The sequence below is a fragment of the Parasteatoda tepidariorum genome, chromosome 7, assembly GCF_982258835.1.
Source record: "Parasteatoda tepidariorum strain Cologne lab strain chromosome 7, Ptep-v5.0, whole genome shotgun sequence".
NCBI lineage: Eukaryota > Metazoa > Arthropoda > Arachnida > Araneae > Theridiidae > Parasteatoda > Parasteatoda tepidariorum.
Window position 1 is genome coordinate 34,516,300 of NC_141761.1, and position 144,179 is coordinate 34,660,478.

The following is a 144,179-nucleotide window of genomic DNA, read 5'->3' on the forward strand; positions in this document are numbered from 1 at the left end:
CTTAAAAAATAATATTCGTTTGACTATTAACAATATTTTTTATTGATAATAATAAAACAATTTACAATAATTTTCAGATATATGATATATCGACAACATTCTTCAAAGTATCATCCAATTAAGCTATAGATAAACTAATGAAGGAGCACCATATTGTATTGATATTTATTTTCTATATGTGCTGCGTTCACAAATCAGTTTCCTTTTCGAAAAACATGGGATCCTGATTATTGTTTTCTTCTTCATTTTCGATTCTTTCGTCTGGGGGAATTTCTGCAGTTCTTAACCTGATTTCTGCATCTGAAAATAAAAAAATAAGATACGCCTTCCTTTGTAAAGGTGTTTCTTATTGTAAAGATAATTATTAAAAATAAAAATATTAATTAGAATTTCCCAATAGTCAAAATCGCAGTTAAGGATATTTTTATAATCATAGTAATAACTCAAAAGGACATATTTTGGTTTTGGTTAGTTTGCTATTGAAGTGAAATTGGAATAATTTAATATACATAGTTAAAACTGTCAGAACTTACATATAGGTTACTTATAGAAATCTTTCTATTGCCTAACTATGCTTAAGTATTTTTACCATTTTTGTAATCGCTACTTTGATTGGTTGTAGCCCCAACTGTTTTTAATTATTTAGCATATTTATGATCAAAATCTTTAATTGAAATCCAAACTTCCCTACCAGCTACATTTTAAACATTTTTGTTAAGTTTTGTAGTTTTGTTACTTTTTAACATATATTTTTAATATTTATTCGTTTTGCATGGTAATAACATAATTTGTTTAGAAGTGGTTACGTATGAGCTATGTTTTGAAACAGAATTCCGTTAAAGTGTTTCATTAAAAATCTATCATCGAATCAACAACAAAAAAGAGTTTTTGAGTAAAAATTACGATGCTCAATTCGTTTTAAATGAAAAACATTAACAGATCAATACCTACTTAAAAATGTAGTCTAAAATTGAAAATCACATGTACAGGAAAGGGTTTAGATCTGTTGACACCAAATAAATATCTCTCTCTGTTACTGACTACTTTACCTTTAAAATCACCTCAGATTAAACTACAAATTGATTCGAATCAATGTATAAAAATTTATAGTATTAATGTACAATGGTATATATAATTTATCTTATTTGTGCTAAATAAACAACAAAAATAAAATACTCGTTTTTTCCCTTTATTTTTAAAAGTTTTTTCCTTTTTTTCCTACAACTATCCTAACCATGAAATACAAAATATAATTCTTCAATTCATACCTCCATTCATACCTCCTTCATTTCCACCAGGAGAATATCTTCTAGTAGTAGTGTTTCGGCAGATTTTGAAAATCAGGTATATCACGAGACTCGTCCAGCACATGACGAGCAAACTTAGTGCAGTGAAGTAGAAAATATTTAAGGGATACATGTTTAAAACTTCTAAAAAAGAAACAAAAAATATTTATATTAACCCACTAAAAGTTGCACTTTAAACCGTACCAAAAAATAAAATTGTTTTATGTTTCAATGCACCTGTTTATGCATATGCAGTCTAATACGAATTGAGGTTCTGTAATCATCACTAGAAATGATATTATAACTGAAATTGAAAGAGAATTACTATTGCAAACAGATATTTCAATGGAATTTGAAAGTATCTAAAATTGATTGTAATCAAAAGATAAAAGAAAGCTTTTATTGTATAAGACAAGGGTGGTCAACCTGCGGGTCGCAATGCACATGCGGCTCACGATCCACATGCGGCTCTTTGAAGGATTATTTGCGGCTCTCGATAAATGTACCCAAGTTCCCTTTTTATTTTTGTGCTATTATATTTAAAAAAATTATTATCGTCCCGTATGTGCTTCAAAATGTCTTTTAAATTACTGAGAACATATATGAAAGACTAAGTGCAACGTTGTTCAATTCAAAGTGAGTTTTCCATTTCCAATATAATTATGACACAAAAAGCATCTAGAGAATTAGAATTAAGAGAGATGCAAGAAGATCAAGCTCTACAATTAAAATATAAGTCGACGTCGAGTACTGAATTTTAGAAATTTGTACCAGAATCGAAGTATCCAGAATAAAAAAAGGCTGCTTGTCGAATTATTTCAATATTCGGAACAACGTATACTTATGTGAATCATTTTATTCCACTTTAAAATTCGGTAAATCCAAACACCGATCAGTATTAGCTAATTTTAAAGAACTATCAAGAGAAGTAAAATAAATGTGTTTAATTTTTAATATTAAAATTTAATGCACATATTTTGTACTTTTACTTATATGTTCTCAATAAATATAATTTACGTAAAAAATTTTTTTTAATACCTTTTTTGCATACCTTTTAAATACCTGTTTAATTGCGGCTCTCGAAAAATTTCAAATTTTGAAAAATGGCTCGACTATGAAGGAGCTTGGCCACCCCTGGTATAAGAGTCTTATAAGATCGATTTTTACCTATGCTTATGAAACTTGGTCTATGTCTCAGTTTGATGAGTTCACTTTGAGTTTGATCAATTCTCAGTCTGAACAATTTGAAAGGATGGGATGATAAAAGGATAAATTTCTAAATTGTTAGAATTTTCCTAGGAAATGGAATAATTTTCAGAAATCAAGGTCGGTAGATAAGCAGCAGTATTCAATTGCTTTAGCAGAAGAAAACTTAAACCCATCATTAGAATTTTAACTACGTAGAGCAAAAGAAAATAGTTTAATATCCTCATTTTGAACATACCTTTCACGTACTTTAAGTCTATTTTTTACCGTATTTTTTACCAAGTTGCTAAGATTTTGTATAATTCAAAGAGACTTTTTCTTCAGTTAACAAACTAAATTTCGCTAACATTAAAGACCATATTGCTGATATTAATAGTTGCGGTTTTATTAAACTTCTTGCTAATGTGGTCTTGAGCATCTTTTATTTAATTTCATAACCGGCGCTGAACAGCCGACCCAATTCTGAGTTTATAACTTAAATGTTCAACGCCGTAGTCTTGAAATTTTGAACCTAATTCAGAAAAGGCTGGAAGCTCCTAGAAAAAGCAGTAGAACAATCAAGCCCCCGGGAAGGAATTTTTGATGGAACTAATCCGCATTTGCGTTACATGGAGAAGAAAACCAGAATACCTTTGCACAGTTTGCCCACTGGCAAGGAAATTCTAACCCATCATCAGTCTATCACTGAGGATGTTTTACGTCAGAAATGTAGTCGGTGAGTGTTAATTGTAGAATTTGTATCAACCAGCCTTAGCTGCGATTCGAACCTGGGTCACCTCATTGGAACACGAACGCTCTATTCCCTGAGCCACCACATCTCGGTCTTGCCAGAACCCAATTCAGAAGACAAGGGTACTCCTGGATCCAGTATTGGTAGAAATTCGCCTTCGTGGAGGACTGGTCTTGCTATATTTTATTTTATTTTATAACCGTCGTTGAACAGCCGACCCAATTTCATGGGCTTACGACTACTTACGTTCAACTCCGTAGCCTTGTAATTTTGAACCAATCCAGAAGACAAGGAAACTCCTGGATCAGTACCCCCAGAGGTATTGATTTGTTGTGGGAACATGGAGGACTTTGAGACTCGACAGATTTAACGTGCATCAGTCACCATTTACTACACGGGGAGTCTTCGGCCGGCGAGGATCGAACCCACGACCTCTTGGATATGGGCCCAGCGCCCTACCGACCAGGCTATCCCGGCCCGGTCTTGCTATATTGGAATAAGCTAAGCATACTTTTAAATTTCGATTCAAAAACCATGCAAGATATGCAAAAATCAGGACATTGAAAGATCTTCAATCGCCCTAACTGAGTTGAAATTCTAATCATAGATTTGAGTGCTCTTCTGATAAAACCAACTTTATCTATCAACTTTGATTTCTGAGAATCATTCCATATTTTCAAAAATTCTAATGATTTCGTCAATTATCTTTCTAGTATTCCATTCTTACATCACAATGTTTGGAAATAGATTATAATTTAACTTTTACATCGAAATCCCTGGGATTCTCTCGAAATCTCTTCGCACATGCTTCGTATGTCCATTCTTTTAATATCTTATTCAAACTTGTTTCCCTTTCCTTACTAGTTAAACTACATTGCACGTGTTTATCCCATAAGTTTTATACTGCCATTTTGTGCTTAGACACTGAAAAAAGGCTTTTGTTTATAGAACCTAAACTATAGAATGTTCATTTCTAAACTTTTGATTGAATAATTCACGTTGTTTTTTTCTTATTCATTTAGTGTTTGCTAAACATTTGCACACAATTGCTTAAAACTCAGCTGATTCTAATTAAATCGCATAATGTTTGCCGAAAATCTTCACTTTTTTAACAACTGCTGACTCTAAAGGCTTTATCCGGCGTTTGCTGAGCATTTACACTTTGCTTTTGAAAATTTACCTGATTCGTATGTTTCCGAATCATGCAGTGCTTTCTGAAGGCTAAAATTCACTTAGAACATAAAGAATTTGAGTACATATAGGCCTTAGTTAAATGAGGAAAACAAAAAAAGAACAAAAACTAAAAAAAAAAAAAATAAAGGTGAAAACAGAAAAATATATTTAAAGAAACATTAAACAGAAACGGAACAAAAAAAACTAAAAAATTTTTGTGCTTAGTGAATAAAAATAAAAATTTTGTTTTTGATTTTGTTTAGCAAATTTTACTTGACATAAATTCAATATTTACGCGTTAAACTGTAATTGATTTTAAAAAAATATTTTTTTTTCTAAAACTTTTACATTTTATTTCCCTTATATGTGTAAGTATAAATTTTTGAAAGCATCTCAAGTAACATAATTCTTAAACTTATTCAACCAAATTTAAAATTTTAAGATTTGAAATGCAAGGGATTTTTTAACTAAATTTAATTAAAAGCATACTCTATCTAATATCTATATTTTTTTTCAAAATTTTATTGTGAAATTTGGAAAAATAAGGTATGCTGTAGATCCACAAATAAAGTCTAAAAACCAGGTCTCGAGCATCAAAATTAAGAAACGTCGTTTTATAAGTCCTCAGTTTCCTTAAGACCCCTTTTTGGACAGAATTATTAAAATTTCTTCGTATTAACCTTCATAAAAGTGATTGATTGATGGTCTTTAAAATGTTTTGTTCATTTTTATTCATTGAAATGAGTCCTGCTGAACCTACTTTTATGAAGTTTAAAATGTAAAAATTCCGTCTAAATTGACAGTATTATTAAAGTCTTAAAGTAATTAAAATCTGTTTAATTCCTTTCAGAAATTATTTAAACAGATTTAAATTTTACAAGTCTATAATTATCTAAAATCATAGCTTAAGTACGTCAGAAATTAGCGTTTTTCGTCTTATGGGACCCCTTGAAACACTTTAAACCAAATATTTCTCTTAAATGATATTATGGAATATAAAGTACAAAAAATACTTACACGTATAAGAAATGTTCTTTCGAATGTTTCTTACAAACTTTCTAATGTTCTAATGAAAAACTTCTAATGTTATTTACAAACATGTTATTTAAACTCCCCTGGAATTTATTTAAATAAATCCCACAGGGGTAAAAAATTGTTAATATTACCGTATTGCTTGGTATTGACCTTTTTGGTAGAAAAAACAATAAATCTGATTTATAAGAGTAAAGTATAGGATATTTAAACTATTAATTTAGTAATTTTTTCGTTCATATTACATTTGCCGGAAATATTTTTTAACAAAATTATCGTTTTTATTACATAAATTTTGTAAAAATGCAAGCTGAAAGGTATATTTAACCGAAAAAATGTTTTTCATTCCATGCTCAAAGGTATCATAATAAAATTACCAAATCTTATCACATATTATCAAACAATATTTTTCTGTTAATTTTATCGAAATTATTATCAAAGCTCTTTGCTAAAAATTACCAATCGTTTTGAAGTGCCCATACAGATAGAAATTTGGTAAACGGTCTGGTAGTTTCGACCATTTTCTGGTAGTTTTGACCATACTCTTTTTCTCAGTGCAGGTGTTTGTTAAATTAGAATAACAAATGTTAGAACGCTACTATCGCTTTTCATTCAATACTAATGGTAAAATTGAGAGACAGTTTGGCATGGAAAGGCTTTTTAAATATGAGAGCACTCACTCATGATTTCACAGAATAGATGTAAATTGAAAATGAAAATCGCATTATCGCGCACATCAACCGAAACCTAAGTCTACGCAACAGGTAGAAAAGAAACAGCGACATTATCAATATCGATTTATTAAATGTTACGTCCCAAAATTGTTTTCGCTCTTTAGTTCAGAAATCACCTACTTTCTTCTGAAGGACAATTGAGGAGAAAAAATTATCTTAATTTTTTTATTAGGTTGAAATTTTCCTAAATCATTTGCTTTAAATATCGTAATATGATCAATTACTTAAGAAAATAAACTAATTAATGACTTTTTCGGCTCTAACTCTTGTAAAAAGTGACAGCAACTTAGAATGGATTTTTGAGCACCTTCTAGGAAGTTTTTAGCCAATTTATTTTAGAAAAATTTTTAATTATGGTTTTTAGACTAAATATTTAATGTGAAAGTAGCTAAAATGAAGGGTGACAAAATGTACATAAATGTGTGTAAATAAATTTTGGGTTTTTTGTGGTGTAGTTTCGTTAAACTGGAGTTTGAATTTCGTTAATCACTTACTTCTGGCATCTTGTACAATCCCATAATAAAACTCGTTCGAATCAAAAGTTCAAATTAATATTCAACAAATTTGTTTAAATGAACAACGGGCTACTAAATGCTATCTGTAGTTACTCATATACGTTGCATGAGTAGAGTGATTGTATGTGTAGTTACTTTTATATGTAACATGTGAAACGTGATTGTATGCATAATTCAACTGAAATCTGAACAACATATTATAATTTGTTCTGTCACCTTTTTCTCTATACACCTCAAAAAAGTGATTGTTGTATATTTTTTTATTAACTAAGTGCCTTTATTAACATTCTTTGTAAACATCATACAAGTAATATAATATAATATAATATAATATAATATAATATAATATAATATAATATAATATAATATAATATAATATAATATAATATAATATAATATAATATAATATAATATAATATAATATAATATAATATAATATAATATAATATAATATAATATAATATAATATAATATAATATAATATAATATAATATAATCTCAAATATGTTGTCTTGTTTCTCCAGCTTAAAAATTTTTCTTGCATCTTTCCGCCAACCTGTGCTAAGCCAAATCTTTCTTTGAGTTGGCATGATGTTTCAACAAATTATTATTATTATTATTTATTATAATAATAATATGCCTTAGCAAAACTGAAATTTTTATTATTTTTTTTAAAAGGCGCTTTGGTTTTAAACTATGAAACATAGCATTAATTCGAAGTATAATCATGCTGATGCTAGCACACAGTAAAGTAGTATGATTAACACATTTTCAATGTGGTACAATAACATAAAATGTCTTAAAAAAACTGAAAAGTTAATTTAACCGAAAGAAAGTTTGGTGTCCCAGTACTATTAAAAAGCCAGATAGTTTTGGCTTAAGTACGAGCATACTAATTAAACAAGAATGTTAGATTAATGTTTAATATGTTAACTTATGTTTATTACGTTAGCCTATGTTTACTGCGATGTTAACTTATGCTCAGTAAGCGAGAAGAGTTATTGAGCATTTCGAAGCGATCCACAGAGAACTGCAAAAGTTTTTCTACGGGTTGGTGGGTGATAACAAGCATGAGATGGTAGTCCCTTAATGTACAGGTAGCCGTTCATTAAAAAGAAATAAGTTCTCTTGATCTTCAAATAAAAAAAAGTATTTGAAGTACATTCAAAATTTGAATTCAATAATGGGATTTTGGATAAATATAACATTACTACATATTCTTTTAATTCTATTCATTTAATTAAAAATGGTATTTAAATAGATGTTTCTAGCGACATTAGAATTCTAAGTAATTAGCTTATTTGTATTAAAATTAAAATAATTTCTTTTATAGTATAAATCAACAAAGCAGATATTTCCTTTTTTTATAATACCCAAATCCAAAAATTAAAATTAATATTATCATCATGATTACGAATCAAGATTAATTCCTCGGGGTAAATATTATTTAATAAAACTGTAAAATCTTGAAAATTGAGGACAATCAAATCATCAATAAATCTAAGAACAAATTTAATATTAAGAGTATAATTCTTTTCATAATAGTGCAAAAATAAGTCAGCTAAGAGAGATGAAAAATAGGATGCTTGTGGCATTCTATCAGTTTGAATAAAAATATCTTTTCCATTGTAAAGATAATTATTAAAAATGCTAAAATTTATAAGAATTTCCCAATAATCAAAATCGCAATTATGGATATTTTTAAAATTATAGTAATAATTCGAAAGGACATCTTTTAGTTTAGAAAAAAGAATGCTATTGGAAAGATCCTGGAAATCAAAAGTCGCAATGGAATTAATTTCATTACGTTTAATAATTGCAAAAATCAGTTGATTATTAGTGATAATCCAAGAAAAACCTTCTTTAATAATACTATTAATAATTTTACCTAAGTAGTTTGAGAAAATGGTGCCAGGTTTAGTTAGGTAAGTTTTAGACCCACATGTGATTGATCTAAATTTTATAGGAATTTTGTGAAATTTAGGAATGATAATTAAGTAAGGAAATTGCATATTACTAATTTCAATTTTTAACCTCTTATTTAAAGTCGCAATTTTTTTAATGACGATGTTATTTAAATTACTAAGCTTATAGTTCTTACTATTTTGTAACTTCGTATTCAAAAGTTCAACATAGAGTTCAAAAAAGTTCAACTTCGTATTTAAAAGTTTACAGAAGATTGAATAATTATTATTAGTCTTGCCTATGCGGGTAATTAAAATTTTTTGTAGTTGTTTTGATTGAACAATTTTAGAAAAATTTGTTGAATGGTTATTGTTATTTAAATTTTCTTTATTACTGGAAACAATGCTTTTAGAGTAATAATAAGCAGCCCATTTCCATTCTGCTGACATACCTAAAAGTAAAGGTTTGATATCATTACACAAAAACTATTGAGATAATGAAGAAAGTATTTTAGAATTTTATTAATTGATGTATGGTAAATGGGTCTAAGTTTTATACCTTTTAACATCAGTTTCCTAAATTTTCTATAATATTTAAATTAACAGTAATGATATGTTTAAGATGTTTATTAACAAAATCAAAATATTTCTCTTCTTCACAGTGACATTCAAAATCGTAAATATTAATCCAACTCCAAATTTTTGTTAATATCGTTATGATTAAATATAGTTCTATCAAAAGATTTGTTACATTTAAAGCTTTTAATTATGTTAAAATCTTTCAATGGAAGCAAATTTTTAAAATTTTAAAAAATATTATTAGATTCGATCTTATCGAAAATAAGGTTTGGAAATTTAATAACGAAATATAAATTATCTAAATTTTTCTGATTATTTGGGAAATTTTACACTTTTTAGCTTTTGCAAGATCGAAACAAAGATTTTTGAAGTGTAAATTCATAAAAGAAAAAGTAAATAGCATGACCTTGAAGCTTATATACATCATTATTCTTAAGGGAGGAAAAATCTTTCATTGGTTTAATATTACTATGTTTACTAAAATCTTTTTCCATATTAGAAATAAAATTTTCGTTGTCACTATTAAGAGAGTTTCTAATACTTCCTGATACCCTTTACTGTGATATGAAAAGTTGTGGAGTTATTGTGTGTATATATATATATATATATATATATACATATATATATATATATATATATATATATATATATATATATATATATATATATATATATATATATATATATATATATATATATATATATATATATATATATATATATATATATATATATATATATATATATATATATATATATATATATATATATATATTATTTGTTGTAATTTTTATAAAAAAATTTTTTGAGAGCTCCTCACACTATTGTATTAATATATTTTGCTTTGGCTTTATTGATACAATATCAGAAAGCACTCTGTTTTACGGATATAATCGTGTGGACTGATGAAAAGGTTATATCTTTTTTTCCGGTTTTTTAAATAAAATTTTATCACCCCCCCTTTTTTTTTAGCTGTTGTTTGTTATTTTTTTACTTATTACTTATTATTTCCCCCTTTTTTTCATATGTCTTTAATTTCTCTTTGTTTTATTCTTCATTTTGAACTTATATATATATATATATATATATATATATATATATATATATATATATATATATATATATATATATATATATATATATATATATATATATATATATATATATATATATATATATATGGATATAGAATAATAAATAAATACAAAAAGGAGAAAAAGAAAAAACAAAAACGAAGAAAATTAAGAAGAAGAATATAGATATCTAAAATGATTCAATGATCATTGTATCATTAAATTCACATTTGATAACTAGAATCAGAAAATAATATAGTTTTAGCATCAATAGACATGCTGTTGCCTTAAATTATAGGTTTGCATACGAAACCCATGGATGAAAAATTTAATTTAATCATAGAATAGTTTTTAAGAAACCTTACCAACAAGGATGAAAAATATAAGTCAGAAAATAATACAATTTAAATTTTCTTAAAACTAACAATATATTTCAATCTCAATTTTTCGTAAAATACCTTTTGATTAAATGCAAGTAGAATTATTAGATCAAAAGATATTTCATCTATTGGATATTATGTGAATGACAGAAACGACATTACGAACGCTCAACAAAAGCAACAATTTCAATTTCTCATAAATTAACGCTTTATCCATTAAATACGGGAAAAATTGAAATACTGAAATAGGTTTCTTATTCGAAATTATGTGATTGATAGAAATGACATGAGAAACATTTAACAAAAGCAACAATTTCAATTTTTCATAAATGCAAGTAAATTAACGCATTATCCATAAAATACGGGAAAAATTGAAATACTGAAATATGTTTCTTATTCAAAATTATGTGTTTGATAGAAATGACATGAAAAACATTTTAAAAAAAAACAACATTTCCAGTTCCTCATAAATAAAAGTAAGAAGTTACCTTGTAGCGGAAAATGATTATTCTACAGAGATTATTCTTGAATTGAGCTGTCTTAGAGTGCCACAAACAATTGTGGGAAGTTCACTAGCTTGGTGATCGTAGCTAGTTCCCTCTAGTGGATGTCGATATCTACCCTATGACGAAAGACTTTTCCCATTCATTTCGTTAATATAGAATTTAAATATCTATGAAAATATCTATGAAATATATCTATGAAAAAGCATCTGATATTTTTAGATAAAGAGTTAACGTTTTCAGAATAAAGTTGATTTGCATTGAGGAGGTAAATTCTTCCTAGTGCCTGAGCAAAAATTTCGATAGATTTACATTCAAATGTAAAGAAAAACTTTTTTTTCCTTATCTGAAAAAATCAACTTATTTGTTTTAATTACGACAAAACATAGCAGTTGAGCCGCGATGGCTGAGGGGATAGAGCGTTTGCTTTCTAATGCGGCGAACAGGATTCGAATCCCAGTCGATACGAATTCCGCATTGGGCTTGCGCCGACCACAGCGCTGACGTGAAATATCCTCAGTGGTAGACGAATCATGGGTGAGAGTCCCTTTTCCGTCAGGCTAACCGTGGGAGGTTCTCGTGGCCTCTCCATGTGACGCAATTGCCAGTTAGCTCCATCAAAAAGTCCTCCACGAAGGCAAATTTCTCCCAATACTCGATCCAGGAGTTCCCTTATCTTCTGGATTTTTTTTTATTTTTTATTTAAACGACTTAAAACTCCTCATGAACCACAAAGTATAGCATGAGGCTTACAGTTGTAAGTAAGCCTCATGCTATACTTTGTGGTGCATGAGGAGTTTTAAGTCGTTTAAATAAAAAAAAAAAAAAAAATCCAGAAGATATCTTCTGGATTGGGCTCAAAATTACTAGGCTTAAGTATACCTTTAGTTTATTCTTTAATTTTAGTTCAGTTGCACAATTTAAACTAAGGAAATTGGGAACAATGGCCAAATCTGTATAGATAGCAATGTCAGACGCTTGAAAAAATAAGAGACAGAAATGTTTATGCATATTTTAGTTATGCATTTAGTTGCACACAATAGCCTCTAAAATATTAGTCATATCAACTTTGTTTCTATTTGTTTTAATTGAGCATAAAAACTGAATAAATTTTAGAAAATGAATGCGTTGCAATATAAAATGATTTTAATTAAAAAGGATTTTTGTATGATTCTTGATAGGATTTTGTAATTAAAACAAGATCAGAAATTTTAAGAAAATTTTAACGAATTTCTAGTCTTTCAACCTAATATTGTTATATAGTATCAGGGTTTATCAAATTATCAAATTAAAGTAAATTTTTAACTTGTTTTTAAGGGCGAGTATAATTTTTATGTGCTAATAAACTGAAATTTTCCTATAGTTCGTTTATCACCATGTATTTTGTCATTACCCTCCATATTCTTACAAGTGCGAGGAATTCTAATACTTCTGTTAACATTTATATAAAAGCCAGTTTTAGTCAAAATAAAAAAAAACTGCAATACTCAGTTATCTAAGAAACAAATGATTTACTTTTACATAATTGATTCAAAGCAACTATTGCCCCAAAAAATGTAATTAACATTTATACAAATTCATTTAAATAAAGGAAAATTAAATATAATAAAAAATATCCAAGATATCTAGGTTGTATTTAAGTTATCTATCTTTTAAGTTATTTAGTTACGAATTAGTGAAATTAAATCCTAACTAACTATATTATATTCTGAAAATACTTTGACATTTTATAATAAACTAACAACATTTACCAGCATTCAATCACATTCGTTCACTCCCACTAAGTTCTATAAAGATCATTGAATTAAAATGTCGTATTTAAAATGAAACTTCTTATTAATTATAATTTTTACCTTGTTACCTTGGGCACATCAATTTTTCTTGTTAATATCAATTGTCCTCAATTTACCACTTAATTACCATTTAATTCACCATCTTAATTTTCCAACATTCAATCACATTCGTTCACTCCCAATAAGTTCTATAAAGATCGTTGAATTAAAATGTCGCATTTAAAATGAGACTTTTTATTAATTATAATTTTTACCTTGTTACCTTGCGCAAATCAATTTTTCTTGTTAATATCAATTGCCCTTAATTTACCACTTAATTATCATTTAATTTACCATCTTAATTTTCCAACATTCAATCACATTCGTTCACTCCCAATAAGTTCTATAAAGATCTTTGAATTAAAATGCCGTATTTAAAATGAGGCTTCTTATTAATTATAATTTTTACCTTGTTACCTTGCGCACATCAATTTTTCTTGTTAATATCAATTGTCCTCAATTTACCACTAAATTATCATTTAATTTACCATCTTAATTTTCCAACATTCAATCACATACGTTCACTCCCAATAAGGTCTATAAAGATCGTTGAATTAAAATGTCGTCTTTAAAATGAAACTTTTTATTAATTATAATTTTTACCTTGTTACCTTGCGCACATCAATTTTTCTTGTTAATATCAATTGTCCTTAATTTACCACTTAATTATCATTTAATTTACCATCTTAATTGTCCAACATTCAATCACATTCGTTCACTCCCAATAAGTTCTATAAAGATCGTTGAATTAAAATGTCGTATTTAAAATGAAACTTTTTATTAATTATAATTTTTACCTTGTCACCTTGCGCACATCAATTTTTCTTGTTAATATCAATTGTCCTTAATTTACCACTTAATTATCATTTAATTTACCATCTTAATTTTCCAACATTCAATCACATTCGTTCACTCCCAATAAGTTCTATAAAGATCGTTGAATTAAAATGTCGTATTTAAAATGAAACTTTTTATTAATTATAATTTTTGCCCTGTTACCTTGCGCACATCACTTTTTCTTGTTCATATCAATTGTCCTTAATTTACCACTTAATTATCATTTAATTTACCATCTTAATTTTCCGACATTCAATCAAATTCGTTCACTCCCAATAAGTTCTATAAAGATCGTTGAATTAAAATGTCGTATTTAAAATGAAACTTTTTATTAATTATAATTTTTACCTTGTCACCTTGCGTACATCAATTTTTCTTGTTAATATCAATTGTCCTTAATATACCACTATTTTAATTAAGTAATTATTTTATTTTCATTTTTAGTGAAATTTCGTTTAAATATTTTTACAGTTTTCTCCTTTGCATATATTTATTTATTTTTTGTTTTTATTTATTTCTTTTGTATAAAACCCCAAAAAGCATAAAGATAAAACAGCAAAAACTTTTTGCTTCTATTTCCTGTCTTTAAGAGTATTCCATACGGCATGCTTGACTTTTTTGAAAAAAATGTTTGTGCGAAACATGTTGGGAATCGAAAACTACATGTGTAATAATGTCCTGCATGCAAAATACATGAAAAAAATGGGAATATATTATGCAAAATATTTAGAGAAATAAATGTTAGGAGAGAAATTTATCTTTTGTAGCTACATGTTTTATTTCAAAAATGAAAAAAAAAATTTCTAGTTGAAAATATACATTTCCTTCTACTATAAGTTCTAATTTATCTGTTTAAAAAAGCAAAATTTAAATTATTTACTGAGATCATAGAAAGTTCTGGTAGGATTGATTAAATGGTTTATGATAGTTTCAATTGATATATATATATATATATATATATATATATATATATATATATATATATATATATATATATATATATATATATATATATATATATATATATATATATATATATATATATATATATATATATATATATATATATATATATATATATATATATATATATATATATATATATATATATATATATATATATATATATATATATATATATATATATATATATATATATATATATATATATATATATATATATATATATATATATATATATATATATAATGAAAAAATATTACTTTCAACTGAATACTCATCGCTGATTTTTTCCTCTGATAATGCAATTTCCCAGTATGAGTTTCATGTATTTAATATTTTTATTGTTATTAGAACATGAACATGAACTAGACGTTGTTTTACTTGTTGGCGAACTTGGCTTCCTGGTAAAAATAACCAATAAGTACTGCATTCTTAAAAAAATTATGATTTTCTCATTTAAAGAGAAATAGGAAAATTTAATATTCGTGATCGAAAAAGATGCGAACAATTAATTATTATTATTATTAATAGTTGCTATTAAAATGTTTTACAATTCGAATATAATAAATTTAAAAACATTAAAATTGAAATGCCTTCTGGGCGAATAAGAATAAGCATATTTATGTTTAACATTACCACTGACGATATATATATATATATATATATATATATATATATATATATAATGAAAAAATATTACTTTCAACTGAATACTCATCGCTGATTTTTTCCTCTGATAATGCAATTTCCCAGTATGAGTTTCATGTATTTAATATTTTTATTGTTATTAGAACATGAACATGAACTAGACGTTGTTTTACTTGTTGGCGAACTTGGCTTCCTGGTAAAAATAACCAATAAGTACTGCATTCTTAAAAAAATTATGATTTTCTCATTTAAAGAGAAATAGGAAAATTTAATATTCGTGATCGAAAAAGATGCGAACAATTAATTATTATTATTATTAATAGTTGCTATTAAAATGTTTTACAATTCGAATATAATAAATTTAAAAACATTAAAATTGAAATGCCTTCTGGGCGAATAAGAATAAGCATATTTATGTTTAACATTACCACTGACGATAAAATAAAACATTTCTTCAATTTACGATAAAAAATATGTCACTCTGCATATTTGGCACTTTAGTAAGCCTTATTTCCGCACTTAAACCATAAGTTTAACGATCTTCAAGGGTATTTAATTTTTTCCGCTTTGATTTTGTTTGCTTCTATTCCTTAAATAGTTTGTAAAAATCCTGTTTCTATAACAACGTATGTTTTAATCTACAATAGTTTTCATCAATGAAATTTAGTTTTTTGCAATACGGTGTCCGAACCATATAACGCCGGAAAGAGTTGATTTCTAACAAATCACCCCTTGCAACTTTTCAAACTACTGAAAAAAAAACACGATTCGAATCGGTTCTCCCGTTCTTGAGTTGTTAGTGAACTTTCATCCAGCCTGACTTTCGCTTTTATTTAAAGAGAGTTCGTTGTTTGCTAAAATACATTATAATCTCTCTCTCTTTCTCTCTCTCTCTCTCTCTCTCTCTATATATATATATATATATATATATATATATATATATATATACTACAGGGCTCCTCCCCCTGCTCTCTACCGTTCGCCAACCCCCGATAATTGCTACGCAATTACATTTTTCATCGTTTCGCGAACAAAATTAAAGTCGCTTTCCTGGAGATTAGCTGGCAATTTTTCTGCACCAACATCACATAGAGAAAATATGATAGGATTGTAAAATGTCAGAGGTCCTTATTATCAGCATTATAAACTTATATAAAGCAATATTAATACAAACAATATTATAAACTTATATAAAGCGAGGAAGCAATATTATTTAACACATAAGGCATTTAACTATAAGGCACTAGCCGGAGATTAATCTCCGTATCCGAAGCACGTTTGGCTGCAGCCTAACTCGGGTAGACTATATTTGAGGGTGCCCCTTGAAGGTTATGATCGCCAAGCTGGGCTATGCTGAAATCCAATCTTGATTGGTTTAGATTTTAGCGTTATTTTTAAATGTTCAACGGTATACGTAATTTCAGAGGTCCATTACTTCTACGTTAGATACCGGCTTTTAAGGTTACTTTTGCTTCTGGTCAATAAGATCGAAGCTATGTGGGCAGTCACTGCTTTCAAATTAGGTAGATCATTATGCGTTGTGCTTTTATCCATAAAGAGTATAACTTTTCATTTTTTAGCGAAGAATTTCCCATCCAATTTTCTTAAGTCTTCAAATAAAACTGATGTCATCCAAAACTTTTTGTTAGACTTGTAATCCAAAGGATACCTTTTTACATTCTTGAAACATCGGGGATTTCGGTATTTTCCGATAACAAGTAAGGGCAATTTCTTTGTCCCCGACGCATTTCCTTCAACTAGGACAGTCAAATGTTCCTTGCTCATTCAAGACATTTAAAAAATAAACCCATTTCATCAATGTTGAAAACATAATTTTAACTGTATCCTTGAAGTAAATTTGGTAATGTTTCATTTAACCACTTTTCACATACTTCAAGAGGGACAGCTTTAGCTTCTCCATGAAGAGTGCGAAAGACATTGTGTGTGTTTTGCAAAGGAAGGGGGAAGATATCAGCTCCTAGGTTTTTTTTCTTGCTTTAAAAGATTAAAAAAAATCGAGTTAAAGGGAGTAAAATTCGAGTAATCGAGAATAATTAACATGAAATTGAAGATAAAAGGGTCGGGACCTCATGAAAATATAGAGTTATAGTAGTAATATTCGAGTTATCATACTTCGAGTTATAGCGAATTGACTATATATATATATATATATATATACTATATATAACTTAAAACAACCGAGCAAAATGACTAAAATATATATATATATATATATATATATATATATATATATATATATATATATAATATATATATATATATATATATATATATATATATATATATATATATATATATATATATATATATATATATATATATATATATATATATATATATATATATATATATATATATATATATATATATATATATATTAGTCATTTTGCTCGGTTGTTTTAAGTAATAATTTAAGTAATGTTGAATAATTAGTTGTACAGTGGGTCAAAAAAATAAATAAAACAGACCACCCTGAATAACTTTTGATCTAATGATCTGATCTTCGCGTTCTTGAACTCTATCTTAATGGCTCAAGGGAGTGACTTCAAACATGCTAATTATCTAGTATAGACTATATTTTAAGTTGCAAAATCAGACACAAAAATGTACTTTCTCTGGATGAGCATACCATTTTTTTCGACTGATTCAGATTTTTGATCCCCGAAATGTAGGGGGTAATGTGGGATTTGGTTCTCTTAATTTGAGGAGAAGGATCCAAAATTTAGACCCTTTAATGACAGTTTTATTTTTTTACGTATTTTGTCATATCTCAAAAACTTTTTAAGCGAATTAAAAAGTTTTTGCTCATAATTATAATATTCGTTTAGCGAAAAATAATTTGAGGCAAAATATAACTTTTAGTAAGAGTATCTATTGCACATTCGTGAGAACGGGACTTCGAATCCAGTCGGTCGAAGACTCCCCGTGTAGTAGATGGTGACCGGTGCACATTAAATCTGTGGGGTCACAAAGATCTCCATGTTCTTATGACAAATTATGCCACAGTGGGCACTGAATTGGAGATTGATCGTTCTCTAATTCAGGTCAAAATTACGATCTGTAGATGAATGAATGGATGCATGAATGGGTCCGCCCTATAAATGAGTGTGACGTATGGGTGTAGCAGAAGTCGAATTCTTGGCCATAGATGGCTCCACTGGAATCAATCTCACCCGTTGCCTTAATGGCCAACCACAACAACAGCAACAGTAAATGTCTACTATTATTATTTTATTTAATAATCGTCGAAATGTTTTTTGAATTGCAAGGTATAAAGCTTTTTACATTAATTTTAAGTATCTAATTTTACATGACAATATTCAAAATTTGAGCGAAATCGGTAGCTTAGTTCCTGAGAAATCTAATTTGAAAACTACCACTTTTTTTAAAAATGCGATTTCAAAAATTCAAAATATTTTCAATTCGCTTAAGAAGTTCTTGAGATATTGCAAAATAGGCAAAAAGTAAAATTAACATTAATAGGTCCAAACTTTTGATCACTCTCCTGACGAAACTATAGGGACCATATTTCCCAGATTGCGGCTAACCCCTATATTTTGAGGCTCAAAAATCTGAATCCGTTGAAAAAAAAAGGCATGTTTATTCAGAGAAAGTACGTTTTTGTGTCTGATTACGTAATTTAAAATATCATCTGCACTAATTAATGAGCATATTTAAGGTCCCCTTCCTCAAAATATTAAGATTAAGTTCTAAAACATGAAGATCAGATGGTTAGATCAAAAGTTATTTAGGATGGTCTATTTACTTTGGTATGTTGTATATTAAGTGTTTCTCTTGAATAATTTTGCATTTTCATAAAAATAAAAAAACTCAGTTACGAAGTAATTGTATAGGTTAATTTTTGATCCATTTTGAAATGGTTGTAGAATTTTCAAACATAGCCGAGGTTTTTGCATAATGTCATGTCAATTATTGGTGACGGAGCTTTCTTTTCTTTTAGCTATAACATGAATATACGATAGTTATGGCTTCGAAAAATGCGTGAGGAAGCAGTACAGCACGTAATGGAGCATTTGGAATGAGTTTTCCATTTTTATCTTACAACAGAGATGGAATGGGACAAGTGGTAAAATAGTTCGTCTACCAACTTTTGGAACTAAGTTATTTTTGCTGCAGTAGTAATAAAAGAACTGCTATTTTCAAAAATACAAAAATCCTGAATTTATGAAAATAATTTCATAATTTTAAATAATTGTAATAAGATACTATCCTTCTCGATGTGTATATAAATAGTAAATATTAAGTGCAAACATTGTGGAAAGTATTTCATTATCAGCATTTATTATTTTTGTAAATTTCATCTCTAGATTCATAAGTGAGAAACATATTATTTTGACAGAACATTAAAAGTGTCTTCAAGCTGTGAATTTTGGAGCACTGCTTTAATCTCGTACAAAATGCTAATGTGCAAATACTTTTTGACGAACTTGGTACTTTTTTGTTTTATCACGCAGGTGTATGAAAAATTTCATAGTTTCTAGAGTTGGCAAATCGAAAGTGTTTTTTCACCATAGCCTAGAAATAATTTTATGACTTCTGTTTCCTACCATGCTCAAATGTACGGAAATCATACTTATAATGGTTTGTGTAATTTAATGGCTACTTGACAGGCTTTAAATTATTATTAATATTCAGTGCATAGAGAGCTTTGACAGTGTCGTGGACATCTCTTGAAAATAGTTAAAATTGAAATCAAAGTACTTCCGTGCGTGCAAAACCGCGGGCAACAGGTAGAGGGTGAAAAAATTTGGTTAATATAATTGTTTATAACTAATTACGGAGTTAGGATTGGATGAAGGGTTGAAGAATTAGAATATTTAAATACAGTTGTGCTGTGGATTCGGCTTGGTTACAATTAAAATTTATATATTGTACTAGATAACTTTGTAAGTTAACCAAGATGGTTTCCAAAGGTGCCTAGTGAACTTAAGTTTCTTCAAGACACTTACTAAATTTAGAAATTGATTTATTATAATTTTTTTACCTTAACCTTGCGTAAGAAGAGCTGTTTCGATAGCAATTTGAATTTACTATAGAAGTATACTATTGACTATATGAACTTATCATAGAAATAATAAGAATAATTAAATTTATATAATATTAAGACTCATGTTAAATGTAAAAAATATTACATAGTGTTGAATATAAGGAAAATATTCCTATTATGTACTGACTAAACCGAATCACACAGATTTTGTATTAATTATTTAAATATAGTTTATCTCTTCAGTCCTATAATAGCTTCATTTATTTTATTTATTATTTCGGCGAAGATTTACGTATTGTGATCTGCGGCAGAATATTCTCCAAGTCTTGGGAACTTCCAGGTAAGGAACCAAAAAATAAAATAAAAAACATCACAGTACTAACTTGAAGTTATTACCTGTTATTGACAAATACCATTTATTGATCTTTTTTATGTCATTCATCATGTCAAAATGTCATATATGATGCTAAAATGATGTCAAAAATAGGCTTGTGAAAAAAAAATCTTTAATGTTTAAACAGTTTTACAAATATCTTAATTTAAGTTCCAAAAAAAGACCCCGTACTCAATTTATTTCTTTTATAAATATTTCGTCGCAGAGGACTTTAACCAGTTTGCTAACAGAGTCTTTATTTGTGTAGTCTTTCTCAGATATCACCCTGTGAACTGTCACCTTTCCAATAACCATCTGAAAAGAATAAAAGAGGACATTTCAATAAAATAAAACGAAGAAAAAAATAAAATTATATTAAAAAAGGGGGTCTTAAAGACTAAATATATTTTTACAATTATTTTAATTATTATCACCATTATTTAATAATAATAATAATAATAATTATTATTATTAACATCTGAAACACGTAAAAAAGAAGTAAATAAGGATAGAAACAACTTCTATTTTTGCTGGTATATTGCAAGAAAACAATTTAGATGAAGGAGAACAGCAATAAAAGTATTAAATTTGTTCTATTTTTTGATATATAGTGCGCAATATAAAAGAATAGACCTCCTTTAAAACTCTGGATCTGATCGAATTTTCACGTAGATGGATGCCATCTTAATTACATCTGACTACCTTACATCTAGTTCAAACCTTAAATACGCTGATTGATTTGCGCCGAAGATATTTTGAAATTACAGAATCAGACATGTACATTCTCTAAAATAAACATGGTTGTTTTTAGAAAAAATCAGCCTTTTGACCAGCAAAATATGGGAGAGGTAACCATAATCTAGAGAATATGATATGGTCCTAATTGTTTAACCAAGAGTGTGATCAAAAATTTGAGCTCTTTAAGTTTTACGTATTTAGATATACATCTTATTGCTAATTGTTTGAGAAAATTAAAAAAAAAATTTCTTACAAATGTCCACTCACTAATCAAAACCTTAATTATAATTACATATAATTATTAATATTTATAATTGGGTATAATATGAAAAAAACACAACTACTTCCACTGCAAAAATTTTACTAGGAATAACATTTACCTTTTACTTTAATTAATAAGCTGAGTTCTTAATATGTTTACTAATTTCATAAACTTAGATAAAGAAACAAAATAAATTATTTCCAAAGGAACTAGACTAATACAATTCCAACCTGCCGAGTAGCGACTTATAACAACACACTTCATTTAATGTTTACTTGTTGCAAAAAATCAGGTTCGCAGAAAATGCTGTTTACTAGTTAAATTTAGTAGGAATAACACAACCTGTGACGTAGGCTATAGTATACCCAATTATTAATTATTTTAAATTGTTGCACGCCGGTACGAGATTAAATAAAATAACTTAGTTGTCTCTGCATGACAACATTTTTGCTTGTAAATAAAGGTAGATGGTGTTCTTTCAAAAATATACCGAGAATGTGATTTAATTACCTTTACGCGAAATAACATCTGGTGCCGAAATACTCATACGAATCAGCGACTTGGAACTACGCCAGAAATACTGGCTAGTTATTTACGACACTTTTACTATCACGAACTTTGTTTCCACGGAAGAAAAATGGCGACGAAAGAAGAACAAATGTCGCAATCGAAGTGGAAACGAAAAACTATTCGAAGTAACATAACTTGTTTCCCAGCTGAGATTAACAACATGACAGGCGTTACGTCGAATGAAGATGTAGAATATGCGGTAAGTCGTTTAACAACCATCTTAAATGAAATGAAAACGGTTGATAATGAAATCCATGTTCCTTTTACGGATGACGAATACGAACATGACATTACCCAATGTGAAACTTATACAGAAAGCGCTGAGCTCGCAATTTTTAAAGCCAGAAAAAGCATCCAAAATAAATTATCGCCAACTATTAACGACAGCTATAATCCTAATTTGGGCACTGAAAATGTCAATTTGGCGACTAATTCGGTTACTTATCCATCACTTGCTGGTCAGATGACACCTGTTAGCTCAACACAGTGAAACTACCGACGACTAAGTTAGAATCATTTGGAGGTGAAGTTGAAAATAGGCAAAGTTTTTGGGAACAATTCCAGTCTTCTGTAGATTCCAATCCAAACCTTTCAACTATTGACAAGCATGTGTTCTTAAGAGGTTATTTGCAAGACGAACCAAGACGTTTAGTTGATGGTATCAGTATTGTTGCTGCCACATATGAAACCACTAAAAATCTCCTAATGGATAGATATGGGGACAGAAATAGAATTATCCAAGCACATTTGGACTTTCTGGAAAATCTAACACCAGTACGCAACTCATCGGCAACAGCCCTAAATGAAACCTACATTGAATGTAATAGATGATTGCAGGCCCTACGTGCACTTGGTGAGAACATTGACAGTTACTGTCGTGTATTAGCTCCAAAATTACTACGAGCGTTTCCAGACGACACTTTTAAACAGTGGAACATTCATGCCCACAGAGAAAAATTGGCTGAAGGAAATGTAACGAAAATGATGATGTTCTATAACAAGAAGTGCAAGGAGCATTAACTACGTCAAAAATAAAAGGTGATGTTAGTGGACCGTTTACTCCAACTACTGCCTTTAACGTAATTACTAAGTCCACTTCTGAACACAAGAGAAATAATTATATCCCTTTTTGCCCCTTTTGTGAATCTTCTGGTCATTGGGCTCAGTAATGCGAAACCATAACTGACTATGACACTCGCATACAAAAGCTAAAAGGCTCTAACAGTTATTTCTTGTGTACTAATAGAGGACACAGAATGACAAATTGTCCTCGCAAAGACACTGATCGCTGCACAAAATGCAAGAAGAAGCACCACGTATCCATTTGTTCGTCTGCACTAAACACTGCGATCCAAAATAGTGAGGTTCATCACATTAACATACCTAAAACTAGCTTTACCCATTTACAAACTGCACGCGTATACGTTACTGGCCCTGCCCCCACAGGTCTAACGAAGTTAATCCGATGCATTTTGGATGGAGGCAGCCAAAAAAGCTTTGTCGATGCAAACATCATTGACAAACTGAAACTCCCAATTGTAAGCAATGAGCAACTAAACGTACACGTTTTTGAATCTCCCAGTACTTCACGAAACATGCGAAGATGTGTGCAACTTTCCCTTTCAAGTTTGTGGAACAAAAACTCGATTTCTATAACATCTTTCGAAAGTTCCAACAGATATACCTCACACCTTGCTGATGTTGTTCGATTTACTCGGAGCCGAAAACTTTAACACCTGCAGACCCTCCAGGAGACGACAGCTTACCCATCGAATTACTCATTGGTGGCAACTATTATTGGCATGTGGTCACTACGGAACCCCCGATTAAAGTTACAGAATCTCTTGCCATAGTACCCTCTATTTCTGGATGGTACCTTAATGGGTCACGAACACACACTACCATCAAACATGATTCATCAGTTCACCATCTTTCTGTTCAAATTTCTGGTGATTGTTTGGACGACGATGTGCACTGCTTGTGGGAGTTGGGATAGTATTGGTATTAAAGACACTCAAATTAGGAACAAGACTGTTCGAGAGAATGAAATTATGAGAGAATTTCAGGAAACCTACCAAACTGTGGGAAACCGTAGAATTGTGTCTCTTCCTAGGAAGCCTACAACATCAATTTTGTCTACTAACATAGCTACTACCGAAAAACGCTTGGAGTCTCTTCAGAAGCGACTTGCATCTAATGATGCTGTGAAGAAAGAATACGATAGTTGTATGCTAAACTACATTGTACAAGGACACGTTGAAGTTTGCGAGCTAGAGCCTTCGAACTTAAACACTGTATTTTACCTACCCCATCGTGCTGTCAAAAAAGTGAAACTTAACGAGACCAAATGAAGGATTGTGTTCGATGCCTCATCACATGATCCAGGAATGCCCTCACTGAATGACACTTTAGAAATCGGTCCAATTCTTTTACCTGAGACGATTGGTTATCTACTCAGACTGCGAATGCACAAATTTACAGTCACTGGTGACGGAAAAAAAGTCTTTTCACAACTAAGCCTACACGAAAGAGATTCCAAAAGATTTTTCTGGTACAGACTAACACAGGACAAAAATAACACAACTTTCACGGACGAAATAATTACTTACAGATTTACTCGTCTACCTTTCGGACTAGCACGCAGCCTCTTTCTGTTATGTGCTGCAATACGCGAAGTGGCTTCAAAGCACGTACATGAATATTAATTTAGGTGTACAAAGTCAGCGTTTACAAATGGTTATCTTTAACATAGTGACAGCATATACCCAAGTCATGACATATTTTAAAATGATATCGTTAAAAAGAGTACCAGATCGTCGGAAATTAAAAACTATATAAATTCAGATAGATATTCGCATGGGCGAATACAATGAGGTGTTTTGAGCCAAAAATGAAAACGAACAAATATTAATATTAGAAGCCAAATTTAGCGATAGAATCCGCTTGCATTAGTTTACATGTTAAAATGGTGGTCTGACACTCTAAGCCTGAATCAGTGGAACATCGGATTTCAAACACTCAAATATGAAATAATAGGCCTCCCGGAGGCCGGAAGAGACTAACCAGAGATGCCTCAAAGCTGCACACGCTGGAATTAATTGACTTCGGGGTGGAAAAATAGATCTTTAATTCTTTTAGAAGATATTTTTTGGGATTCCAATGGAGATGATGCTACAGAGGTGGGGATCTAGATCAGGTTCCTCATTACTATCAACATATGCCCACGATCTTGATTATGTTAGTGTGTTGCGTGCATGATCCAGTATTGTGTTTGGAACAACATCATTGACCGTCGCCAATAGCTCATTGATGTAACGTAAACAAACTAACCAAACTGAAATTCGTGCGTATTAATCTTGCAAATCGTGAAAAATCTATATAGGAATACTCATTTCGTGTTGATTCTTAAATTACGCAATTCATTTCGATGCAAAATAATGTATATACCTGAGAAAACTGCCTCTTGATTTTAGTGACATCATTCGCAAGCGTTTTCATTGGATCTTCAATAAGTAAGATATCTCTTTGTAGTCTTCCCGAGGGAATATAAGACTGAATAATTTTGTCTTTCTGAACAAATTGAGAAATGGCATCACTCAATTCATCTTTGTTCATGCTATCTATAGAGGTTAAAAAGTTTGTCACACATTTCACTCTTTGTTCATAAGTTTCAGCTTTGATTAATTCGTCTTTCAGCTGAAAAACAAGCAAGGCAAAAATATTAAGTTATGAAGTAAGTAAATATTTGTTAAGAAGGAATATTTGAGAATCATTCCTTTGAAAAAAATAATTATTTTATATTATTTTTTAGTCACTTACATATTAATGATGAAGGCAAAAGCTAAAAATGTCAAAAGCAAAATTAAAATATTTGTACTAGAATTACTATAAAATCATTATGAACTGTGCAGATAAAATAAAATCATCATGAACTGTGCAGATAAAATGAAAGAAAAGAAAACACATCTGTTTGTGGTTTTTTAGACAAGCTTAAGTCCTTAGAGAAGGGTTCAAAAGGAACCATAATATTAAATTGTGTGTCAGGAAACGTTGTCTGTTGTTGAAACAGAGAGATCTAGTCTCCCAGTTAGCTTCTTAATTAGATCAATACAAAAACTTGTTCGGATTAGAAAAAGTGAAAATAGAAAGATTTTGTTTCTCCCTCCGTTTGGCTTCCACTTTCCATTTAAATAGATCACAATTCTAGAGAGTAATAACTTAAAAACTGCTTTACTATTTTTTTTATGAACTTAGCAGATTTGGATGCTACTTAGAAAATGCAATTATACTTTTTTAAGGACTTGACAGCATTTGATGCTACTTGAAAAATGCATTATTACTTTTTTATAGACTTGACGTATTTTGATGTTACTTAAAAAATGTCTTACTAATTATAATTATTATTATTTTTTGAACTTACAGATTTTGGTGTCAAAAGCATCATACACATAACCTTTTAGTATAGTCACCGTGTTGTTATCAATGGAAGAAAATTGAGCTAATATTAAAAGTAAATAAAAAACACCATAATATTAAATTGTGTGTCAGGAAAAGTTGTCTGTTGTTGAAACAGAAAGATCTAGTCTCCCAGTTAGCTTCTGCTTAATTAGATCAACACAAAAACTTGTTTGGATTAAAAAAAGTGCAAATAGAAAGATTTTGTTCCCCCCTCCGTTTGGCTTCCACTTTCCACTTAAATAGATCACAATTCTAGCGAGTAATAACTTAAAAATTGCTTTACTATTTTTTTTTAAGAACTTAGCAGATTTTGATGTTACTTAAAAAATGTCTTACTAATTATTATTATTATTATTTTTTGAACTTGACAGATTTTGGTGTTTAAAGCATCATACGCATAACCTTTTAGTATACTCACCGTGTTGTTATCAATGGAAGAAAACTGAGCTACAAATTTGAGAAGGGAGTTTACTTCAGGATCACAATTGATTTCATTGTTGTTAACTTTAAGGAGGTTCGCTGTTCCGTCAAGAAGGGTTAGTGTGTTTACGCTTCGGGGATCCTGCTTGGCCATTTCGATTGCTAAACCACTTCCCATCGAATACCCGATCAAGTGAAAGATTCCTCTTGTTTTGGGCTTGATTAACTACAAAAATAAACAGTTTCCTTTAAGACAATTCATGAAAAATTTAAAGATATGCAACATTCAGCCTCTACAAATAATTGTTTCATATATTATAGAGTGTTTTTAATAATAATAATGTAAGTGATGCGCTATTGTAAATATACCATTTGCGTAAAGATAACATTTACTATTCACCTGAATGATGTCAGATGGAACTACTAACCTCTTAAATTCTTAATGCATAGCAACAGCCATAAGATAATATGGATTTGATAAGTTAAATGCGCCACAAAGTATGAACCCGAAAACTTTCAGTATCGATCGAAGAACCAAATTATGAGCAAAATAAAATACAATTGTTATTACACTAATTTGTTTTTGGAAATTACCCTATTTTTGAAGTTTACCCTATTGTGAGAACGCAGTTATAGAAATCATAAAGGCATCTAATTCTCAACATAAATGCATGCCCAAGTAATATTTTTTTCTCACCCAGTCATCCGACATTTTAATCTTGCGCTAATACAAAAACACTAAGGACGATTTAAGATACTGGGCAAAGATACAAAAGACTACATTATACATTGAGCATGGGCGCATAGATATACAATGTGTTTCAATGAAATAAAACCACCTTCATTTTGTGCTGTAAATAAACGCAAAAGAAATGCATATTAAGAAAAGTGTTGGTCAATTTGCACTACCAGCTCCACTTGGACAGAAAAAATTCAAACAAGTAGAAAAGAAAGAAAAAAAATTGTTCCGTCGTAATAAAGTTTAATGGCTTTTATGTCCCCCATGTATAGCTTGCAAATTTTTGATGTTGTTTGCCAAACCTGGAGGATTTTAGCATCAATACTATGCAAGGTCTTGAAGATTTTAATTCTGCCAGAGATTGAAAATTCTCCCTTATGGTGCATGCAACCCTACTGAAAAAAGAATATATACGTTTTCTTGGGGATTAAAGTCAGGGGAAAGTGCAGGCCATTAATAACTTCCAGCTTCAATTCCTCAGCATGACTGTATATACAAAAAAGAAGCACTTTCAGTGTGTGGCAGATTTGAGGTCAGCCATCTTTGGCAAAGGATTGGTCTTTCAGAAATAGTTAAATGAAATGCAACATCGCATATTTCAAGTCATATATAGCAGATATTTGAAGGCAATCAGATGTGGCTTTATTTCGCATTTTCCTTCTCCCTTTTTATTCGAATTTTTTTACGGTCTGGGGGGTGGAGCAGGAAGGGATTTACTCCTGGTAAATATGTTTTTGCATGTAGAATTCTTTAGCCATTTTGTATTCTTTGTGTCCAGTCACAGTACAAAATAATTGTTTCATTTCAGTGGAACACACTGTGAATAGACTTCATTTTAATCATCATAACTTTTAGAATGATTTGTCCCACCTTTTCATACCGTTTTTTTCTTTAAATGTTTTAAAAATAGAAAAAATTTTTGTTCAACTTTTCTGTTTTGTTTGGATAAAATAAAAAGAAAGTTGTTAAAATTTAATATTTTTATTTCCATTATATATTTTTTGCGTTCCATTTTTACAGAAATAAACGAAATTCAAAATTTTCGTTCAAATATAGTTTTTTTTTCAAAAATGAAAAAAAAAACAATAAAAACAAAAATGATGTACTTTCCATATATGTCACTTATCTTATATATTCTAAATTTTTTTCTTAGCCTTTAAACTACACTGGTAAAGGTAGTTAATAGAAAAGCAACTTTTTCGTGCTGTTAAAAACTTCTTCCCTATAAATGCCGTTTCAGAAATGCATAAATACTGAGTTACTTTGTCTGAATGTATTCAAAAACATCAATTAAGAATAATGAAAAGAGAAATTTTACGGTTGGCAGTGAGCTGCTTAGAAAAACCGATGTTTATTCTCCCAAAGTCTTAAAATTAATTATAAAATTCGCCAACAGATGATGCTACTGACAAGGAAAAACCTAAATCAACCTTTTTAAAGTAACCATTATCGGCCAAAATATGCATACATTCTAGTCTCCCATAGTAACGAGCGGTTTTTTGTGATTGTTAAAAGGGGTGTTGAATTTCAGCCTTTAAAATTTTTTTTTGGACTTAAGTTCAATATATAATGATTTCGATCACCGATTAGATCTAAATTTAAACAAATGTAGATGTAAGCGAAAAAAACAAAAACAAATTGCCAAATATATATACATGAAAAATATAAATAATAACAGTAAATATGTAGTGGAAAAAATAAACAAATTAAAGCAAATGATTTAAGTGTGACAAAAATGTTACCTTTAAGAAATAAGCTGCGAGTTCTTCCATGTTATTGGCTTCAATGTTGTTCGTCCACTGCAATGTGTAAAAGGGCTTTTCAAATGACTTCGTTAACAAAGAGAAAATTCCAACGTCCGTATTTCCTATGTTAACTATGACAACTGGAATTCCGGCTGTAAACTTCGTGAGTTGAAACACAGGTTCGTTGATGGTCATCGATGGTAGTTTTACGTCTGTGGTGGACACAAGATTTGAAGATGGTTTCACGGACGATGTTGCAGTTTCTTGAGCTTCTCGGACTAATTGCTCCAAATCGCTAAATTTCATTTTAAAAACTTCTTGCATGGATAAAGATGAGCCGAAGTGCGTCTCCAGCAAGTTTCCAAATTCGACTGCAAGGAGAGAGTCCAGGCCCATTTCCCCCAGACTCCTTTGTTGCATGACCTCAGTAATTTCTCCGCTTATACCTACAATGCATATCAACAGTTGCATAATCAGTTTTTAAGAAGATCTTTTTATTTTTTGCTTTCTGAGGTATCCCGATATTATTGTCTTTTTTTATTCAAATTAATTATGTTAAAATGCTCACATTTAATAGCTTCAAATAATATTTTATAGAAGCTAATTAACTTTTCATAAAAATTTAATTTAACGTTTTATTTAAATATTTATTATTTTTTATTATTTTATTTAATAATAGTCGAAAAATTTTTGAATTGTAAGGTATACAATTTTTTACATCATTTTAAAGTGTGTAATTTTACATGGCAAAGTATAAAATTTGAGCGAAAGTGGTCGAAACGTTCGAATTTTAAATAAACGAATAAAACGTCTTTTTTTGCACGAATTATCTTTGGATAAACAATTTGACTGTGTTATTATTTTGATTCTGTATTATTGACATTTATGATTGCTCGCAAAAAATTTCGAGATATGGCAAAATATGCAACAAAATAACAATAATAATAATAATAATAATAAAATTAGCATCACGGGTCGAGACTTTAAATTGTTCTGCTGATCAAACTATGGGGACCATATTTCGCAGATTGCGACTACCCCCTATGTTTTTGGTGTCAGAAATCAAAATCCGTTGAAAAATAGGTATGTTTATTCAGAGAATGTACGTTTTTTGTCTGAATTCGTAACTTAAAATATCGTCTGCACTAATTAGTTAGCATATTTGAGACCACCTCCTGGAATCATTAAATTTTTGCCTGCGAAAGTGAAGATCCGTTCATTAAATCGAAAATTATTCAGGATAATAATTTTTTTTTGCGCACTTAAAGGTTAAGAATAATGAGTCCGTGGTTTTTCAAGCAATTTGTACCATAAAAACCAAAAGTATTGTCCATACCATCAATTTATAAAGGTATTTGTCCCATTGTCAATATCATGCTCATTAAAACCGTTGGCTGCTGTTCGGAAAAATTGCGCATGCACACATTCACCTTTTTGTTTGATGTCCGATGTTCTCGTTGTGTTACTTTGAGCTCATTGAAGACGTAAATTCGAGAGGAGATAGATCTGAACTGTAGAACATGTGGCTAAAGATCTATAATTCGATTTTCAACTAAAGTTCCATCATTACTTTGTGTAGGATATAGCATTATCGTGCAACAGGAGGACTGCACTCATCCGTTTTTATATTTACCATTTAAAGTTTTTTTTTAAAATTACGTATTTGATTTTCTGCTTCATACAAACTATTCGCGATCGCAACTAACTATAGGGGGCGTTGTTGTATGAGACGCATACCTGCGATTTCTATATGAACCGTCATTCAGTTACTCTGCAGACGTCTTTAATGTAGCTTGTAGCATTGTATCCTTCCTTCTTTAATGTGGCTTATTAAATTTAAAAAAGAAAAATGTTTGATATCCTTTCTTATACAACCGAAAACAAGATGGTATCTTTTTTTTTTAAAGAAGGAACATCCAAAACACATCTGAAAAATATTTGTAACTAAACAGAAAAAAATATGTATCTTCTTATTAGAGTTAAAACCTAATGCCTGACTAAATTTAATGATATAACCTGAAAGGCTTATTTAAACTTTACATTCCATAGTTTTAAGAATTATATTACTTCAAACATTAAAATAAGCAAAAAGTATACATAAGCTTCATAATTTTATGTAATTTAATTTTGTAAATAAAGTTTTTTGACAAGTAATTTTATCAAAACATTTTAAGTTTTAATAAAAATCATTATTTAGAAACTGAAAAACGTAAAGTAAAGAATGCTTACGATACAAAACAAAACAAAAAATTCTAAAAATTCATTATATTAAAATAAACGACTTTCATGTTTTTTCTTTTTTAATTCATAATCGTAAGTAGAAAACCATTCCATAGAAAACTATCATCAAGAAAAAAACTACTTAAAAGTAAATTTTTTTATTTTATAAAAATTAACACTTGCCTGCTTTATAAATCAGAAGAATTCCAAAATGATTTCTTCTTCAATTTTTGTTACCATTTTTTAGTGCTACGAAAATGCGTCTTTGGAATTTGCCAAAAATAGAACAAGATGCAATTTTATTTTTTCTGGAGCGAAATATTTTGCCCATTGTCCACCGAAATCCGATAAACTACTTTGATTTTAAATAAAGTGTTTCGTTTTATGATTTGTCACAAAAATTTTAGGTGTAGATTGGCGGCACTTAAAAACAGCCAAATCTGTAGCTGTTGTGGCGTTAATATATAAGTACCGAATTTTTATTCATGCTTTTCTGAATCATATTACTTGAAACATTAGAATATGCAAGAAGTATACATAAACACATAATGTTATACCATTTATGTTTTCAAAAAAAGTATTTTGACAACAATTTTTATCAAAAAATTATAAACTATAAAACGGAAAATAAAGAATTCTTAGGATAAAAAACGATTTTAAGAATTCTTTACATTGAAATAAAAACTTTCATATAGTTTCTTTTCTTATACTTCTTAATCAGACGTAAGAAACCATTCTGTAGAGAACTATCATCAAATGAGAAAAAAAAAGTTTTACAAGCTAATTTTTTTATTATAAAAATCATAACACTTACCTTCTTTATAAATCCGTAGAGTTCCAAATGAAATGTTCTTCGTTTGAAAGTTTTATTTTCAAACAATATGTGCATAGATTATTCATTTATTACTTTTAGATAACATACCACACATCAAAATTTTATAATTGTAAGATCTCGATATGAATTTGAATATGTAGCTTAAAAACAGAACAGCTGAATTCTAGTTGAAATTATCTCTTCTTTCAAAACTAAGAAATACTTACCAAGAAAACGATAAAAAAATTTATTAATCATCAGCACAAATGACACTATTTCAAGTAATTTGGTTGATCCTTTATTGTTGTTTTCCGAATTATATAGATACAGAAATATATACTGTTCTATAACAAAGAAGAATTCTATAACTATTGCAATTCTTGACGTTCTGAATTCACATTTCTTTATTGGAATGACGAAAGCAATGTTGACTTCATTTTAATTTGTAATGAATTGAAGACAGAAAAAATTATTTTACCGTAATATATACATCTGTAACAGCAAGTGATCACGAAATTGTAAGTTATGTTGTTGATAATAGAAAGGTTAAAATTATTGAGAAATTGTTCTTCAAATGCTTGGCGTGTTCTGCTTCAATGTTTGGCATGTTCTGGTTAGTTTTTTCAAGTTTTTCAACTGTTCCTTAGGGAAATTTTTATTTTTATTTGCTGCTAAGAAAATGGCGTCCGTCATGGCCGATGATTTGGATGAAACTAAATGAAAACGTGATAAATTAATGTCTGATATTTACAGGCTCACGATAGATGGCGTACTCGAGCGTTGCGATCGCGAATGATGAATTAAATTAAATTTCTTTATGAATTAATTTAAACTATTACTTTTGCCAACCTCAGTTTTTCACATTTTTAGATGCATAAATTTTCCCATGTATAATTGTTTGTTGACATTCCATAGGGCTGTGAAGAAATGTTGCCACAAATGGAAAAATTTAATCCTTGACTATAACAAATCCCAGTTTTATGAAGAAAATAATTTCTTTATAAAAAATACCATAGAATATCCCTAAGAGATTTTGGCTATAGTAAAATTTTACCATATACGTCTGACAAAAATTTACCGTACGTATATGGCAAAAGTGTATGTTAAAATTTTACTATAACCAAAACCCCATAAGGATATCCTATGGTATCTCTTAAGGACAAATCTAAGGCGAATTTTCCTATGGGTAAAATGGAAATATAATTCTGTTGCCAAAAATTACTATAATCTCGCCATCAAAACTCGTGTTTCACCATAGATATAAATAATTTTATTTAATCACAAAGAAGGTGCTTGGTATATATTTCTCCCTACGTGGTACCCCAAACGCATCAATGCCACTTCTATCTCACTTTGCCCCTTATTTAATCTTAACTGAGATGGACTTGTCAAAACATAGCTGTAGTTGAGTTCTTGAATTCATCGATATACTTATTTTAGAGATATAATGAGTTATTCATAGATGTCGACTTTTGATGTCAATTGTATTATATTTTATGTTCAGTTGTTTTGTTACGTGCCATTAAAAAATAATATATAGCTGAAGTAAGCATTAGAGTGAAAGTCTTAGTAGTTAAATATTTTTGCTTCTTTTGCCGTTACTATCTTCATCACTATTTTCGAAATTGATTGAAATATCAGTTGAGAAAAACAAAGAAAAATAAACAAATTATTTTTTAAATATTATCTTAACTTAAAAAAGAAATATACAGGTATGTATCGATTGGGAGAAAGGAAAAGCATAAATTATTGCTACTTATTGAGCTATAGTAAGCTCAAATTTATTGAAAAATAATTAACTTGGAAAAAATCCCAGTTAAACCAAATGAATATATCATCCATTTGCATATAAATGAACAATTTAAATGTGATACAGCTTTAATAGACGTATAGCCAAAACGTAACACCATATTTGTAAGGTCGTTGAAATAAATTTGCTTCATATTGCAGTTGAATCTTATACAGATATTTCTAAGAGTGTGAGCACAGTGGTCAAATGACTGGCCACCAAACAATTTTTTTATTCTTAATTTTCTTTAAATTGCAATTATTGATAATATTTGCTCATACTTTAAAAATAGCTAAGGTATTATCCCAACATGAGATATACCTGTGTAATTACTTTATGGAACAATAGGTAGCAATATAGAATAATATGGCTGAATGGCGCTTAACGTCTTCAAAAACATCAATGCAGTAGCTCCGGGCAGTGACCCTTGACCTTAAAAACATCAGGGTAGGGTATACCGAACAAATGTAAACCGTGCAGAGACATTAAAATAGCAAACTTACAGAAAAAACTCAACTGTTTAAAAATAAAATAGCTGCCTGTTAGATAGGTAGATCGCATATTGGGATAATAACAAAGTCGATATAAAAGTAAACGAATGTATTAGTCAAATTTATAGTTGTTTGAATTTTTGTAAAATGGGTTGTTTTTGTTTTATGATTTCATTAACGAAAGCTATTATTGATTTTAAAAAAGGGCAGATAATACAACATAATGGCGTGATAGTATCCGATATTTAAAAACAAATGAAAATACTAAATAGAAACGTGATAAGGATGAATATATAAAGCATATTTAACTGAAGATTGCACTAACTTTACAACATCAAAATTACTTAAATCCGAGAGATTGACAAAACGTGATGAGAAAAAACTGAAGCAGATTCTGCAGAAAAATAGGAACATCAGACGACTGATAACTCTAAAATTTACGAAACAGTTCAGTTTAAACTCGGAAACAAAGAGCCCAAAGAGAACGTTTCGAAGAGAGTTTTATATTTTTTTAGTCTTTAAAGTTGATGAAGCATCGAATATAAAATGAAGCGACAAGAAATTCGACCAGTATGTTTAGCTTAAAAAACTTTATCTATATTCAATGAAAATAAAGTTTATAATTTCACAATTTTTATGAAAGTATTCAATAAAAACAAATTTTTCTTAACTGTTCATAATATAGATTCATTTAGTGACTTACCCAATACTTTTGTAATTTGGCCCATTAAATCAACTGAATCTCCCTTTTTCACAGCTGTTGTTGCTGCCATATAACTGCATACAACAGGGTGGTCTTCCTGGCAAAATAAGTCCATTGTGTCTAAGCAAGACTTGACGCTTTGTGCAACAACGCCAGCAATCATAGCATTATCTCCCATGTGACGATGTACACCGCCAACTTCCCCAATGATTCCCCATTGTATGGCAAGACCTAAAGCAGCAGAGAATCATTTTCGTTAATTCAAAAAGTATGTGTTTGAGAAAAAAAAACACTCAAATCTTTTGCATTATAATAATAATAATAATAATATCGTAATCAAGAGTTGTAGGTGCTTTTCACCTGCACAAAAATTTGCTGAAAATAATTCGTCAGTTCTGCAAAAAAAATTTCGTTCACATATTCGCCATGTATCTAAATTTAAGGCTGTTCTTCTAATGCTTTTTGATGTTAATAGCGTTTTTAAGCTAATAATAAGATTTTATTAAGGAATTTTGAGTTTGTAACAATTATTCACGACTATTAGGTTAAGTTTTACCCATCATTAACCAGCGCCTTTTACGTCCTTAAAAAGAAAATAAGTTTTGATGAGAATAAAAAGCATCTACGATAAAATAAATTTAATATTTGAAAAAAAAATCGTTAACTTTATATTTATTAAAAGCATAAAATTATGCTACAAATTGAGGTTTTTTCATTGAGTTTAATGATTTTTATCAAAGGGAGAAAATCTCCCCAAGTTGGGAATATTTTAAAAGATTTAATGATTTTTTTAAAAATATTTAAGCTCTTTTTCCGTTTTAAAGTTAAAACATTTCATATCATCAGTGTTATAGTATCTGTACACGTGTAAGATTCTACAAAATGATTCCATTCAATGAAATGAAGCAACATTCAATGGATCCCTTTAATGGATTGTTCAGAATTTTCTTAAAATTGGGAGTAATGTAACAGGTTTCGCTTTTATGATTAAGTTTTACTTGACGAACTCAAACTGTGACGATTTCATTTTACTCTGCAAAAACGATCATTCTTAAATCAGTTATACACTCTATAACAAAAAAATCGAAGCACCAAGAACGCACTATGACACGCAAAATCGACGCTCGATCAGGCTGGAATGATGCCGACTGGGGACGTATAGTCTTTAGCGACGAATCCCGCTTCCAACTGTGTTCTGACGATCATCGAAGACGTGTTTGGGGACGTACAGGGCAGAGGGGGATCCTGCCTTCACTATTCCACGCCACACCGGCCCTCAACAAGGCATTATGGTCTGGGGTGACATTTCCTTTGACAGCCGGACCCCTTTGGTCGTCATTAGAGGTACACTTACTGCACAGCGGTACGTCGATGACATCCTAAGACCTGTTCTGCTACCGTTCCTTTTGCAGCACCCTGGGCTGGTTTTTCAGCAGGACAATGCCAGACCACATACGGCACGTGTTGCTATGAACTGTCTGCAAGCTTATCAAACTCTTCCTTAGCCTGCCAGATCACCAGATCTCTCTCCCATCGAGCATGTCTGGTATATGATGGGAAGGCGATTGCATCTGGCACGGAATGTTGATGATCTCGTTCGACAATTGGATTGAATTTGGCAGGAAATACCGCAAGAGACCATCCGGGAGCTTTATCGGTCTTTGCCACTCCGTGTGGCAGCTTGTATCCAGGCTAGAGGCTGGTCAACACCTTATTGAACTTTTTACTGTAACTCTGCAATAAACTATTCAATTGTTCTGAAATTTTAATCATTTACTATTCTGTACATTGTCTACCTATTCACAAATTTTCGTTTCAATCGGACAACTCCTTCTTGGTGCGTCGATTTTTTTTGTTATAGAGTGTATAATCGAAAAATAAGTTGTTCATTTAAAAAGTACTATTCGTTAAGAAAAAGCCTAAAATCATTATATTTAAATTGTAAACCATTTATTAATTAAAAAAAAAGATTAAAGATTTTTTAAATATTTTTTTCTTCAAAAAAAAAACTATAAAATTACGATATACTTAAATTGAAAAGAGAGTTAAAATTAATTGCGTTAAATTTTTCATTTAGCGGCTCAAAGAAGTTAAAAGTTTCAGCACGTAATTTTATTTATTTACCTGAGAGGCCATCTTGCCTTCTTCGCTCACACACTCTCTCCATAACGGAATTAGCATAGCCGTAGTTTGTTTGACCCGCAATACCACGACCACAACTGATGGAAGAAAAGCACACAAAGTAGCCTATTGAAGGGCAATATTTTCTAGAGAATTCGTCTAAATATCTTGTTGCTATTGCTTTAGGTGCACAGACTTCTTCAAACTGCATCGGCGTTTGTGTTTCCATGAAAGCATCTTTCAAAACCTATAATTAATACATGCATTTTTTTAAATTGTCATATTTTTAAAAAGAGCATTAAAGAAGCTCTTTACTTATATGCCACCGTTTTAAATTCAAGAAAAAAACACGCTGCACACTTAAAATCTGAAAAAGCTTTCGTTAACATTGTTCTCGAATCTAAGCTGAAATTAATTTTGATAAAAAAGAAACAGTAAATTTTAATTAAAAATTATGAATGTTTTACTGATTTATAAAACATATAGTACGAATTATGGATGGTGCAGCATCATTATTATTAAAGGACACTTTTTACGCACTTTTTGTTAAAATTTCCGATGATTGTTTTTGAGTAAATTGAATTGTATTTCGTTGATATAGCTCTCAATTTCTTACTTTAATTATTGAGCAATCGTGAACTTATTTGCATAGACGTTATACTTCAGCAAACAACGTTCTCAGTTTTCTATTTCAGAAATTAAGTGATGGTGGTCTTTTTGCATAGACCTTATATTTCAAGAAATATCGTTAGCACAACGCTCAATTTGTATTTTTAAAGGTTAAGTGATCGTGGACTTTTTTTGCATAAACCTTATACTTCAAACATCGTTTTCACAATGCTCAACTTGATCTTTCAGAGATAGAGCGATTTTGGGCTAGTTTGAATAAACCTTTGATTTCTAAAAACATCATTTTGCTGCACTCAATTTATTTCAGAAATTGAGTGATCGTAGGCTTTTTGCATAAAACCTTATGCTTCAAGAAACATCGTTGATATAGTTCTCAATTAACCTTTTTAAAGATTAGGTGATCGTGAACTTCTTTGCATAAAACTTTAGATTTCTTGCAAAAAGACCAATGGATAAAGTCCAACAGCCAATGATCTGAGCAGACAATTTTGATCACTGAATACGACCACGGAATTTCACAATAAAGCTCGAAATATCGCCCAACAATGGAATTGTGTTGTTCGTTTCGTGCACCGCTCCTTTTTTTTTTAATAATCCTGAACTATCAGCTGGCAGGCTGCTTTTTTTTGTTGCTAAAATTTAATAGCACCAATGGCAAAAAATTCAAACCTGACCTAAATTTTAGGACGCTCTTTATTTAAAACTGAAATGTGTAAACTGAACTATGAGCTGGCAGGTTGCTTATTTTTTTTTCTAAAAATTAATAGCACCAATGGCAAAAAATTCAAACCTGACCTAAATTTTAGGACGCTCTTTATTTAAAACTGAAATGTGTAAACTGAACTATGAGCTGGCTGGCTGTTTTTTTTGTTGGTGAAATTTAATAGCACAAATGGCAAAAAACTCAAATCTGACCTAAATTTTGGGACGCTCTTTATTTGAAACTAGAATGTTCGTAAATTATTTTACCACAGCTGAATTGAATATTCCGCCAACTGCGCCAACTTTGGATGCTTCCTTAACTAATTGTTCAGCTTCATCTCGTATCGCTGCATTCAGTGTGAGTACTTGAACATTGGCACCCATTCCTTTCCATCGTCTCAAGCATAGACGCTGATATGAAGTTCTAGCCCCGTACCTCGATGTGAGTATGACATTTCTGCCACCTCGATTGAGGATCCATTTTGTTACTTCAACGCCAAATCCCCCAAGACCACCGATGATGATATATACTTTGGCTGGATAGAAATATGTATTTGGAATGGCTGGCAAAGTCAATAGTTTTGGAACTGCTCGTTTATCAGGTTCTTCATCACGTATCTAAGGAGAAAAAGGAGAATTAAATCCTTATACCAATACTTATGATTATACATAATTAAAATTGATTACAATAATAAGATGAAATAAGTGTTGTAAAGACTAAGTTTATTAAGTAGACTCAAAAGAATGTTTTTTTATCTATTCATTTCTTTACTTTAAACATAAAATAAAAACGTAAGGTTCATCATTTTCATTATAAGTGTGCAGAGTTTTGGATGGTAAATAACGACGTTTTTCGTTTTACATCTGACGATAATAAAATAAATGTCTCCTTTTTAGTCACTTAGAAAACGTAGTTTTTAAAAATTTGCATTTCTCTCTAGCCTTTTTTACTTTTTAATTTTGTTTCTGTCAGTTTGTTTACGACGGTAATGAAACTTTATAGCAACATTTAGAAAATAAGTGTAACTTTTTTTGACAACAGGAAAAGAGCCCCTGTCAAAATTTAAGCATTTTAGCTAGTCGGATAATGGTCGAAATTTTCATACTGATAAATTTCTTTTGTCCACTAAATTGAAGTTTTGCTTATAGCGGTCATAAAATGACTGAAACTTTTATTGTCCTTCAGCGCAGATCTCCAGAGGAAATTTGCTCCCTCTAGTTAGTCAGGAAGAGGACGAAATTTTCATGTATGATAAATTTTGTTTGTAGTGGTTGAGAAACAGTTCAAAACTGTATTATCAGCAGAAACACAGCTTCAGATGAAAATTGAGCAATCTAGCTAGTTGGAGAGTAGTACGATTTTACTGTAAGAATACAATCTCTGAAACACGTAAGAGATATATTAAAATGTAGTAAAATATGTTTTACAATTTTTGATTTACTTGAACAAAATTTTACTTTCCACTCAGTAAAGTTGAATTATTTCGATTTATATTCGAGGCATTATCTGCTTTATTTTTTATTTTATCCCCATCGTTGAACAGCCGACTCAATTTTGAGTTTATGACTTACAATGTTCAACTCCGTAGCCTTGCAATTTTGAGCCCGATCCAGACGGCAAGGGAACTCCTGTATCAAGTATTAGGAGAAATTTGAGTTCTTGAAGGACTTTTTTCCCCTCGAATTCGCGCTACAGGGAGAGGAAAATCTCCCTCGGTTAACCTGACGACAAGGATACTCTGAACCATGATCCATCTATCTACCACTGAGGATATTTTTCGCCAGCGCTGGTGGGACTTTTGGTGCGAACCGGTCCGGAATAGTCATTATGTATTGAAATGAACTAGATTTAGTTTCAGACATTATTTTGAGTAAAAACTCTTTCGTATCTAAATGTTTGATTTATGTTAATGTAATTTTGACGATTCAAAAGAGAAATTAATAAAAAGGAAAAAAAATAATAACTTTTACACTAGTTCTAAAAGAATTTTTCGATTAAAAGAGAGCAAAATTTCGTTACTTCTTGTTGGAGGAAAAAAATGGGACCTAAATCAGCTGAAGTGATTAAACGAACAAAATAAGAAATGATACAAAAAAAAAGTCAATTATTGAAAGAAAGGAATAAAACTTGCCTTCAACACCACTTTGCCTACGTGGATTCCTTTAGCCATGTATTTAAATGCTTTTTCCACTTCATTTCTCTGGAAGACTTTCCTGTCCAAGGGTTTTACAATTCCACTTTTGATGCCTTCTCTCATTAACTGTATGATCTGATTAAAAACTTCAATATTGTGAGCATTCCTATCAAAGAGTTGATCAAGGAATACACCGTGAAAGGATATGTTCTCCAGAAAATGTTTTAACCCTATTTGCAAAGATGAATTCACATAAAACATGTTACATTAAAACAGAGACAGTAATGCAAATGTGGAAATGTAACGATTGAGCACATTTCCCTTCTTTCAGTTAAAGTTAAATATAGAGGACAATGAAGTTATTAAGTTTTCATGGAGCAGAAAGTATTATGCGTTAAAATTATGGATATTATTTTTAATGGGCGAGTGGTCAAACAAAATTTAGTTTCACGTAAAACATCTTGAAATTCTTAAAATTAATTTATCACTTGGATTCGATAACGCTTTTGTTCTGTGGAAGAGAGTGAGAGAAATGATCGTTTGCCTCCGTCAAGGATTAAACTTTGATCGTAGTTGGTTGCTCTAACCACCATGGAGAATGGTGTTCATCCCCAACCCAGGTGAGTTAGGAAGCTTTGTATAGTGGCTGCTGCTGTTTCTTCTTCGTTGAAGTATTAGTTTGCGACTTAATGTTTATATTTTTTGCTGATGATTCTAAAACTACACATTGGTAGAGGAAATTAAGGAACACTTGCATATATCAGATGCAAAAACATCTGTTTTAAAAATCAAATCAAGTTTTCATTGTCTATTTTGTTTCTTTTTAAAGTATAAGTCAATTATAAATTTCTTTGATTTTTTGGACGACATGGAGCTTTTTGTATAATCTAATATTTACATTCTACGTATCCAAACACTACAGAGAGCATGTAAATATGAATTTGTTGCATGTTAATAAAATAGAACAACATCAAATAACTATAACATCGATTATTATTTAGCTTAGATCAACAATTTGATTAACTTTCTTGAAATAAGTTATACAATTTATCAATATTTAAAATAAAAAAGCATAGCATCTTGGTATTTCACTCTTTCTTCCCATGTTATGGATATTTTTAGCAAAAATGTTGATATATAGGAAAGTATTGACAATCATTAAATGAGACCTGATTTTGTTAATGAGTCGAAATACTTGTAGCTGCCATGAGTTTTGAAAATAATTGATATTTATTTGATCAAGTTTTTTTAATGGAAAAAATGGCTTCTTTATAAAATTTCGAAATGGAAGAAAGATATGTGACTTTTCGGATATAGATATGTTATACGGCCACTTACCTAGCTGTCTGTCCAAAGACAAGTCATATTTTCCTATTTCTATAAACCTGCCATGCTTGGCCACACAGCGAACACTAGCTAAAAATTTATCACCAGCAAGAGAGTTCAAAACGACATCGACACCTATTGAGAATACATGTACCTAATTATAAGTAAATTACATTGAAATAATTGGTAACATATGAAACCATTAGAACAGGCATATTCAACCTTTTGCAGTTTAAGAATATTTTGGAGATTACGGTTTTCGTGAAGGGACCTCTTGATCAAAGAGTTTCATTCTACTCAAGTTTTCAAAATTATTATTATATCGTTATTTTAGCACAATACAAATATTTTAACAGGATAATAAATAGTAAGGTAGCGAATGTTTTTTTTAATAATTTTCTGAAATATGCTCTATGAATACTAAAAAAAAACTATAATATTTAAAATTAAGACAAATTAAAAAAAAGAGTTTTTTTAATCACATAAATACTAATATTTGTACCAAGGTACCTCTGTGGAAACAGGTTTTTACAGCAAATTGAAAGGAATATGTTGAGCTAAAGAAATGGACTACCCTGAATAACTTTTGATATAATGATCGGATCTTCACACTCTAGGACTCACTGTTAATGGTTTGAGGGGACTTTCTCAAATATGCTAATTAATTAGTGCAGATGAATCAGACGCAAAAATGTACTTTTTTAAAATTTGATTTCCCAGGAACTAAATTTTGAATGCCGCTTAAATTTTGTATTTTGCCATGTAAAATTACATTTTGTAAAATGGTAAAAAAAGTTGTGTTCCTTAGATTTCAAAATTTTTTTGACGCTTATTAAATAAAATAATAAAAAATAACAAATATTCTAAAAGTTATTTTTTGCATGGCGTTATCTTTGCATAAACAAATTATAAGTGTGTGCCAAATTGTTCACCTTGCCTTAAAAGTTTTTCAACTTGCCTAAAAACAACAAAAAAAAAGGTGTTAAAAATTATTATTTTGATGCAATTATCTGACCGAATGGATAGAAAGATACGACTTTTTTTAAAAATTTTATTTCTCAAGAACTATTAGACCGATTTCGCTTAAATCTCGTATTTTGGCCATGAAAAATTACTCAAAAGAGTTAAAATGATTACATTTCAAAGTTTATTGACTCTCATTAAATAAAATAATAAAAAAAATATTCACTAAAAGTTATTTTTGTATGGAATTATCTTTGCGCAAACAAATTATAAGTGTGTGCCAAAATTTTTCAACTGGCCTTAAGAGTTCTCGAGATAAGGCGAAATACACAAGGGGTTCGTTCAAACTTTGGACCACTCTTTTGACCAAGCTATCGGGACCATATTTTCCGGGTTGCGGCTACCCCTGATATTTTAGGGGTCAGAAATCCGTTGAAAGAAAAGTATGTTTAATCAGAAAAAGTACGTTTTTGTGTCTGATTTCATAACTTAACATATCGTCTGTAGTAATTAATCAGCATATTTGAGGTCACCCTCTCGAACCAGTTTGATTGAGTTCTAGAACGTGAAAATTCGATAATTTGATCAAAAGTTATTCAGGTTGGTTCCTAATTGTTGCACACTGTATTTATTTCACAGCCTTTTTTAATAAACAAATAACTGTTATGAGCAATAATCTGATTTTTTTAACTACGTTGGAGGAACCTCTCTTTTTCTAAAGGTGAATTCTTTACATCAAACATCTCTTTAGTATTGCTTCCATTACCGAATTTCAACTAGAGAAAAGTAAAAATAGATCATACAAATTATATAATACTTGCCTTTTCCCTTAGTTCTTTTCATCACCATATTTTCGAAGGTAATATTCCTTGAACAACCGATGTTTTCTTCTTTCACTTGTGGGAAAAGTTTTCTTAAATATTTTCTTTTATCATCATTTCCTGTAAAACAAATAAGTAAATAAAACGAAATAATAAATAAATAAGCAAAATGATATAAAAATTTTATTTACAAATAAAGTGAAATAAAAAAGAAGTAGATAAAAAAATTATAAATGAAAGTAAATAAAAAATATACATTTTTATTAAGTATCCTGAATTGTATTCTTAAAAATCAGATAAAGAACAGCATATGTGAAATTCAAACACTGGGCATTTTGTCTGATTAAAAATTTTGAAATGCGAAATTCAGGTTTGTCAAAATCTCTTCATAAGTAATGCATATTAATTTTTTTATTAATTCATAGTACTGAGACCAGAGGCTCCCAATTTTTTTCTAAATAATTAAAATTCTTTCGGTGGAATCCCGATTTTATATAAAAAATTTATTGAGCTAATTGTAAACGTTATATTATATTGTTATATAAGACTATTATTAAAATATTTACTTAGCGGATTGAAGATTTTTCATCGTTTTATAAATTTTAATCATAAATTAGTTTTTATATCCGACAGTTAAATTTGCAGCCCTTTTACTAGATCTAGTTATGAAATGTTTTTGGTGTATAAGCTGAAAATAAATAAAATAAGCCAAATTATGGTTCACTTCGAAATCGAAACTTAAAAGAACTGCTATACACGTTGAAAATGGTTATTAGGGAACATTCCTTTTTAAAGTGTTTTGCTATATTAGTTTGATTTGAAAAGCGCGATAGAAAAAATGCTAATGCAATATTTTATAAATGCTTGTTCTTTTCATAATTTGTTGAATATATTGCTATTGGCATTTACAAATTTTTTTAATGTCATTTCCATTTCATTAGTATTTCACTTGAAATAATTTCATAAAGGCAATCGAAAGATTTAATAAATTATGAATTATGGGTTGGATCTTAATATAATTAGATGTTTCAAAACTTATCAATTGTTATAAGAAGTATTAGCTCACGGAAACCGTTCAATTTCACGGAACCCTAGAGTTACACGGAAAATTATTTGGGAACCACTGACTTAGACCAGTGTTTCCCAAACTTATGACTTTTGTGTACCCTTTCTAAATTTTCCATAAAGCTGTGTACCACTAATAAAAGAATGGATGTATTTTTTACTATAAAAATATTGCACAAAAGTCCCTACTGGCTGTTGACACCACTAATTATTAACTGTTAACACTGCAAAAAATAGGCAATAGAAAAATACATAATCATACATTTTCATGGCTATCATGTTTTTAAATAAAATATTTCAAAATTTTCGTTTGTTGCAAGATATTTCGCATAAGAACGCGTACCCCCGCTAAACTGTTCCCGTACCACTGGAGGTACGCGTACCACACTTTGGGAAACACTGACGTAGACTATTGGAAACTAAATCATTATCAGAGTAGAGGTTTTATTTAATCTAGTATTGACTACCGACTGTTAAATCCACGTAAACATAATCTTGAAAAACTAGCTTCAATATTTCTTTTAAAAACCTCTAGTTGTTTTAAAACTAAATTCAGGTTTTATTACCTAAAAGTACTTGGAAGTATCTAAATTAAATTATTAAAGGGAATAAATGAAACATACCAACAGTAGTGAACACCTCACAACCTAATCCAAGGGCGATGTTAATGGCTGCTATTCCAACTCCACCTGTGCCAGAATGAATGAGAACTTTTTCACCTCGTTTTAGTTGAGCTCTTATGATGAGTGCATAATAGCCTGTAGCATAAACGACGGGAACAGTGGAAGCTTCTTCCAAGCTCCAATTGTGTGGAACCTCAATTAAGCATGATGGATGCACGGATGTTGATGTAGCCATACCTCTGTTAGCTATGACACCGGCCACTCTGCGACCAGATTCATCTTTCCCAGAAAACTCCAAGCCAAGAACGGAATCATCACCGTTTCCGCTAACTGAAAACTCAACAGTTTTTAATTCCGTTGGAAAGAAAAAATGACGTATCAATAATTTGGTAAACAGAGAATTCCTTTTTAAAATACCATATATAATGGAAAAATACTTTCAACTAATACCGTCCCAATATACAATTTATATTTGCGTTAGTTATGCAAGAAAATGTGGAAAAAGGACAACTGAAATTTAAGTTTATTTAGAAAGGCAGCGTTACGAAAAACAACAACGCGTTTTTGTTCTTAAACAATATTTTGTGCGAGGTTGAATCAGGTGTGTAATTTCTCGTTTTGGTGATCAAAACTAGCCATCCTGGTCATGTGGTTATCAGCAGTTGGAACTTTTGTCCTTTTTCTCCGACAGCGATTTTTTTATTTCTGCTAAAGGTTAACGCCGAAGGAAATTAAGCTCTGTATCAACGAAATCGAGACACTTAACGGTGTTAGAAAAATTCGATAGCAGAATGCATGTGTATGTACCAGCAAAACAGTAGAAGTCATTGAGAAGTACTATTTTCATACTTCTGCATCCGAAATTATATGAATAAATTCAAAATTACAACTTTTATTTGAAAATCTGCATTTTCTATCAAAATTATTTCTTGCGTGAATTTCGGGACACCTGTAAAATCACTGTAATCTTCAAAAAAAAAAAAAAAAAAAAAAACGTCTTTTAATGGCTTATGAGCGGTCAATAGACTGTGATAAATAAGCCAAGTAACCAATTAATGTGTAGAAATATCATTATTATGGACCACGCGTGATGAATTGGAAACATTGAAATGGCATTATAATGTACCAGGATTTGTTGATTTAAATGAACTTGATTTAAATCAACTAATATTTCTGATATGTATTGATTATAAAAGTTCAAAAACCGTGTTTTAAATTATTGATACTTTTATATATATATATATATATATATATATATATATATATATATATATATATATATATATATATATGGGCATATCTCTAAAACCTTCAACTTTTGATAATAAAAAAATAATAAAAAATTATAGGCACACTATTTTTACACCTCCAGAATTGTTTCAAAATGTATAAAATATCAGAAAATAATCGTGAACATCAAAAATTTTGATGCCCTTATAAGTATAAACAAAAAATTAAAATTTTTGTACTAATTATTCTAGGTTTATATACATTTCATTAAAAATCATGAAAACGATAAAAGTATCATTTATTTAATAAACATATCAATTTATTGAACCTATTTTTCCTTTATTGAGCAATTTTTTCTTTTTGATAATTTCATCCATATTTACCCTTTATTTTTCATCAAAAAATATTAGTATCATAAATGAATTGAAAAATTTTATTATCAAGTTAAATTGTTATAAAATGTATAAAAAGGCTTACTTTAATTATTTTCAGTCATAAAATATCTTCAATTAGTAAAATATAGGAATAAAACTAAGTTCTGATATGTTAAATTCAATTAATTAAATCCTGAGGTTACAATTTGACAGGGTTACGGTCTGGGCAACCTAGAGAATAGATCGAAAACTTTACTCAGATGCAACGCAATGCGATGCACACAACGCAGGAAATAAATTAGGCACTGACAAATGTGTGATCAAAATTTTGATTGATTTTAACATTTACTTTTTAGATCTACGTGTGATTACGGTCTTGACATCGTAACTGTAACCTCACCGAATGACAGTTTGTGATAAATTTGATTAATTTATAATTACTGCAAATAAAAATATTTATCTATAATAATGATTCAAGTTTGTTCTAACTTAAATAAGCTTTTGGAATATCACTAACATAAAACTCGCAGAATTGGATTGTATACTTTTTTTTCAATTTTCGATGGTTACGGTTTGACGTGTCAAAATTTGGCGATAAAGTTTAAGTGTTTGCAAACGTTAATATTCACGAAAAATATCATTCAAGAAAATATGATAGCACAGCTGAGCTACTAAATTATGTTTTTAGTGATTTTCAGTTTTTTTTAAACAGAATACATATTGAAAAAAAATAAATAAAAAGCATGTTAAACGCTCTAAGCGATACTTATGAAAAGTTGTCAAATGTAGGATTGAAGTAAGAAATGAAAGCCAAAAGCAAGTTACTCGTGATCAAAACTGTACGTATCTTAAAGTTAGTAATGCATAGTTAATCCTGTAGTTTTATTAAAATAAATTTTCGCTTATTATGTTATATATTTATAAGAGACGTTTGAAGACATATAGGTTAATGATTCCTGAGATTCGCCCATATATATATATATATATATATATATATATATATATATATATATATATATATATATATATATATATATATATATATATATATATATATATATATATATATATATATATATATATATATATATATATATATATATATATATATATATATATATATATATATATATATATATATATATATATATATATATATATATATATATATATATATATATATATATATATATATATATATATATATATATATATATATATATATATATATATACTCAACTTAATTATTGTGAATTACTGTTTTTTTTAAAAGCTTTGATCTAGACAATGCAATTGGACAAAGCATTTTTATCTTTTAAAAATTCCTATATTTAGAACAGCAATGTTTTTACGAGCCAGTTTAAATTAGTCAAACCTACATCATGCATTTCGAACGATTTGTTCTAAGTTCTAAATAAAATGTATGAATACTTGAATATTTATGTTAACAATCAAGTGAAATATCGGTTTATTTTAAAAACTTAAAATAGTTTAAAAAAGTGACAATCGAATAATGATTTACTTGATTTGGAAGTTCCGATGGAGAGTCTTCCCGTAGCCAACATAACGTCTTTGAAATTCAAAGCTGAATAGTAAATGTGCACAAGTTTACTATCTTTCATCTCAGCGTATTTCACGTGAGATTCAATCCATTCGAACGAGGATAAATCTCCATACTTCTTACAATTCACATAACTATGATCCACTGTTTTACGTTGCTTCTCTGTAAGTAATAACACTTATGAACATAACATTTAAATACGTTTTTATGTCACTAAACACTGTGGTACATTTTTTGCAATATTTCGCTGTCTAGTGTTGCTTACGTATAGACACAATTTGATACATTTAAAAGCATTTCCATGTCTGAATATAATTTAAATGTGATATTTTATGTATTTAAAAAAACTGTGTTTTCCTTTCTTATGCACGTATAAAATAGAATTTAAAAAATATTGATATACATTTCTTTTGTTATAACTGTTTTTGATGGTCTAATTCTGTTTACGTTACTGACACAATTAGGCATGTGCAAACATTTCTTCATATAATAAAAATGCAATATTTTAAGTAATTTTCAAAATTGCTTTTTCTTTTTTTTACGCTGTTATATTTAAAAAAGATGAACACAATATGATACATTTGGAAAAAAAAAGATCAAATAATGAAAAGTTGATACTTTTCATTTGTTATAACTGTGTTTCACTAATTCTGCTTACGTATACAGTGTAAAAAATACAGATAAAATTACTGTGAAAAGTACCGGTACTCAGGGTGCCGGTACTTTTTACCTTGATATCTATTTTTACCGAAATTTTTAATTTTTACAGCAACTTTTAAAATTCAGATACGTAAATTTCACAGCAATTTTTAAATTTCAATTTTTACAGCAACAATTCACAGTAACAATCATTCTAATTAAACAAATATTAAAATAAAAATTATGGTATAATATTTTAAGGTAAAAATGAATTTTAGCGAAAAATGATATTTTACGAAGGTTGCCCTCCAAGTTCCGATACCTTATACTGTAATTTGATTCGGAATTTTTAGAGTAGAAATGAAAAATACAGTTTATTACTTGAAAAATAAATTTGTTTAATTATAATGTGGTATTATATCCCATTGATAAAAATCTGTTTACATTTTTTACGCTGCTTAAATTTAGGAAAGATGAACACTATATGATATACATTTAAAGTATTTTCATGATAATTGCGATGCATTTTTTAATTGATGTTCTGAATGGCACAGTTTTACACTGTTTGTAACACGATTTTAAAAAAAAGCACAATTCCATACATAAAATTATTCTAACGCAATTAAATTGCTATTTGATAAAATTATTCTTAGTTTTAAATATTTTTCGGTGAGCAAATTGCAGTCTTAATTTCAGCTTTTTAGGTCTTGAAAAAAATAAATACAAAAGATTTCATTTCAAATCTATTAGATTATAAATCATTTAAAAGTAGTAGCTAACTGGAGAATGATCACCGCTGTTGAGCAATTATTTTTTTTTACCTTGAACCTAAATGTTCTTTAAATCAAAAATATGAGAGAAAAAATATATTTAACAGTTTAACTCTAAAATGTTTCTCGACTATTTAATTAATTTTTAAAATATATTGCGGTTTATTATAACGATTTTATTATTAGCTATCTATGATTATTATAAATATAATGTAAAAATTCTGATAAATGCTAAGAAAAAAAAATCGGATTAATTATAAAAAAAAATTATTCTGATAAATGTTCATAAAATTACAAAAGTGCTTGGATGTGTTTCTGTTAAGAGATTGTTTTAGCATTTGGTGTGTGGGTTTTGTAGAAATCTACCTGTAGATTTCTACAAAAGAAGTGTAGTAATTGAAAAATTGAGAATTACAAAGTTTTGCCTGCAAAGACTTATTTCTCTTTAGTTACATACTGTAAAAAATTTTGCATGAAGTTACGATATAAAGTATGGACACTTTGGCGTCAACGCGTCAATTCGACTTTGGTGGCATTTTTTTTGAAATATCGCTAGGCATTTAGAGTATACTAGAACTTTACCACAGAGGCTCAAGGAGCTAAACGTAGAAAAATACTTAACATCCTTAAATATAGTTCTGGTCGAGACTGGGTTGCAGAAGCCGATTCCCAGAGAACAACCTATTCTCACAGATAAGACTAGTTTTGGATTATGGCTTCCAAATTCCTTTTTGTGCATCTGAAGCCAACTTAAAAAAACTTTGAGTGCAGCTAAGTGCAGCAAGAATTATTACTGGATTCCGCAACAGCAGTCCTAACAATATTATACTGTATGAGGGTGATTTGCCGCCTCTTTCTTTGAAAAGAAACTACTTTCTTACTAAATATTACAACAAGATATATACGATGAGTAGCATCGAATTTCTGTCTTTCTTCACTCTTGGCATAACAATAAGCGTTTAAAGAAATATAGTCCTCTTTCCTTGGCAAGAGAGATGGGACTTTTTTTTTCTGATGATGTGGAACCCCATTCCTTGAAGCCTTTTTCTTGTTTTAAGTCTGACTTAAAGCGAATACATTTCCAAACTGAACTCCTGATTAAGGTGCGTAAAGGGACTGATTTACCTGAATTTACTAGACTCATTAAATAATGCAAGACTTTCGCATTCGTCACTAAAAGGGTACACTGATGGTAGCAGGGGAGACGGTGGTGTTTCTGGAAGTGGGGTGCATATTGAGACTCCTTATGGTACAATTTCTCTTAGGATCAAGAATTCTGACACCTGAATTTGCTGCAATCAATAAGAGACTTCACTATACTAACATGTCCACGGAACTTGTCTTAATGGACATGTAGATTTTATCAGACAGCTGTACTTCCGCACCGTACTTCTCTCAATGGATGACTGGTAGGGGACATGACAAGCCTGAATATTCTAGTTCGGCTTGTTGTTCTGCTTTATGATATGCACTTGTTTCATAGATAATGAAATTGCGGATAGTTTGATCAAGACTGCCTCTGCTGACATTCTGCATGGCTTCACAGAAATCTCCTCAATCAAAAGGATGGAATTAAATGCTCTTTGGAGAGTTTCACTTAATCATCGTTGGTACTTTGGAAAAAGATCTCGATGGTGTCATCAGCTCAAAATTTCGAGAAAAAAGGCAGACGGTTCTCTCACGTTTTTGTTTAGTGGCACACATCATATCTCTTACCTTTCAACATGGAGAGACGCTTTCTGGAGTTTCATTGGTGCAACCGGCCTCTCTCAACCTTATAACCTTATTCTCAAATGCTTGGGTTTGACTGTTCCCGAGATTTTAAGGGATCCGTATTGGTTCTTAGACTTTTTGGAGGTTTTTGGTTTTAGGGAGATGCTGTAGCTAAGCTACAACATCTGGGATTACAAACAGCAACAACAGAATTTTGCCATTGTTGTCATTATACAACTAAAAGCATACATGTCTTTAATATTAACTCATTTCTGTTTCTGCAGAATGTTTAGCATCGTGCGAGACGAAAGCAAACTCCCGTCTTTTCCTGCTCAAAATGTAAACAATAACCTTTGCTTTCTGAAGTAATTTACAGCATCTAATCTTGGTGTAAGTATTCTCATTTATTTAAGTTAAGATTTTACTACACGCTTCAAAGTCTGCATGAACGGTCGATTTGGTATTAACTTGAAATTGTAGAGTTTGATTTTTAAACGAATTTGGATTATTAATACACAACAGTGTGCGATTTTTTTTCAAATATATAATAGTTTGGTTGTAAAAGAGACGTGAATTTTTCAAATATGCTACAGAAGAAAGAACAAAAGATTACTCACGATTTCCCAAAAGGACATGTTTAAATGAACCCCAAGATCCATCACGCCAGATATTCATAGTTAAATTTCCAGCCAAAAGACCTTTATATAGTGCATGATCAAAACTGAAGGCAGGAGGTTTTTTTTCTCCACTCTTCGGAGAGATGAATATACATCTAATAATGATGATAAAAGTAAATGAAAAAAATAAACAGCACTTAAAACAGCACTTAAACATTTCATTGATTGATATTAGTAAGGCTGAAGAGTTGTACGCGTGAAAAACTTTATGTTTTAAATACTGTCTGTCTAGCTAAAGAACTCTTATCGATACCGGATCTGGGACTATCTGCTGCTATGGAAACAAGAAAAAGCGCATTTCAGAAAGGGGAGCTTTTAATTAAACTCTCAACAGCCCCATAAAGCTATCAATACAGACATAGTCATCACTACAGACAACATGCAAGTGGAATTCTTTAGTTTAAAGTCGAAAGCTAGGGGACTGATTTACTCTTTATTCGTTGTTGTTTTAGTGACAAAGAATCTACTCTAATATGAAGTCCTGAGCCGTAGTGACTCAGAGGATGGAAAGTTTGCCTTTCAATGAGGTGAGCCGGGTTCGAATCCTAGGGATGGCTGGTGGATATGAATTCCGCATACGATCTGCACTGTGCCGCGTATTGTGTATCTTTTACATTTTTACTATAATCAATTCAATATTTTGCACAGTTTTCTTTAAACGATAAACTATTAAAAAAGACAGTAATTGTTTTTTTCATTGTTTGAAAGTTTTACCGTGTTACTGTGATTACTTTACCCTTAAACAGTTGAAGTCTTAAAATAGTGTTGCACTTTAAAAAAAATTGATTCCTCTTTAAATGAGTTTACATAATTTTTAAGATGTCGAGGCTATAAAAAAGAGTTTTAACTTTAAGCATGTATTAAATAATTTTGAATAGACTAAATATAGTACAGATTAAAAAGAAAGTTTTTACGCACTTTACTTTTTCTCCTCCAGGTTCCTGTTTTAAGCAATTTACCATTCCGACAATGCCATTAACAGGAGTATCTTCAGCTACTAGCCACAGTAATTCCGTTTCACTAGCAGCCAATAACTTCTTTACATCATCTACCCATCTGTATTTGTTATCCTCAGTCACTTTTATTACTTTATAGGAAGGGTGAAGTCCCGGTGCTCGAAGTAAGTACACAGCAGTACTGAAAGTGTCGAATATTTTGCTTACCACCAACAGGTTGTTGTCTTGAAAAACTTTTTCAGTTGTCAAGCGTGTATGAATTGGAATATCTTCTCCGTATAATTTCAACAACAGATTTTCAGCGGGCAAGTGCTTTTCTTTCACATAAAATAGAACAAATCCTTCAGGCTTCACGATTGAGGCCAACGATTGAACACAACTTTGCAACTCTTTCAGAGAACCACCCAGAAATGAGCCTATTACGACGTCTTGGTCTTTTTCTTTGGCATAATTAGATAGGGCATCCAAAGGTTGGGAGTGTATGTTGCTAGCGCTCAGTTCATTTACATCCACTTCAACGCTTGCTGAATGGATTAGGATACTGTTTTTAAACTTCATGTGAGAATATTTCTGCATGAGATCGATAATTTTTGGTAGCACCACTGCGAACCCTGAGCTATTTACCTCCAAGGCATTTAACTTTCCAAATGTATTTTCAGTTAAAATTTCCATCATTATTCTCAAGGGATATTCCGTTGCCATTATGGTATTCAAAAAATCTCGACTAGCTTCTTTGCGGAATTGAATTAGAAGTTCTTTTTTCTTGTTTTTCAAGTCAAAAGAGCTACCGGCAATGTCTTCGAGACACCTCAACAAACCATTTTGTTCTGGTGCAGACAATCTACAATTATCGTAACGGAAATCATGGTTAGATCCGATGTTAAATTTGTAGGATCGAACATCAGTCTTTTGTTTTATTCCAATGTCATCGATTAAACTGTTGCAGGCCCACATGTATTTCAACAGTTTTGATTCCAAATCTTTACCTGGGGTGAAATCACTGATGTACGGAATAAATTTGTATTCTTCGAGAGTTGGTTGATCGTCCTTTGGACGATGTGGTGCTGGATCAGTTTGCAAATTTATGATTTCAATGCCTGCTGAACGGCATATTTTAGTATCTTGATTATAATTCACTGGTATTTCTGAAATGGAATAATGAATATTTTTATTTATATGTTTTAATTAAATGCAACAGTTAATCATGAAAAGTATTCACCATATTGATGATTTTCATTATTTTGATAACTATGATGAACAACTATGATCCCAAGAAATACAGTGTTAGTGTTAATGAATTTTTATACTTTCAGTAAATTCATAACTTTGGAACAAAATAAGATTAACTTTTTCTTTCAGCAAAAAGAAAGACAATAGCAGCATAAAAATATTCAGTAAGACATTTAATAAAAATAAATTGCATAGAAATTCAACCTTACAGAAAAAAATGTATTATAAACACTGTTAATGAAATCAAACTATTAAACGGATAACATTTTATTAAAGAACAGAAATGTAACTCGCTTTAAATATGAATGAAGGAAATATATAGACTCAAACTGTTCGCTGAATGTGTAATGCTGGTTGAAGGTACCAATAAATTGTTAAGGATCAAAATCTATATTCTTTTAACGGCAAGGAAATAAAAATGTCCTTACCTTGACTAGAAATTTCGCTAAACTAAATTTATAGTTGATACTAAACCTAGTTATAATTTACCATTTCAATGTAATATTATTTATAAATCAAAATGATAATATGGGTAAAAAAATTATACGCCTAATTTTCTTTCTACTCCATATCTTTCGCATGTTTTCCTTTAGGTTGAAAGTGTAAAAAGATAGAAATTATTTTACAATACAATATTAATGGGAGAGAAATGATTCAAAGAAAAATATGCAATTCTTACTGATTTCGAAGTTTTCACTGTTTTCATCAACCTTTTCATACAAAAGTCTGGGGTCAATTTTGAAGGACAAAGCCCCTGTGGGTAATTGGAAATCTCCCTTGTTATTTATTAAGCCAAAGAAAAGCAGCAAGGCATCCAAAAATGGTATCCAACGATCTTCCCATTTGAGAAGACCCTGTGTACCTGAAAAAAATTGAATGAACTCTGTAAAGTAACATATTTAATTACATTTACACTTTTTCTTATTTAAATCTCATTCACTTTTGACTTTTTACTCAGTTTATGAAGTCAACTTTTTCAGATCCGAAATTCAGAAAAATGTGCCTCACTCAGAAAAGTAAGCTCATTAAGACGAGGTTTTAGTTTAATTTATTTTTAAATAAATAATTTTTAACGATTGAAGAATATTTTTGAAAAAGTGTACTAGGCTCTTTTATTAAGTTTTACTCAATGAACGATAGAAACTTTAACATTTCAAATTGAAGAGATTTAAAATAAACGGTTTAATTTTGTTTTTTTTCTATCCATTTTTTAATGGATATTAGTTTCGTTTTTTTATCTATTTCAATACAATCCCGATAATTTCTTTCTAGATAAGTTCAAATTTTGGTTTGCGATTGAAATATTATTTCTGTTACTTTTACCCTCAATTTATGACTTTTCCTACCGTCCTGCTATTATCCAATTACATTCCGAGCTTCAAAGGTAATTATTTTATTTGTTTGCCTCTATAGCATTAAAACGGCTATATGGATTCAGTTTATCCATTTTGTGTTTATTGAGTGCAAGCATTTAAAGCCCACTTTGTTTGGACCAGGACATCTAGTACAAATACATTTCGGTGAAAGAATATAAGGTGAATACGTTAAAAAGTGTTATTGCTTTTTCAAATTGATCCATTTAGGAAACAGATGCTGAATCTCATATCTATGTTAAATATCGAATTAAAATCATAATGCAAATTCAGATTTAACGGCGAATTTTGTTGAGATAAACAGCAAACCAACTTAACATCTATCTGGTTGTTTTAACTCCCGTGAGTGATACAAAAATCACTCTAGAATACTAACTGGCAATCGAGAGATTAGCTGGCAGTGAGGTTGAAGTTAGTGAGAACGAGCCATCATCTCGTGCTTGCCAGATAACACGAAATGGATATATATAATACACGATATATATATGTTACGGTGAAACACCGAAATCTGGAGAATGTCGTCATTCACCGGTGAATGTCAACGTTCACGTAGTCGCTTGGTGTAAGTAAGAAATATTTGCTAAATACCCTTATTTCTGACTCTCACCGGTGAATGTCAACAATCACATAGTCGCTTTGGTGAATGTCCGAAATACTTGTTATATCTAACTTTATATTAATTTATTCGTTAATATTATTGTATTTATTTGATATATTTATATCTATTCTATATTTTAATACTTACTGAGGATAGATTAGAAGAAACATCAGTGTTTGGTGTATCGGGCAAATATATATACCGGGCAATGGCATTGACCTTAAAAAAACATCAGGGTAGGGTATACCGGGAAATGTATACCGGGCAGTGGCACTTAACCTTAAAAAACATCAGTGTAGGGTATACCGGGTAAATGTATACCGGGCAGTGGCACTTAACCTTAAAAAACATCTGTGTAATGTATACCGGGCAGTGGCACTTAACCTTAAAAAAACATCAGTGTAGGGTATACCAGGCAGTGGCACTTAACCTTAAAAAAACATCTGTGTAGTGTATACCGGGCAGTGGCACTTAACCTTAAAAAAACATCACTGTAGGGTATACCCTATACTGTAGGGTATACCAAACTTACGTCAGAATTTATTTTGTTTAGAATGTTTCACATATTAGCTCGCATTTACTTCAGAGAAGTAAAGTATTGCCAAACAATTATTTGTCGAGACCAATGCACGATAATGGCAATAAGATCAGGCTAGTCGACGCATTTTAAAAGGGAAGTTAAGTCTTCAAAACGAATTTAAGAAGTGTTCTCGAAAAACCTGCTGACTTTTGATAGAAAGAGGAAAAAAAAAGAGAATTCAGAAGAGAAAAAATATGACGATAAATTTTAGTGGAGATGTTTTATAAATTATCTAAAATACTCCAAAAAGTAGAGTTTAGATATTTACCATCCAAGTTAATCTCGGAGAGTGCTTGAAAAGCTTGTTTGTACTCGTAGCCAACTATTTTCAGCTCATTGTATATATCTGATGCATCCACGGCATCAGTACTGCTCTCATAAGTTGGCTCTGGCTCCAAGAAAGTAGCTTTTTTCCACTCATAAACTCTACCACTGGCCACTAATTGATTGCTTTCAATTATTTCAAAGTTACCACTATCACTGAAGACGGTGAAAGAGAATTTTACCATACCTGTGAAATTTAAATCGTTATTTTTGATTGAACAAATGCATATTATAAAATTAACCCAATAAGATTAAAAGATTATTTTAAGATTAAGAAAAATTTAAAATTTACTACCGTTTATGTTAAATTAGCACAATAAATATCATAAAATTTATTCAAAACTGAGACTAGCATTTAACATTTGCAATCGTATATGTTTGATTACCCCAATGAATATCATAAAATTTATTCAAAAATTGAACTGCAAGACTAAATACTTGAAATCTTCAACATTATTTATTGTGAATATTATACAAAACATTGTTTAAGAGGTTTTGAGAAGTAGACGATTTGCATGCATATTTTTTGCTTTGAGCAGATAAGAAAAATTATTAAGTTAAAATTTAGACTATTCATTAAGATATCAATTTAGAAATGAATAAATGTGTCAAATTGTAATAGCTATTCTGAATGTTATAAAAATCATATTAAACTTGGGCGGGTTATAATACATTTATCATGCATTCTTGATATATTTAGTTCTGAATTAATTTTGATTTATGTATGTATTATATAAACTGAAACATCATAGTAGTACGTTGAAAATTGATCATTTTTTGAAAAAATCATCGGAGGAGGTAGGAACAGATCAAATTCGTTAAAAAAAGACCTTTGAAAAATACCCAACTTTATCCAAAGTCATTGTTTTTAAATTGTATTGACTTTATTTTGTATATAAAAAAAGCTATAAGAAGGCTACTTAGAAAATAGGCTATTTATAAGACATAATTAGAATTATTAAATAATTTATGGCTAATACCTTAAGTAAAAACAGCAATTGATTCAGTTAGTTTTTTTTATCTAATTCGCTGTAAAATATGAAATAACAATTTGATTAATTAAGCAATTATCAAAAATGCATATAAGTATTCCGTCGCAGACATATATGTAGGAAACATTTATGAAAATTTACAAGGACTAACAGATAGAAAGGAAGAAATGCAGAAGGGAAAACTCGTAAATAGATGATTTAGTTAAAATTTCAGGATACTTACTTTTCTGAGTAATAACTGTTGCTCGGTGTATTTTGAAGTTTTCTATAATTACTGGCATTTCATTAAAATTCTTTTGGAGCTTTGAGGCTAACATGTCCCAAGCAAGGTATATATATCCAGCAGCCGGAAAGAGTGCTCTTCCATCAATGAAATGGTCCATCAGGTAGCTGTCTTCTTTGTCTAGAGCGAATATGTGATTGGATGTTCCTGCTGATCGAGACCATTTGGGAACATCAAACGACATAGAGTAGTTCCATCGAATCAAATCTGATATTAATGGAACTCCTCGAGGAACTGGGAATTGAACTGGAGGATATAAGTTCTCAACCTTTGGATCCATTCCTTCTTGATACATTCTAAGCAAATAGGGGGAGGGTGGAATTAAAAAAAATATCAAATACACTCTATAACAAAAAAATCGACGCACCAAGAATTAGTTGTCCGATTGAACGAAAATTGGTGAGTAGGAAGACAATGTACAGAATAGTAAATGATTAAAATTTCAGAACAATTGAATAATTTATTGCAGAGTTACAGTAACAAGTTCAATAAGGTGCTGACCCACATCTAGCCTGGATACAAGCTGCCACACGGCGTGGCATAGACCGATAAAGCTCCCGGATGGTCTCTTGCGGTATTTCCTGACAAATTCGATCCAATTGTCGAACGAGGTCATCAACATTCCGTGCCAGATGCAATCGCCTTCCTATCATATCCCAGACATGCTCGATGGGAGAGAGATCTGGTGATCTGGCAGGCCAAGGAAGAGTTTGACAAGCTTGCAGACAGTTCATAGCAACACGTGCCGTATGTGGTCTGGCATTGCCTTGCTGAAAAACCAGCCAAGGGCGCTGCAAAAGGAACGGTAGCAAAACAGGTCTTAGGATGTCGTCGACGTACATCTGTGTAGTAAGTGTACCTCTAATGACGACCAAAGGGGTCCAACTGTCAAAGGAAATGGCACCCCAGACCATAATGCCTTGTTGAGGGCCGGTGTGGCGTGCAATAGTGATGGTAAGTGAAGCGTAATTCAAAAGCTTATTCAGTAAAATTTCTTAAACAATGATAATAAAATGAAATTCAAGTTCTAGTAGCTCCAATTATAATGAATGCAGTTAAATAAAAGTTTGAAATCTATTTATTATGTGTAGACCACGCTGTCAAGACTCTGTAGCAAGTTAGGAAAGAACCATTATCTCTATGGAGAGAGTTTGTTTGTAGATAAATGTACGCCAAATGGATGCCAAGCTCTCAGCGCGAACGCATATCAACGTCGCCAACTCTTAAAATGATGTTGCAAAACCTGCTTTTTGCTTGCTTTCTTAAATTATGTGAAATGAGGAAAATGAAACTTATTGAATAATCAATTAACAAGGAATAAGAATTAATAAAAATGATAAAAATATCGTAACAACTATACGTCTTTATATTTGCATTTAAAGAAACTGATAAAAGAATAATAAAGATTGCTCCTTGCTGACGATTTTCTTCTACATAAAAACAAAAGTTTGAAATTCCTTATCTCGCATTTGATTTGTTGAAGGCATGATAGCATAAGACGAGCCATTTCAATGAACCAATCAAACCCAAAGTTTTTGAAACGTCATATAATTGTTTCTTTTTTGAAAATCATTCTCCTTATCTATCGAAATATGTCACTATGTCGAGGATTTCAGTAAGACTACGAAACTATTACCTTCTTTTAATAATTCTAAGATATGTATCGTAAAATATAGCACGAATTAGCTTTCTTTCCAACGTGTTTAACTTTTAAAAGCTTTCAAATTGTTTTAAAATCTATTTGTATGATCTGATAACAAAATAAATCCGAACTACATACAGTCACGGAGGATTGCTTTAATCCTATACTGTAATAGTCTTTCTTAACCTGCAACGGAGTATAGTTCAAAAATTGAAAAATAGTAGAAAGTTTTTATAGTTTACACATCTGTGTGCTCTATGTGCATGCTATGTGGAGCAACAATAACCTTAAGACATACTACCAGAACGTTACCGACGTATAAATGTATATTTATTTAACAATTCAGCCTCATCTGTTCATTTTTCTGTTTTCGACCACATGATTCTCAAGATGAAGCTTCATTCAAATCCAGTACGTACACTAATAGAAATTTCGGAGCATGATTTGAACTTTAATGGTCCAATTTTATGCAACCTTAATACGGTGGTAATTTAAACCCTTTTTATACTTGATACAATGGTCACAGTACAATGGTTTTACTTAAATTGTTTTTATTCTTGATACAATGGTCACAGTACAATGGCTCTACTTAAATTGAAGCATGGTAAAATTTCAAAGCAACAATATTATGGTTCAACGCTTAACCGATTTTTCCAAAAGTGCAGAATCAACGCTAAGAGTATCTAAGTACAGTCAGCTTAATTTTAACTACCCCGTTTGAGTATAAGTTCTAATTACAAAGTAATAAGAAAATACAAAGTAATCAAGTGAAGATTTTAAACTTCACGCTAAATCTGACAACGCAACTAAAACTAAACTGCTGACATCAATAACACTAACGAAGCAAGAAAACGTCAAAGTTTTGAATTACTATTGAAATATTGAACTATTTGGAATATTGAATGCAACATTGGTCAAAAGATGGAAAATACCATGTGAACTTACTTTCCGATTGCTTCAAAGAAGAATTTCGCATTATCTGGATCATTGCGTCTCATCAGACCGATGTAACTGCTTCCTGATCCGAGATCTCGTCTCATGATAGGTTGCAACAGATGATGAGGTCCTATTTCAATTGTGATCGCATCTGATGGTATTTTACGCATAGCATCTCTGAATAGAACCGGTGCTATCATGTTATGAGTGAAATAGTCTGCTCCAGCATACTTGCATTCTTCTGTTCCCCATTCATTCTCTGGGTAGGAACTACTAATCCATTTGGATGACCTTTCTTTAGGATTCGTGAAGACCTAATTTGATTGAAAAATTTTTTATAGAGGTTTATCACATTCACCTCATTCACATACGTAATAAATAATTAAGTAAACGGCGGAGACAGTTTCAATAGTCTTTGTTGGATACGGAAATGAAAGGTCGACCTATTTGTTTCAGAAAAAGGTTGAACGAAGGTTTCAAAGGTTGAAAGTTGAACATTAAAAAGGAACGTCTATCATTTTAAATAACCACCAATTTGGTTATCGCCATCATGTTCCAAATTCACCTTTTATCTCATGAATTTTTTCTCGACGAAATATTTTTAATGGGGAATAGGTGGTAGTTACTGGTTACCAACTCCTATAGAATGTCTACATGATGACTGTTTGATAGAATTCTAACACCCTTGTTCAACAATATTATTTTCCATTGTTGAAACACCTGTCTGCGCTTTATCGTTTCCCTATTGTTTTGCACTGCTAGTAGTATATGTTTTACTGCTGTTGGAACAACAGTATTTCTTGTTCTAGCAGTTGTAAAACAGATACTAGCTTACTCTGACTCTCAAGGATTCTACTTCAACGACGGGAAAAAAATATATTCAACGCTTTAGTAAGTACGTAAAAAGGAGCTAGTTGCACAGAGGCATACAAAAATTGCCCCAGTACATACAAAAATGTCCAGTCAGTTTGGCAATCATGCAAATATATATATTGCTCTTTACTTTGATTTGAAGCAAGGGGCTTCTATCTCACTCCATTTGTGGCCAGATATTTTGCCTCTCCCCTTCTCTTTCAAATTGTTTTAAATTCAATTCACTTACAATCATCCTGTGACAAGTATTTTTAAGTCTCGGTCCTCTTCTATTGTCCTGAGGGCTCCAGTCAAAAACTTTTTTTACTATAAATTGTTCAGGTTTGCGTGAAGTAAAGGCAAGTTCAGGAACTAAAGGCAAACCTTTAACCTTTAAAATTACTTAAAATTTATAGAATATAAACAATTTTCAGTGGGTTTTGTTTTAAAAAAAGGATGACATTACTTTTGGGTTGTTATCGTAGAATATCGATCCATTAACAATTAAATGTTTAAGAAAATATTAAATAGTTTAACTGAACTGATTTATTGATTGAAACTGATATTTATTGAAACTGATTTATGATCCTACATTTTGGCAAATCTGGGATAAGAAAATGTTTTTTTTTTCCTTCTTTCTTTTTTACTTTAGTATTTAGGTTTTAAACTGATATATCTTAAATGAATTTTGAATAGATCCATAGAATTAAAAATCGGAACCTTACTCCACAAGATGTTTTAATGTTATACACCCAATATAAGGAATATTTTTTATATTACTAAATATTCTGTCTTAAAAGTTCAGAAAAAAGATAAAATGAAATTGAATTTGAACGGAATGGTCTAAAAACGAAAGCAACAAAGTGCTGCACTTGACAGGGTGCCATGCGTTTTCTAGGGAATTCTGACAAAATTGTCAATCTCATTCGATGAAAGTTCAACATTGACTCATACTGAACTTTGGACCAACTCATAAAATAATTATAAATTGAAGCATGTTTACCTCCAAGTTAAACCCAGAATCATGAGTCTCAGGAAATATTATTTCATGCGATACAGGGGTTTAAATTTAAACTGTACTGAAGTTGTCACAAACTTAAATGCTGCAATGGTTCAATACGCTTCCAAAATTTCCAACTTCTTTCATTTTTTAAGCTGTATTTTTAATCTAAACAGACTCGTGATATCCAGTTTAGTAATGCAGATGAATATTTTCGTTTAAAGAATTTTTCTGAAGCATTTTTTAAGATGATTTTTCCACTTACTTGAAGAAGTTTCTCTCTCAGAAGTTTCAAAGCTGGTTTAATAAGTGGGCAATGTAAAGCACAGCCATACGAGTCAAAAACTCTAACGAAAATTCTTTCTTCTTTCAACTTTTTTGCAAAATTCTTCACGGCATCCTCTGCTCCGGATATCGTTGTAGAGTCATTGGCATTATGACATGCAGCAAAGACATCTTTTGGGCACCGCTTCACTGTCTCTTCCCAACTTAAACCTGAAGTAAAAACAGATCACTTTGAAATGGTTAAAATTAATGGACACAATAAACTGCACACACGGAGAAAACTGTCTATAGCACTCCGCTTACTCAGTGCAAACACTTTCTTTCACTGTAACAACCATTTTTCTGTCACCTTAAAGAATATTATGAAAGATTTAAAAAAAATTGCCATTTTTTCCCCATACCAATCCTAAAGAAAATCAGTTTAGGTCTTCCTTCCTTTTCTTGAATTCTGAAATTCTATCAATATATATTGATATTTTTCACAACAATTTAAATAAAATTTTTCTATGAATAGAAAAATAAATTTTCGCTGATAGCAGAACTGGGCATTTTGACAACCAAGTGATTAATAAGAATCATAATGTACAGTCCGCAAAAAAAAAGGATATCACCCTGAATAACTTTTGTTCTAATGATCGGATTTTCACGATCTAAGTGTCAATCTTAATGGTTCCCGGGGGTGACCTCAAATATGCTAATTAATTAGTGCTAACTTTTAATTAAATTACGAAATCAGACACAAAAACGTACTTTCTCTGAATAAACATGTATTTTTTTTTACATATTTGGAATCCTGACCCTTAAAATAGGGGGGGTAGACAAAATTTCGAAAAAAATGGGTTGTAAATTAGGTCGCAATAGGGATTTATATATCTGGCGATGGTTTAAAAATATGCCAAATTACCTCGCTATAGAAGGGGAAATAATTTATAACAACCATAAAGAAACTGAATGAATGACAAGATGGGAAAAGATAGTGCTTCTCGTTGCTAAGCAACCAAAAGAATTTTTCACGTTGCTTTCTGGGCTTTTTTTTATTTTTTTTAAATCTCCTTTAAAAAGGAAATTTAAATAAATTAATAAATTATTTTTGATTCTCCAAGATTATAGAATCTTTGAATTTTTATCTGACATTATTTATTTTTGTAAAGCTGTTTTAATGTAATTTGTATGACAGTTTTGAATTAAAACCAAATTTTCATAAGTTATCATAAATTTATGAAGAGTTGTAGGGTTAAATGCTTTTGCCCCGCACTTCGAGTTTCTTAGGAAAGGAAAAAAAAAGTGATCAAGCAAAGGTGGACCTGAAAAAAGATAGCTATTCTGATGCATAATCGCAAAATTTTATAGAAATCACGGTATTTATTTTCGATAAAATTGTAAAACTTAATAAATGTTATAAGGCATTTTAAAAGCATTTTGATATATATATATATATATATATATATATATATATATATATATATATATATATATATATATATATATATATATATATATATATCATAATAAATAAAAACAAAAAAAAACACGAAGAAAATTACGAAAAATAATAAGTTTTATTTATTGCGCATAAGCTGCAAGTAAATAGAACTCATAAAATAAGTAAATAAGTTCAAAATGTAGAAAAAACTTGGGAAAAATTACGGAACAATAAAAAAGGGGGGAAGAAAAATAATAATAAAAAATAAAACAGCAAGAAACCGGAAAAAAAATTCTAAAAATATCCGGAAAATAAAAGATCCAAAAGATCTTTCATCAGCTTACACGATTATATCAGCAAAAAAATAGTACTTTCTATTATTGTATCAATATAGCCAAAGTAAAATATATCAATGCAATAGTTTGAGAAGCACTCAAAAAAATTTTACAAAAAAATTACAAACATAAAGGAACACAATAAGTAAAAATATCAAGCGAAAGCAGAAAATTAAGTATAAAGAAGAAACAGAATAAAACATGAAACGAAATCTATAAAGCGAGCTGCGAATTCAAATGAACTTATTACATGAACGTGAAATTTTTAAAGAATTATTTAAAATATTTTCGAAAAAGATTGCCACATTACAAAATATGAAACCAAAAGCGGAAATTGAGCTAAAAGCTTAAATAAAGGGGTTTTGTATTAAAGTGCGTTCTTACTGCAGTGTTTTGGTTATACCTATTTTATATAATGTGATTATAACGCTTTTTGAATTTATTATTCTGTTTTTATCGGAGAAAATAGTAACTTCGTTAAATCATGAAAATTCTTGGAATTAGACATGAAAAGTTATGAATTTGAAAATCTAAAATGTAACAGATACCCTGTATTAAGGAAAATAAAATATTTCATTTGAAATCTATTTTTTTATTCAACATTATTTCATTTTATGCTTTACAGAATATTAAAACGGTGCGGAGATCAAGGAGGTATGTAAATAGGAAAATATATTAAAATCCATATCTTAAGTTCAGAACCTTTTTTCATGGCACTTGTTAACCAAAATGCTGTAATGATATTGTCAGCATTTCAATTAAAAGAACTAATTCGTTCTGTTTAAAACTATCTCTATCACACGACTTTTTTTTTTCCGAATGTCGCATACCTCCCTTAACTATATCCGTACTTCTTCAACTACGATTAAAATAAAACTTTATTTTAAGGAGCAAGTCAAGAATTTGTACTTCTTAATATTTGCAAATGATATTAAGTAAACTTAGTTTGCAGTAAAAAGAGTTGATGTTATTTACACACTCCTTTCGTTAGTTCTTTAAAAAACATGATTAAACGAAAATTAGGTTTATAATACCCTTAATTAAACAAGAGTAACAATTATTACAGTTTTTACAATAATTTTTCAACTCTGACACTCTTTTCATGAGATAACTTCTTTTGCCAACGATTTTGTCCCTTTTTTTTGTTAGTTGAAACCAGCTTACGCATTCTTGTAATTTTTACATTTTATCTTTGAAATTTTAATCTCGAAAGACATGCATGAAGTGACGCCTAGTCCAAAGAATCTAAGTTAAATAGTTGCAAGGCCGATTATTACGAAAACAATTAACTACTCTGGTTCAATGAAACAATTACAGTAAAACTTGGGTAAGTTGACCACTTCATGTGCATTGTTTTAGTGGCCAACGTAGACAAGTGGTCAACTTATAGAAGGGGTGGGACATTGTTTACTTTTTCGTTTCCTACATGTTGCTATACATTAAATTTTTTTTTTTTTACTTGACTTAAAAATTTGATTTAGCAAATGGCCAAATGAATATCTCAAGAAATGTGTTTAAACCTAAACGAACTTCAATTTGTTACACAGAAATAATTTTAATATTTAACTAACTTTATAAAAAAAATTATTTTGTTAGTTATGCATGTGAAGTGTTTAATAAAAATAATTTCTTAAAATATCAGAACACGAAAACATTGAAAACTTTAACAAAACAAAATTATTTTAACACTTTAAAATTTATTCTGTTATTACTACGCATACAAGCCTATTTGCTCACTATTGCAACTGGAAGAGCAACTTTACAACTAACACACCTGTTTTCAATGAATGAATGAAAGAAATGGTCAAAAGCTGACTCCCTACAGTTTCCCCAGATGGTCAACTCACAAAAAGGTTTAGATTAGCTTTTTACACTATTTCACCAAACAAGTGAAATATTAACATACATTGCGAAATGACAGAAAATTTTCTGAATTTTTTTTTTCTGGTCAATTTATGAGAGTTTTAGAATAGAATTTCATAATACTCCTAGACAAAATTAACTTATTTCAGTGGTCAACATACAAGATAGACAGGTGGTCAAGTTACAAAGGTTTTGCTTCTTTATTATGTAGGAAAATTTCCGTTCTTGATAATTGAGGTCAACTTATTCAGGTGTAAAACTTACAAGTATGGTCAACTTGGCAGGTTTCACTGTATAAATAAATCATTAATATTCTTGTTTTTTTATTACGAAATATTAGGAGAAATTTGTATACATAATTTCTTCAAAACGTGTGTTAAAACTATGATTATAAGTTATTTAAGAAGAAAAAAGTCAAATGGAGTAAAAGAACAATTTTTGAGATGATGATTCTAAAAATAGCACATTTTTCAAATCTTTTTGCAATTTTTTATTTTAGTAGTTGTTTAACAAAACAAGGCATATCGAACATTTTCCTGATATAGCAATATTTTTTTGAACTGTGCAAAAGTTGAGAAATTATACAAACAACTTTTAAAGAAAATATTTTCAACTTTTTAAGACAAAAGGGTAACTTAAAAGGGTTAGCGCACAAGATTAACTTTGAATGTTGAATTAAAATTGCATGCCCATAGTTTTTTGTTCATTTAAAAAACAAAACAATCTGTTAAATTTTTCCCCTGTGCGCACATACGCATTTACTTTTCATTACTCGAATAAATAAGAAGTAATAAAAAAAATAAAATTAATAATTTATCTTCATTTTTCGTAAACAATAGTATTTTTAGTAAATAGTCAGCTGTTCTGCTTCGAATGATATTGAGTGTGATCAGTAGAATATTTTTAATTTCTTAACAAGATTTAATTCTCAGATAGCTGGCAATAATTTTAAGTTTTCTTTCAATAAGAACTTAGCAATAATTTAAAAAGTAATTTTACTTTAAAGAAAAACATAAATTAAAGTACTTAAACAATTGATTAGTATATTATTGGAAAAAAATATACATAATAGAATTTTAAAAAAAATTGCATTAAAATTCAATAAAAAAGTTAGAAAAATAATTCTGCGAAACACGCATAGACAGGTAAATTACAAATTTATTTTAAGATTAAGGCGATATATAAGATGTAAAGAAGTTTTAAAAAACTCTACTCTAAACTCAGCTGCACGACAGCCCATGGAGGGCCAAGGCCTACTATGCCCATCTCAGTTTTCTGGACCTAGGGCTCTGGGGTGCAGGAGCAGATGTTCCGGTCAGGTGGTCAGCCGAACGCGGAACCCCCAGTGTTTAGTTCCAAATCATGCTTGGTACTTATTTATCGACCCACTGAAGGGATGAAAGGCTGAGTCAGCCTTGCCCGACCCGAGGAACGACAGGGCGAAGCGCTACCGCTCAGCCACCGGGGGAAGTTTTAAGATGATTAAAAATGTTGACTACGCATTCGTATTAATAATTATAAAATATATATTCAAGAAATTGATAAATATATTATTCCAAATCTATGCATACGTGTGTATATTATTGAAATTGTATCAGTTATTGAAAAAGAAAATCAAAAATTAAAAAATAATCACATTAAGTAAGCACAATCTGGTGCATAATCATATTCTATCAGAAGCACGCCTTTATAAAACTAGACATTCGTTGAATAAAGTGTTTTTTATTCAAAATGTTTTATTCATAATTTCTTTACTAAATTACAAATACATTATTAAATGACTAAAAAGAAACATCGTATTTTATAGTTTGAAAGAAATAAAAATAAAAAGATTAGCAAACGATTATTAGCGAAAAAAATATGAATGAAATTTTACACTACGCGCGCGAAGTCAAGTTCCTCGCAAGTTTATCACATTTTAATATTAATCGCCCCATTTAATCATTTTTTTATTGTCGCCAAATTATTTTTTTAAAAATAATTAATTTTAATTTTTTTCAGCTTCTAATAAATAAAAACAGTTGAAACTTTAGATTTTTCTATTGAAAAATATGTAGATTATTATGGTATAAAAAAATTCATACCTTATATTTCAAAATTTTTTCATCCTCAATTTAATTAAATAATAAAAAATAATTAATAATTATTAAAAATTATTTTTTTCATGAAATTATCTTTGGGTAAATGAGTTTTATGAGTGGGTGCAATTTTTTTTGAATTGCTTCATTAGTTTTGAAAATATGACTGAAAACGCAAAAAGCGAAATTAACATTAAGGGGTACGAACTTTGGATCGCTCTCCTGACCAAACTATGGGGACCACATTTCCCAGATTGCGGCTACCCCCTATATTTTGAAAGTTAGGAATCCAAATATGTAAAAAAAAATACATGTTTATTCAGAGAAAGTACGTTTTTGTGTCAGATTTCGTAACTTAATTAATAGTTAGCACTAATTAATTAGCATATTTGAGGTCACCCCCGGGAACCATTAAGATTGACACTTAGATCGTGAAAATCCGATCATTATAACAAAAGTTATTCAGGGTGATATCTTTTTTTTTTTGCTGACTGTATATCTTAAAATTAAAATATTAAAAAACTTAAGATTTTTCAAATCCAAACTTTTCCATCGATTGATTTTCGTACGAAATTTGTGTAAGTATTTCTAAAAATTTAATTCATGTTTTTTTTTAAATCATCATACTAATATACTATCGGGGTAAGGATTCCAGCTCATTAGCCAAGTCTGATCTTTAATAGTTTATGGGTAAAAATATACTTGAGGGTGCCCCTTGGTGAAATTGGCGACTTATGTTTAGCGCCATTCCTGTTTGTGCGGAACACTGTGGTAACAGGAATGGCGGCAAAACGTTAGAAATTTGTAATGCACCCAATATAAGCAAAATTAATTAACACAATAAAATGAATTTTGAATTGAAACAAAAATTAATGGAGTAAGCACAGAAAGAAAAAAAAACACTTTTTCATTAAGCTTGAATATTCTTAGATTTAGGTGCACAGAATTCTATAATAGCAGTTAGATACTGTCTAAATTTATCATGAATAGAATCTGTGTACCTCCATCGCCACATAAATTCGGCGAAATACGAATCGAAATGGCGTCCGTGGTACCAAACTGGATGTGACATTTTTTTTATAGTCCCTTTTTATGATCGCCCACATACCTTCGATCTTATTGACCAGAAGCAAAAGTAACCTTACCAGCCGGTATCCACCGTAGAACTAACGGACCTCTGAAATGTCATATACTGTTGAACATTTAAAAATAAAGCTGAAATCTAAACCTATCAGAATCACGATTCGTTTTTAACATCGCCCAGCTTGGCGATCAACCGCGATCACAACTTGGCGAGAATCAAGGGGCACCCTCAAATATAGTCTACCCAGCTTATGCAATAATACTTCTTATTTTAACCAAAAGATGAAATTAATATCTGTGAGCTGATATCTCTGTCATATCTGTAACCCCAGGTAATTTTAAACCACAGCAGGTTTAACTAGCACCTTGTTGCACATAAACTGCGTAGTATCTGTGGTCGGATCGAACTCACGACTCACAGCTTTAAATTAGAGATATGAGAGAAGAGTGAAAGACTACGGAAAAATAGTAGATAGAAATAAAGGTATACAGAGAGTATCTGTAGAAATATGGCTTATTACTTACTAAGGGTCGCCATTGCTATTTGAACTTTATTCAAAGATTCGATTCATCTACTTTATTTAACTTTCTTTGTAATTATTAAATTATTATGGTAACGCCGTAGGTAAATTGGAAAATACGACTCATTATAAACTGCAGACGCCATATTTGTTAGGCTTATTGCATTGAGAATAACAAATAACGTCATCAATTAGCAAAGATGTGGATTTTCCAATCAGCCTACGAGAGTAATGCAGTCAACTCAATATTAAGACTTACTATAATGAGTTAGAAATTATATATAAGTCACGGCGAAAGACTGAAATTGGTGGTTGTTGACTTTCACCGGTGAATTTCGACAAACACCAAATACGTCTGTGAAAGATCGAATATTTCATTACATTCTTGTACATTCGGACCCTCACCGGTGTATGTCGGCAATCACAGATATGCTTTGGTGAATGTCCGAAATATTTATTACATTCGATTTTATATGAATTTATTCGTGGATATAATTACATTTATTCGATATTTTAACCCTACACTGATGTTTTTTTAAGGTTAAGTGCCACTGCCCGGTGTACATTTGCCCGGTATACCCTACAGTGATGTTTTTTTAAGGTTAAGTGCCACTGCCTGGTATACCCTACACTGATGTTTTTTTAAGGTTAAGTGCCACTGCCCGGTATACCCTACACTGATGTTTTTTTAAGGTCAAGTGCCATTGCCCGGTATATATTTGCCCGATACTCCAAACACTGATGTTTCTTCTAATCTATCGTCAGTAAGTATTAAAATATGGAATAAATATAAATATATCAAATAAATATAAATATTTCAAATAAATATAATAATATTAACGAATAAATTAATATAGAATTGGATATAACAAATATTTCGGACATTCACCGAAGCGACTATGTGATTGTTGACATTCACCGGTGAATGTTGACATTCTCCAGATTTCGGTGTTTCACCGTAACATATATACTATTACTTACCGATAAACATCATTCCTCATTGAATTTAAATCTAATATACTATTTATTCATTTTCTTTGTGATCATTAAATTCTTATAGTTACGCAATCAACTCAATTTTTAGATACACTAAATAGAAACTGAGATTTTATGTTATTACATACCAACGGCCGCCATTGCTCCATGCTCTAGATTTGATTGCTCAGCTGAAAAGCACCTGAAATACGCTACAAGCAAAGTTTCCTCTAAAGTAGCACTTCCGTCCCCATAGGCAGAAGCACATTCTCCAGTGCTATGGCCAATTATTCCATCTGGTTTAATGCCCAAGGAAGTCAATAAATCTGTCATAGCTATCTGTTTACAATTTCAAATTTTTCATTAATTACTTTAAAGTGTTTATGAATTAAATACTTTTAAGGAAGGATACTATTTTAAATTTTTTTTCTTACGTAGTTTACAAGCAAGCGTATTTGCGAATATTAAAGTATTAAGTGAAATTCAAAGAAATGGAAGCATTTTTTGTGTTGGTGCGCATACTATTGGCTTTACGAAAATTTTAAATGGCATTTTCTCTCACAATACTCAAAAACCTGATTACTTAATTTTTCACGCTATGTGGGCCAAGAATTCGATGTTATTCAGAGTGTTAAATAATTACCATCCTTCATATAGAGCAGGTCTGTCCAACTGGCGGCCCGCCAACATGTTATTCAGGCTGATAGGCCTCAGTTTTCCCATTAAAATATAAGCAAATTGTTTTATAATCCTTCTGTTCCATTGTTTTATAATTAATAATTCAACTATTAATTGTTATTGTATAAGAGGTAAGAGGTTATTGTTCAACTTTTTCAAACTGCGTCCAGAGAGGTGATCAGTGACCGGAATTTCGGCCCATGGGCTCTTTGCAGTTGGACAGCCCTGATATAGAGGATGAAAATGGAAGAAAAAATACACATTAGGAATAGGAAATTATTATATTTAAGTGGGGAAAAGCTAAAAGTGTTATCAAAATTTAACGAATCAGCATTGAGATTATTTAATTTCCATTGAGAAAAACAGAGAGAATTTGGAAGACGATTCTTAGGAATACTTGAAATATTTATATGGCGATAAAATAGATGAGATTAAATCCAGATATTTTTAAACCTATTTTTCTCACGTTTAATTCGTCAGTTATAGGGTGATTTGTTTTCCTTTTTTAAATTTGAATTTAGGATCCCACTATGTAGGATCCCACTATTTTACTTCAGTTTCTACAGGGATTCTAGAAAGTATATATTTAGGGCGATGATTAAGAATAGGACTGGTCTATAAATCGATATATCGTGTATATCGATTTAACGCCTATATCGGCAGGCCAATACTGCGACTTTTGTTCCCGGTGATGCATCAGAAATCTGATTTAAGCCGTCGAGGAAAGAAGACGAACGATATAGCGATATACGATATAGTGATATACGATATAGCGATGCAAGGATCTTCTCTTACGTTCCGATGCCAATTCGCGCTGCGGAAGACGATGTTCGTTTCATTATGTTGAAACGAACATTGAGCTGTAGAATCAGAATCAGTTTTGAGAACATATATGGTGATCTAGCATGTTCGTTTTCGCGCCTCATAGTTTTTTCTTTTTCTTTGTCGCGACTTGATATCGTTTCTTGCAGTGGCGTACGCAGAATTTTTTCAAAGGGGGTGTTCATGATTTTCTGAAACTACTAAAAGAAATTCGAGTATGTAATAAAGCACTATTATGTCCCTAATTTAGACAGCTAGATAATTTGACTTTTTATTTAGACAACATTGTTTAGTTAAATTTTGATTTGATTTTTTAAGTATAAGAACATAATGTAATATCTTCTCGCATGTAATATCTTCTGAAAAAAGTCCAATGTTATATGGGTGGGAAGTAACACTTTGCGGGCCACTTTCACATTCATCAGATTTTGATGTGCTAGAAACGTTTTCTTCAACGGAAGTGTCACATTTCTGTTCAACAGAAAAACTTACATTGGTACTAGATGCTGTCACCTCACTAATTTCTGGTCGCGTTCTCAAAATAATTAAATATTGTTAAATTCTTGCGTTTTGACATTCTAAAGATCCAAGAACAGTAAATATATATATTGGCACAGAAATATCCGCTATGCTACGATCTTAAGGCTTCGATCTGGAATGAATAACTTCAACGAGCTCAGTATCTTCAATAGTATTGTTACTGATTTCTTCACTAGTCGAAATAACAACGACGACGGGTTCGGCGATTGAATGAACTTTTTGTTAAGACAAAACAAATCAGATTTAGCAACGAGCTCCGAAAGACAAACGGCAGAGATAACTTTTAGTCTGACTAACTCCACTGTTCTCCGTTCCCTCTTTTATATAAATTTTCATCGCAAATCCAAAATTCTCGAATTGTCTCAAACACGACAGAACGTGTAAAATTCCAGAATCATCGCGTAAAGACTTCGCGAATGAAAGCCAGTCTCGAAAACTATCGCGACTGGCAGGACGGAAAGAAGCCAGTCCGTAACAGTATCAGGTGAATTTGGTTTCAAAAGTACAACCCTATTATAGTAAATGTTTTTTCTGTGTTCTGAGAAATACCGTGAGAAAAAAAAAGTAGGCATAAGGCAAATAAAAATATATAGTCTTAAAAAATAATAGCCTGCATAATTTCTACTAAAATTTTCAATTTTACCATTTTGTCTGAGCTCAAGGGGGGAGTTTAAACCCCTAAACCCCTCCCTTGCGTACGCCACTGGTTTCTTGTAGATTATTTTCAGTGGGACTGACTTTGTGATCGCCGTCGTCACCTCGTTCTGAACGTAATCTATTATTGAAAAGAATATAAAAAGAAGTGTTTCTTAATTAATTAGGTAAATTATTTTCCTTAAAACGAAAATTTTTTTATATTTTTAAATATGAAAAAACATGCTTAAGTAATTTTTTACATTATTGATTTTATACAATTTAAGGTGCCCATAAACTAATTACTAATTTAAGGTGCCTATAAAGAATTAAATTACAAAGTAATTAAATTTTTAAGGCTATTTTTTACTTTATTAAGGCTATTAAGGCTATTTTTTACTTATTTATTAAAAACTTTTTGGATGAAACTTCTAATAATTTAATGGGTTTTTATTACTGATTTTAAATTTATAAATCTTTAGTTGTTTTTATAAATAAAATTATAACAAAACTTGTTTTTCCTCTTTTGGATTTGGACATAAGTCAATCAACTTTGTTTATTCAAAAAAATTAGTAAGGTCTGCGACTTCTTTTCTTTTTTTTCTTTTTTAATCATTTAGCATTTCGTTTTATTAAAGGGTAGAATCGTGTTTTTTAATTTTCTTTCAATAATGTCAGTTAAATATATTATAGAATATCATAATTCTTTTGTTTTTATTTTCAAGAAATTGAGCCTTACTTTGTTTTTTCGTTCAGAACTCGGTAATTATTCAATTTAACTTAATTATTTATGTGAAATAATAATGATAAAAAATAGGGTTGTTTTAAAAGCGTTTTTTTTTATAATTTATTTAGCACTTTGTTTTAAGCTTGCAAATAATTTTTAACGAACTTATTTTTTAAATTTTCTTTCTATATTGTTAGGTAAATATTATATTGATAAATTTCAATTTTATTTATTTTTTTATTATTTATTTTTAAGCTAAGAAATCTTTTGTTATTTGCGCGATCATTTTTAGAAAATATAATATTAATATCTTTCATTAGCAAAACATATATATCTTCAAATTCATAAATTGATTTAAATCAATCTGAGTATGAAGTTTTGATAGAAATCCTACTTTTTGTGCCTTACAAGTAAATGAAATTCAAAAATACTATATCGCGATACATCTCTATATCGCGATGCAAAACTGACGATGCATCACGATATAAAATTTCTTATATCGCCCAGTCCTAATTAAGAAGTCTATCCTCTTACTCAAACAAAGTTCCGGCGTAGGTCGGTGGTTTTCTAATGACAGTAATAACATCAAATAAACCAACGACTTCTCATCTGCTGTCTTTAAAAAGTTATTGAGACTATAACGACTCGATTCTCAATATTTTATATTTTATTTTTTGCATGCAATATCATAGTTTTTTAAAATTATTTTATTTAATAATTGTACATAGACCAACTATTAAAAGTTCAACTTAAATTTGTTTAAATAAAAGAAGTTATTGTAACTTGAGGGCATAAAGAAACATTCAAGAAAATACCATTCAAAGAGCTTATTTTTACCATATACGCATTAATTCGTAAGGTTCTACCTTTTTCCATTTATTTAAATTTCATTTTATATTCTAAATTGTTGCATTATCAAATTACGTATTAATAAATATAAATTGATTTTAAAAAAATTCTGAGTGATTTTTTCCGTTAGTGTTCATAATGTCAAGTATTATACTAAGCTGAACCTTATAGTTTTTTGTTATGTATGATCTTGGTTATGTAATGTCAGTAATTTTTTACTCGGTGTCCCGAAAATGATCAACGATTCCCAAAATTAACAAAGAAATGGGAAGAAGAAGATAGAAACGTTCGAAATATTTGTTGTGTACTGCTTCAGAAACGAAATATTTTTACTTAAAATTGTTTTAAAAGTTTGCCAGCAGATGGTGCTGTTGACTGGTAAAACTATAACACAAAGTTTTCTCTTGCATGACAGACTGATCAATTTTTAATATTTGATCAGGCGTCACGTCAATTAACTTTGTACCTAGGCAATTTTTTTTATATATATATTTTTTTATTTATTTATTTTTATTTTTTATTTTTTTAGCCCAGTGATGACTGGTCGATGCGAGCTCCGCATCCGGCTTACACCGATCACGGTGCTGACATAAAGCAGTAAAATATCCTCACTGGTATGGATAGAGTCCGCTTACCGCCAGGCTAACCGTGGGAGGTTATCGTGGTTTAGTTTTGTAAGAAAGTCCTCCACGGAGGCAAATTTCTCTCCCATTACTTGATCCAGGAGTTCCTTGTCTTCTGGATTGGATTCAAATTTACAAGGATACGGAGTTGAACATTAGTAATCGTAAATCTAAAAATTGGGTCAGCTGTTCAATGAAGGTTATAAATTATAAATATTAGCAATGAAATCTGTCGGCGAATTTAGTAAGTAACTTCGAAATTCAGGGTAAAAGAAAACTCCGTTGTTCTAAGAAACACCGTAAATTTCTACCCCTTCTTGTGCTTCTTAAATTGACATTCTAAATAGGTGAACACTTTTGAGAGACCCGGTATCATTATGAGTCTTACATTATTGTTATTTTTTTTTAGTTTTATAATAAGGATTCGTACAGTAAGTATTCATACCTTTTCCTTCTTTAATTTTAAATTTAAATGTTTTACAAAGTTGTCTTTTGCAATAAAATTGAACATATTTTCTCATTAGTATTTAGTTTGTGCATTTTCCAAAACAATTACCACCGTGTACTTTTCTTTGTTACAAAACTTATGTAATTTAAAATACAAGATTTGCTTTCACAAAACTTGTGTAATTTTTGAAGTTATATATACTTCTTATGCGTCTTCCAACAAGGTTGCGTTAAACGTTTAACGCTGCATTTTTATTGGCCGGGAAATCACGTGGTAGGATCCATTTTTCCCTCATTCATTTCCATATTGTTTTGGTTCTCACTGGCATAAAAATAATAAAAGTCATAAAAGTATGGTTTTTTTATAAATATTTTTTTAGTTTGTTTTGATACACATATAATTTAATAGGGTAGTATTTTTTATTTTCAAATTTAGTGGATAACAATTGTAAAAAAAGAGTGAAAACAATCCCACGGACAATGAGACGGATTTAAGGTTATGTCGAGGTACGTCTCTTGTGAATATGAATTGATTTTTGGGTTTTCTCTTCTGAAATTACATTATGACGTATTCACATACATTATTAATGCAAATACATTTTCCAGGGCGAGACGATGAGGCAACCACAAGTACTTCCACTGGTTCTAGAGGTCCACGAGGGAAAAATGCACAATATTACCGTGATTACAGAGCACGAAGGTGAGCGGAGCAGGAAAAAGAGTCGTTGAATAGAACTAGTGATCCTTCTACGACTGCTGATTCTTCTACAATTAACGTCGCAGGTTGCGAAGTTAAACTTCTTCCGCGCGAAGGGACTCCACGCACTATTTTTTTTTAATAGATTCCCTTCAATTTATATTCCACTTCTGTATAATATTTTCCATGTATTTAATTGAAATACTTACTTGAATCGCTGTAATTGAAGTGACGGGGCTGATACCTCTTCTCGATATTTCCATTTCATTCGTATCAGGAGACAAATCTTTAAAAAGGTCAATCCCGAAAGGTTTCAAGACTTCAGCACATCGTCGCAAAGATTTTGCGTATGCATCGAATACCATAAGCTGTAGACCCATACCTTGCCATTGACATCCCATACCGGTATATATGTACCATACGGGTCTTTTATTTGGCAAACACAGCTGTTATAGAGAGAAAAAAAATACTTTATTAAATTTTAAGTGTGAAATTATTGCACACGTACTTTATTAAAAAGTATTTATGAAACTATTACACGGATACTTTATTTAAATGTATAACGAAAATAATTATTAAAAATTACTTTTTGCATGAAATTATCTTTGGTAAAACAAATTTTACAATTTTGTGCAAAAATTATTCGATTCTCATACAAAGTTCTCAAGATTTGGCGAAATACGGAAAACTTAAAATTAATATTAAGAGTCGAAAAAGAAAGACAAAGTATACTTCGTGCTATGTAGATCAAAACAAGAAATAACGAAAATAACTCACAAATAATGTACAGAAATGGACACACTATAGTTTCGGTTCTCTATAAGAGAACCTTTCTAAATGCCTAAACACCAGATGGCAGTTGGGAAGTAATTATATAAACACGTGTAAAATGGCTTAACCAATCGGGGCAAAGGAACAAGCATGAACAGGATAATAAAAAAAGAGTGATAAGAATTAGGTGCTTGAAATTTTGCGGGAATCTCCAGGGCTTAAAATATTAAATAAGAATAGATTTCCAAACATTGGGAAAAAGTGGGATACTAAAAGTATTATAAATAAATTATTAGAATTTTCAAAATATGGAATAACTTAGAATACAAACTCGGTAGATGGAGAGCCGAGTTGAATGCTTTTATCAGATGAAAACTCAAAACTGCGATTAGAATTCCAACTATGTAGGTCGATGACCGATCGTTTAATATTCTAATTTTGGATAGACCTTTCATGTATTTTTACGTCCCCTTGCTGTGAGACTAGCCTTGGGTGGTTTTCACTGTTTTCCTCTTCATGTTAACCTAAATGTGGGTTAGTTCCATAAAAAAGTCCTTATTAAAGGCAAAATTTCAGCCTCCCAATACTTGATCCAGGTGTTCCCTTGTCTTCTGGATTGGGTTCAAAATTACAAAGCTACGGAGTTGAACATTAGTAGTCGTAAACTGAAAATTGGGTCGGCTGTTCAACGACGGTTATAAAATAAAATATACGGAAGGCCACGGTGAGAAGAACCCACAGCTACCAATATCAGCAAAAGGGTATTTGAAGTTGAGGAAATATAGTTTGTTTACAGGGGAGAAAACAACTCAAATTTTTACAAAATCTTCGGATTATAAGGTAAATAGTATTTAAATAGGTAATAAAACATTAACTATACCTTCATACTTGTTACGGGATTAGATTGATCTTTGTAAAGAGCATAACCCCTTATAGGTTTCAGGAGAGTTGGGCAGAATGATAACTTGTGAAGGAGAGCAAAAAATTCATCCGGCAAGTTTGGATTATCTTTCACGTAATCGAACACATATTGTACAGCGCTCTCCACTGTTCCAGAATACAGCAGAAACCTTGGAAGGGGAGATTTTTTATTCGGACTGTCTTCTAAAGTTTTCGAATGCTGTCTGAGGAGGATTTGCACTATTGTGCCAGCTAAGCCGAAGGAGTTTACAGGGATATACTGTGAGACGACAGGCATTGGTTCCGTCACAACTTTTACTTTGCCTTCGACCATTTCCTGACAGAGGGAGTTTGGTGTGCTCCATTTGTAGTTTGGGGGAATCATTCCTCTATCTAGTGCCATGCAAGTTTTGATAATGCTGCAGAGACCTGAAATCAAATCGTATTGATAGAAACATCTTGAATCATATATCTAACGTAAAATGAACATTATGTGCCTGCGATTTGAAAATTTACTTAGAAATATACTATTTGTTGCGTTTCGCTAAAAAAAAAAAATCAGATTTTTTTTTCATTTAGTTAGTAAATTCGTTACAAAGTTCGTCAGCTGATAGGGTTGTGCTGATTGGAAAAATTATAACTCAATTTTTTCGGCTGCTTGCCGGATCACGTTGCTTAAAATATTTACACAGGCGTCTGTTTAGTAGAAATTCCTCCCTCCCAGACTAAGTCACGTTGTTGCTGCAAATAACGGTTATGTTCAAAACATCGTTTTGCAGTTTTCAGGCAGCCAAACCATCTGTTGACGAAAATTGTAACTGATTATCAATTTTGATGCGAAGAAATTCTTTGCATTCCTAAGAATAACGTGGTAAATCAGCAAATCGTATATTGCTAGATCATTCCGTTTTTCATTAATAAATTTTTCAATTTGTGGATCATTTTTAGGGCGTATTATCCAATGCAATTTATAACAAATTGTAATTCAATTCTTTCTTTGTTCTTTTTTTTCTTTTTTTTAAAAAACAAACTCACAGGCAGCTACTATGTACCTAAAAGAGTTTTATTCCTTACGGTAGGGGAAATCATTATTTCATGTTATTAAAAACAACTGTCTTTTCAAATAGAAATAATATTAAAAATATAAATAAAATAAAATGATACATTATGTAAAAGATGTCATAATTGTTTTTTTTTAATTACGATATTTGCAGGAGAATTTAAAATAATTGATTGCATTAATTGGTATGTCTATAGATCTTCGTCACGTCGGCGTCAGCTTGAAACGAATGTTTACCTCTGATTGGTCAATTTATGAGTTTGACAGCATACGTCATCGAACGCTCAGCTTGAATGACAACTGCCGTCCAAATCAACTGCAGTTGGATTACAACGTGACGTTAACGACTGAAGCAATGGCGGACAACAGCCAACAACAGAGCATTGAAATCAGCCAAGATTTTAATTTTAACATTAAACCATAGCTTCTTTTTCCTCTTCTTCTTCATTTAGCTAAGCTATAATGTGTTTTTTTTGTACAAAGTCATTATTTGTTCTTTAAAGCACTGGTCGACAATCACAAAACCAATACAAATTCAAAATAAATATTTGCTTACGTTATTAACGCATACGCAATGCGAGATAATGTCTGTGTTGGACCGACTGCTCACGCTGAGCTAACAAAACGGTATTTTTATGGCGTCAAAATTATATCAACGTAACGCTGACGCCCAGTTGAGACGCTTCTCCTAAGAAACCAGGCCTTGAGCTAACAAACCAGTATTTTGTTGGCGTCAGAGTAACGTCAACTTAACGCTGACGCCCAGATAAGGCGCTTGTCCTAAGAAACCAGGTTTTAAGATACATAATAAAGTTATTCTACGCACCAGCACAAGCTTCTGTATGTCCAATATTGCTTTTTACTGATCCAACATACATAGGTCTCTTCCTTCCGTTTTTGCAATACACTTGGGCAATAGCATTCAATTCAATAGGATCACCAACATGTGATCCGGTACCATGACCTTCAAAGTAGTCTATATCATCCGGTTTCAAACCATTCTCCGACAAAATTTCCTGGGATAGCTGGATTTGCATTTTCTGAGATGGTACAGATATGCCTACAAAACAAAATTTATTGGATTTGATGATTACAAAGCAAAATGTTTCGATGTTTCAATTTTGTACTCTTTAATCAATGCTGTCCACGCATTCGAAATTACATTTCAAAATTTCAATTTCTTTGAATAACTTTTGTTTAAATGCAGAGTTCTTTTATACTTTAGTTAATAAATTATATCTTAAATATATATTTCATACATGCATAAAATCTTCCTTGTTTTAATCTTTCTGCTTCAAAGACATCGCTATAACAAATTCTTAAAATGTCACACGCCTTAGTTTTTTTTCTTCAAGATTTTAAATTCTTTGTTACGTTTTACTTTTAATGAGTAAATGGCTCATTTTAAATTTTTAGAAATTTCAAAGATACATTTTTAACTTGCAAAATTCTTAAAGCACATATCGATAGTAAGTACAATCCATTAACTGATGACTTCTTAATGCTGTGATTTGCTCAAAAGAAAGGGATAGTGCCATTAATTTTACAGCATATTTCTAATTAAAAGCATAACTACAATGTACTGAGTTTAAAACATATTTGCCACTGCGTTTGACAAATTTCATCATTTGTAAAATTTATTTCTTCTAAATTAAAATCGCTTAAAATTAATTTGATAACGATAGAAATTTGAGTAATGTTAAATGAACATTTGTGTTGTTTTTTTACTTCAATTCAAGACACATAAGAAAAACAGACGAAGTGTCCAATTGTGTTTTTAAATACATAGAATAATTCGGTTTTTTTATATATTGGGATTTTGGTAAAATTTAGGATTTTATACAAGTTAAAAATGATGTTAAATAAAATTTAAAAAGAAAGACAGACCTTCAGGAACGTATCCAGATGTTACAAACTTTGCTGAAGAAATTTTAGCATAGACTCTTCTAGCATGTTTTGCTTTTTGAATGAATATAGCTGCCACTGCCTCCGTTCTATTCATACCATCAGCTAAAAAGTTAAAAATCCATATCAGGGTGCCGTGAAAAATTTTCACGTGATTAAAATATAGAAGGATCTTCCAAAAGATCTTATAAAAAAATAAGACTAGAATATATTTCAAAAGTTTCGCAGTAAAAATAAAAAAGTTCCAATAAAATACTAACAGTTTTCAATAAATGTCTGGTAAGACACATATTTTTCGAAAAAACTGACCAGACGTTTATAGTAGTTTTGACCATCGGATTGTTAACTTGAAATGTTTTAGAGTAACAAAAGTACTATACCCTTAATAATAAATACCAGTAATTACATCAATGTTGGCAATACATTTTTATCAATAAATATACTTAAGAGGATATGTATAGATAGGATGTGATTAGAATTGGAAATTGTTTTCGTGTAACTTGTTGACAATGGTTGTCATAACTATAGTTATAATAGTTACCAGGGATTTTAGTTATTACAAAATTGAATAAGTAACTTTTTAACAGAATTTTGTCTGAACGTAAATGTTAAATAGCGAAATTCAGACTTCAAACTCTTAAGGCCTGGTTTCTTAGAACAGGACGCCGTCAGCTGGAAATCAGCGCTAATCTTTGATTGGTCCATTTGTGAGCTTGATAGTATACGTCATCGAACGCTCATCTTGAACTACAATTGCCGTCCAACTCAACTGCAGTTGGATTACAACGTGACTTTAACCACAGAAGCAATGGCGGACAACATCCAACAGCACATTGAAATCAGCCAAGATTTTGATTTTGATATTAAACATAGCTTCTTCATTAAACATAGCACTCTTCATTTAGCTCAGCTATAATGTGTTTTTTCTTGGACAAAGTCATTCTTTGCTCTCTAAAACACTGGTCGACAATAACAAAATCAATATAAATTCAAAATAAATATTTGTTTACGTTATTAACGCATGCGCAATGAGAGATAATGTCTGCGTTGGACCAACTGCTCACGCTGAGCTAACAAAAAAGTATTTTTTTTTGGCGTCAGCTCTACGTCAACTTTCCGCTGACGCCCAGATAAGGCGCTAGTTCTAAGAAACCAGGCCTTGAGCTAACAAATCAGTATTTTGTTGGCGTCAGCGGGACGTTGACGTCACGCCGACGCCCAGATAAGGCGCTTGTCCTAAGAAACCAGAAGGAGTTGTTTAACTTACTGTTTGCATCAAACGGCATGCTGTTGCATCCCGTTGGAGAACAGATGCCATGTTTCAAATACGCTAGTGTGATGTTAGGGTTCATGTCCAGTTGACAAGCATTTACCACAGCAGCTTCTACTCGGTTTTCTACTAGATCCTTCATGGCGGCCCAAACTGCAACAGCTGACGAGGAGCAAGCTGTGTCCACTGAATAGCTAGGACCTGTTTAGAAGCGAAGAAAATGATTATGGGAAGAGGGTTTTGATAGCTTAGGCAAATATTCTTCACTAAATAAAATACAATGAATGCTCTTACAATAGATATAGTAAATATTTATATTTTAAAATTTTTTTTAAATTTTTGTTATACTTATTTTTCAGCTTTGTGCATAATTGCGGAATACTGAATTATTGGTTGTTTATTTTTTTATCTCGTAGAAAGAGAATGGATATTTAGATGGTGTGATATAAAAATTTATTTCATTGCTTAAATGTGAAAAACTTGCATAACATGTATTTTGCAATACATTATTTATTTAGCAACTTACCCAAGAAATCGAATGCATACGACACTCTGTTAGCATGTAGACACCTCAACCAAGAAAATCCAGTTAATTTTTTTTCATCGCTCAGTGTAAGAAGTTGAGAATCATCGTTTGTTGTCGCATTATACACTCCAATCTTTGCTCCTCTCAAACTTGTTGGATCAAAACCTGAAAATAAAACAATATTTTAATTTTGTCTCATATCTGTGAGGATGAGAGAGGAACCTGTTTCACTACTAAACCTTTGCTTCGTGGTGATCATGTTTTCTAATCGTTTTCTATTTTTTTTAAATTGCTTTCTGAAGCAGAATGTTGTCATTTTATTACCAAATAACGTTCATGGCAATCAAAATTATAACCACTTTCGAATTAACTTGAGCACACCAATCTCATTTAGATATGAATGCCCGATAAAATTACGAGTTTTATTATTTTCCTGATCACCTATCAAAAACTTTACCACTTTACGATAGTGACTAACTAGCATGCGCGAAATTAACAAAAAGAAAATTGGAAATTAGAGGAAAAGTCTTAAAAACTAATTTTTTTTTCATGTAGATTGAAACGAAAAAAATAATTTTATATTTGTCAGGCGTAAAACAACAAAAATCGTTGACAGAATCCTATTAGAAAGATGCTCCTGCCACCACCGGAAATTCTTCCTACGTCTTAAGAGACTGACGCGCTATGTTTTTATTTTAGGTCTGATAAAAATAAACTTGATTTCTCCGTTTCAATCTGTAAAACAATAGCTGATAGTAAATAATAATAATTCAAAGAAAGGCAAATCAGGTTATTTATTTTTTTGGAACTTTATAAAAACGATAATTTTTAATGGAAGTATTGCGATACCTTACAACATAATTTAAAGCAATTGAGGAAAGAACATACATGAAACGTTTTAAATTTATAAGTTAATAATAAATCAAGTTAATTGAGAGTGTTGTTTACAAATCTTATACCCTTAAAAGAGAGTTATTTCATTATATTGAATTGCGTCCAGTATTGGACTGATCGTTATAACACCGGTTCCCTGTAGAGAACCGTTCTCAAGCATGCATGGCAGCGGTTAGCTGACTGAGCTAAGTGATGGGTGACCATTTTAATTAGCCTGCGAAGGAACACAGGATGTGCTGACTGTTCTACCGTAAAGAGCTCGACTTCACCCGCAGGTCGTCGTGCTACAGAAGTGGAGGATCATTCCATCCGCAGAGGATCAAAATTGTGATGGCATGTCTTCGGATCATCTTCAGGGTTGTTTCCCAAATCGTCGCCAATAACCCATTGTGCAGCTTCAGTGTGACGTAAATAACGTAATACTACTACTACTGCAATATATTGAATTGAAGCAATAAAAAAAGCTATTGAAATTGTTGCACATAATTTTTTACTTTATATAAATCAAAATTATACGAAAAATATATAGTGATAGAGAAAAAAATTGGGTATTATTTATTATTATTGGTAAAGCTTATAATCGAGAAAATGAAATAGGTAAATTTCTCAAATTTCACAATTTGTATTATTATTCAAACACGAGAAGTTGGCGGATGGTGAGATAGCTCAGTGGCAGTGGAAGAGTTTCCTTGTTCATAGGTTGGGAAAGTCAAAGCACGCGAAACGTGAGCACTTTTTTTTGGCGTGTAACACGGTGAGAAAAATACGTAAAAGTACCTTTTATAAGAATCAGTAGAAAATGTCCGTTTGGGAGGCAAATTTAAGTTGGAATGCAAAAAGACGGCGAAAAGACGTCAAATAAGGTTTTTATATTCATTTCGGTTCTGTTTCGCTTCTACTTTCTGTGACTTCCACCTTTCAATTGTCTGAATAAAATTTACCTGTGAGTTTAACTTTCTCTTTGTACACGCTAATTTATGATGCCAGAAATTAGTACTTTGAAAATAGGGAGATTTCGCAAATTTCTGTTAGCTTCGATGCTCTCCCGTACGTAAGATTTGAAATAATTGCGCATGCGTCCGTTTTGGAAAAATACGCATGCGCCCGTGAAAAAGTAACAAACTTACGTAGATGAAAATAAAGAGATTTTTCAAAAAGCCCGTAAGTAAAAAACGTTAACGTAGTGGAATATCACTTTAACTTTGACCATAAAATCTAAATAAACATTTACAAAGGACGATTTCTTCAAATTTGTGGCTTAGAGAGATTTGGATATGGATACGATTCAAGATGCTTTGCTCCAGCATAAGACTGCGGTCTTGTGTCAAAATTTTGTAGATCATAGATTTAGATAAATTCAGCAATTAAAAATGCAATTGAAAATTGTGGCTGAAGATTTAAGAAATTTAGTTTCTGCATTAGGTCTACTTACCATTAACCGTAGCTTAGAGTATTTGGCTACAAACTGCAGGTAAGTTAGTTCGTACAAGGAGTATTTCTCAATTTCTGATTAAATTAACATAAATAAAACTATATTTTGTTTATTGGAGTTGATAGTTTAGCTATTTTGCTCATTCAATTGACTTACCCAGACAGATTGTTTGATTTAGAAAGAATTTTGGAATTTCGTTTTTATGTCTAAGCATATTCATCAACGATCGCTATTTATGCTATGTGTTTTTTCTCTATTTGTCGTTATAATTATATAAACTTCTTAAGTACCGATGTCTACTGTTAAAACACGAACTAGAACCGATTAAAAACACAAATGAAATATTAAAGCATGAACTGGAACATAATTAAAACAAAACTCTGTTTGAAAAAACTACCAATACTAAAGTTTAAAACTTAACAGCTTTTTAATAATCTTAAACATAACAGTTCTACCATAAAACAAACATCATACTCAAGAACAAATCAAAGCTGAAAAGTATCGGTGGCGTAACTAAATCACTTAAGAAATACACCAATAAAGAAGGCACAACTAGATCACCCATCGTTTTGTAATTTATTATCGTTTGCTATTCCAGAAAAATAAATGATCTAGTTCATCACTTTTAACATCTACCACTAGAAGCTACTTAAACAGAGCTGAGTTTAAGAAATGAGTTACTAATATACTTTTTTGCCATCGTTATGAATCTCAAAGCATTCAAATTTATGCATCTAATACATAGATTTAACTACTTTCTTCTCTATTTTCTAAGTATTGTGATTCATTTCTCGTAAATAATATATATCTATGACTGTTTTTTTCTTTCTTTATATAGTCAATTTTTTTCAGAAATGGACGGCACATATTTTAAAGACAAAAATTGTTGTAAACGAAATTATTGCACCATTATTAATTTCTATTTAAAAATAAGTAATGTATTTTTAAGAATGTGATTATTACGACAGATGCATTATTAAAATTAAAATAATATATTTCTTATCATCATGAATCAAAATTAAAATAATATCTTTGCAAGACATAAATATTTTGTTCACTAAGAGAACTGATGTTTAATGCTTAAAATTGCTCTGGGAAACGTCAGCATCGGTATATACTAGCGACAATTAAATAGCTAACTCAAATGGATCAAAATAAATATGTTACCTATGGTAGAAATTTTTTTTTATTCACAAATAGAACTGATATTATGTGCTTAAAATTTATCTGAGATTCATCCGTATCTGTACCTGTTAACGCCAACTACCAACTATCAACTACCAACGCCAAGGAACCAAATGCTTTTTGTATACATGAAGAAAGATTTTAAATATTATGTAGTGGCTTGGCGGAGTTTATGTGTAATTGTCAGCTTCCGTTTTTATTTTAATTTGTTTCTTTCATGCCACTGTCTTGTTATTTTCAAAACTTTAATGTGTGATAGCAAATTAATTTTTTTTTGGCAATTGGTGGCAGTTGATGTGCATGCATTTTCTTGATTTGAAAAAATGATGATTTTTAGTCATTTACTCCAATAAGGGCTCACATTTATTTTCTTCACAAATGTCTTGCTTCGTTCACTCTTCGATCAAGTATTGCATCTACGTATTTACTTTATCAACTCAGTAATTTTATAACAGGCAATAAAAGGGGTTCTTTATAGTAGGTAAGCAAATAGTTGTCATTTTTTGTGGTAACAAAGATTTCGATTAGGGTTCAAATACAAAGTGCATACATTATCCTCTTCATTTTAAATATATAAAAGAGTATTTTTGTTCTTTGTTGCTTTTAATTTTGATTATTTTGGCCGACTCTAGTTTAATAAGTTCATTAAACATTTCAGTTTTGTGAAAACGAGTAAGGCTGCTCCTTCAAAAATCTGAAAGATCGAAATAATTAGCTGGTTTATTAGAATTTATTTATTAAGAGAGAAAGATCTGACTGAATGGTTATTGGGTGGTCAGAAATATTTTTTTAATTCAACACTCATCCCACATATTTTTTATATATGCTTATTCTTTAATAGTAATCTATTAGAAGGACCCTAAAATTTGCCATGGATGAATGAATTAAGATTTCAGAACTATGCCGATGCCATTTCTGACAAAGGAGCTTCAATTATTATTTATATGTTATCTATATATACCTGTGCTACTTTATTGTCCAACTGATATACACGTTTATATGAAAATCAAGCTGCCATTTACTTTTCAATTGATCCTCCGATGTTAGCTGAATATCTGTCAAACTAATATTTTTTAAAATTTTGAATACAAATAAATACTTGATATCATTGTGTGTCTAATATCTTCTTCGTCCTCTCCGTATATTTAAATCATTGCTTATCTCACAAGTAATTATCATAAAATTGTAATCAGAAGTTCGAATAAATTTCTGTTTTTCTATTTAGTATTTATTCAGAGTATTTTTCGCATGCGAAATTTGGAGAGGGGATTTTCATTTAAGACGAGTGAATCTCAAAAAAAAAAAATTTATTTTATTTTTTAAACTAACTGGAAAATTGGTGTAATTTTGCAATACAAAATATTGTTCAGTATTCACCACCCTTTATTATACCGGATGATACAAAACAAGATGATCAGATTTCTAGAAGTAATAAGAATTTCTAGAATTCATAGAGTACTAAAAATTGTAATGACAATTTGGAAATGCAATATTAAGAAGCTGCTAAGGGCTATTGCATTGGTGTTTTATGAAGAAATTATGAGCTCATCTTGGCAAATGGATATTTCAAGGCTATTATCGTGAAATTTCTTAATAATGAAGCGGTCCAAAAGTTTCTTAATTTGACTGAGACGGTAAAGACGCCAATCGTAGCCAAAAAAAGTACGCCACTTAAAGTTGTGAGTATTGACTGTGTTTCTCTATTTTATCAGTTTAGACTGAAAAACTAGAGCTTACCTGAGTCTTCAAACAAGTTTGAGTGAAACTATGTAAAAAATTGAGTTTGAAAGCGTTTGTTTCATTGCTAGAAGCATTTATTATAAAAAAAAATATTTATTAAATTACATTTTTTGCAATGAGATGAGATCTTAAACTACGTGAAAAATTGATTTAATTCCTTAATATATATAAAAGTCCGTAAATACTTCATTTATTATGGAGGTCATAGATACCTTGATACTCTTTCAATATTAGAATAATAAATGCAATTAATAGATAATGCGCAATTTTAAAAATATATTTTATTTACATATATTGCGTACAGGTTATTCCGCAACGATCATAAGTAACATATATTTATAGATTCCTAAATACTGTTAAATGAATTAAGTAATTAAAAACATAATTTATAAAATAGTAACATAATTAAAAGATTAACATAATTAAAAAAATTGTCCACATTCAATTAAAACCTTCCTGTTGTCGAATATTCATAATAATTATAATTTTTAACAACTTTTTTAAACAGAAATTTTCTCGAACTTAATACTATCCTTCATATGAAAATATCAGAAAATTTATTGACAAAAAACTATATTTTAAAATTAAGACATTGGCGACAACAGAGGCTAGATGCATGCACTCAGTTTAAATAAATTATATGTTATAGAACTCACATTTAAAATAAATTAAAATGAAGTCAACTTTGCTTACTTGAATAACTGTGATTTCAGAACTGTAATAGTTATAGAATATTCTTCTTCTTTATAGAATAGTATATATTTCTGAATATATATAATTCGGAAAACAACAATAGAGAATAATCCAAATTACTTGAAATAGTATCATTTTTGTTGACTTTTAATAATTTTTTATCGTTCTCTTGGTAAGTATTTTTTAATTTTGAAAAAATAATTTCAACTAGAATTCAGCTATTCTGTTTTTAAGTTACATTTATGATGATAGTTCTCTACAGAATGATTTTCTACGTCTGATTAAGAACTTTAAGACGAGAAAAAAGAAACGACGTGAAAGTTTTTTTTATTTCAATGTGAGGAAATTTTAGAATCATTTTTTTTTCGTCGTAAGCATTTTTTATTTCTCGTGTTTTAGTTTATAAATAAGGATTTTTTATTGAAACTTTACATGTTTTGATAAAATTTTTTGTCAAAAAGCTTTTTTGCAAAATTAAATGGTATAACATTAAGTGCTTGTGTGTGCTTTACTGCTTGATTTTAATGTTATACAGAAAAGCATGGAATGTAAAATTTAAATAGACCATTTACACTAGATAATTAAATTTAGTAGAACGATTTCTCAGGCACTAGGTTTTAACTTTATTTTTTAACTGTACCGTTCCTTCTTAAAGAAAAAAATATATTCCATTTTATTTTCACTTGCATACGAAAGAATACCATACATTTTTCTTTTTTAAATTTAATAAACCACAATAAAGAAAGATCATTACCATGCTACTCTGAAGAAATCTTCAGTGCAACTGATAATCCTGTTCTGCTAGCAGGAATTCGTCTCAAATAACAACGCCTCCTATAGGTCGTTGCGTTCGAAAATTACAAAACGATAAAGAGTTTAAATTTTAAACTAAGTTAGTGAATTTTTATTTTGTATTTTTTTTAATTCTGGTCCCGAAATAAATTGTCTGAAACAGATATTGTTTATTGCTTGCATTGAAAAACTTTCTTACTAACGTTCATTTTTCTGGTTTCTTAAATCTTTTTTCAAAATGGCTTGTACTAAGTCTTGGATAATTTAAACGTTAAATGTCAATTGTTAAAAGGATATGAAGTTAATTGTTAAATGAATATACATGAAATACAAAACAGGTAGGATTTTTATAAATCATAAAAACCTAAATTCTATTACCTTTTAAGATATTTTGATCATTCAAAACAATCAGTTTTTGTTTAAACTTATTTAAGTGTGTTTTCTTTTAGACTTTTTTTTTAATGAAAAAATGTTTTTAAATATTCTGACACCATTTGGAAAATCTATTTATTATCGAATTTTTTTACACAAAACATTTGGAGAAAAAAAATCTACGTTGAAAATTTGCATAACTTAAGAAGAGTAATTGAAGAAAGAATATTACTACGATTGTACAATAGTACGAAGATATATATGTAGAATGTTAAACAATTAATAAGTTGTTAGTAATTTTATTGTCTCTTCTACACATAACGGACAAACCCGGAAACTATCCTTACCGTCATTAGTAGTTACTATATTTGAGCTAAGTTTATATTTTGAGCTCAATTTATAACGGACAAATCCGGAAACTATCTTTATCGTCATTAGTACTTAGTTACTATTTTTGAGCTAAGTCTATATTTTGAGCTAAGTTTATAAAGAACAAACCCGGAAACTATCCTTACTGTCATTAGTAGTTACTATTTTTGAGCTAAGTTTATACTTTGTAATTTGTCTTTTTCTTTTAATTGCACAACAAATGACATTTAAATATTTGAAAAACAAAATGCCCAAACCAGAATCTACTATGGCTTCATAGCTGATCTCGATAACTTTTCTTGTTGCTGGGTCAAAAGCATTCACTGCTTCATATGGAACACAAAAGTAATCGGCATCGAATTTATCTAGACCTGAGATAACACCTGCTGAGCTAAATGGCAGCTTTGCAGCACCTTCGAAAGAAAGACATGAAAGTAGTTATATTTCAAATTTTATAAAACATATTTATAAAGTTATATACAATATTTTCAAATGTTAGTCATTTCTCATTTCGAATTAAAATTAGGTGAAACTGGTGATTGCTTTGTCATGAAATTTCATTGAAATAATTTTGTGAGTCGCAGAAAAATGTAATTCTTATAAGACTAATACTAAATACTATTGTCGCATAAGCTGGCATATATGGTTTCTGTTCTAGAATGAAAAATTTTCCTCAGTGTCGGCATTTAAAATCGAAGAAAAAAAATACCGAAATACAAAAGAAAAATTACAAATAAGTTACAATTGGGGGAAAAAGAAGGTTGGCTTATAGGAAGGGCAACAAACTAGGTTACTAATAGTAACCTAGTATTTCTTTTATGAAATAATTTATTTCTTTTATGAAATAATTTAAATGACAAAGGTTAAGATAGGAAAATGGCCGTCCGCGCGAACGTTGCATTCGAGAAATTCGTTGTCCGCGGAGAATTTTTGACCGCCGAGAACTGGCTGACGGTCGGTTTTTCGAGCCCTGATTTCTTAAATGCACAGCTGATTATTTAATTGCTTTTTAAATATTTGTAGTACCATGCAAAATTCCGTTTTTGATCATATTATAAAAGACTAAAAACAAAATAAATAAAGAAGGAAAATTGTGTTACCTTTTTCAAAGCGTTCATCAGAGTAGACAATCAATTGTTTCTTGTTCATGAGACCCTCGAATAGTTCTCCGACAGAATGACATTCTGGAAAACGACCGGCTACACCAGTAATGACAATATCTTCTGGATCGTAGCCGGCGGAACAGTATTCGTGATGGTCATCAATGAAGTCCATGCTTAATAAAAGTCACTGAGGGAATTTTTTTTTTTAATTCTCCGTAAACAAAACTATCTTGAATAAGGCATGAATATAGCGAAATGCTAAAAACCATAAGCGTGATGTTAAAAAGTAGTTCAGCTGAGAAATATGTTCAAATGTAAGTGTTTGTTTCAAAATGTAGATTCTGAAATTTTTTTGAAAAGCTATACTCTGTAGCAAGTTAAGAAAAAAAACACCATTTTCCTTATGGAGAGAACTTGTTTGCATCTAAATGCACGCCAAATGGATGCCAAGCTCTCAGCCTGAACGTATATCAACAACGCTAACTATTGAAACGACAATCTCTTTTTTGCTTGCTTCCTTATTAAGCTTGCTTAGCTTAATAAGCCTTTGAAGCTTCCTTATCTTAATAAACTTCTTAATTATTATTTCGTTTGTTCAAATTTTATGACAAAATTGGTTTTTAATGGACTTTTTTCGTATGCCACGCCTAAAAATAATTTCTATTCCTCCCTTCATCCTTTCCTCAACTGATACAATGTGTCAACAGGAAGTTATGTGACATCTTTTATTCTTAATTGAATTTTTGCACTACGTGGTTGTTTGTTCGTAAAATTTACGACACGTGCGTAGTCATAGGTGAAAATTCGAAAACATTTCTTTTTCAAGTGTTTTGTAATTTCGTGTTAATAATTGGAGTATATTATTTTAATTTGTATAAAATCGAATCTATAATTTTTATATCGGTTTTCATGGCGAAAAAATGCGTACAATCAGGTGATTTCCCCCCCCCCCCGCTTTCTTGGAGAATTGCCTGAAGAAAGATAAAAGGGAAGGTAACATTTGGATTTGAGATTAATGGCGATTGGATTAAAGAAAATAGTAGTGAATCTAAACAATATATTTCAGGTAATTATGATAATAATAGTTCAGGTAAAAGGAATGATGATAGCATGTTCTATGTTTGCAAGGATAAATTTTCTAAGGGGTGAAAAGTACAGTGACAAAATTATTATTAACTAGCTGAATACCTTTCTTCGCACGGTTTAATTAAATAAAAAAGAAAAGAATCAATAAACATGTACTAAAAAGCACAACGCAATCATACTCATTACTGAAAGGCATATACAGACACAATTAAAGAGCTTGATGGATGAACCAGGTGAATGGCGTTTCAAGGGGAATTAATGAATTTGATAAACTAACATAAAGTGGTTGTGTCAATATGGGTATGTTTAATGCAATAGAACTGTTTTTGTTTTTACTTTAATCTTAACATAACTAATCATATTAGTTTTTAGTATACTTGCATGATTTTTATTCAAATTAGGATATGAAGGTAGATAATAGGAATATTTTGCTTTTGTCGAACATATCGTTCTCGAGATATTGTTATTATAAGGTATACACAAAAGAATAGAATTATAAATGGATTATGGATAGGGGAGAGTGGGGTCAATTGTAAAATTTTTCACTTAACTATTTTTAAATAACAAAAAATCCAAAATATTATTAGTATTAATTGACAGACGAATAAAGTAGACTATCCTCTACTAGAAAAAAAATAATAAATACCTTATTTTAAATGTTATTATACTAGTTATTAGCAATTTTTGACAGTCGTGCGCCTGTTACAATTGTCCCCACTTATGGGGTCAATTGTAGCAGTTCATAAATTCAACTAAAACATAGTTAATTATACATATTATCATAGTTGTGGTATATTTTTTTATTGATCAAAACAGTAGTGATATTTTAGGAGTAAAAATAATAATGAGCAGAAACCTAAAGGGTTAAACTTTTAACTTTAAGAGGTTAAAAATTTTAATTTATGCTGTGAAAGGTGACAAATAAAATAATGCACATGTAGCATAATATGAATGATATGGGAAACTATTGGTGGTTCTTAAAGAGTTAAGTAATGGTTTGTAAACATAAGATTATTTATTTTCAGTTGCTACAATCGTCCCTTTACTTATTGTTACAATCGTCCCCAAGACGCCATTTCAGCTTCATTTGTTAAAAACAATGCTAATTAATTAACAAAACTAATCTTTTTTTGACATGTTAATTAAGGTGTCCACTTACATATTCGGTTAATAATTTTTATTTGTTTAGACAAATTTACTTTGTTACAATATAATATTCTAATACAAAAAAAGTACTTACGTAGCGTGAAAATATTTTTTGTGACGTAAATCTTTCAAAAGTACATAAAAATGGTTGCCAGCAGGGGTGTATATGTAGATTTATTAAATACACCTTGTGTGCCACCTAGGAACCAAATCTAGAACCCGACACTCGATATTTTTGCTCTGTTGCAATCGTACCCTGTTACAATTGACCCCACTCTCCCCTATATATTAGCAGAATTCCAAATACCTTCATTTTCTTATAGAAACATCCGAGAAAGAAGGTTAAGACGGTATGTTATTTTCAGCATGGAAAGCGTTATATCGAGCTGGTTATAGTGGCAAAGACAAAGTGGACAAGATATAAGACGCGTTACATTTCTGTTGTCGCCAGCTTGCGTTCAATAAAGCTCTGATACGCGAAGAAACAAAAATCCCTTTTTTTCATCTTTACCGTTTTTCAAGGTGATAATACAGTTCAAACAACATTTTAAGTTTCTTTTTTGCAAGGATCATTTCCGATGGAAACAATTTAGATATTGCCGTTTGAAAATTTCGAAACTATGTATCTTCAAACGTGAGACAGGATAATTGTTTTGAGCAGCAATGTTTTTGCTCATATAATATTATTATACAGCACTTCTTTCATGACTGTGAGTTGTCCTGAAAGTTATGCGTCGTTAAAGTTAATATATACAAGCTTTATTTGAGTTTTCAAAACTTTTTTTAAACGTCACTACATTAAAAAATTTAGTCAATAATATTTTTTAACCGTCAGTACGACATTTAGCTTTTCAAATGCGGTACGTGCATATCTTAATTCGACTCAGAAAATATAAGGAAATTCTTCTACCATAAAGAGAAATTAAACTTTCTAATGAACTCTTCGCGTTGTATAAGATAGAAATCGTTAAAATGTTACAAGGCAGACTAATTTCAAATGAGATTTAAACACTACATTAGCTAATGATTTGGAACATATGTGAGTTTTTTCCTAGATAGACCCAACCCAGATACAAATGCATGGCATTTTGTAATGAACGCAATCAGCATCAATGTATCCTTTAAAAAATGCACTCGACAAAGTATACTTGAGGAAGGTAAATTAATATTTAAGCAGAGAATTAAAATCTTACGAATAACTAGGAAGGAGGAAAACAGAGTTAATTTTTGAGGCGATAATTAGAAAAAAAGCATCCGAATTTCGATTTGCCTCTCAGACTGGTTCTTCTTCAACAGAGTTTAATAGCGTTTTTTGATTTCTCTTTGCTTAACCTTTTTCCAGTGTGAGGCGTAAGCCTGATATGCGGTTGCGTAGGCCCCCCAGTAAAGGGGGCACCGAAGCGTAGCAGGGCTAGATTTAAAAGGAAAAAAATTTATGATTTTTTTCCCCTTCTAAAAGCTTTTTTTCGTTTGCTTGTTTAGAAATAAAAAGTTCAAATGTTTTTATTTTCCTAAAATAAAATATTTCCTCTTATTTTATAACCACCATTGAGCAGCCGACGCAATTTTGGGTTAATGACTACCCATGTTCAATTCAGTAGTCTTGTAATTTTGAACCCAATCCAGTAAACAAGGGAACTCCTGGATCAAGTATTGGGAGAAATTTGTCTTTGTGGAGAACTCTCTGATGGAACTAACCCACATTTGCTTTATGTGAGAGAAAACCACGAAAACCTCCCTCGGTTAGCCTGACGTCAGGAGGGTTCTAACCCATGATCTGTCTACCTCTGATGATATTTTACCTTAGCCCTGTGGTCAGCGCGAGACAGGTGCGGAATTCGAATCAACCAGCCATTACCGGGATTCGAACCCGGTTCACCTCATTGAGATGTGAGTGCTCTATCCCCTGAGCCGCCAGGGCTCAAAATAAACTACTGAAATATATCTAATACTTTTGCAACCCCTTCAAACTGTGCATGTCTTGTCTTATATCTTTTCATCAGAGTCGATCACACCCTGACCTGTGATGAGCAGGTCAGGGTTTGATCATAAGTGTAAGTAAAAATAGGGAAACAGCCCTCAAATTTCAGAATAAAGTTTTTACAATTTAAAAGTACCGAAAAAAAACATTATTTGCAAAAACAAATTTGTACTAAAAAATTTTAATAATTAAATAAATTTTTAGTTTATTTTCATAATTACATATTGAACTGTTTCTTTTCATAAATGCCTATTACTGAGCCTTTTGAAACAAAAATTTATTTCCAGAATTTCAGTGTAACTATATTACTGGTATGCAGGGCTTTATTGTGGATCCCTTTGCCTGGCGGTGTCTCGTAAAAACGGCAGTTAAAAACTATCTGTGTAAGTACACCAGCATTTACATAAGGTAACAGAATTTCAATTAGTTTCGAAAATTTTAATTTTTAAGGAATTGTTTTTAGTATTAACATAAGGTAAATTTAAATTTGAATTGCTAGATTAACTCTTTATGTTTTATTTATAAATATTTTAAATGCAAAATTTCAAACATCCTAATTTGAATGCCATTCTTCTTTTCAGTTTACGAAGTTCGTATAAAAGGTTTAATTTTTCCACCAAATCAAACATATTTAAAAACCATTTGACTATTGCTTTTATATTTTAAGTTCTTTATGATTTTACAGAAATAATTAACATAATTCATTGTTTCTCAGATATAAAAAACATTAACATTTTAATTTCCTATTATGTAATAATATATACTTTGAAGTTGTTCTTGTAGTTCATTTACGTCGCACTAAGCTGCACAATGGGCTATTGGCGACGGTCTGGGAAACATCCCTGTGGATGATCCGAAGACATGCCATCACAATTTTGATCCTCTGCAGAGGGGATGGCAACCCCGCTTCGGTAGCCCGACGACCTACACGCGAAGTCTAGAACTTTACGGTATAACAGTTTAACGAGGACCAATATCGCGCACCCTCGGCCCATACGTAGATTGATCCAAGTGGTCGCCCATCCGCACACTGACCACAGCCAGTGATGCTTTGACCACAGCCAGTGATGCTTGACTTCGGTGATCTGCTGGGAATCGTTTCTTAACAATCAGTCCACTGCGGGACGAATATATACCTTGAATTTATTAATTTTAAAAGTTAAGAGTGTTCTCACAATAGAAAAAGCGGTATGCTTTAATTTTAAGCAAATAAATTTCGTCGGATATTCATGCTTTTAATAATATTCATAATATTTAAGGAATATTTTTACTAACACGATAACTAAGAAATATCAAAATTAAGTTGTTAAATATAGGAATTTTCTTCTTGAATGTTGAGACTTTCTTCTTATTATTATTTTAAATCATTTTTAATTGTCGCATGCAAAATATATTTTTCGCTTGGTTGATATATCAATGATTGGAGTACTTATCGATTATTTTCCAATTATTTGAAAGTACAATGGTTTAGAGTAACCAAAATCTGTATTCGCTTCGTAAGATACTTGAATACTTATCGGTGAATTCTAAAATATTTCAAATTAAAACACAAACACACATTTCAAATTAAAAATAAATGGATGAAAATTCGAATAAATGTTTCAATTGCTTTAATCACTTTTTTGGAATTGAATTTGAGATGCTTCAATTTAATTTAGAAAATAAGAATTTAAAAAGGAGGAATAAATCTGTTAAAACAGAAATATCGATTTTTAAAATAAAATTTAAATTTAAAATGAAAGAACTTCTTTCTTTGAAGTCCAATTGCTGGTGCTGCTATCTAGTACAGGAAATATTAATTTAAATGGAAGTATAAAGAACTTTTATTTTTAATCTAACAGCCGATAAAGAGTTTTAACCATTATGTTAAAAGACATAAACATAAGACATAAAACGGCTTAAATAAACTTATTATACAAGGGCTATATAGACTAAATTAGAAAAACTAAATTAGCTGTCAAAAATGTTAATCAATTCTCGTTCTTAATATAAAAATTGATAATAAATTAGAAAATTGTATATATGTATATATATATATATATTGTTATTTCCAAAATCAAAGAGTTCATGCTGGGAGTCTAGGATAACTAAATACTGAGCATTGTTTCATTTTATTATTTTATTAATTAAACTGTTTTCAAAAAGTTTCAAGTGTTTAAACTGTCGATATAAAAAAAATTATAATTTCTTGTTTATTATCGAGAAATCTGCAAAATAATTTTTTTACTATATTTTTAAAGAACTTTTTGTTTCGACTTATATTTATTTATGCAAATCTCAGATTTCATACTGAGAATTGCAATTGAATACATTCAGAGAATAGAGCACGTGGCCCCAAACTAACCCCTTATGGTTGTAAAAAATTTGGCGGAATTCTTCATTATTTTTCTACATTAATGAAAATTCCAGCAGTGTACGTAAGTAGATTGTTAAAAAAATATGTTTTTAAGTTTAATTTTTTGCTAAAATAGTATTTCAAATAACGCATTTTAAATTTAATAACAATAAAAGAGAATTTCAGATCACAATATGATAAAAAGATTTTTTAATATTTTTTGTTTATAGATTTTAAATGGAATACACAGAAATTTTATACATAGCCGATATTTTTGGTTATCCTATATTGAAAACATATTTGAGTATAAAAAGACAACATATTTAAAAAAAACAAACAAACATAATGTCTAATTTTGACTGGTTGGCACAGAAAAGATCTTACAAACTTATTTTTATTAATAACTTTATAATCTTAATTTTTTCTTATTGCTATTTTTGATTATTTTTTTTTTGTTTTTACCAAAAGTGGGCTTTCTTCGCATTTTTTAATAATTGAAAGAAGTAAAGTATCTTTTTTTTGGATTTTAAATACAGCGAAAAAAAATCGTAAATATCTTCATTCCGTAATTATAGGAATGCCAATAGTTGAAGATTAAAACTTTTCTTTAATATACATGTAATATAAATTTATATTAAATACCAAAAACATTTTATTTTCGAAATGATTTCAATAAAAGTTATTTAAATATTTAATCTTTCTTCGTTTCCTGTCCTTAATTTTTATGAAAAATATTTCGTTTAGATTTCAGCAACTTTAGTAGCGCATTAAATATACTGCGTATATTTTTGAATCTTTAATTAAAAATGGTCACTACTAAAAATCTTGCATAAACTGTTGAAAAATAAGTAAAAAATCAAAGTAACTGAGCTAAAAGGAAATGTAACAATTTAAAAAACTTCTCTTAAAAGCAAAATAATCTAAAACATGTTTTTTTTTTCTCATTGTGTTACTCTTTGATTATATACGTTTTCAATTTTTAATCACAAGCGTTCTGTAACTTTAGAAATTTTCCTCAAAATGAGTTCAATTAGGTTTCAACTTAAGGTTCTTCTTAAACTCATATTCATTCTTCGTTTCTTATCCTCCATTTCAATAGAAAGGATTAAAAAAAATATTTCTAAGATTACAGATGCTTTCTCTAATGTTCAATTAAACGAAGAAGTAGGAAAAGAAAACTGTTTTGATGAAATATGAAACCTTTCCTTTTCTTTTCTGCAAAAATATCGATCTACTTAATTTACATCAAAATACTTTTTATATGAATTTTTTATTAGCTCCTCTCTTAATATTTTACAGAAGAAAAAAAAATAAATATAACAATAACAGCAAAATTATCTAAATAAATATTTTTTTAGTATTTTTTACTTATTTAATTCTAAAAATGAGAACAGTTTTAAATTATTTCTAACTACACATAAATATTAAATAATGGTGCTGCAGTTTTTTATTGTCTTTGGTGCATTATTTTAGCCAGAAAATCACATAGTAGGGACCAGCTTTCCTCCATTAATTTTGATATTTTTTTGGTGTCATCAGCATAAAGTTAATAAAAGTAATAAATGTAGTAATTTTCAATAAAGTAATTTTGCTTACCAAGTTTGAAGGTACCTACCTATAACATTCATTTCTCTTATTTTTTACTGCTATTATTATACACTCTATAACAAAAAAATCGACGCACCAAGAATCGACGCACCGATTGAAACGAAAATTGGTGGATAGGAAGACAATTTACAGAATAGTAAATGATTAAAATTTCAGAACAATTGAATAATTTATTGCTGAGTTACAGTAACAAGTTCAATAAGGTGTTGACCCACCTCTAGCCTGGATACAAGCTGCCACACGGCGTGGCATAGACCAATAAAGTTCCCGGATGGTCTATTGCGGTATTTCCTGCCAAATTCGATCCAATTGTCGAACGAGGTCATCAACATTCCGTGCCAGATGCAATCGCCTTCCCATCATATCCCAGACATGCTCGATAGAAGAGAGATCTGGTGATCTGGCAGGCCAAGGAAGAGTTTGACAAGCTTACAGACAGTTCATAGCAACACGCGCCGTATGTAGTCTGGCATTGTCCTAAAAACCAGCCCAGGTCGCGGCAAAAGGAAAGGTAGCAAAACAGGTCTTAGGATGTCGTCGACGTACCACTGTGCAGTAAGTGTACCTCTAATGACGACCAAAGGGGTCCGGCTGTCAAAGGAAATGGCATCCCAGACCATAATGCCTTGTTGAGGGCCGGTGTGGCGTGCAAGAGTGAAGGCAAGATCCCCCCTCTGCCCTGTGCGTCTCCAAACACGTCTTCGATGATCGTCAGGACACAATTGGAAGCGGGATTCATCGCTAAAGACTATACGTCCCCAGTCGGCATCATTCCAGCCATATCTGTTCAAACCATTCATGCACATGACATTTCAAAGCAATCGGATGATTGCTTCTTGGTGCGTCGATTGTTTTGTTATAGAGTGTATTTTTGATTTGATTGTTTCCTAAATTAAGAGTTTGAAACGAAAAGCGAAATTTTTTACTATAATGTTATTCTGTAATATTAACTTATTGCGCCCCGTTTAAAGATAAGCTTATTCGTAACGATTTTTATACTTATTAACTGTTTTAAAAATATAGTTTTTCTCTTTTTGCAAATTACATTATTATGCTATTATAAATTAAATTTAAAAAAGATTCTTTAAATGATTACGACGTGAAACATCAGCGTCATGCACAATGTGATGCAGGCTCAAATTGTATTTAATATATAAACCTGTTTGGTAATAAAAATAATAAATTACAGTTGTCAACTCACCAGATTTTTTTTAGCATTATATCTTTAATTTTAAATGTGAATTTAAAAAAAATTATTACTAAGCAAGATTATTTATGTCCACTAACCAATTTTAATAGAATCCTAATGAAATATAATCATACGAGATGTTTCATACTACTTACTAATCAAACTTAACTCAAAACAAATATTAAGTTAAAATAAACGTTGTTGTTGTTGTTACATATGCTACATGCCAATATCAGCAAGCCAGCTTGAAATCAAGTGAAGTTTTAAGGCAGAGTGTGCGTTTCTTTTTTTTCCTCCAGTGGTGCCATCTATGGCTAAGAATACAATTTTGCAGAACACTTAAAAAACTGAGTGTTATTTCAAGCCTCAAACAATAAATAACTAGCAAAGAAACAAGTGGAAAATTACAGAATATGTTGCTTAGCAATTATATTATGCTTTTAATAATCTATACAAATTTTTTTTCCAGCTATTTGGGTGCGCAGGATGTTCAAAAAGTGCATTTAAAACTTGTAAAATGGATTAGAAAAACTTATTGCAAGGACACAATGACTTAATTCTTCTGTATAAATATCCAAGTGAAAAAAATTCCTAATTTATCTACGAGAGCTTAGTTTTTACAATGCTTTCTTAGAATCATTATTTGTTATGATTTAGGGACGGGACAATTTAGATAATTTTCCTCTTAAAAATTTTGGAATTTTTAAAAGGAATCACATTTACACTTTATAGATTTTTAATACTTTTAAACTGATTTTTGAAATTATTTTCTAAAAAGCTAATAAAGAGTCTGTGTAACACTTAAGCAGTACAAATTAAATTATTTTTTCCATTTGTCTTGGCTGAAAAAAAAATTGAAAATAAAGAAAAATCTCCTATATTAATGTAAGGCGAAGTCAGGAACAATTACGATATTTGAGATCAATATGACGCATTCCAGTACATAAGGGTAACCAGTAGTAACTCCTCCATGTTTTCAGAAAGACTATAACTATTTCTTTTGAAATACGAAAATTGTAATGAGATGAGTAGCAAATAGAAAACTTGAACTAACTGCAGGTTATGAAAACATTTGCGCATGCTTTTTATTTTATTTTATAATCGATGTTAAACAATCAACCCGATTCTCTGTTTAGGGCTATCATGTTCAACTTCGTAAAATTGTAATTTTGAACCCAATTCAAAAGACAAGGGAACTCCTGGATCTAGCAATGCGACAAAATTGGTCTTCGTAGAGGATTTCCTGATGGTGCTAACCAGCATTTGCGTACATGAAGAAGAAAACCACGAAAGCCTACCAGTACTACAACGATGGCAAATAGATGGCGTAATCCATTTACTACTGAAGATATTTTATGTAAGTACTGTGGTTGGTACGGCAGGGGTCAGAAATCGTATCAATTAGCCATCGCTGGGATTAGAACCCGGTTCACCTCATTGGGAGACAAACACTGTACAGGAGATGGATAAAATAATGGAAACACTTTAATACTAATAAATGTTTTTCTATTTCTCCAGAATTGATTAATGAATTATTTTGTAACTTCAGAAGTGTTTATATCAGGCAATTTATCATACCTATCAATGAAATTTAAAGCTTTTACAAGTTTGAGGGACCAACGATAAATTACAAATGGAAAATAGATGTTTTTGAACACCCTATGTCGAAAAATGTAGTAATAGATTAGTAGTTTGTAACAGTTATTTTGGTTAATATATACAATAACTACACAAAATGTTGCAAGCCTAGTTCAAATGTTTATGAAGATATGGACATTTTTATAAAAAAAACTATTTTTTTTTGTCTTGCGTTTTTAGTTATAATTTTAAAAAACTCAATAGAACTAAACAAAATTTTAAAGTAATTTAAAATTAGTTACAAAATGTTAACTTTAAGATTTGATAAAAATTCGTTTCAAACTGCGCACGATTTAAAATAGTTATTAAATACTGCGCATATACAGGAGCAATAATTTTTCTTCTTAAATTTGTAGTAAATCGTATTTGGCTACTAATGAAAAAAGTCCGATTTCAATATCTTAAGAGTTTAAAAAGTTTCAAGCATTTTCGAAATAAATTTTACACTTTTTAAAATAAAGCTTAAAATGATAAGGGGTTTTCTACAAATATTATTTTTTGTGTCATAAGACAGAATTTAATAACAAATGATAATACCATACAATAAAGGTTCAGACACGCTAATTGAAAAGAAAGCAGGCGAAAAAAATATGCTTCTATGGCGGATGAAATATTTAGAAAACCTCTTTTTATTTTGATTAAAAAGTAGAAAAACTACTTCGAAATTGTATGAAACTTTTCAAATTTTTAAGATGTTCAAATTGGATCTTTTTTATCAGTTGCAAAACACAATTTACTAAAAACTTGATTAAAAAAATTTCCCCCCCCGCGCAAGCAAAGTAAAAGGAACTACTTTAATTACTCGTATCTTACGCAGTTTTGAACGAATTTTTCTCAAATTTTAAAACAAAAATTTTATAACTATTTTAAATTGCTCTAGAAATTTCGTTGAATTGTATTGAATATTTTTAAAAATAAGGCAAAAAACGTAAAAAAAAACCTTTTTATAAAAATGCACATATTGCCATAAGCATTTAAGCTCTTTTTTACGAAATTTTGAATAATTATTGCATATAATAACCAAAATAACTGTCACAAGTTATAAATCTATTTCTTTATTTTTGGCATACTGTGTTCAAAAATATTATTTTCCATTTGTAATTTATTGTCGGTCCCTTTAACCTCTAAAAGCGTTAAACTTCACTGATATGTATGAGAAATCACGTGATCTAAACACTTCTGAAGATATATAATAATTCGTTAAGTATTTCTTGAGAAATATGAAAAAATGTATTAGTGAAGAAGTGTTTCCATTAGTGTGTCCATCTTCTGTATATCCTAAGAAACCGCGACTGTTTACACAATGTTTGTGTTCTTAAACGCTTGTAAGCAGCGGACAGCAGGATATTTGGCAATTCTAGTTAAAAGTTTATATATATATATATATATATATATATATATATATATATATATATATATATATATATATATATATATATATATATATATATATATACAGTGAACTCTCACTTATGCACCGGTGTATGGGGCCGATAGAAAAAAGCGCATAAGTGAAAAACTTCAAAATTCTAAAACGGAATGTAAATTGCAGTGACAATTAGAATAAATATGTTTCTAAAGATAAAATGTTAGTATTTATACTGTTTTGGTATTTACTATAATTATTCAAAGAAAAAATTTAACATACCTTAAGAAAATTTACTTTTTTAGAAAATAATCTTAATACCTGTTTGTATTTGTTTTTGCCAATGTATTTCAAAAACAGTTTTTTTCCAGTTCATATAAATAGGATAGCAGGGAGTTTCAGAAGTAAAATTAAACTGTAAATAGTTACGAATAGTATCTAAATCTTCTATTATTGCTGTGTGATTTGGAGGAACTTTATCATCCTCGTCAGTATCATCCACCACGTTCTCATCGTCCACAAGTTTCAGTTAGATATAAATGAACAGTTCTTCACAAGAAATTTGAATTTTACGAGAGATAACATCACATGATAAATTTCTAAGAAAAGTACTTGACGTCATAATGTGCTGCACAATAAGTTGTTCGATTACTACTGTCTCTAAATAGACTACCTCCTTTTATTTACTCATGATGTCCATATGACTGTAAGTAAGTGATCGCGGTCTCTTTCATCTTTCGTATTCCAGGTGTCTTTTTTTTTCTTTCCAGAAAACAGCATGGGAGTAAACCTAGCCCCTGGACAAGGGGAATGGTCATTTTCTTAAAGATGAATGGGCTTTCATTGTTGTTGGTGTGTCAGATCAGACACCCTATTCAAAATTCTAGAAAGAATGTCTTTCCAGAAACAGCAAAAATAAAAAGGTCACAGGGGTTAAGAAAATACAATAGGTTCTAACAACATATATTTCTTTTTATCTGTAACGAAAATTGCTTATTTGCTTCATTTTTAATTTAAATTTTTTTTTTTTTAAAAAAAGAAAAAAAAATTATAGGATAAAAAAATTTAAATGTTCGCCTAAAATTTTGGCGCATAATTGAAAAATTTATTTTTAGAGCGACGCATAAACGAAGGATATTTATCATTATTTTCCAACATAATGTGCTGGGACTTATAAATGAAATAAATCGTCGTATAAATGAAAAAGGTGCAAAAAAGAGATGGTGCTTAAGTGAGAGGTTACTGTATATTATTCGTTTCGATTACGTTCGATTTCTTTACTCCACTCGATTTGTAGTAAGTTTTTAAATGAACTATATAGGTGTATAATGTAATTGTATGGTTATAAATAAACAATAGGTGATTTAAAGATTATGTTTGAAGTGGAATGTGCACTTGGAAATAAGAGATTTTTGTAACTGCAACAGTAATAAAAAAGAAAGAAGGCGAGGTAAATGTCGGAGAAATATTTAACTTTTATTTAAATTGTTATCCGATGCTCCGTTGAAACATTGCTTCAAAAGTTAAAAATACCATGAAATAAGGGAAAAGAATCAAAATTTGAAACTTATTGTTCTTTTAGAATCTATTTTACATCAAGATATATTTTCATTGATATTGATATGTTCACAACAGTTGGAAAGAATTTAATAAGATTCAAATTTCTATCACAATTGAAGTGAGAAAATTCAATTATATTTTTGTAAATCGATTATTCGATGTTTTTAGCTTTCTAGCACATTCAATCGTTTAATCCGTCATTGTAAAATGACGCAGTAAAATTCTATGCGTAATTCCAATTTTCAAAAATATAATATTACGCAGCAATAAGTTACAAATATTTAAAAATCAATAGACTGCTAACCTCAACTAGATAATAATATTTTGAATTTTAAGTGAAAATAATAAAATATTTAAATATATTGCAAACCTCAACTAGATATTAATATTTTGAATTTAAGTAAAAATAATTGCCTTGGAAATTATTTCGGGGTTTTGAGAAAATCCAAAAATATAAAGCCTATGTTAAAGTAACCACATGAATATTTTATTGAGAAAATAAATTGATTTTTTTAAACAGTGATAAGTAACTTTCTCCTACTAAATATTTGTTAACAAACTTCTAAAATGACGAGGATGGCGTATAGAGATTGAAATTTCAATTACTTTCTTTCGAACTAGAATACTGAAGTATCCTATAGCTCTGTGTGTGGATACGAATCAAGTTTCAATCACTGAAAGTAACTGCACCTGAATTGGTGTGCCATAGCGATCAAAGGTCGGAGCTCCTAGAAAAATAAAGTAAAAAAAAATATTTTAGAAATGTAATTTTTTAAAAACCCTTGAGAAAAATATAATTTTATTTTTGCCAAATTTAAAACTTAGAGTATCTTTGTTTCTTAAAAACTTCTCACTAAACCGTCAAAACCAAGGCTATGGAAAATAAAATTAAAATAAATAATCACACTCTCGCTCTCTCTCTCTGTATATATATATATATATATATATATTATGGGTCGCACTCATTTAATCGACAATCGCTTCATCGATAGGCCATTTCATCAGACCCTTTCATCGACTAAGTCATTTCGTCGACAGGCCGTTTCGTCGACAGGCCATATCATCGATAGGGTCATTTTGTCGACAAGCCATTTCGTCGACAGGGTCATTTTGTCGACAGGTCATTTCGTCGACAGGGTCATTTCATCGACAGGGTCATTTCATCGACAGGGTCATTTCGTCGACAGAGTCATTTCATCGACAAGATCATTTCGTCGACAGGGTCATTTCGTCGATAGGGTCATTTTATCAACAGGGTCATTTCGTCGACAGGGCCATTTCATCGATAAGTCATTTCGTCGACAAGGTCATATCCTTGCCAAGGTTATTATATTGACAGGGTTATTTCATCGACATGATCGTTTCATCGACAGGGTCATTTCTTCGACAAATCATTTCGTTGACATGGTCATTTCGTCGACAGGGTAATATCTTTGGCAAGGTTATTACATCGTCAGGGTCATTTAGTTGACAGTGTCGTTTCATCGACAGGGTCATTTCGTCGACAGGGTCATTTCATCGACAGGGTCATTTCATCGAAAGAGTTATTTTATCGACAAGTCATTTCGTCGACATGGTCATTTCGTCGACAGGGTCATTTCATCGACAGGGTCATTTCGTCGACAGAGTCATATCTTTGCCAAGGTTATTACATCGACAGGGTTATTTCATCGACATGATCGTTTCATCGACAGGGTCATTTCATCGACAAATCATTTCGTCGACAGGGTCATATCTTTGGCAAGGTTATTACATCGACAGGGTCATTCAGTCGACAGTGTCATTTCATCGACATGATCGTTTCATCGACAGGGTCATTTCATCGGCAAATCATTTCGTCGACAGGGTTATTTTGTCGACAGGATCATTTCGTCGACAGGGTCATTTCGTCGATAAGTCATTTCATCGACAGGGTCATTTTATCGACAGGGTCATCTCGTCGACATGGTCATTTCGTCAACAGGGTCATTTCGTTGACATGGTCATTTCGTCGACGGGGTCATATCTTTGACAAGGTTATTTCATCGACAGGGTCATTTCGTCGACATGGTCGTTTCATCGACAGGGTGATTTCATCGACATGGTCATTTCGTCGACAGGGTCATTTCGTCGACAAGGTCATTTCGTCAACAGGGGTCATTTCGTCGACAATATTAGGAAAAGATTATTTTGTAGGCAAAGTCATGCGTAATTTTGAAACTAGTTTTATGATTTTTTTCATTAGACGTTATGCCCCTTGCACTTCTTTGTAATTTAGTATATTTATGATGAAATTTTTTAAACCTTGCCTGATGCAAAATCTTAATAGTATGTTGAAGTTTCCAGAAAAAAGCATTTTATTTGAAAATTGCCTACTCCTCTATTCACATCACGTTGCAAAAAAGAAACATTAATTGTATTTTACACATTTAAGTTGTATATTACAAAATTTTTTTTCTAGTCATATTTAACACATTTATTTCTAAGATAAATTTTTTATGTACATTATTGGAGATTAGCATAGCAAAAGCAATTGCAAAACTATTGTAAATGATTCTTGATGTAGGGAGTGAATGACGGGTGAAATTAGGAAGGAAAAAAAGACGGTATATAATGATTCTGTGAGATAATGAAACCATGTGGCCGATAGGTAATTTCAATGACAAGGTCTTTTCTTTAACATGCCATTTCAGCTGCAAAAATTTTCTGTCGCTAAGAAGAAAATTATACTTATATAATATTCCCCCACAATGAGCAAAACGCATTTATACAGTTTAAAATCTTGTCAAAAAAAAAAGAGAAAGAAAAGGAACAAACTTTTACAGTGATAACAATGGTTTACGAAGAATTTAATCGGAAAAACGCAAATCTTTTAGATAGTTAAGTAGTAAAATTACTTCTTGTTTTATCAAAAATTTATATATTCCCGGTGTTTAGATATTTATTTTTTTCAAGCTCAGTTGATTTTTTTTCTTATGCAAGTAATCGTTAATTTTGTTACTATTGACATATTAATAAAATTTTCTTACATAAAATTTCAATATTTATATATTTCCTCCTTAAAAAAATATCGATATAGGGAAAAACAATCTAAGTTGTATGAGTGATTACGAAGGTTGGTGAGCGAAGTGAGCAAGGGACGGAACTATCTAGTATTATAAAAATGTTGGGGGGAAAATAAAATGAAAATCCAACTTGGAAAACATATCGGAAGAAATTGTTGATAAAATTTTTTGTTCTAACCCTCTTCCTCATGTCTTTGTCAGCTATACTGCTGAAGAGGGAAGTTTCTGACAATTCTTGTGAAATTTAAATGAAATATTGTTTGAAGCAAAAGTCGTGTTCTCGCATTTCCAGTTTATTTTATTTTTCATTTAATCAATTATTTATAATGTTTTGGTGTTTAATAGTTTTATATATATTTTATCCTATATGTTCCTTAAACATTTATAAGTTCTTTTACTTTTTAAAATAACCTTCATTAATGTAAAAAAAAAAGAAGAAAGAACTCACAATGACTCCGCATCCTCGGTATGCGATGCAATCGAAGTGACATAAAAAATGATTCCAAATCAGAGGAGGGGAGGAAACCTGTCAAATTGGTTTTTATGATCTAAAACATTTGGGGGAAAAAACGCAATTTATTATGATATAACAAATAAATTGACTTTTGTGTTTATAATTGAGGAGATTTATCCATATGCATCTGATTTCATTCTCATTAATATTTTATTAAAATAAGTTTATCAAACTTGTTTTTTTACTCAAATATTAAAAAGTTTTTCTTTTCGATTTGCCAGAGAATAAAAATTTATTTAAATAAATAAAATTTGTAGTGAGAGTATATATTTTAAAGGCGAGCACTAAGGAAAGTCCTTTAAAAATTGTAATCGGAAATGGAAATGCTTTTAAATATCATGTTTGATATGTGTTCTGAAAAATAAATGTGAATTTTAGTTACCAAAGCAAAAAAAGTGGAATTTTGAATGTTGATACAATTTTTTGTGAAATTTTGCCCTTGTGGTTTTTGTTATGCGTGAAAATCTTTATAAATTTTTTTCTCATTTGTAGTCTACTGAACAAACTTGATATTTTAAATATATATGCATTTTTTATTTTCATTTTTTCTGCATTTTAGTTTGCATTTTAGTTGTTCAGGCCGAAAATAATCAAAATTTTGATTGGCGATAAATCGTGCTAATAGTGGTCAGTAAGCGTTTGAAAATTGTGCTTTCATCCTGTGCAGAAAATCAGTCAAAAATTTCAGCAATTATACTAGTAAAAAATTGGTCAAAATTTAATTACAAGATTTTTCTTTTCTTTTTTGTAGAGTAAGAGTTATTTATTCTTACGTTTAAATTCCAGGTTTGACATTTTGTTAATTTTCTTTTAAACAAAATGTGTCTAATTTAAATCCTGCAAATAAAAAATGAATTAATTCATCATTTAGTTACTATTATTATTATTATTATTATTAAATTATACTATTATTATTTAATTATAATAATAGTATAATTCAAAAATAGTATAAATTGATAGTATTAGATTAGAATTTAATAATTAATACTATTATTAAATTCACTATTCATAGAAAAAACACATTTTGTGAAGAGCATGTGCTTCTTTTTGGTAAGGTGAGTAGCACTTTAAATATTGTAGGAATCTACAATCACCTCGGTAAATACCTAAACATCAAGTTTGCATTCCTATTGTTCTTCGAAATCTCTAATAGTAGTAACGAAACTAAAACTCAGTTCGATTGTTCGAATAAGCATATTCCTGTCCTAATGTTAAAGATGCTAAACAAAAAGTTTAATTAAGCAATTAAAGTGAATTGAGGGCAATTAAAGCAATTAAAGTGAACATTATGCAATTAAAGTGAACATTAAGAAATTACTTTTCCATCATAAAAAACCTAGAATTTTTTTTCTACTTATGCAGATATAATAATTAGGTCTATGATTATTTTCATTTCTGTGAGAATTCGACTGAAGTCTATGTTTTTGTTAAAATTTATGTAAAAATGTTGAACATTTTTACAGCAATAAATTTAGCTTTCCCCTCCTTGAAATAGTGTCTAAATTTTCATTGTAATATATTTTTATTACTTTTAATTCTAAAAACATATTTTATTAATTTGATTTGATATTAAAAACAATTTGATTGCTAACGTCACACTATATTAACTGTTGATCACGGTCCGGATATAATGCTTGGTAATGTTCTGAAGACAATCCTTACCTATTCCGAAAATAAGTGTCGAGCTATTACGATTTAGATATAGAAAAGTAGATTTCGATACATCAACTGTTTAAACACTTCTCAACTACCTATTAATTAATTTAAAAAGCGAACTTCTTTTAGTCCAATTGGAACAATACACAGCCATAAAAAATTTTACTTTAGTATAAAAATTAAATAATTGCATTTTTCTAATTAATAATAGAAATATTTAGATTAAATCTCTAAAATAGTTTCAGAATTACACATGACACTATCAACGAAATGACCCTGTCGAAGAAATGACTTTCGAAGAAATGACCCTGTCGACGAAATGACTTGTCGACGAAATGACCCTGTCGACGAAATGACCCTGTCGATGAAATGACCCTGTCGACGAAATGACCTAGTCGATGAAATGGCCTGTCGATGAAGTGATTGTTGAGGAAATGAAGCAGACCTATATATATATATATATATATATATATATATATATATATATATATATATATATATATATATATATATATATATATATATATATATATATATATATATATATATATATATATATATATATATATATATATATATATATATATATATATATATATATATATATCAACTGTTCTTAAACATTTTTATAAATTAAAATGTGTCCTTTTTGCATGAATTTGCAAATTTGAATTGAGAATTTGCACACAATTTACGTATTTCAGCAACTATACCTAGATATTTCTTGTATTAAAAGTAATAAAATTACCTTTATCTAAATTTAGAAAGAAATACATTGAGTTGTACCGAAGTGATATAAAAATTTTACCACTGAAAAAAATACTTGAAATAGCACTTGACCAATAAGAACAGTACTTTGAATACCACTTGACTACTTTTGAACTCCGAAAATAATACTTTCTTTTAAAAAATAAAAGAAATAACTATTTCTCACCAATTAAATTGAAACATACCTGTATAGCATTGACTCTACAAATATTGAGCTATCAAGGCTAAATAAAATTTGATTCCAGATTGCTCCTAATTGATATTGCTAAAATTTTATTCTATGGATATAAACCTAAATTTATGCATATTTATTTAATCGTTTCAAATAGAATTATGTTTGATGAATAACACTGAAACTCCTCCATGAAAAGAAGCCGATGCTACATACGAAAATCATAAAATTTCTTCTTTGTAAAAGAGTTAGAATCTAATAAATATACCCCAAAATTATGTTTACAAATATGCTAAAAAAAGACTAATAAAGATTATGCGAAGTAACAAAAACTAGGAAGGTAAAAACCCTAATGCTTGTTCGTATATAAACAATGAAAATAATAAAATTTTAAAATAAAAGTATAAATTATACACTTGATTAAATATGGCAACGAAAAGATTTAATTTCGTCATCAACTCACACGATTAAATCCTCAAAGATAGTACTTTTTAATAGTGTATTAAGGTAGTCAAATCAAAGTATATCAATACAATGTAGCAAAATATATCAATACAAGAAAAAAAACCCGAATGAAACTGGTTCACAAAAAAATTTTATTAAGTAAAGAAATGACAAAAATTCAAGATAAGTACTGATGTGAAGGTATATTAGACAGCTTTATTTGTGGAGTTGTTGTTTAATTTAGACAATAAACAATGTCACTATTATTAATATTAATATCACTATTTCTGTTTTCATGTTTCTTGTATTTAATATGGAGGGATCTGAAGATACTAAACCAAATTTTTTAGTCTCTCTTTTAAACTTATTATTTCTTCCTCAACAACAATAAAATATGTCTCTTTTGGTACTCGCAATATTTAGTTCATGAGTCATAAATCCTTACTTGATTGTTAGTGATCTTCACTATTTTTAGTTGCAGAAGAGCTGCGGGAACATTTAAAGCAACCAAGCTTTCCAGCCTCGCTATTTTCGCCTTTAAGGCTCCTTTTTTCCAATTTAAGACAATTAAGTTATTCATATCGGTGGTTTCTGCATCAGAATTGACCAAAAATGATCTAGAGACAAGTAGACTGTAATTAAAAAATAATGTTTTTTTTTTACAATTAAACAAAATGGGAATAAATCGCTCTTAACTGCGCTGGAATGTTTTTTTTTTTTTTTTTATTTATTTATTTTTTTTTTTTTTATTTAATGGCTGGCATTTGGGACATTGACCCATTGGCCACCGGAATGCCAGAGCTGCTACTCTCTTCACGTTACCCAGTAGGCACCTGTGGCACAGCCACGGCGGTAGAGCAGCGTCGCCCACTTCACGCAACAACAAACTCGTTTATAGGGCCGGTCACATTCACAAGGGGCTCAGAGAGAGAGAAAGAAACATCCATGCCCTGAGCAGGATTCGAACCCGCGACCATCGGCTCCGCAGTCAGGCACGCTAACCACTCGGCCATCCGGTCGGCGGGCTGGAATATATTATTAAACTTAAGACGCCTTTTCCGCTCCCGACTAAACTCGACTTTAAATGGAGTAGAGACGGGGAGAGAAATTTTATATATGCTTTTAATTCTCTTCACATTAATTTTCACAAATAGACTGATGATGTATATTTACTCTATTCGGCAGCATTTTCGATGCATGTAAAATACAAGGCCGTCACCCACTCACAATTTCAAATATAAAGTGTGAGGTATTTTAAACTCTCTGTTAATTTTTTTCTGACAAAATTATTCCAATTCTGAAATTATCAGTTTATGATAGGTAGTAAAATGGTATACAGTTGTCTGTTTCGAAATTTTTGATAAGTTTCTTTTTATTTATGCAATTGACGTTAAAAGAATTTTTTGGCGTCATCCAAATCGGTTCGTACCATTTTAAACAGTAATAAAATTGGATTTTAAGAAATCTAAACTGAGAAACGTGGAATCCTAAAATACTTACACACAAAACCACAAATCGCTTCATTTTATTACTTTAAACGTTTGAAGAAAAATCTATAGACGTTCCAAAATTTATCAACAGCTATTTCTCCCAATATTATGAAAGGTCATAATACACTGAAGAGCCAAAAAAAACTGGTATACCTGCCTAATATCGTGTAGGGTACCCGCGAGTACGCAGAAGCGCCGCAACACGACGTGGCATGGATTCGATCAATGTGTGAAGTAGTGCTGGAGATAATTGACACCATGAATAGCGACACCATGCGATTTGTGGTTTTGACACCATGGTATAGTTCAGTGATTATCAAACTTATTTCTTTTACCGCCCCCTTTAAAAATCAATTATTTTTCAGCGCCCCCCATTTTTTATGCACCCTTAAAACTTAAAAACCACAATTTCATTACTTTAATTAATTTAGTTATACATATTAGTCGGTTCTGATGTTTAAACTTACATTCTAAACTATAAATTTTTACCAGTGAGAGCAAATAAAACCCAACTTTATAATATTAATAATATATTTTAATCAAATTAAAAGAAACAATATAAATATGTAATCAGTTTTCGTTTTTATACTAATCTAATGAGATGGATGAATTTGATGATATAAGTTTGTTGATATCAGGTTCGATTTTTCCCAAAAACAGTCGTAAGTCGCCGCGTTTGGTTTGCAGCGTTGTCACAGCGCTAAATCCACGTTCACACAAATATGACGATGGGAATGTTATCAAAAATCGTTCAACGATAGACCACAATCCAGGGTACAACTGCGGAATTGACTTTTGTTGGTAGCCATTTTTGTATTTGATTTTAATTTCCTCGTTCGTGGTGAGTTCTATAAGTTCTTCTTCCAACTGGGGTGATATTGCTATGTTGACATTTGAAAAAGGATCTAACACCCAGTCTGGTATTTCCAATTTCAAAATGTCCTGGAATCTTTCAATGAAATCACTGTGAAGATTCCTCAAATGTTGGCAGTAGACGAGCAATTCGTCGTTCTTGCAAGATACTGATAAATTGGGAAAATTATGGAACTCACGTCTGCCAATATTCTTTTTGTGTAAGAGCAGCTTGGCTACGATAGCAGCGACGACATTTTTTGTTTTTATTAAGTTCAAGTCATCGCCTTGAAGTTGGAGATTCATATCATTAAGCAGTGTATAAAGGTCTGACAGGTATGCGATATCATTCTTTGATGTGATGAGGTTTTCACACAATTCTGTGTCTTTGTTTTCCAAGAACTCTATGACAGAGTCAAACAGATTGTAAAAACGAGTCAGACAATTTCCTTTTGATAGCCAACGCACTTCTGTGTGAAAGATCAATCTGTTGAAATCTTCATCATTATCAACACAAAGCTGATTAAATAATCTGTCATTTAAAGAGTTATTTCGGATTTTACTGACTGCTCTGATGACATGTTACAATGATTGAAATAGTCGTTCACTTAAATTTCTAGCAACTAAATGCTGTCGATGTATAACGCAATGTATAGCAAGCACATCAGGAATTTTCTTTTTTAAGTACGATATGAAGCCTTTTTGACACCCCGTCATAGCTGGAGCACCATCTGTAGCAGCTGATATAATATTCTTAAACGGAATTCCTATTTCATCACAAAATAAGATATAAGATAAGATTCTCATCATAATAAGATATAATATATCATCATAATAATATAAGATTCTCATCATAAGATAATTAAAATTTTATATTTCGACTAATAAATAATACTACTAACAATAATAACTTATTTAACTACGGAAAATAAATTAATATCATTTCGTATTATAGATAAATATGGGTAATTTCTCATAGAATCTTAGTTTATAATTTAGAACTGGTTCAAATGAAAACCGCCGCCTAAGCCAGCGTTTTTATTATTTGTCATATTTAATATTTATAATATATAGAAATAGTAAACGATGTTTACAATAAGTGAACTGTTTAGGCTTACTATAATATTTGACACTGGACGGTAATGGGATAATTATAAAAAGAAATTTCTAACACAATTTTTTGAACATTAATTATATACGCATTTCCATTTTATATAAAATGATGATTCTTACATCAGTAATTTCTTATAAAATGCTGTAAAATGCCCTTATGTTAAAAACAAGAAAGAAAGTAAAGAAAACTTCAATTTATGTTAGTTTACGTATGTATAATATTTCAAAACTCTGCATGTTAGTTTTTTTCCTAATGTTTAAAATAATTTCTGGTGCAATGTAATTAAGGTAAAATTGCTCTAATTTTTTAACTATCATCAATCATGTCCCTTTATCTATCCGCAGAAACTTGTTACAACTTGATTGCGTACGGTGTGCGGGCTATCCTACGAAATCTATGCTAAGTATTTTAAGTTTTTATAACATCATACAGGGTAGAAATATAAACTAATTATTCGTTATTGTGTAGTAGGTGTGTTTTAATTTTAGTGAAATTTAAAATACTATATAAAGTAAATGAAATTACAAATTATACATCGCCCCCCTAACCCGCATCAACGCCCCCCATTTTTTCTGGGCCCCTTAACGCCCCCCTCTAGGTTTTAAACGCCCCCAAGGGGGCGTTATCGCCCACTTTGAGAAACACTGGTATAGTTGATGAGTTGTTCATATAAAGTTCATGTCTGGGGATTTTTATTGAACATATTTGCGATGCCTTCCAACGTGATGTTCAGAAGATATCTCCACCCCCTCTTACTCCCACTGGTTTATGGACAGCCCTGCAGGATTCATGGTGTCAATTATCTCCAGCACTACTTCACACATTGATCGAATCCATGCCACGTCGTGTTGCTGCTCTTCTGCGTACTCGCGGGTACCCTACATTATATTAGGCAGGTATACCAGTTTTTTTGGCTCTTCAGTGTATTATAGTATCAAAAGTTTGTTGAGTACAAAAGAATATCATGAGAACACAAATTAAAAATTTAACCTACAAACAAAACATTAAGAAAATGTATGATTAAGAAAGTTTAAATTGTCTTTGAAAAATTGTCTACAATTTTTTGTTGAAGACATGCATGCATGTTTTGAGTTAATATGTTTTTTAACAAGTTTCTTTTTTAAGATTTCAACAAAATCCATTTAGGTATTCGTAGAAAAAGAAAATGTTTGAGTCTTAAGATTTGGAGATCTAGGAAATTCTATATGAGAAGATTCAGAAGCAGAGAAATTAATATTCAGTATTCGTATTTTTGATGTTTGTTTCACTCTTTTCTAATGTATTTTTTTCCTATGACTGCAAGTAAAAATTTCTTTAATATGTAAGTCATCTTTTTTAAATCCCTAGTTATTTTTATACTTGAGAGATCCTAAACTCGTGGAATATTTTTCGAAGAATAAGTGATTTTATAAATTCCACTAAAATACGTTGTTATACATTGCGTTTTTATACCATTAACTGCTCTGTTTTATACGGCGAGAGAAGCATTTTTCTTTGGATCATTCAAGGTACTTGACTTATGGGATATTTTTCCAAGGAACCAACTCAATAATTTTGTTTTTTCCAGAATTGAGATACATTCGGACGAAACATATTATTCTTTGAAAGATAAAACGAAAGAAAATTTAGTTATTATTATTTATTCAAGCTTACTCCATTAATTTAATGACAACGGTATCAAGGTTAAGGATATGCAATGGAAGTCCCTTTTACTGTTATACTATAAATACATTAAATCATATAGCTTGAATGATTTACTTTAAGCAAATTATTTAATAATTTTAAGCAAATAAGTGTGTAAAAAACGCGAACAAAGTACGCCTAAAGTGTACCCCAAAATATATCTAAAATAAACTTAGGAAGGAATAAATAAAAAATACATTTTCAAACAGCTTCGAGTGAGACGGAAATGATAACTTGTTTGAAATAGCTGTCCTTGTAGCTATTTTAATTTTTTTTTCTGGTGCTAGGGGACATTCCATTAGCCCATTCGACTTTTGAAATTTTTAATCGTATACGGAATTTTTACGTGTCCTTAAGAAATGTTATTAAAGCTAGCAGATCATGAAAATTGTACTGCAGTGAATTTTTTAAAAAGTAGTGACTAATTAATATTTTTTCAATCTAAGAACTTATATCTTTATCTCACTTAAAGCTTATTTTAATATCGCGTTTAGTAATTTAACATCCTGAGTTATTAAATGAATGAGATAAAGAAACTGAATCGAAAAGATAAGAACTTCATTGATTTTAAGAAAAATAATACTTGATAATAAAAATAGACATGCTTTGAGAGTCAATAATTAACGTCACAAGCCGTTCACGCCTGGCGAGTCTTGAAAATGGGGGCCTATTCTTGAACGCTCGAAACACACTTTTATTTCCCTCTTCATACCTTTTGAAACCAATAGGAGGGTATATTTCTTAATATCCATCATTAATATCAGGTGTTCGGACATCAACATTAAATTTGACACCGAAGCAACGCAAAGAAAAAGCATTATGGTCAAAACTACCAGAATATAGTGAAATTTACCGTTTTTCTGGCTCTATGGAAACACCGAAAAGCTCTATAGTTTCCTCCAAATCGGCTTTGATAAAGATTTCGGTTAAAAATAACTAAAAAGTATAGTTTTATAATACGTGATGAAAGTGTGGTAAATCTGTCAAAATTTGGAAATTTTATAATGATACCTTAGAGCATGGCATAAAAATCATTCATTCGGTAATATTAACGTTTCAGTCTTGCTCTTTTTTTACTGAATATGCGGTAATAAAAACTGTAATTTCCGGTAAACTGTTATCATATGAACGAAAAGAAAGTACCAAATAAATTATATAAATAACGTATGTTTTGGTTTTTTAATACCAGAACTAGGGTTTGTTTACCAGAAATGTCCTTACCATACTGTATGGTAAATGTACCAGAATTTTTTTCTCGGTGCATAAGGCGTACTTTACAAATCCAATTATAATAAAAATAAAGTTAATTGTTGTATTCTTAAAAAATTTTCAATGGCATTGTTTTTTAAGATTTTTCACTATAAATTCCTAAAATTCTTTTAAATAAATAAACTAGGTATTTTAAAGAATTCCAAAAAGGATTAATTAAGTTAAAAATCAATGTAATTAATTAAAATTTAAAATACTCACTAATACTGAAATTCAGTCCTTTACGTAATTAAGAATCGAATAGCATATACAAAATTTCTAAATTTAACCTAGCGATTAAAATAATTTACTGTATAAAATATTTTTAATGGTATCTTTAATACCTTAACTGTTACACGTCATGATTTTAAAAAGTATCATTAATTTGTAAAAAAAAAAAAAAATCTTTTGTGTAAGGACCTCAATTACGCGATTGTCGCAAAACAATGTTTTTAATATCAAGCATCTGATTCCTCCAATTAAAAAGAGGGTTTGTCATAAACTTTTAAAATTCGGTAAATTATTTCGAGCAAAAGACAAACAGCATGGTTATTCTTAGAAAATAGAGAATATTTTCTTCGATAGAATTAATTTTCATATTATTTTTTTTTAATTATTAAAAACTGCTTTGAAACATGCTTTAAAATTCCAATTAATTTTCATACACCATGAGATAAAAATAATGATGCTGCGGAAATTTGTGTCTGCAAAAATAATTGATTGTTATGCTTCCCAAAATTTTATAAAGTCTTAAATTTTTGAATGATCACTAACCTGTTTCTGTTCTTAGCATCTTATTGTTGGAGTGTTTTCTCCACACTAAGATATTTTTATTCTGTAGATGAAGTAGAAATGTAGTGGAAGGAAAGAAACTGCATTAATATTTATATTTGCTAAAACAGTTTTATAATTAAAAAATTTATTGAACGAAGTATGATTTAAAACGTTGTATAAAAATGCTTATGTTTAAAAAAAGCTTATAAATAATTTTAACTCACAATGATATAAAACCTAAAATAAGTTAAGAATAGTCGGTACAAACAATTTTTACCTAATAACAATGAAATTCACTAAATACAGTCTTACAATAGAGTTTAAGTAGTAGTTTAGTTTCATGCCTAATAAATAGAGGTTTATAATAGAATTTAAGTATTAATTTAGTTTTATACCAAGTAAGTAGAGGTTTACAATACAATTCAAGTACTGACTCTTTTTTTTAAGTTCATACAGGTTGTTCCGTATTACCGTCACGATCACGTTTAGTATTGATATTTTAAGATTCCTTGTCAAAATAAAATAAATAAATAAAAGTACACACATTCATGCACTCCTGCAAAAACAAGTAACAATAGGAATCTAATGAATCAGTTAAGGCTGGATTGATTAGATCAAACCCATTTGATCTTCGAAGGAAAAAATTGAGCAGCAATTCTTAAAAGCATCTATATTTTTCTTTTGATAAACAAGCTAGTTTCAATCTTTTCATGAAGTCTTTCTCCCTTGTAATTCGATATACACCGATGAGCCATTACATTATGACCACCCTGCTAATAAAATGTAGGACCACCTTTAGCCCTCAAAACTGCTAGCATCCGCCGTGGTGCGATGCTAGCAGTTCTAGCACTCCACAAGGTGCTGATAGGTAGTCTGAGGTATCTGGTACCAAGCGCTCACAAACTTGTCCTGTAATTCCCTCACATTGCGAGGGGGTAGCGTGGCAGCACGAATTTGGTTTTCCAAGTAGGACCACAAATGCTCTATTGGATTAAGGTCAGGTGAATTTGGGGGCGAAGACATGACTTGAAAGTCACTGGAATGTTCCTCGAACCTATCCATGACGATTCGACCCTTATGACATGCTGCATTATCCTGTTGGCAAACACCATCCCCCGCAGGAAAAACTGTTGCCATGAATGGGTGAACCTGGTCTGCAACTATGTTCAAGTAGCTTACACACGCCAGGGATTGTTCTATGAGGATTATGGGTCCTAATGTCCCCCATGAAAACATTGTTCCTGGGTGAGAAATTATGAAAACCTGGGCGAGCCCATTGTTATAGATGAAGGGTGGTCCTAATGCAATGGCTCTTCGGTGTATATCCATAATGGAGTTATGGTGGCTCAGGGGATAGAGCGTAAGCCTACGAATGAGGAGATCCTGGTTTGAATCCTAGCAGTGGCTGGTCTATATGAATTCTACTAATAGCTTGCACCTACCACAGTGCTAACAAAAAACATCCTCAGTGTTACACGGATTATGGGATGGATTAATCTTTTTGCTGTGTAAACCGTGTGAAATTTTCCTCCCCATGTGAAACAGATACCGGTTAGTTCAATCAAGAAGTCCTTTATGAAGACATGTTTGATCAATTAGTTCCCTTGTCTTCTAAGTTGTGTTGAAAATTGCCAGGCTACGGAGTTAAACATTGAATGTCGTAAACTCTGAATTGGATTGGCTGTTCATAAGTGGTTATTAAATAAAAATATAATATATCAATAAGGTATGTTTTTCTTCCCTAAAATATTAGTTTGAGACTTGTTCGTTTCATTCGTTCAACAACAAACAAGTTTTGTTTGTTTGTTTTTGACAATGGTTAGGAAATATTTATTGAGGGAGTTTAATACTATGCACCCTGTACATATTTTGCTCTGAAATGTGTAGGTAGAATATGGGAGAGTTATAAAAAGTAACACGGATATTCGTTGTTCAAAGTATTTTCATTATTTATATCGTAGAAAATTTTATAAAATTCAAAAGTTACAAAAATTATATGCTGCAAAAATTGCAAGAAAAATAGTTAGTCTTATCTTACTATTCAAAAATTGAAGAAAAATAATCATATATGAAAGGACTGATTTTATATTCATGAACTGTCCTTACATAAATAAAAGGGAATTCATTCTTAATAGTCTTAATAATAGTATTAGTTTTATTAGTTAATTAACTGTTTTTTTTTCAGTGGCAGGCACTGAATTTGAATCTTTGCCTATACTATGCCAGAATTGTTGCTCATTTCGCGTTACCCAGTGGGCACCTGTGAACCAAAGTCACGGAGGCGAACAACATTGCCCACGCCACACTGCCACAAACCCGTTTATAGGGTGGGCCACATTCACACATCATACACACACACAACAGAGGACAGCACAAAGAGAGAGAGAGAAACATCCATGCCCAGAGTGGGATTCGAACCCGCAGCCTATGGCTTCGCAGTTAGGCGCACTAACCGCTCGGCCACCTGGCCGGCAGTTAATTAACTGTATTAGTTAATTTTTGACAAAACAAAACAAAAGAAAAATCTTTAATAATTAATGGAAATTGTAAGCTATCATAATTCACGGGTATAAACTCTTTGATTATCCAAAAATTATAATTTGCAGCTCAAATTGCTGCAAATTGCATATTTCCTCTCCTATGAAAAGCACCATTATTTTCGAACACTCAGCTCGAAGAACAGTTTGAAGCAGAATATTAAGTCAATACTGACTTCCTCGTGCATCGAACTCGCATCTTCGTACTATAAACTGTTTTCACTCAATGAAATTTCAAAACTAGATATTAAATAAGTAGTGTTGTATATTACTTATAACATAATTTTTGCAACTAGATGCTATAAAAATACTTTCAGTGAACCGTTGGTTTAATTGCTATTAAATAAGAAAGAAGGCAGGATAATAACATCCCTGTATCTGGCGTATTAGAAAGGTTTTAAAGAGGCATTATTTTTAAAATACTATTTTCTACGTATTTAAGAAATAATTTTTATTTCTGTTCACATTAAAAAAAGTGAAAAAACAGCCAACACCACCTCTATTGCAGGTGTTCAACTTAACGTTACATTTTGTTTTAATCCATAAACACTTGATGTATAGAAGGTGCATAGAAAGGGTGTGTAGAAAAATATGCATGAAGTATAATGAAATAAAAAAGTTTAACGTTCTATAATTTGTTAGAGAATTAATAACTATTAAATTTGTAGGAAAAAGCATCACGGGGCCAATTTTTAGCAGGCAGAAATGTCACTTCAGAGTTGAAAGTTGGTATGCTAAAAGGGCCGTATTTACTTAGCTTCTTTTTCGAAATTCCAAGTTTTTTTCGAACGTTATTATAATTTAAAGAACTCTTAGATAGCATTTTTATTCCTTTTTTCTCTACAGGTTAAATTTCAACTGGCTGCATAAAATATATTAGGCTTAAAAACTTTAAATTTGAAGGTATGTGGAAAAATACATACGAAATGCTTACAACATTCATACGTACGACAGAATAAAAAAAAATCAAAACAAACACAATTTGTTCGAGAAATGTTAACTGCTAAAATTGTAAGGAAATATAAAATGTTTGATCAATTTTGGGCGAACTTTTTTGTTTCGAACTTAAAAGCAAACTTTTTTGTTTCAATATGATATGATTGTTTCTCAAATTCAGGTGATCATCCATTTTGATAAGATTGATATGTTAACAAAGAATTCTTCCATAAGAGAACGATAATAATATATTTTTGAAAAAAAATATTTTGCGATTTTGTGGGAAATTTTGATGATTAAGAGGAAAAAACAATAATGATGAAAAGCAATTACGGGAGTTGGCGAGTGGAGCTAGTAGGGGATGGAGCCTTTTAGTTTATAAATTAAAATCAGTTCTGAATATTATCTTAAATGTACTTATTTAAGTTATGGTTATGTGATTAATAATTCTGACTAAGAAGTATTTCTTAATACATTTTGTGTATCCTTAATCCTGTTATCTAGATATTCTCCAAAATATATTTCTAGGACTCTTCGAAATATATTTTTGTGCTTTCAAGAGAGTTTTTATTTATTTATTTAAAAAAATCGACAATACTGAATTTTTATTAATTATTTTTTGTGGTATGGCGTGATGTTGATTGTTACGAACTGGTCTACTACGAATAAAATAATTAATTTGATTGTCTAATGATGAAAAAATATACCTTTAAGAACAAAGCAAAAAACTTAAGTTTTTGGAAAAGAATTGAAAGGGTCGTGTGGAGAATGAAATAAAAGCAATTGGATTGTAACTTCAAGCAAATGCTATCAAGAATATTGCCCTTATTTTTAATGCGAAAAAGACAATAAAATTCACAGTTTAAGAAAATATCTCAACTTTGTGAGGAGGGAATTAAATTATGAAAAATTATAAAATTTTTTCTTTATCAATTGTTTTTCTCTCCCCCAATCAAATGTTGATGCGCGAGCTTATCTTCCGAAAATGCTCGCGCATAAGACCTGTTGCTATAGAAATGTGGAGGGGATAAAAATCAGTGCATGCACTAGGGTGAGGGTAAATTATTTACTCGCAAGTATAAAGAAAGAGAACACTCATTTAAAGAAATTAAAGCGAAATTTCAAGTGTTTGCCACTTAAGAGAGCAAGGTAATTCTTCAATCATTAATAATTTTTAACCAATCTGTTTTCACTATATAAATAAATGCTTATATATAAAAAGTTTTTTATTTACGTTTAAAAGTATTTTATATCGTTGTATACAGAAAATTGCAGATATATAAAACATTTTTCTAAACTCTGGACTAGTTTATCATGAAGTATTTCAGTGCTAATCTGTGCTTTAAAAAAACTAATATAAAAATTATATAGATTTCCAAAGTTTTAATTGTAAAAAAATAGTATTGATGAAGAAAAATTATAACAAATGTTTAAAATAAATGCAAATTATAAAATTTAAAAAAAAAGGTATTATATGATTCAGTTTCCTCTTTTTTAAACAGTTGTTTAGATTCTGAACATATTTTTCACCGACCTAAGTTTTCATTTCAAAAGTCATAATTTATAAAATTATAAAAATTTTTAAAATTAAATATATAATTTTATTTTATATTCCATTCTATTCTATTCTATTCTATTCTATTCTATTCTATTCTATTCTATTCTATTCTATTCTATTCTATTATTTTTATATTATATTATATTATAATATATTATAAAAATTATTTCTTATAATACCTATTAAATTAAAATTAGGAATTACTTTTCAACCGGTTTTATTAACCTACTGAACTTGAGTTGAAATTATAGAAATTTCAGATAGCTTTAATTATAACAAAATTACTAAAATTCTATTGTAAATATTTAAAATCAATACAATTAGAAAATTTAAAAAATCAATAATTAAAACTTATTGGATGTGTCAGTTTTATTTCCTAATCAGTTGTTTTGAATTTCATCATATTTTTCACCAACCTAGGTTTTAATTTCAAAAGATATAATTAAAAAAAAATTAAGAATTTATGAAATTAAATTGTATTTTATTATAACAGTAATGTTTATAAAATCGTTATTTATAATACCTACTTACTTAAAATGAGGAATTAATTTTTAAGAGGTTTTATCAAAACCGTGTTTTCCATGTTATTAGATAGGGAAATAGTGTATAGAGGAGACACATTTTCTCAGTTTTTCCCATTCTCTAAACCGCCAGTGGGTTAAAAAGTTTCAATTATAAAAAAAAAGTATTGCTTAAGAGAATTCTATAGCAAATATTTAAAATCAATGAAGAGTAGAAAATTTTAAATAAAAATTGATTTAAAGAAAAAGTATTGAATGAGACAGTTTTTCGTTCTAATCTGTTTTTTTCAGAATTCCATCATATTTTTCACGAACCTAAGTTTACATTTCAAAAGTTATAACCTATAAAATTATTAAAATTTATAAAATTAAAATATATTATTTTATTAGAATATTTGTGAAATCGTTATTTATAATATCTATTTACTTAAAACGAGAAATTAATTTTTAAGCGGTTTTATTAACCTATGCAATGCTTCTTTTTGAATATTTTACATATTTTTAATTTGATTCATTATTTTATAAAGGACATTTTATTTATTAAATAAAATTTGTGAAATTTGTTTTAAGAAATATTTTATTTCTCCTCTTGATTTCTTTGTTATTTTAATTTCATTGTTAAAACCATACTTAGAAAATCATAAGCCGACGACTTCAAAGAATAGTTTTTGTTGTGTCTGTATTCATTTATTCATTTTACTGAAGATTTTAGTTTTATTTATTTTATGCAGATTATACACATACTAGGGGAGACTGCGCTCGCCTACCCCTGGAACTGCTTTCGCAGTATCTTTTAAATCGTTTCATAATTTAGCTCGCTGCTCTCGCTGAATGGATTGCATGATTTTATTCTAGCTTTAAATGAATTTTGGTACTCTTTTTCAAAATATAGTTCCAAAAATATGAAATCATTATACCCTAAGAAATTTTTTTACTTGCATTTCGGTGTTATTTTACTTCGGAGGACTTAAATAAACTACAATAATGATCGTATTTACATTGATAGATTTAAAATACTAATTAAACTATATATAATTAAACTATACTTAATATTGATAGATTTAAAATACTAATAATACTAATTAAACTTTTTTTCGTTCAACTTAACTTTAGTTTTATTTAACCGTTTATTTCAGCTGAATGACGTTCAAATTTTAAAATAAGGTGTAATTAAGATTTGATCTTACTAGTGAAAGCTGCTCAACTCAATTTTATAGAAATTTTTTTTTCCAATATCGTCGACTGTCCATATATTGAGTTATTCATTAACTTATAGTGCTATACTTATACTGATATAATATTTTCATTACGGAGTTATTCATCAACTTTACTTAATAAACTTCAGTTTTCTTTTTAGAAAATAAGTCAATATATTTTTTGAGCATAAGAAATCGTTTCCGTTATTATTTCCTATGGAATTATTTCTTCTTTTCCAATTCTATTTTCAAATCTCGTTATAACTTTGCACTTTCATTAGCAGTAAAATAATTAATATATTTAGAGTGCGCGAAGGAAAAAATAGACCTCCTTAAAATAATTTTGATCCAATGATCAGATCTTCACGTTCTAGGACTCAATCTTAAGGAGGTGGTTCGAGTAGTGGCCTCAAATATGCTAATTAACTAGTGCAGACGCTACTATAATAAAAAAATGAGAAATTTTGTCATATTATTATATTTTTATATCTTAGCTAAATATAAAAAAAACGAGTTTCAAAATATGAAGGGAACTCGCAATTCATTCTTTACTTTAACGTGTATCTTAGATTTCTCAGGACTACATTTGTATGTTGAAAAGGAATTTTAAGGATTCATTTTCTTACGCTATGTTATTTTCGTCGTCGCAAAAATATCCGGTGCACTGAAAATACCATTTTTGTAGCTTTTAGAACTAACAATTTAAATATGAGAGATATGCAGTCCGCAAAATAGCAAAAATTAAAGGAAAAAAACTTGACCACTTTAAATTACTTTTACTTTTATAATTGGATCTTCACGTTCTGGGACTCACTCTTAATGGTTTGAGGGGGTGCTAATTAATTAGTGAAAGCGATATTTAAAGAAACGAAAACAACCACTAAAATGTACTTTCTCTGACTCCGTTTTTCCGATGGATTAAGATTTCTAGCCTCCAAAATGTAGGGGATATCTGCAAATATTTTGTATTTCTGTAAATAAATATCCAAATATTTTGTTCATAGGAGCGGTCCAGAGTTTGGACCTCATAAAATTAATTTTATGAAATTTATTTTATTAATTTTATGAAATTAATTTCCTCATAAAATTAATTTTATGTAAATAGATATCCAAATATTTTGTTTATAGGAGCGGTCCAGAGTTTGGACCTCATAAAATTAATTTTATGAAATTAATTTCCTCATAAGATTAATTTTATGTAAATAAATAACCAATATTTTGTTCATAGGAGCGGTCCAGAGTTTGGACCTCATAAAATTAATTTTATGAAATTAATTTTATTAATTTTATGAAATTAATTTTATTAATTTTATGAAATTAATTTTATTAATTTTATGAAATTAATTTTATTAATTTTATGAAATTAATTTTATTAATTTTATGAAATTAATTTTATTAATTTTATGAAATTAATTTCCTCATAAAATTAATTTTATGTAAATAAATATCCAAATATTTTGTTCATAGGAGCAGTCCAGAGTTTGAACCTCTTAGAATTAATTTTACTTCTTGTGGATTTCGCACCATCTAGAGAACTTTTTATGCAAATTGAAAGTTTTTCGCACGGAATTATAAAATTCTTCTATCCAAAGATAATTTCTATGCAAAATATCGCTTTTAGTAAATATTTATTATTTTATTTAGTAGTAGTCGAAAAAGTTTTGAATTTCAAGGTATACAATTTTTGTATATCAATTTAAAGAGTGTAACTTGTATGATAAAACAAATATTGAAGCGAAATCGGTCAAATGGTTCCTGAGAAAACGAATTTAAATATAGATTTCTTTAAAAAATTTTTTATTTCTCTGATATTTTTGACCAGTTCGAATTTATACCTATCCCTTTCGTATCTGGTAAATTCTGGTAAAATTTCCGTACTGTCTAATTATTTCACATTCCTGATAAGAAAAAAGTAATCAAAATTTCGGTTATTAAAATCAAAATAAAAGGGTATTTAAACAATTTATATGCTAATCTTTCCGTTTTTATTTTAACGGTTCACTGTTAATTCTAGTTTTCGAAATTCTAGTTTTTATTACCACACATTTAGTAAAAGTTATAATACAGAAAAGTAAATTTAACCGAAAAATTGGTTTTTATGCCAAGTTGTGGATATCATGGTAAACTTAGCAAATTATACCACATTAACTAAATTTTTTCACATATTATAAAACCAAATGTTATTTCTAATTTTTACAAAAGCATACCAAAGTACATCAGTAAAAATTATCAAGATATTTGGTGTTTTCATAGAGCCAGAAACTCTGTGAATTTTACCAAATTCTGGTGGTTTTGATAATGCTTTTATCTCAGTGAATGCTTGCATGGTGAACAATGTGAAATCTTCCCAAACAAAACACATGCTAAAGTAAAACATTATCTCATAATTCATAATTTAAAATATTAACAGCATAACTGACAAAAATACACCTAAATATAACTGAACAACATACAACTAAACTACATAGTATATTATACTATATTTATTAATTTGATAAAGACTCAAAGCAGGAAAATGTCACAGAATTCTCAAATAATAATTTATGTGAGTGCGTATATCTTTTACTGAGCCGGCCAGGTGGCCGAGCGATTAGCGTGCCTGACTGCGGAGCCAGTGGCTGCGAGTTCGAATCCCGCTCGGGGCATGGAAGTTTCTTTCACTTTCTTTGTGTTCTATGTCCTTTCTCCTTTGTGTGTGAGATTGTATGAATGTGACCCGCCCTATAAACGGGTTTGTGGTTGTGTGACGTGGGTGACGCTGCTCCACCACCGGGGCTTCGCCACAGGTGCCCACTGGGTAACGATAAGAGGGTAGCAGTTCTGGCACTTTCTGAGGCCAATGGACAATAGTTCCAAGTGCCCGCCAAAAAAAAAATCTTTTACTGATAAAGTGCGCAAAAGAAAACACGGAATACCCTGAATCACTCTCTAAGCAAATGATCAGATTTTCACGTTTTCGTACTCATTCTTAATGGTTTGAGTAGGTGACCTTAAGTAGGCTAATTAATTAATGCAGACGATATTTTAAATTACGAAATCAGAGACAAAAGAATATTTTCACTGAAAAAACATACATTTTATTGAACAGATTCGGATTTCGGATCTTCAAAATATAGGGGCTGCTGCAATCTAGGAAACATGGTTTGCTGAGTCTGAAGAGCGGTGCCTTTAATGCTAATATCCCTTTTTGCGTTTTGCGCCGTACCATGAAGTACCTTTATTTAATGAAGTAATTTATTCTCGCTCTTCTCCAAACGATATTTTAAGTTACAAATAAGAGACAAAAACGTACTTAAAAAAAAGTATGTTTATTCAGAGAAAGTACGTTTTAGAGTCTGATTTTAGAGCTTAATATATTGTCTGAATTAATTAGCATATTTAAGGTTACCCTCTGAAACCATTAAGATTCAGTCCTAGATATAATATTCATTTTTCCTGCATAAAAATAGAATGCGTATTTATTGTTAAGACAACAAAAAGAGAAAAAATTATTTTGAATTCTTAATTGATGATGGAAATTAAAACTGTAATAAAAACGATAAGTTCAAGAGAATAAAAACAATTTAATAATTTACCTGATCTGGGTATTTGTAAACTTTTACAGCTCATAAACTAACTTTAAAAAAATCGATAAGTTTCTTCCCTTTATGAACTAGGGCAAAACTTTATTTTTTTGAAGAAGTACGAGAATGAAAAATTCTTGATAACTTGCAAAAGTTTAAATACTTTATTTTTAAAATTGTGTTCATTTTTACATAAAAAAACTAAAAAAACAGATAATTAGTTAAATTAAGCACAAAATTCGCTGTTTTTTAATTCTTTTTCTCAAACAATATTTTAATTTAAAGAAATAAATAAAAAAATGCATTTTAAATAGCTGAAATGATTATAAAGTCGTGAATGTAAGAATTATACAGAAGAATGTATATCCCATGATTGAAATTTAGTTGTGCAATAAAATAATAAAAAGGTAAAACTTTTACTTTATTTTTAGTTCTAAATGTAAGGCAACTTAAAGACAATTGGAAGCAATTAAAAGCACTCAGACATTATCTTTGCTAAAGCTTTTAAATGCGCAATTAAAAAAATCATGCATTTTGAAGTTATAAAAGTATCTATAAGGAACCCAGTTTTTCCTATTTACAAGGTACAATGTTTTTAAAAGTTTAAGGCACAAAAATCTCACAGTTTTCTCGCATATTAAAAGGAACAATTCTAAATTTTGACATTAAGTCATGATTCATATCTCGATTCAGAAAAAGGAAATACAAAAGCTTTTTGGTTAGAATTGAGGAAGGCTAAAGACTTTATGTATTCAGATATACTAATTGTTAAACATTAACATTTTTTAAAATTTTTACTTGAAAAATTGTTAAAATTTAATTGCAGTAGGAATGTAACTACCACTACAAATAGGTAAAGCTATTTTAAAGTGCAGAAGAACTATTAAAAAGTGTAAATTATAAGCCATCAGAATTAAACTGAGGGCCTTTTGAAAGTTTTAAAATAAAAAAAGCTTTTTCAAAGATTCTTAAAACTATATTTAACGTTTTTTTTTAAGATATTGAGAATCCTGTTACTGGCAAAACAAAATCCCAGGCAAAAAAGAGATTCAAAATGATTTTGGGGACAACAATTGATTATATATAAGATAGCATTTAATCTAAATATTGTTTGTTACTGACAAAACATAAAAGAACCTTCATTTATCTATTTTTTATTGTATGACCATCGTTGATTATTCGATCGTATTTGGAGTTTAAGACTTTAAATATTAAACTGCGTAGCTTTAAACTTTTGAACCAAATTCAGAAGACAAGGGAACTCCTGGCTCTAGTACTGGGAAAAATTTTGAAAAGTGAAGGACTTTTTGATGGAACTTGAGGGGATTTAATTATCGACTATGTCAACCTTTATCTATCAAAAGGTACCTTAAGATAGAATCAAGTTAACATGTCTTATATACTAGTGATTTGGTATTTAATATTTGTAGTGGTAGTTACGCCACAAACTAACCTCCATTTGCGTTACACGGAAAAGAAATCCAAGAAAATCTCCCCCTGTTAGCCTGAAGTCAAGGGGATTCTGACTATTGATCCGTCGACCACTGAGGATATTTCAAGTCAGCAATTTAAATCGTGGTTCGTTTGAGCCAGGCGCTGAATTCGCTTCTACCTGCCATCACTGGGATTCAAACCAGGATCACCTCGTTGGGAGGCTAATGCTCTATTCCCTCAGCCACCCCGACTTTTGCTTGGCCTAGTGTAAGAACTAAATAAATAAACTTATCTGTCGAACTAAATTAAGAAACTTAAAAACATATAAAGAAAACAAATAAGTTTTTCAGATAAAAGTTATTTTAATACTTTTAAAAATATTTGGTGCCAATATATGAATATATTTAGTGGCGAGGTCTGAGTCTGCAGAAAACTAATAATCGATGTGAAATACATTGAACAAATTAATAATGCACCATTAAAAAATTACATTTTGAATTTGTGGAGGCAACTTTCCACTGGTAAACAACACTAAAAATAATTTTAAAAGAACTTGCTTTGGCAGAAATAGGTTTTTTATATCCCAAGTGGAAGAAATGGTTAAAAATTCCTTGAAGAAAGAAAACTTTGAAATAATTTTTATCTGTTCATAAGTATTAACAATAACAATGTAATAATATAAGTAAGTTTATAACAATATAAGTAAGAACAATATAATTTAATAACAATATAAGTGATAATATAATTTAATTAAATTTTATATTCCAAAAAAATTTTAAAAATTATATTAATTTCCAAGTTATTCAATACATTATTTTTAAATAAGTGAAAATTAAAAAATAACCATTTGAAAGAAAATGATTTTCTTAAAAATTTATAGCTACTTTGTTTTTTTTTTTAATGTTTTACGCAAGAGAATGAGCTGTAATAAGTGACAAAATATATAATAATCTAGAATTATTATTTTGATTTTAGAAAAAACGAAAATTTCTGACTTTATTTATATTATTTATCATATATAAGGAACTCAGTCAAGGAACTTACGAAGAAATTTTCAAAAAAATGAAACTAATTTTGAGCTTCAATACTTAAGGCAAATTATATAAATACTTAACTGAATTTTTGTGGGAAAATAAATTTAAGTAGAAAAGGAATGTGAGTAATTTTATTGATTGAGTTATTATAATGTATAAGAATAATAATTATAATATTTGAACATCGAATGCTACATTTTTTAACTAATTATGGCTTTTAAAGTGTAATTATGTTCATTTATGGAAAGTTTTCAAAATAAGCGAAAATATTTTTTTGTCTTATTTTATCTTTACCCTACCATGAGCATCGTGAAAAAAAAAACAAATTTACTTAAAAGTCTGAGAGCAATTAACGATTTATGATAAATGGCGTGATTCAAAATTTTATTTACCTTTGCAAAATTTCAATTTTTCAAACTTTCTGAAGTACAAAATTGACACATTATATTTTTGGTAATTACACTTCAATTGAAAAAATAATGTTGTTTAAGAAAAAAAAAATTAATTTATGCATTGAATTTTTTTTTATTTCTTGGTGTCATTGATTTTTTCAGTTGATCACGTAAAATTTGTTTGTTTCATTGCAATAATAATATGAAACATGTGCGTATTTTAATGTGGAATAAGCATTATAAATGATATTTAAAATATTTATTAAAATAAGAAGCATAGTATAAAACCGTATTTGCTTAAAAAATACTGTGAATTACGTGGGAGCATTTTCACTTACATTTTTCCTTGCATTCAATCCCTCCTAACGGCAGCAATTGTGTATAATATAGCCTACGTCACAGGTTGTGTTGTTACTACTAAATTTAACCCATGAACGGCATTTTCTGCTAGCCTAACTTCAAGCCACAAATAAACAAACGAAGTGTTCGATCGTTTGAATAGCTGCTCGCCAGATTTTATTGCATTATAAAGAAAAGTTATTGAAACTAAATACAACTAAATAAACAACAACAACTAAAACAAATAACAACAACTACTAATAACAATAACTAAATAAACAACAACTAAATTTCATTCGTTTAGCATTGCGTCATATGTTGTTCCTACTAAATCGAAGTAGTTGTGTTTTTTTCATATTATACCCAATTGGCTTATTGTTATCGGGATAGCTATTTTTCTCAAATGCATACTTACATAATTCAAATTATATAAATGGCTTAAACTGCATATAAAGTAACCATGGATAATCTGTAATCAATTTTCACCACACATATTATTCTATCTTTTCATAATTAAGATTTTTAATACTGCATGTTAAAATGCTAGCAGTGAATTAGGTGTTAAGTAATTTAAATAATATGTGAATTTTTGTAATTTAAATAATGTGTGTATTTTTAATTTGCAGCAGTTTATTTTGCCAAAGTCACCGAAAATAACGAAAAAGAAAAGACTAATAAATAATAATTTAATCGCATTTAAAATTTAAATAGCCATTTTCATAGCTGGTTTACAGAAAAAGTATTCAAAATCAGGTGAGTAATTTCACCTACCGATGGACAACGTTACGATAAATACTAGTGACCAATACAAGGGAGGCATTTCTTCAAATTTAATTTTACTTATTCTTCCACTTAATTTTGCTTATTATTTTACTTATTATTATTATAATTTACTTTACCATTTAGTTTTACTTATTATTATTACAATTTACTTCACCATTTAGTTTTACTTATCATTATTATAATTTACTTTACCATTTAATTTCACTTATTATTTTATTAAACTTAATCCAATTAAATAGTCCTTTGAAATAATTGCTTAGACGAAATGAACGCTTAATGAATGAAATATACAATTTTTGAATAACCTTTTATTCATAAAATATTTATAACATTAAAACTATTAGATCTATCAAATCAAATCAATTTTTTTCATCCTCATTTGTATAAAAAATACATAAATAGTGCCTGACTTCACTATATAAAAGTGTCTCAACATTTCATTGTTATGTAATTGTCATAAAATTCATTTACATTGCATTAACTGCGATTATTATCAAGAATATCCCATTTACGAAAGACCAATTTTTAAAAAACTTTTTTTTAAAAACAAGAGGATTGATTTTCATGAATTCAGTGTCATACATACGATTTATTATTGTAAAATTTCAAACATTCATTATTGGAATAGGTAATTTAATTAAAAATTACAGGACATATTTTAGGACAAATTCTTTGCATCATATATTACATTAATTCTAGAATTTTGATATATAAGGCAATGTGCAAGTTAGATGTGACAAAGAAAAAAATAGCGTTCATAACATGAACACATGAGGTATAACTCTTGTTATATTGTAAACCTTTCGTTGTTAGATTTTTCAGAAAACTAACTGATTAGGAAAAAATATGTCCCCTTAAAAAATCTAACTATTGTAATATTTTAGCTTTCCAGCACGTAAGAAACCTAATCATAGAAGAAACCGTAATGTGCTATTGCTAGGAAAAAAAGCTTTCGCAAAAAGCACATAAGTGTGAAGCTATATTGTATCTACTGACAAACCAAAATATCTTACTGCATAGTATTAGATGCAAAATATAAAAAAAAATAAATATTTAAAATTTACAAAAGAAATTGTGCTAATTTTAGCTTAGACTGATGGGCCTACTTCTGTAAATCCTGTCAATTATACATTTATAAAATATAACTCTTCTTTATATTCAGTTTAATCAGTTAAAAAATACAATGAAGTAATTTAAAACTTTGTTGTGAAATTTATAATAAATTAAATTTTTTGAATAAAAGGTAGAAAATATTTATAAAAAGTAAATCTATAAATTCTCACGAAATATGACAATTTACAGTCTCTTGATCCAAGATCTAATACTTTACTAATAAAAGAACTTCTTTTTAAAATTTTAATAAATAGCATTTCTGTTAGCATTTTAAAATGACCTTGTACTAGCATCAACTGTTTTTTATATTCATAAAATTTAATTGAATTTCAAAATGTCATGCTTCTGGTATGTCACAAACAATATTTCCAATAATAACTAGCTTCAAAACTTCGCATAAATCTTTCAATATCTAATTTTTTTTTTATCTCAACCATTGTATGCATTTCTAGAATATATGCAGAGGGTATTATTTACAAAAACTTCGTTTAAAATAATTTTTTGTGTCAATAATTTGTTCGTCACATGAAAATCTGTCATTTTCCTGTCTACTTTTATTTAGTGATTTATAACCAAATCAGATAGCACCAGCAATTAATATCTTATGTTAATAGATTGATTATATACCATCCAATCTGAATGTGTCTTGTTGCATGAATAAAGAACCAACTTTCTGGCTCAAAATCTATTTCAAAACTTTTTTTAAGGTGAGTAGGTTTTCATGTTGTCATTTTCCTGTCTTCTTGAAATCATTAATAACATAAACTGAATAGATTTATCTGAGTTATTTCAAAAATTCTAATTGTTTTCTGCGGAATGTAAACGTCATACGCCAAAATATTACATTAAAGTAAAGTTAAATGCCATAAAACGGTAAATTTGTCATTATCCTGGCTGTTATTTTCCTGGCTTATGAATGCCAGGACACTGACGCGTTACCAGAAACTTTTTTAAACAGTATAATGTAAAGAGGGAAAGCAAATATTAACCTAATACCAAGTTAATATATGATTGTAATATGCCTGAATGTCATCAAAGTTATTTATTTATTTAATGATTGATTATTATGCATAATTTTATTCTGTACATATCAGCAACAAAAATATTTTTGATTCTTTCTACACTGAATAAAAATAATTAATTTAAGCAATTTATGGTCCATCTAACAAAAAGGCTTAAGTTGAGTTACTTACTATTAGCTTAAAATTACTGTTTTTTAAACTTCTAAGCTAATATGTCATTTTCCTGGCATTCAAGATTTAGTGAATTTCTATTTTATTTTTTTTCTCGAGCAAACATCAAAAAACTACGCTGCTGACTGTAAGATAATAATAAATATAACTAAATAAGTGTGCAAAGAAAATTTAGATTATCTTGAAGACTTTAAATTTGAAGAAATTTTTTGACCCGAATTGTCATGTTTCCAAAGTATTACCCATATATATATACAGTGGTGGCCAAAAGTGTGGAAAATGTTTTGAAGTTTCATGCTTTTCAAATTTGCGTGCTTGTAGAATATATTAATTTTCACTTAAATACAAAAGTTTATATATCAAAGTGAAGGTAATTTAATGTAGCATTTAATAATAAATGCAGTATTACAATATCTGTATTACAAAAAAAGTTACGCAACTAATAGTAAGATCTATCTTAGATTTGCAATTTTTTAAAGTGATACTTACACAATCAATACTTAGTAGGATAACCTTTATTTTTTAGGACAGTTTCACAGCGTCTCTTCATCGAGTGAACGAGTGTTTGGAGTTCATCTTTCGTAATCATATGGTACCAAGAATCAATTATAGCTTCAATAAGTTGTCTTTTATTGGATGGACGTTTTTTTCGTACAAGAATTTTCAAACGTCGCCTTAAATTTTAAATTGGATTGAGATCAGGGCTGTTTCCTGGCCATAGTAATATATCTATGCCTTTATTTTGAAATCATGCTTTGCATACTTTTGCTGTGTGGCATGGAGCTGAATCCTGCTGAAAAATAAATGGCGCTTTGTTGGGGAAGAGATCCCTGATGGAAGGTATCAATTTTGGTTACAGGACAGTTTCGATGTATTTTTCGGCATTCAGGATGTCATCAATCACTTGAATTCAGCCCACACCATCTGCAGACATACATGCCCAAATCATGACATTTGTTGAGTTTTTTGCAGTTGCTTCAATGCAATCAAGATGAATTTCTTCACCTACTCTGCGTCTCACGTATTTTCTACCATCACTACCAAAGAGCGATATTTTACTCTCATCACTCCAGATTACTTGCTTCCATTGATTTTCTGACCATTTAATGTGTTCTTTTACCCACTTAACTCGTTTTTCACGTTGCTTTTGATTTAAATGTGCTTTTTCCCTTGTAATTCTAGCTTGTAGTCCAAATCCTAATAATCTTCTTCTTATTGTTCTTGAACTTACTGCAATACCCGCTGCATTCATTTCACATCTAATGGCATCTAATGAAATTATTCTATCTTGAAGGCATAGCCGTTTAATTTTTCGACCGGCAGTAGCACTTGTGCATTTTTTCAGCCTGATTTGGCATCCTGAATGCCAAAAAATACATTGTAACTGTCCTGAAACCAAAATTGATACCTTCCATCAGGGATCTCTTCCCCAACAACGCACCATTTATTTTTCAGCAGGATTCAGCTCCATGCCACACAGCAAAAGTATGCAAAGCATGGTTTCAAAATAAAGGCATAGATATATTACCATTGCCAGGAAACAGCCCTGATCTCAATCCAATTGAAAATTTGAGGAGACGTTTGAAAATTCTTGTACGAAAAAAACGTCCATCCAATAAGAGACTACTTATTAAAGCTATAATTGATTACCATATGATTACGAAAGATGAACTCCAAATGCTCGTTCACTCGATGAAAAGACGCTGTGAAGCTGTCTTAAAATAAGGGTTATCCTACTAAGTATTGATTGTGTAAGTATCACTTTAAAAAAATGCAAATCTAATATAGATCTTACTATTAGTTGCATAACTTTCTTTGTAATACAGATATTGTAATACTGTATTTATTATTAAATGCTACATTAAATTACCCTCAATTTGATATATAAACTTTTGTATTTAAGTGAAAATTAATATATTCTACAAGCACACAAAGTTGAAAAACATGAAACTTTCAAAAAATTTCCACACTTTTGGCCATCACTCTATATATATATCTTTTCCGTGTGTGTGTGTGGTCAAGTGAAATGAATGATTGACTTGAAAATTCTGTAATCCAATAATCCAAATAGAATCACTAGCTGACAGACAAGCTTTCAACCAGAATAAACAACATCTGCTCTAGCTGTTTCGTTCAAGTCACCAATAAATGCATTTTTAAATAGTTTTTCTCATTTTATCCTTGAAAATTTGATAATCCAAATATTGGATAAGCTGCCTTCAATCAGCTAAACTCTATTTGCTCTAGCTCTTTTAGTCAAGTCACCAAAAATGCTTTTTTTAATTTTTTTAACGTTATTTTAATAGGAATATCTGTAAACTAATATATTTAAAAAAGTTTGAAGTCTAAAATAGTATTATAAAGGCGATTCGCGATCGCAACGCTCGAGTACGCCATCTAGCGAGAGCCTGTAAATATCAGACATTAATTTATCACGTTTTCATTTAGTTTCATCGAAATCCTCGGCCATGACGGACGACATTGTCTTAGCAGCAAATAAAAATAAAAATTTCCCTAAGGAAAAGCTGAAGAACTTGAAAAACTAACCAGAACATGCCAAACATTGAAGCAGAACACGCCAAGCATTTGAAGAACAATTTCTCCATAATTTTTACCCTTCTATTACCAACAACATAACTTACAATTTGATGATCACTTGCTGTTACAGATGTGTATATTACGGTAAAATAATTTTTTCTGTCTTCAATTCATTACAAATTAAAATGAAGTCAACATTGCTTTCGTCATTCCAATAAAATGTGAATTCAGAACGTCAACAACTGCAATAGTTATAGAATATTCTTCTTTGTTATAGAACAGTACGGAAAACAACAATAAAGAATCAACCAAATTACTTGAAATACTGTCATTTGTTCTGATGATAAATAAATTTTTTTTATCGTTTTCTTGGTAAGTATTTTTTAGTTTTAAAAGAATAGATAATTTCAACTAGAATTCAGCTGTTTTGTTTTTAGGCTACATATTCAAAATCATATCGAGATCTTACAATTATAAAATTTTGATGAGTGGTACGTTATCTAAAAGTAATAAAGGGATAATCTTTGTACATATTATTTGAAAATAAAACTTTCAAACGAAGAGCATTTCATTTGGAACTCTGCGGATTTATAACGAAGTTAAGTGTTATGATTTTTATAATAAAAATTAGCAAGTCATTTTTTTTTCTTATTTGATGATAGTTCTCTACAGAATGGTTTTTTACGTCTGGTTAAGAACTATAAGAATAATAAGAAAAGAAACAGTATGAAAGTTTTTATTTCAGTGTAAAGAATTCTTAAAATCGTTTTTTATCCAAAGAATTCTTTATTTTCCGTTTTATAGTTTATAATTTTTTCATAAAAATAGTTGTCAAAATACTTTTTTTGAAAACATAAATGGTATAGCATTATGTGTTTATGTATACTTCTTGCATATTCTAATGTTTCAAGTAATATGATTCAGAAAAGTATGAATAAAAATTCGGTACTTATGTATTAACGCCACAGCAGCTACAGATTTGGCGGTTTTTAAGTACCGCCTATCCACACCTAAAATTTTTGTGTCAAATCATAAAATGAAACACTTTAGTTTATCGGATTTCGGTGGACAATGGGCAAAATATTTCGCTCCTGAGAAAATAAAATTGCATCCTGTTCTATTTTTGGCAAATCCCAAAGACGCATTTTCGTAGCACTAAAAAATGGTAACAAAAATCGAAGAACAAATCATTTTGGAATTCTTCTGACTTATAAAGCAGGTAAGTGTTAATGTTTATAAAATAATAAATTTTACTTTTAAGTAGTTTTTTTCTTATTTGATAATAGTTTTCTATAGAATGGTTTTCTGCGTTCGATTATGAATCAAAAAAGAAAAAACATGAAAGTTGTTTATTCTAATGTAAGGAATTTTTAGAATTGGTTTTTTCTTTCTTGCTTTGTATCGTTAGCATTCTTTATTTTACGTCTTTTAGTTTCTAAATAATGATTTTTATTGAAACTTGAAATTTTTTGATAAAAATTGTTGTCAAAAAACTTTTTTTACTAAATTAAATTTCATAAATTATGAGGCTTATGTATACTTTTTGTTCATTTTAATTTTTGAAGTAATATGATTCTTAAAACTATGGAATGTAAAGTTTAAATAGGCCTTTCATGTTATATCATTAAATTTAGTAAAACCATTTCTCGGGCATTAGGTTTTAATTCTTATAAGAATATACATATTTTTTTCTGCTTATGTGCAAATATTTTTCCGATGTGTTTTGGATGTTCCTTCTCTAAAAAAAAAGGATATACCATTTTGTTTTCGTTTGCATAAGAAAGGATATCAAAGATTTTTCTTTTTTAAATTTAATTAGCCACGATATAGAAGGAACGTTGAAATGCTACGCGCTCCATTAAAGACGTCTCTAGAGTAAATGAATGACTGTTCATATAGAAATCGCAGGTATTAGTCTCATACAACAACGCCCCCTATAGTTCGTTGCGATCGCGAATAGCGTATTTAAACTTCATAAAAACATTATGACAAAAAAAGTTAAATTAATAAGTTTAAATTTAATTTTATTTTAAACAATTTCTCAGTTTGTATGCTTAAGACAACACGTGAATTAAAGCTTTCTTTTTAATCAATAAATACGTAATTGTTTTTGTAGCAACAGTAGTAAGTTTAGTAATTTAAAAGAGTTGTCACTTCACAGTAGGGATTTTTGATTCTGAATTTACGGTAAGGTAACCGAAAGCAGTCTGTTCATCCGATTAACCATAACGTTTATGGTTAGAAACATTTCTTTATCTTTACGGTTTTGAAACCGTTTGCAACTGGTACGGTTGAAAAGCCGAGAATACAAAATTATACGGTTTTGCAACCATTCATAACTAGCATAGTTTCTAATCCAAAGTTAAGAGTGGACATTGGTGTTGCATTATTTATATGTGAATGACAATTTTTTTATTCTAATAGTCCAGGGTCACCGTTTGAAAAGTGCAGGACACTGAAAACTTTTTATTAATTGAACGAATTGAAGAAATATTGTAGTATTAACGCTGGGATCTGAACCACTGGTCAGCTGGTCATGAGATTGACCAATTAGCCTTCTCAGTTACAGTATATATACCCAGCTGCACGGAACAAAATGTTTTATAAGGTGAGCCTAGTTGGCCCAAATAAAATTCTGATTGTTAAACCCAATTATGAAAAAAACCGTCAACAGCTTTTTCTCATACTTAATAGTTTCAATATCATCTTTTTTATTTAACTATTACGGTAGAATAAGGTAAGATAGCAACCAAATAAATTGATATTTTACCATTTCTAACGAAAATTTTTTAACACTGTGACCAAAATTTGGTTGCTTCATTTTCTAAAAGTAAATTTGCATTTGATAATATAAATAAAATCATTATTTGAATGTATTAGAGTTATTTGCATAAAAATTAATATTGAAAGCATTCTTTGTAGTATACTTTGCTAAAAGAATTAAGCAATAGCAATTATGGTAAAACTTGGCAATGTTATGATAATTTTTCTTTTCAACATCAACATTGAGAAGCAAATTTTAGAAGAAATTCCTAAGAAAATATATATCTTTCCCGATTTTTATTCATTATTTGAAGTAAAATGTGACGAAAATTCCTTAGAAAAAATTAATTTATGATGCAGTAACAGACAAAATTAATTTTCTTGAAAAAATTGATTTTACAATAACAAGATAACATTTTATCTCTGACTTTAAGACTAATTGTGGCTACCCAGAACTAAGTGCAAAGCGAAATTGCTGATGATGAAAAAAGAAATATTTCTAGGATTTTCTGGAAATAATAATATTTAAAAAAGAATATTTCTAATTATTTTATGTTTTTTTTTTCAGACTGAGAATGAACTCTGAAAAAACTTCAGGGAAATTTCAAAAAGGCAAGTGTGAAATATTGAGTAAAGTCAAATTTATACAATAAAATAAAGAGTGACATTTTGTGTAAAAATGCGTCAAAACAGTTCCGATGCAAATAATAGTCGAATTTAAAAATCCTGTGAATTAAAAATTTAAACATTATAGACTCATTTTTGAGTACAATTCTTATTATCTAATATGATAAGAAGGGAGAATAGTGTGGGAGAGATGTTCGCTAGCTGCCGTCAGAATTTGAACCTAGAAACTCAGGGATCGTAGTTGAATGCTCTAATCATTATAGTTGTACTCTCCAGTCCAGGGTGACTAAGAAAGCTTTACATAGTGGCTGGCGCAATGACACATAGTGCTATACGTTCCATTCGCGTAAAAGTTTTTGAGATATAGCGAAATGAAGCAAATGAACTAAAAGTAAAATTAAAGTTATCAATTTCTTGAATAAGGTATTGTGACTATATTTTCCGAATTGACTTTGTACTGAGGGGAATTTATTATCGACCGTGTCAACCATCATCTATCAAGAGGTACCTCACGATAGAATCGAGTTAACA

General features: G+C 30.0%; 2 protein-coding genes and 1 long non-coding RNA gene across 3 annotated transcripts; all 3 read right to left on the minus strand.

The window, feature by feature from the left end:
- Positions 1-63: 63 nt before the first annotated feature.
- Positions 64-1,426, minus strand: LOC139425967 (uncharacterized). Its single transcript, XR_011637138.2, has 2 exons — positions 1,269-1,426; positions 64-300 (listed from the first exon to the last, which is right to left on the minus strand). It is a non-coding gene; the product is annotated as an uncharacterized LOC139425967 (long non-coding RNA).
- Positions 1,427-20,910: 19,484 nt separating this feature from the next.
- On the minus strand, positions 20,911-93,991 carry LOC107441937 (fatty acid synthase). The gene is made up of 28 exons (XM_043048093.3): positions 93,451-93,991; positions 92,608-92,763; positions 84,874-85,038; positions 84,345-84,548; positions 83,060-83,182; positions 81,999-82,232; positions 80,093-80,541; positions 78,651-78,887; positions 72,575-72,764; positions 64,128-64,357; positions 62,020-62,324; positions 59,373-59,728; positions 58,102-58,344; positions 55,962-56,144; positions 54,015-55,197; positions 53,037-53,191; positions 49,259-49,459; positions 46,133-46,462; positions 44,445-44,564; positions 42,673-42,795; positions 41,332-41,564; positions 39,467-39,817; positions 37,871-38,114; positions 35,747-35,977; positions 29,727-30,175; positions 27,244-27,471; positions 25,815-26,063; positions 20,911-21,112 (listed from the first exon to the last, which is right to left on the minus strand). The coding sequence occupies exons 1-28, from the start codon at positions 93,623-93,625 to the stop codon at positions 20,990-20,992; spliced, it is 7,470 nt and encodes a 2,489-aa protein (XP_042904027.2). The 5' UTR covers positions 93,626-93,991; the 3' UTR covers positions 20,911-20,989.
- Positions 93,992-116,038: 22,047 nt separating this feature from the next.
- On the minus strand, positions 116,039-116,608 carry LOC147806998 (general transcription factor II-I repeat domain-containing protein 2A-like). Its single transcript, XM_087168736.1, has one exon. The coding sequence runs from the start codon at positions 116,606-116,608 to the stop codon at positions 116,039-116,041; it is 570 nt and encodes a 189-aa protein (XP_087024862.1).
- Positions 116,609-144,179: the final 27,571 nt, after the last annotated feature.

Excerpts from the sequence above, each read along its gene's own strand:
- LOC107441937 (XM_043048093.3), bottom strand. The coding sequence starts at position 93,625 with ATGGACTTCATTGATGACCATCACGAATACTGTTCCGCCGGCTACGAT. Across the intron at positions 62,325-64,127 it reads TGAGAGAGAAACTTCTTCAA|GTCTTCACGAATCCTAAAGA; the intron begins GTAAGTGGAAAA and ends CAATCAAATTAG. Across the intron at positions 56,145-58,101 it reads CTCCGAGATTAACTTGGATG|GTACACAGGGTCTTCTCAAA; the intron begins GTAAATATCTAA and ends AATTTTTTTCAG.
- LOC147806998 (XM_087168736.1), bottom strand. The coding sequence starts at position 116,608 with ATGAATCTCCAACTTCAAGGCGATGACTTGAACTTAATAAAAACAAAA.